The sequence below is a fragment of the Schistocerca gregaria genome, chromosome X (genome assembly GCF_023897955.1).
Source record: "Schistocerca gregaria isolate iqSchGreg1 chromosome X, iqSchGreg1.2, whole genome shotgun sequence".
In the NCBI taxonomy this organism is placed as follows: Eukaryota; Metazoa; Arthropoda; class Insecta; order Orthoptera; family Acrididae; genus Schistocerca; species Schistocerca gregaria.
Genome location: NC_064931.1, coordinates 292,888,013 through 293,032,191, shown reverse-complemented (window position 1 = coordinate 293,032,191; position 144,179 = coordinate 292,888,013). Strand labels below are relative to the sequence as shown.

Here is a 144,179-nt window from a genome sequence, read left to right as displayed (position 1 = left end):
AAACTCTGGGATTACAAGAACATATGTATTTTCACATGGTTTGCCAGAATATCTTACTGTTTATGCGATATTTCTGGATCTCAAACACATAGCAGTATGCTACCTATAGCTCGAGCAACATAGTACCAAAGATATAGGATGGAAATTATTTCTCTAGAAATATGAAACCTACTGAAGGTGGAGCGTGCTATAAACCACGGAGTAACTAGAAACTTATCCCGTCTGCAAAGACCTTTACGTGATACCTCGAAAAAAATAGAGGAAACTGATATTTCCGCTCGCGAATACTGATGTCGGTAATTTAACAGATTCCAAATCATGCTCATAATTTGCAAAGACAACTAAGATGTTTCTCACGTTAAGAGAACCAGCAATCGTGTCTTCCACCCGTCTTTCACCTGCTAGATGCACACACCACAATTGATGTTCTCTCAATCAAATAAAGATGGGAAATGTGTAGAAGCAGTCACCTGGAAAATTTACACTGGAGGCTTGTGTTGGGTTGTTTGTGTGAAGAGACCAAACTGCGAGGTCATCGGTCTCATCGGATCAGGGAAGGACGGGGAAGGAAGTCGGCCGTACCCTTTCAGAGGAACCATTCCGGCATTTGCCTGGAGCAATTTAGGGAAATCACGGAAAACCTAAATCAGGATGGCCGGACACGGGATTGAACCGTCCTCCTCCCGAATGCGAGTCCAGTATGCTAATACACGGGAGGGAATAATGGTCCAGCGCAAACACACGTTCATATTGTACCTTCTCAAATTTTCACGGAGAACACATGCGATCATGAACGCTGTCCAACACTTTCTGAGTATTAGTCCGCTATTCAGCCGTCTAGAGGGCGAAACAGTTAGGTCAGCTACATTCCTGTACCCCAATCGGCCTTCCCATTTGGCTGGTCTTGCCGGAAGGTGGAAGTGTAAATCGTTCCCGCCACAGTCACTATGTACTCTTCGCACACAGGACAGAATCGTCCTAGGAAACTGGCCACATATATATTTGATTGCTGTACTTACAATTAAATATTACGATTGCGGTCTCAATTGGACGACATTCAACAACGAGCTAAGTATCGGAAATACCCCCTACTGATGGCTGTGGGTTAGGAAATAGAAATATCTGTACCATTCCCATTACTTGGCATAATTTTCCAAGTAAAAAAAAAGTCTTTCATTCTCTTTGTGGCCATTGCAGTATTCCAACTCAAATTTTCACCTTCCTTACGACAGGACAAAGTCATTTTCTTAGGACATTTTGGAACACGCACACATACTTTATAAGCCTGAAGCTCAGTGAGAACCTATCATGCATCCCCTACTAGTAAGTATAATACTTCGCCAATATCTGAATGTTGGCGACATGAAACAATACTGAGCAAAAATCGGCTACTACTGTAGTGGAAGACCGCTACCTTTGGCTCAGAGGAACCCAGACTGCAACGCGACCATGTTGAATAATGCTTTTCGTGCAACCACAGGATGTCGTGTTACGAGTCAAATTGTGCACAATAGGCTGCATGATGCGCAACTTTACTCCCGACGTCGATCTTTGCAACCACGACACCATGCAGCGCGATACAAATGGGCCTAAAAGCATACCAAATAGACCGCTCAGGATTGGTATCACGTTCTCTTCACCGCTGAGTGTCGCATATGCCTTCAACCAGAGAATTGTCCGAGATATGTTTAGAGGCAACCCTGTCAGGTTGAACGCCTTAGACACATTGTCCAGCGAGTGCAGCAAGGTGGAGGGTCCATGATGATTTGGGGCGGCATTATGTGGGGCCGACGTACGCTGCTGGTGGTCATGGATGGCGCCATAACGGCTGTACGATACGTGAATGCCATCCGCCAACCGACAGTACAACCATGTCGGCAGCATATTAGCGAGGCATTCGTCTTTATGGATGTCAATTCGCACCCCCATCGTGCACATCTTGTGAATGACTTCCTTCAGGATAACGACATCACTCGACGAGAGTGGCCAGTATGTTCTCCAGACAAGAACCCTATCGAACATACCTGGGATAGATTGAAAAGGGCTGTTTATGGACGACGTGACTCACCAACCATTCTGAGGGATCTACGCCGAATCGCCATTGAGGAGTGGGACAATCTGGACCAACAGTGCCTTGATGAACTTCTGGATAGTATGTCAGAATAAGTACGTGTTTAAATCAATGCAATAGGACGTGCTACTGGGTATTAGAGATATCGGTGTGTACAGTAATCGGTACCACCACCTTTGGACGTCTTTCTGTATGGTGGTACAACATGCAATGTGTGGTTTTCATGAGCAATAAAAAGGGGCGGAAATGATTTTTATGTTGATCTGCATTCCAATTTTCTGTACAGGTTCCGGAACTCTTGGAACCGAGGTAATGCAAAACTTTTGTTGATGTGTGTACATACAAAGAGCCTCTCCTCTGAAAACACGATTTCTTCTGTCAGCTATTTTCTGTTGTGTCTGGTAATAATGTGATTCAACACAACGATGGTGAACTGTCGTTGCGTGAGGTGCTGCCATCTCTGAACTTCCTTCAAAAACACATTTCAGTGTTGCCAACATGATATGAGCTCGGGAAAAAATTTCAAATAATAATAATATGCATTATGTCTCCCACAGGGGACATCTGCACTGGGGAGGATAGACGGTGATCGCCAGAGTGTATATTAACAGACTGAAAGTATGGGTGCACGTCGCTGACAGTGTAAACTTTTAATAAAATCATAGAATTTAGGAAGTAATTCGTCTAAGGAATGTGGTAAGAAGTCGGCATTTGCAACTCTCTCATGCCGCTGCTGTATATTTCTCCAGTATTTGTAATGCATTCTGTCTCGATGCCACGTCAGAAGTTTTGCGATATATCCACCAGGTTATAGGGGATAGTTGATTCAGAATGAACACGTACAGTAGATGGTGCGCTGACTGACGTTTTAAGAAATGTACACTAGCTTTTCAGATCTCTAGTGTTACACTTTCCGATAGAAATCCTGTCAGTGATATGGAATAAAGTCTTTCCATTCAACCACATACATGCATACATGCATGGGATCCTGTGGACAAGACCTTTAATGATTACAGCGACAAGTGTATAATATTCGTGGGACTCTCATATCTTGAAATGAATCACCTTTTTCGAATCTACCTGTAACAGTAAAAATTCAACGTGGTTTTAGATATTCCTTATGCATCTTGTAACTGCTTCTCAGGCCCTGCCCTGAAATCCCTACAGCTTTGCGCATGTGATCGTTCCAATTTAAGTATGTAATGAGCAGAAGTCAGAGAGAGCTATATCTACCACATTCCGCACCCTGTGTAGAAACAGCCTAAGTTGAGTTAATATGACAGAACCATGATTTGACCATTCGGTAAAAATTGCATCATGTTTTTGTAGCTCTGCCATCCATGTACGACGTGTAAAGTCAGCGCCAAAGGTGGTAGTAAAGATAGTATGAACAGTTATGGTGGTGTTTTTTAACGGTAAATTTAGGAAGACTCAACATCATGCAGGTAGCACAGTCCAAAGTAAATACATGTCCCTCAGGGTCCATTTATGTGTATCATCCCAACATTCTCTCATCATTATTCTGTACCACCCAACAGATAAAGATGATGAACTATAAAAGCTCCGCTAATTTCACTGGATACAGAACTCAATAAGATTTTTACCGCATCCCTTTCTTCTTGTATATCGAAAACATATACCATTTGCATGCCAGCATTGAGCACATGAGGCCATCCTATTACCCGGGTATTGATCCACTGAAGCAGGCGGCCAGTGATCGAAGTTGCTTGCACAGACCAGTGTAAACTTTAATTGCCCGTACTGTAGGAGAATGACCATATCCCACAGACCATACTATCAGTCGCAAGAGAGGCTCTCTCTGACCCAGTGTCGTTGTTTGAAACATTGTTGTTTTTTCCTGCTGTGACTTGTCCAAGCAAAGTATGACATAGATTTGTATACCACCATACATTTTGTTTTTTTCGCCACGTCTTCGAGGTCTGTCAGGTTCTAAACTGATGTTAACACATTCTGACTCATTGCCTCTCACAGAAAACTAGACGTAAATCATGTTGTTGCTGCTGCTACCACTGTACACACAAACGCACAGCATGATTTTAAATTAAAGACAGTCACAACATATGGAAACTGGCCTCTACGTTTAAACACATCCGTCACAGTGACGGGAAAGCTGATGGCTCTGTGTTCTGTTTCGATTAATTCTTCACATTGCAGTCATGTACGTGATCACTGTTTCAGTGATAGCCATCCCCAGAAGGTGTTGTCCCTCCATCTCAAACAAGCGATCTCAGTCAATCATTATAAACTAATCAACAGTGTACCAGTGGACAGATTGGATGGAAAAGACTCAGTCAACATACTGTAATAACAAATATCAGTTCATAGTCCGAACAGATGTAACAATTTTACAGTAATTTCAACACCGACCAATGATGCAACAGCATGCTTCCCAATTTCAGTATCCTCTACTTTGCGAGTACCATTGTCAATGTACATAGATGACTGTGCAGTATGTCCATTCATTGTTAATTCTTGAACATATACATTATCAAAATATACCAGATAGCGATCTACGTATTTCTAGCACTTGTAGCATATTGCGTAATTTACGTTCTTTCTCTACGAGGATGGGTGTCACAGGGCATTCTCGCATTCTTAGGATAAAATTAGAGACTGAAAGATCCCCTCGCACCGTCTTTGACCAACAGACCCTGGAGCACTGTCAACAATTTAATCTGCAGCTGACCAGAAGTAGACAGCTACGTTCCGCGTCTCTTGATTGAATGGAGCCTGCCGAGCCCTTAACTGCTGTTCTCCAACCACCCAAGTGCACAAGATTTCTCCAGATGCACGCATCTCAAGGAGGTTAGCACCCCTTATCGGTGTATAGAAGAAGATGTGAAAGTATGTGATGTAATAGCAGACGGTTAAGAAGAACATGAAACAGGTGATTTTTATGCATGATGGAGCTCCAGACCGACGGAGTTCGAAGCATTTTCCATAAATCAACTACGCTGAAAATTCTAAAGTATTGTTCTAGTGTCTGTGGTCAGTATCAGGAAGGTATAGGTAAGAGAGAACGTAAACGCACCCACTCCTAAGGCTACACAGATCTGTACTTAAAACAGGCTATAATGTTAGCAGTTTCCGACCTATTAGCCATGTGGAATGCAACGCTTTTAATATTCCAATGTAAGAAATATATTTCCAGTGCATGACATACATCCCTTCTTGCTGATTTCTCTACAATACGCTATGGTGGCAAGCTGTAAATTGGAAAAAACTATTTCCTTAAAATATCGATTATGTGTGATACAAGCACAATATAGCTTTCCAGAGATGTAAAACGTCCACTGTTCACATCCGATCACGGTTCAGAAACTATATTATGCATCATTCCTACAGAAAATGATCGTTAGTAACGGAGAATTACTTTACAAAAAACTGACTAACACACAGCAGCGGTGTTTGACATGTGAAATTACACGTCATGCCACCTCTAACTCTGTAAACAGGAGATCTATCAAGCAGATGTATCCATGGGGATTGCAGTACCTCACAAACACCAGTCGCTAATATAGAAGCACCTTAGCTATGAAACTTAAGTCTCGATTTTATACCCAAAATGCGCCTGAGGAATGGAGTATGTCGCATAAATCTTCGTTTCTTTACAGGAATGTGTCGAAAGAGGATGGTCACGTTTCACCACATATGAGACAGAAGTCCTCTGATGACTGAGAGGTTTGCTGTTAACAAAATGATTCAAATGGCTCTGAGGACTGCGAACTGAGGTCATCAGTCCCCTAGAACTTAGAACTACTTAAACCTAACTAACCTAAGGACATCACACACATCCATGCCCGAGGCAGGATTCGAACCTGCGACCGTAGCGGTCGCGCGGTTCCAGACTGAAGCGCCTAGAACCACTCGGCGACAACGGCCGACTTGCTGTTAACGATCGCAAGTAGACAGTGCTCTAAGTCACAGACAGAGCACGCAGTTGTTTACGAGTCGAACGCAGGCTGTGTCACACAAATGATGCATCCTGTCAGAACAACGGAAAAGAATGGTCAAATGACCCCATAGCAACATCCCACTCTATCTCTAAAATGCATCGTCAGTCTATCATTAAATCGTGCTTCGTTACAACTCCATCTCAACCGTCACTGCATCCACTCTGTCTCATCCTTCGATGCAGCTGCAAGTACATTTAGAGGTAGATGGTTCTCTGTTTTTACAGGAAAGTATCAAAGTCAGAAGACAACTCGTGTGCATCTCTGTTACCTCAACCGACATACACACAGTAGAATGCTGACTCAACGAAAAAAATGGCTGTTCCCCTGGTTCAAGTGCTTCCATGTCAATGATTTTTCGTTTTCCTCTTGCTGTCGCACACTATTTACCATGTACAAGAGTTGTTGTGCGCCAACCAGAAGACACGCAAGTACTTCCTCAATTTCCCCGCATTTTGGTGTATTTACCCTCAGAGTATACGTATTTTCGGTCATTTACAGGTCAGACCGCATAGTACAGCACTGTACTCGAATCCATCCAGTCACCTCACCCACATATTCTACAGTTGCAGTGCGTTTGCTCTGTTTTCTGTGTGTCTGTGTCTGTGCATGTGTTGCGGATGGCCAGAGCCAATATTTCTCCACATAATTCCTCTACTTCGTTTTCGGTCACCCATTGAAGCCCTCCAACAGCCAGTGACTACATCATAGCGTGCCTGTATAAGACATTCACATTCAAATATAGAATATAACATAAATCGAGGGATACGATCAACCCCGCACCCATACATGGATTATTTGCTTTTATGTTTCTATGGACACACTGGCAAAGTCCCACACAGATCCCACACTCAAAGAAAACAAGCATATCAGCATCAGTCAAAAGTTCGATGCTGCAAATCGTTTTCTTGAACATTGTGTCCCAGGACATTCCAGGTGCCATATAATAAAAGGAGGGGCTCAAAGAATTCGTGGCCATGCATACACTCTGTAACTTTTAGAAAACGCTCGTAAGCAAGCGCATGTCGGTATAGCCTTGCATATTCACCCAAATTTGGAACATTGAATTCCCGCCAGACATTCATGGCATGCTCATAATCTGCATTAGTTATGGCATCGCATGTGAGAGTAATTGTAAGTGCAAATATGACGGATAGCCTGATGTCGTCGAGTTTGCCTTACCATCCAGATGCTCAAAAGGGAAAATTCATTTTCTAGTCACAAACTGAAACTTTTTCTCGTCGGGGTATGCATATCGGGTGATACGCACATCATCCCAAGGTATAGTGGCGCCTGAATTATCCATAGTGCGTCAAGGAAGGGAAGTTTAATTTTAGGCGTCATTCGTTTGGAGAATGAAATATACCTCTCAACAATCTCAGTTAGGATACTGACCTGATTTTTCTCCAAGTCGAAATTAACAAATTGCTGAACTAGAATGTGAGCGTCATACCCACTTAAATTATGGAAGAAAACGTGTATGTGTCGTGGTAGCTGATACTTGAAATTGCAAGCATTGTGAGCAGCACCGTGGTACTTCCTGTAAGATGACAGTGGTCCCTACGGGGAGTTCCAGTTTTTCTGTCTAATGGCGGCCCACAAATATGACAGTTAATAGCATCATTGCATAATTTTTTATCCTCCTCTGACTCAGTCATGGCCTGTCAACATCCTATGAAAGTTTTTCAAGCTCAATGGGCAACCAAACCACAGTACTATCCCCGACATAAGATTCATAGCAGTTAAGACTTGAATCACATGAATATGCAATTTGATACGCTGCCACATATTGTATGTGCTTTTGCCAGAAGGTGGTATTTGAGGCTAAGCGTTTCCCTTCACAGTGGGTGACAGGGGCAGTGGAAAATTCGAAGTATGCGTATACAGCAAATGGACATTTTTCCTGGTGGTGAGCATTCTTGAATTTAATGGACTTGTTTTGTTCTGTGGGCATTACAACGGTTCCTCTGATACACAGTCCTCCAGATGCCTTTTTAAATACTTTTATTCTGGTTACTTATTTAGACACCTGAAGCAAATGTGTGTTTTATGTTCATGGACTGGAGAGGAGGTGAGACATATCTTTGATCCATACATAATGCTGACTGTCGCCTTCAGAGAAGAGCAGCATATTTACATGAAGATCACGTTCACCTGTGTATTTTGAAAAATGAAGTGGTCAGTATGGCTTGCTTTTCTGCTTCTTCTTCAGGCTAAAAACGTGAACCGATATTCCGTATCGAGATGTGCACTTCAGATTTTTTGTGTAATTTCTTTCGCAAGCCACAATTGACCATGTAAAACAAGCGTTATCCTTTTCATTTTGAACGTTAACACAAGCATGCTTGTTCTTAGTACGCTCAGGGAGTTTGATATAACTGGACCCTCCATTTAACGGATCACAGACATGAATATTTATGTCGAAGTGTGGTATTTGGCTGAGTGCCTTAGTTGACCCTTTTGCTTCCGTCTCGGAAAACTGGGCCAATATAACACCCAAAGTGGATTCACAATACCACTCGGCGATTTATGTACCCCGAGATACAATGCCGTTATCACCCCAGCTGTGCACGCTTTTCTCCACAGCCGCACCCTGCTGTTTGGTGAGGGGGGGGGGGGGGGGGAAGGGTCTCAGCAGAGTAATTCGCTACACTTAATGTCATTATATCTCAGATCATCTAGGGCTTTGAGGAGCTCTGCCTCCAACACTGGGATATATGCTTCTGGAAACCTGACTGACTTGCGAATTGTTGTCATTGTGGAGCCACCGACCCATCTCACGGACGTCACCTACAACAAGATATATATTGTAAGAAACAAAAACAACTAATTTGTACTGAATTAGCCTACATATTGATTACACATAACTACAAAAAAAAATGAAGTTCATACCAGATGGACGTGATGACTCCTGGTCATCATTCTTCATCCTCCTCTTGATCTATAGCAACATCTACAACAATGAATAATATATGCCTCTTACAATTGTATACGATGAAAAAAAGGTCTAATGGCAATATACACTCCTGCAAATGGAAAAAAGAACACATTGACACCGGTGTGTCAGACCCACCATACTTGCTCCGGACACTGCGAGAGGGCTGTACAAGCAATGATCACACGCACGGCACAGCGGACACACCAGGAACCGCGGTGTTGGCCGTCGAATGGCGCTAGCTGCGCAGCATTTGTGCACCGCCGCCGTCAGTGTCAGCCAGTTTGCCGTGGCATACGGAGCTCCATCGCAGTCTTTAACACTGGTAGCATGCCGCGACAGCATGGACGTGAACTGTATGTGCAGTTGACGGACTTTGAGCGAGGGCGTATAGTGGGCATGCGGGAGGACGGGTGGACGTACCGCCGAATTGCTCAACACGTGGGGCGTGAGGTCTCCACAGTACATCGATGTTGTCGCCAGTGGTCGGCGGAAGATGCACGTGCCCGTCGACCTGGGACCGGACCGCAGCGACGCACGGATGCACGCCAAGACCGTAGGATCCTACGCAGTGCCGTAGGGGACCGCACCGCCACTTCCCAGCAAATTAGGGACACTGTTGTTCCTGGTGTATCGGCGAGGACCATTCGCAACCGTCTCCATGAAGCTGGGCTACGGTCCCGCACACCGTTAGGCCGTCTTCCGCTCACGCCCCAACATCGTGCAGCCCGCCTCCAGTGGTGTCGCGACAGGCGTGAATGGAGGGACGAATGGAGACGTGTCGTCTTCAGCGATGAGAGTCGCTTCTGCCTTGGTGGCAATGATGGTCGTATGCGTGTTTGGCGCCGTGCAGGTGAGCGCCACAATCAGGACTGCATACGACCGAGGCACACAGGGCCAACACCCGGCATCATGGTGTGGGGAGCGATCTCCTACACTGGCTGTACACCTCTGGTGATCGTCGAGGGGACACTGAATAGTGCAAGGTACATCCAAACCGTCATCGAACCCATCGTTCTACCATTCCTAGACCTGCAAGGGAACTTGCTGTTCCAACAGGACAATGCACGTCCGTATGTATCCCGTGCCACCCAACGTGCTCTAGAAGGTGTAAGTCAACTACCCTGGCCAGCAAGATCTCCGGATCTGTCCCCCATTGAGCATGTTTGGGACTGGATGAAGCGTCGTCTCAGACGGTCTGCACGTCCAGCACGAACGCTGGTCCAACTGAGGCGCCAGGTGGAAATGGCATGGCAAGCCGTTCCACAGGACTACATCCAGCATCTCTACGATCGTCTCCATGGGAGAATAGCAGCCTGCATTACTGTGAAAGGTGAATATACACTGTACTAGTGCCGACATTGTGCTTGCTCTGTTACCTGTGTCTATTTGCCTGTGGCTCTGTCAGTGTGATCATGTGATGTATCTGACCCCAGGAATGTGTCAATAAAGTTTCCCCTTCCTGGGACAATGAATTCACGGTGTTCTTATTTCAAATTCCAGGAGTGTATTACAAATGTAATTACGTTTTTGCTGCATCTTGGCCTCCAGCAGCAGTTCAATGCCCATAAGCTGTTGCTCTAATGCTGTAAATTTTGTAAGCACATGTTACGATCTGAATACGTCAAGATCTGTTTTCTGAACATGTAAGCTATCACACAGAATTTGGAGATGTACGTACATGATGATAGCACAAGATCTTAGGCTTGCTGACGACTTTCAGCTTCCACCTGCTGCTGCTGCTGCTCTAACAACAGCAGAAATGTTACAAACACTTGTTACGTTTTGAATACTTTAAGAGACGTTCTCTGGACATGTAAACTTTCACAAACAGAATTTTAAGATGTACTTACATGATGGTAGCACAACCTCTTCGGCTTGCTGGCGACTTTCAGTTTCCAGCTAGCGTTCTAACTCAGCCAACACTTCCAGAATGAATGCTGCAGTACCAAGAAAATGGAACTTTTACTACCACTTGTTATGAAAATGTATCACAATCTCGAAAAATTTGAATACTCTGCTACGAAATTTTATAAATGTCGCATTATGAACTCATATATATATATATTTTAGAAAGACTTACATGGAAATTACCCCAAGTTTTGCCATTTCCCACCACCAATACCGCTGGCATTACTGCTGGGTGACCGTTTCATATTGCAGGAATCACACAGACAAAACTAGGCACTGTCATAAATTGATGATGATTGTGGTGGGTGTTAGGCGTTATATGCCTTCAGACTTCCCCCTCTATTTTGCAGAGGACCAACAGCAAATCAGAATGACTTACAAGCAAGTTATAACTTGCCGTCTTTTTCTCTCCAAGTAGGCTTGGTGCAGGTGTCTGAGAAACAGCATATGGCTATGAAGGAGAAAAAATTCTAAGAAAAACATCATTTGTTTGCTGGCAAGTGGCTGGAAAACCAGATGTGGCTGCTACCTTCATAAGAACACTCTCTGTTCATTCTGAGGCAAATAGATAGCTTGATACTTCTGACATCAGCTGCATCCCTCGAAATATATGTTGTTGTTAGTAAGGGCACAGCTGTGGAATGAGGACGCTAACTTCGCGAGCAAAAACATTCTTTAAAACATATAGAGGTCCCTTCTGAAACCATTCTTTACTTGCCGGCAAGTGGATAGAAAATTGGACACATGTGCTATCTTTAGAAAAACACCATTTGTTCATTCTGAGACAGATAAATAGTTTGACTGCCCAGTGCCAGCTGCATCCCTCGAAATATATGTTGTTCTTTTCGTTAGGACACAGATGTGGGAGGAAAATGATAACCTTTGAAAATAAATCTGTTGTTTGTGGTAGATGCCCAACAAAGCGCTCCTTGAGAATGGCTTTGTACATTACATCATTACAATGATCTGCTGATTTCCAACTGCTGGTTGCCACACCCCTGTGGCATGCAAGCCAAGGGGCCCCGCACATGTAGGTGGTCACTATGGAGACCGCTGGACACTGAGCCAAGCAGCGCACATGGCGCAGGTTGTGTCATCTCAGGCCACCTGAGAGTTGCGAACGCATGTCATCCTTTCGTCTCAAGCAGGAGGCAGAACAGGAAGCAGCAAGTAGGTCCTGTCAGGACCTGTGAGGTGAGGCAGCTGTGGCAGCCATCATGAACGTGGTCCGGTGGGGAATGGGCGGAATGTCCCCCCCCCCCCCCAACCACCAAGGTCACGTGAGGTGGCATGATGCAGAAGTTGGGGCAGGGATGAATCCTGGTACACCACTATTGCACTCACACCCAGCATCACACTGTGGAGCATCTTAACAACTGCAATATACGAAGTGATTGGAAGTTAAACAAGAGTATCCCTGTCCTACGAAATGCAAATTACGTCCTTCTCAGACCATAATTCAATGACTTCCCATCCTCTGAATTTTTTCCTATTTCTACCACCTATTCCCATTTCATAAACAATTCCATAAACATTCATAAACAAATCCATTAATATTACATCCTCTGAATTCACAATTGAATTGTACAGTGAAAATTCGGAATTGCGGCCAAAATTCGAAATTCCCGCCAATAGGGTAGATGGGGGGGAGGGAGGGGGAGGGATGAGGAGGGGGAGGGATATGAGGACCCATGTGCAGGCTGAGGACAACACATCACGTCATCTGGTGATGCGGCTGGGTGTGGGGGGGGGGGGGTTATTAATTCATTAATTTTCATATCAATTTGATTTCAAAATTGCACTTGTGCCGCCATCTACCTACTGCTGTAGTAACTGTGAAAAAATATATTCTGTCTTTACGTTTCTTTTAACGATTGTGATGTAGTTAAAATTACTTATCATAACGAAACAGAGCTTATCTCACGTCGCCTGCAGTATAGGGACAAGGGCGCGGACGTTCTCGCGGACGTCACGAAAACTGGCAAAGACATTTTATAATTTCATTGTGTTTTGGATTCGCTCGCCTCTGATGTCCTAGGTATATTATCAATAACTATTGACATCATAATTAAGAACATTGTGTTATCATCTAATGATGTTTTGTTATTTGTAACACCCCTCTACTTTATGTGAATAATCTGTTAGCTCTTTCCTCCACACAGCAGTGATACTGTGTGCAATCAGTCGCCTTACTTGATCCTATAATACACAAGCGATTTAGCACTTAATTTCAACCATTAGTTCGAAAGTCACTGTTTCTGTAAGTACTGCCATGGAAAATAGACTACCATGTTTAGGAGCAGTGACATTGATCCATGCATGTTTACAAACACTTGTAAATCATAATGACAAACAGAATGAAAATTACTGAATTTGTTATGTAACGCTTTTACAGGGAAATGTAGGCTATCTTACAGAATACATTACAGTTTTCATTTTGTACATCTTTTCAATCTGTATTTCGCAAACCAATTTTGATGTCTGAAATCCCCCAACGCATTTTTGAACTCAACTATGTTCATTACTGATATGACCTCAGTGAAAATATTCAGACAAAATGGTTCAAATGGCTCTGAGCACTATGGGACTCAACTGCTGTGGTCATTAGTCCCCTAGAACGTAGAACTACTTAAACCTAACTAACCTAAGGACATCACACACATCCATGCCCGAGGCAGGATTCGAACCTGCGACCGTAGCGGTCGCGCGGTTCCGGACTGAAGCGCCTAGAACCACTCGGCGACAACGGCCGACTTCGGGGCCTAGAACCGCGAGACCACCGCGGCTGGCAAATATTCAGACGATATTTCTTTCATTACCCTAGCTTTTGACCCAAGAATGATTATTACGTCATTTGACTTCGATTTGACGGATATACACTGATGAGCCAAAACATTATGACCCCCTGCTTAATAGTTTGTCTGTCCGCCTTTGGAATGAAATACATGACTGATTCTGTGCATCGGGTATCTGACAGTTTGTTGTGAGGTATGTGGCACTAGATGTCTACTTTGATGTCTATTTTGATTTGTCTGTGAGCATTATAGTATGTTAAAAATATGTACACACTACTATAATTGTCTAATTCCCTTTCTACAGCAGTTTAATGTTAACACTGGATTTCTTATTTGGAGGACGCTACAGCTTTGGGGTTGCAATGTTGAAGTATATCACATGGCAGTGGAGCAGTAAGTAACATTACATATAACATTAAAATCTGTGCATGAAAATAAACTTCATTTTATCCATTTCTGTGATTTTATCGGTTTCTGATAGCGTTTATTCCATGACTGTATCACTTTTGTTAAAATAAAGAACAACCGCTTTCAGTGACAATCTTGATTTTATTTCAATGCACGATGCATTTTAAGCCCAGGGGGCTCATATTCATGTATTTTGACCATCTATATCGATTATTTTTATAGATTTAGGTTAATTTGGGTCCTGGTGAGATTGTAATGGTACATATAAAGTGGGTACACAGCAAATGCAAGTTTATAAAACCAATAGAAATCAAAAAATAACTTAAATGGTTTCAGTAGTGAATACATGGTTCTTGTAAGCACAGAATGGTTAAACCTGTTTTGTACACACATTTTTCATGTTACAGTAAATTTTGTAAAAATGTTGCATTTCCACAAATACACATATAGTGTATTTCAAAACAGATACAAAGCTATTATATTATTAGTTATACAGTATATCATTTACAAAACAATTACTTGTGTATACATCAAATTCGGATTTTATTATCACATGGTTACACTATTAAATATTTGTTTCTTTAGAAAAAATCAACTTTCAAAATTACTGAAATAACTGTAGCTACTAAACACTGTTCAACATGTTTTCAGAAGATTTTACTTAGTATAACATTATTTCTAATTGTTACAGCAGATCATTTTTTTTACCATGGTTTCCTGTGTGGTATACAGTTAGGCTGTTGGTCTATAGCCTGTTCCTGCTAAGGTACATGTGGTAGGCTATTGAGGATTTGTCGAAGTGGTTAAGTCTGGGAGGACTGCACCCTACATCCCTCCCTCCCCCTTATATCGAAAATCTATTTATGCTCTTCTAAAATTATAGCAACTGAACCCTGCAATGCCACACAAATCTTTAAATATGCATGTATTCATGAACTATCAAATGAAAAACATGCAATGTCAGAATTAAGTGTTTTGTTGTGATGCACTTTATTTTACTTCAAAACAATGTACAACAACCAGTTTTACCAAATTCTACACTGACTTGGGGTATTTCTGTGTGATGAGGTAACAAAACCTGGATTTGGGAGACGAGGTGCTTTGAATCCACCTTCTGGCAACCTCAAAAATAATTTTCTGTGGTTTCCCATTTTTAATTTAAGCAAACATCACAGTTGGTCTATTACCACAGGCCACAGTCAATTACTTCTAAATACTTCACTTTCCTGACAGATTCCAGTTTCCTTACAGATTCAACCCATCTGCTTAAATGAAAAAGAGCTGCATCGAGGGCATATGATAAATAAATAACAATTTAAATTCTCCTATTTTAGGACCGTGCATTCATCTCCGAGGACATTCGTTAATGCCTAACTTGATCTTTCTTATGTTGCAAAAAGTAATAGATCCATACTTAAATGATGAAATCACGGAAAGTGTTAAGGCTGAATAATTCCAGATCCTTTGCAATTTCGCCACCAAAAATTGTTCTAGCTTCTGTCAATCACAGATCTCTCTATTCCAAGAGTCCTGTCGATAATGTTCATGGTAACTCCGAAATCACTGTTGAATAAAACGGTTTATCGTTCTTTACAGAACTTTTCATATTAAATGAAAAACATGAGTTTTTTAAAGTTATAATCAGAAACCCCTTTGACAAAATCCTGGCTATATCCTTGCCTTCAGGACTACAGAACAATCCAAGGTACACACTAATAGAAGACAGGCAAACATAACTTAAGGTTTACACTATATTAACAATGAACTATCACAATACTACTTAGGCCAGTATTATACCATCACATTTCTTTGTCAAAGTAGATTTTTCAAATATTTATGTCTAACATATTTGATGGTGTAATAGGGAACTTTGTCAATTCTCACCTGTTGTCAAATAAATATGATCAAATCTAGCGCCTCGCCATAGATTTGACCATGAAAGTCGTTCGTCTTCTGTTCACTGCAATGTGAAATGTAAACGCTTGAAGCACTGGCGTCGCTACAGCTATCTGACGTCTCTGTAGTGTGTTGGTAAACATGGCTTCGAAGCTGATGTGTTCCATTGAATTTTTTAACAAACTTCCTTCAACTAGGGTGGGGAGGTGAGTGAGAGGTACAGTGCATACTTTTAATTGTGTGTTGATGGGCAGATTGAACTTGCTGCAGGCAACTTCATGTCCATATTCAAAGCTACAGCCCTCTATCACTACATCTGGAAACATCCAAGCAGCTTTTCAGGAAGCTGGAATAGAGGATATGGTCACATACTAAAATAAATTCTTTCTTAGCTTTCCATTCTTCTTTGTCTAGTTTTGAACTCTAGATGCCACAAATTGAAAAACGCTTCATCTGTTTCGTATTTTTTTATGGATTTTGTAATTGTTGGAACACAAATTCCATTAATTAAATTATTCAAAAATAAAAACAGTTTTTATTGCCTATACAGTGTGCTAAACATTTATTTACCTTCACATATTCTCCCTTCAGTACTTTGTAAATCACATCACAAGTTTCTGGAATTATTTTGGTTAATGTGCACTGTGATATTCGACTGCTATGTTGCAAACTAGAGTACCTATCTCTTGTATCAAGAAATACACTCTCATCCATTCATAAGTAATTTATATGTAAGACTTGACGTCCTCCACTTGCAGCTCTCTTTACCAATTTTACTGAATGCTTCTATGGTCTCGAGAAAATACCTATGACTTCATCCAAGTATGTTTCCTTTTCTTCCAACTACACACACAGTGCAATTGTGGTAGTGGCAACTGCAGTGCATGATAACAAGTTGTTGTCTGCCATCTTCAAAACTGAAGAAAAATGTGATGACAGCGCAATACCCCTTTCTACTGCCATGTCAAGAATCTTAGTTCAGAAATCTTACAAATATTTGAACATATTTCTTTGTCAAAGAAATGTGATCACGTAATACTAGCCTTAACACTGGTTCTGTTTATGCCAGTGAAATGTTATTAGTGAATTAGAAGGAGAGATGAAAATTGTCTTTTATTGGTAACTTAATATTTAGTTAATTAATTTGATATTTTAAAAAGCTGTAATGTAAGTATGTAATTACAGAGGACAGTTTAGAACACACTGCTTGTTATGCAGCTAAATGGAAATTTAAATCATTGCACAAAGATAATTAGTGGAAGGAGTTTCTAATGAGATTTTTTTCAATTTTCTTCTGAATTCGCAGAGATCAATTACTTGCTTTATGTTACATGGGAGCTCATCGAATACCTCTCCACCACAGTACATAACTTGGCTTTAAATCAGAAACAAAAATGTGAAGTTTACACAAAAATAATATTTGTGTCTTGTATTAGGATAGTGCAAATCACAGTTCAGCTTGAACTGATTTTTCGTAAGCAAACTAGGCACTGACTAAAACAAATCTGTAGTTGACTTTCTGGTGCATCAAGTTGCAGCAGCTTTGAACTCAGCCAACTGTAGTTCTTTCTTAGCACCCATATGCCCGCTGTATTGACTAATTTTTAAGCACCACAGAGCTTTCCCAGGCAAAGCCTATTGTGCTCTCTCCATGTACCTAAGTGCTTGGGAGAAGGGGTGGGCTGCAAAGAAAGGGAGGAAGGCCAACTATTGCCTTAATGGTCACCCTCTCTAATGTACTTCCCGCTGCTGCTAAAGACAACTACAATCTGGAAGTACATTTTGCTCCATTTGCAGTGTGTGTGCACAGCTATTGCTCGCTGAAGTATGTGGAATACTGTAGACAACCAACAAGCCTGCCCCCCACTATAGATGTAAGTCACAAAGTTATTTTAGTTGAGATTTAGAATAAAACATAATAACCACTTATCACTAAGCCAACAGTTCAGAAAATGTTCAACAATAGCCACAAAAATTTTCTGCTGTTTGCCCATTAATAATGTGACAGGTAGCAACACAAATTTTAAATCTGAAATAAAATTGCTTCTTTGGGACATCAACTCTCTATAGGAATATTTGACTAAAATCTTGTAGCATGAAATACTAAAATGATTTCTACTTTTATTAGGATGTAGATAATATATTTCTTAACTGTGTCATGAAGAATGAGAGAGACTAATATATTCATTATTATTTTAAGCCACCAAGCTGATTGGTACCCTGTAAAAGGCTTATATGTGCCCATGAAGACAAAAAAGACACATATACTGGAGTGTAAAACAAATGCAGTCTACATCATTTTGATAAAAATAGCCTAAAGATCCTTGAATCATGAATATATTTGTAATCAATTAAACGACACACAAAATATATCACACGGATAAAATCAGAGTAAAAGGGACTCACTGCTCTAACTACTATAGAAAGTATATTGACAAAAGTTGTGACGGCTGCTGCCTGCTTTGACCAGTGATGTCATCAAGGTGGGGGAGGGAGGAGGAGACACCTATTTCAAGTGCAAAGAATATGGTGTCCATGATATCACTAGTTACACCTGCTGACAAACATAAATAACATGTGAAATATTGAACTTCACCAACAGAATGAAACTAGAGGGCAACCACAGGAAGAAGGTTGTTTCAGGCTGAGAAAATCTATAACACCACCATGCCCAAACAAAAGTAAAGCTTATAAAATTCTCAGCATTTAACAAAACATTGGTATCGCAATGTTTCCTCGACCTATATACACTCCTGGAAATTGAAATAAGAGCACCGTGAATTCATTGTCCCAGGAAGGGGAAACTTTATTGACATATTCCTGGGGTCATATACATCACATGATCACACTGACAGAACCACAGGCACATAGACACAGGCAACAGAGCATGCACAATGTCGGCACTAGTACAGTGTATATCCACCTTTCGCAGCAATGCAGGCTGCTATTCTCCCATGGAGACGATCGTAGAGATGCTGGATGTAGTCCTGTGGAACGGCTTGACATGCCATTTCCACCTGGCGCCTCAGTTGGACCAGCGTTCGTGCTGGACGTGCAGACCGCGTGAGACGACGCTTCATCCAGTCCCAAACATGCTCAATGGGGGACAGATCCGGAGATCTTGCTGGCCAGGGTAGTTGACTTACACCTTCTAGAGCACGTTGGGTGGCACGGGATACATGCGGACGTGCATTGTCCTGTTGGAACAGCAAGTTCCCTTGCCGGTCTAGGAATGGTAGAACGATGGGTTCGATGACGGTTTGGATGTACCGTGCACTATTCAGTGTCCTCTCGACGATCACCAGAGGTGTATGGCCAGTGTAGGAGATCGCTCCCCACACCATGGTGCCGGGTGTTGGCCCTGTGTGCCTCGGTCGTATGCAGTCCTGATTGTGGCGCTCACCTGCACGCCGCCAAACACGCATACGACCATCATTGGCACCAAGGCAGAAGCGACTCTCATCGCTGAAGATAATACGTCTCCATTCGTCCCTCCATTCCGCCACTGGAGGCGGGCTGCACGATGTTGGGGCGTGAGCGGAAGACGGTCTAACGGTGTGCGGGACCGTAGCCAAGCTTCATGGAGACGGTTGCGAATGGTCCTCGCCGATACCCCAGGAACAACAGTGTCCCTAATTTGCTGGGAAGTGGCGGTGCAGTCCCCTACGGCACTGCGTAGGATCCTACGGTCTTGGCGTGCATCCGTGCGTCGCTGCGGTCCGGTCCCAGGTCGACGGGCACGTGCACCTTCCGCCGACCACTGGCGGCAACATCGATGTACTGTGGAGACCTCACGCCCCACGTGTTGAGCAATTCGGCGGTACGTCCACCCGGCCTCCCTCATGCCCACTATACGCCCTCGCTCAAAGTCCGTCAACTGCACATACGGTTCACGTCCACGCTGTCGCGGCATGCTACCAGTGTTAAAGACTGCGATGGAGCTCCGTATGCCACGGCAAACTGGCTGACACAGACGGCGGCGGTGCACAAATGCTGTGCAGCTAGCGCCATTCGACGGCCAACACCGCGGTTCCTGGTGTGTCCGCTGTGCCGTGCGTGTGATCATTGCTTGTACAGCCCTCTCGCAGTGTCCGGAGCAAGTATGGTGGGTCTGACACACCGGTGTCAATGTGTTCTTTTTTCCATTTCCAGGAGTGTAGTTCAAATGAAGACCACAATACTAATAACCCACACACTACTGTAAAACTTGGTATTGCAAATTTAGGTTGACCTGCATAGCAGCAAAAATGAAACCCACAATACCGAAAACCAACACACCCAAATTGTCAAATCCACTATCCAAACCTTCACTTTATCTGAAATGAAGCCCACAGTGTAACAAAGCAAAACACAGTAGCATAGTTATACGAAACTGTAACCTAACCAAAGATGGTAAACCAGTACACAGGACACCTAATAGTAACAATCCAACACAATTTCGAAACACTAACAAGAAAAACTTCGGAATTCGTGAAATATTGCCATACCATGCGTGCTTTTAGTTCTTAATCCAGGTGTTAAAATCCTAGTCATCTACGATAACAAAACGTGGTGGCACCACCAAGCGAAAAAGTTACCCCAAAAAGTCAGTACTGAATGGTTTCTGCTTGAAAATCTTTCTCTCTGTATTGACCCACAAACATATCTGCTAGCACACTTTTATTCAATCTGTTCTACAGTGTGATCTTTTTAAGCAATGCAGCTCAGGTCAAAAAACTATTTATTCTACAAAAGCATACTGTTAGAATATTTTATAAATCTGATAAATGAACAACTTGCAGAAGCCTCTTCAGGGACACATTTTTGCATTTAATGTACCAATCTGTTTATCCCTTAATGTTAATTATGGCTATTAATAATGTTTGTCTTTAGTAGGTGCAGATCTGGTGTATTAATTTTCTTAATACCAACTGTTACATTAAAATAAACCCTCGCCTTGTATTTCAGCTTCTTGTATTGCAATTGCAAATTTACAATAGTATCTCCATTTCTGTTCCTCGCCTCTTTTTGCATTTCTCGGGTTCCACCATTAATCATTTCAGTGGCTGAAAATAAAGTTGAAAAGCTCCATCAAAATTTTAAAATGATATATTTGAAAAAAACCTTCCAGTAATCATTATAGTAATACTAAGTTGCATGCAGCACAGAAGTGCAGCCTTTCACATCACAGTTAGATTCAAAGTAATCACTGATTTGCACGCAGCTTTGAAATTAATTTGCGGTTTATAATATTCTTCAGTACAACACTGCACCTGCAGTTTAAATACATGTCACAGTATTGGTCACAGCTGTTGGAATGATTGTACCTTTTAGCTTTTACATATTATATGGTATTGTCACGAATTAAAAATTCCTTATACTACACATGTAACCGTAAAAAGAGATCACACAACACAACACTACATCGAGGGTCAAAAACAAGGAATTGGATGCTTCCCATGATCCCAATACCCATCGTCTCCATTCATTAAAAATGACGAGTCCACAAAATGAAGCTTAAATGAATCATATACAATTATGTTCTAAAGAAGAACACTATATTCTAGGCACAATCATTTTAACTACTTTAAATGTAGATTTCCAACAATTTTGCAATCATTTCCCCTACCGATTTTTATCTCTTAGAATTTAGAATAGCTTGATGTCTTCTGCTGTGTTGCTACTACAGTTCGTTTCAACTTGTTGGAAAGGAAAGTTACTCCAACTGCACAACAGCACAAGGTCGACAATATAAAAGTCAGTTTGTAGTAAAAATATTTCTGCACTGAAAAGTCAGGTATATATATACAGTATTAAAAAATCATTTTCTGAGCATTCCTGTGAATTAAATAAAAATTTAGTTTCTATAGGGAATCATATAACTTTCTTGGCCTTTCCGAGATTGATGTCTGAAATACTCCTCTGAGATACAGACAAGAGGGAGATTGAGTCAATAATTAAATCACTGAAGACTAAGGACTCTCATGGTTATGATGGATTTCATAGCACAATATTAAAATACTGTGCTGCACATGTTAGTCCTGTAGTTAGCCATATTTGTAATTTTCCCTTTTGGAATGGTCAGTTTCCTGAACGATTAAAGAACTCAGTAGTAAAGCCACTTTATAAAAAGGGATAAAGGGATAATGTAGATAATTTTCGACCTATTTCTATGCAATCAGTGTCTGCTAAAGTTATTGAAAAGGCTATGTTTGTAAGGCTAATTGATCATTTTATATCACACGATTTGCTGTTAAATGTGCAGTTCGGCTTTAGAAGTCGTTTAACAACTGAAAATGCTATTTTTATTTTCTCTGTGAGGTACTATATGAGTTAAACAAAAGGTTTCAACCTCTAGCCTTATTTTTTAATTTAACGAAGGCGTTTGATTATGTTGATCACAAAATATTGCTCCAGAAGTTGGACTATTACGGAATATGGAGAGCAGCTTGCAACTGGTTCACCTCTTACTTTAGCAACAGACAGCTAAAGGTCATTATTCACAATGTTGAGAATGGCTGTGATGTGGGGTCTAAGTGGGGTACGGTCAAGGGGGGTGCCCCAGGGATGAGTGTTGTGGCCACTCCTCTTTCTTATTTATATAAATGATATGCCTTCCAGTATCACAGGTGACTCTAAAATATGTCTATTTGCTGATGACACCAGCTTGGTAGTGGCTCGGTTTCAAATACTGCAGTTCATGACCTAAGTTCATGGCTTGTAGAAAATAATCTAATGCTGAATTACTGTAAGATTCAGTTTTGGCAGTTTCTAAGACGCAATTCAACAAAACCCGACATTTTAATTTCACATAACGGGCATATGATTAGTGAAATTGAACAGTTCAAATTTCTAGATGTTCAGATAGATAGTAAACTGTTGTGGAAAGCCTATATTCAGGACCTAGCTCAAAGGCTTAATGGTGCCATTTTTACTATTCGAACGGTATCTGAAGTGAGTGATCGTTCTACTTTGCTTATTTTCATTCGCTAATGTCGTATGGTATTATATTTTGGGGTAACTCTTTCCATTCTAAAAGGATAGTTTTGGCTCAGAAAAAGGCAGTAAATACCTATTGTGATTTCTTGTTAACAATATTAGCTTATTCCGAAGAATTACCAGATTTCACTCAGTTAATACTCAGCAGAACTCATAAGTGCATTTTGATCGGACTTCCTTAACTCTTGTGAAAGGTGTGCAATATACTTCCGCATGCATTGTCATTAAGCTAACACTCGAGTTCACAAATCTTAGCAGTAATCCAAGCGCCTTCAAATCGAAACTTAATAGTTTTCTCATGAGTCACTCCTTCTATTCTGTCGAGAATTTCCTTGAAACATTAAGCTGATTCTAATTGTATTGCTGATTGCGTTTACTTAAACTTATGGATTGACTTTTTCGGGTTCATAAACATTTATTTTTATCTGTTTTTCTCCTTTATGTTGTTATTTCATGTACTGACACGTTCCATGACCTCGGAGATTTGCTCCTCAATTTGATCATACGGGACTTGACGTGTAAATAAATAAATAAACGAATCATCAGATCTTGCATCCCACCAAATATTTCGTCTTCAACGATTAAACGGAAAACATCTTCCGTTGAATGTGCGAACTGCTGTGGATAACGTTTTGTGTCGGGATAGTCTTGTTCTCAGAACCAGAGCTCTGCATTGACCGTACCGATTGATATTACTATTAAATGCCTTCTGCCTTAATCCTAACTGGATATTTCAATTATCTTTAAGATATGAGCCTAATATATTTTGGCAATTTTATGTAATAAATGTGTGTGTGTTTTCATAAACAGTAGAGAAATCAGTGACCTATATAAACTATTATTATACCTCGTCGAGAGAAATCTAAACTAAAACCAAAGATGTTCAAACGCTCAGCAAATCGTTAGAATATTATATCTTTATTAATGGTTATGTTTGTGTTTGTTTAAGGAGTACGCGTGGTGCTGATTTGAATGGTGCATGTGCGTGTGTGAGCGAGTTTATGACAATATTATCGTCTCATAATTTTGTAAGTGGTGTTGATTTCGTGGAATGATTCGGTAAATTTTTGTAGACGTGAACCAATACGTGTTGGCGTAAGTTTGGAAAACGTAACAAGTGCAAGGTATACGAATTGACGCTGATGTACGTCTGAGAAAATATGTTCCTTGTTTCATTTGCAGATTAACTATTGACGCGGATGTGAGTGTAGTGAAATAACAATGTCTTTCCGTGGAAGAGGCGGCGGTGGCGGTTATGGACGTGGTGGCGGCGGAGGTGGCTTCCGAGGAAGCAGAGGTATCGTATGCGCAGCTTATTTATAGAAATAGGCATGTGTTTCACGGAAATCTCCTAATTATTAGGAACGTTATGAGAGCAGCTTAGTTTCTTGCCTTCTCTGCCCTGATTAGTGAATACAATTATTCCTTTTTGAGTACGTTTTAGGTATATGTATTAAGTTGGAAATGAAATACAAAATAATGCAACATACTGGCACCAAAATAATTTACTTAATTTTGGAAATAAATAGTGTGAATTCTCTCCGTGGATAAGTATTACCAAGGATTCATCCCATGTCAATTCAATCAGGGGCTTCAGCTCTTAGTCTCAGATTTGGCTGAAGTAAGCACAGCAATGCTACTATTTGCAGAACGTTCATGTACAAAGTATTAGTCTGCCCCGGGAATTTGTTCCAGAATTATAGCTCGCGAAAGAAGGTTGTACGCCCGGAAAAATGGAATGCGCGTTTGCCTATCAATCTTTAGAGCCGGCTTCGGGGAAAAATAATTTTAGAAACTATTCCTCACGGTGATGTAACAATTGTTGCAGAACGCAATTTTGAAAAAAAGTATCATAAAAACTTGTGCTTCTTACCTCTCCCCCCCCTCCCCCCATGGTTTAATTATTATCAGCATATAGGAAGATTAACTCAACATAACCTGTCATTAATGCACCGTAACTGCCAAAAATCAAGCACTTGTCCTTTGATCAGAAGTTTTCCCAAGTTGTAGCTACTGTACTCTGCAACATATGCCTGTCAAATATGGCCAGGGAAACGATCTTCCTTGTAGCATGAAGTTCACTAATATGTGACCACTTGCTCCACAGCAGACTGCGACACATCCCAAGTTTCGTTTTGTCATCATAAATAGCAGCAACCTGAATGTATGTTGCCACTTTTGCTTTTTGAATCCAGACACAGATACACTGTGAAGGCACATGGTGGGCACGAACCTATAATTGTAACCACACAATCTGCTCACCTGCTCATTGTCAGAGTCCACCATAGAATAGTGATGATGGCTCACCGTGCCTGGTATACTTCTAATGCCATGTGGGGTAGCTAAGCGGTGAGCAGTCTGTGAGGCACCTTGTCACTGTTAACTGTTTACGAGCCGCCCCCCCCCCCCCCCTCCCCCCAATTGGAGGTTTGAGTCCTCCATCTGGCATGGGTGTGTGTTGTCGTTAGTGTAAGTTAGCTTAAGTAGTGTGTATTCCTAGGCAGTTTTCACCTCATTTATAGAAACGTAAATTGATTGTATGCCAGAGATATTCTGTACCCAGGTAAATAATTGAAGAGGTGTTCGATTGTAGCCTTCTGTAGGCTGCTGCAGACTAGCTTGTGATGCTGTTATGCACTTATGGTAGCTCCAATACCATCACATACATTTTTACCATGACTTGTTGCAAAAAAATCCACTCTCTGTGAATCTGAAAATCATGGTGACGCATGCATAAATTTTTGGGGTTAATGGAAACGTCAGATTCCGCGCGTCTGTTTTGACCAATGACATCACCAATATGGCAGAAACGACCATTCACAACTACTCCCATATCGCGACTATGATGTCATTACGTATGCATGATATCAAACACAAAAATAAATTGAAAAACCATTCCTCCAAAAATATAATTAAACTAACGGGACAAGTCGGGGAAACTGGGGATTTTTTGGTGGGGACAAAATAAAAATAAATACACTCCACTAAATCAAACTACAGAAACGATGAAATAAAACGACCACAACCTTCCCAAAATCAGCTAAAGACAATATCCACCGGAATTGAACACTTACGTTGACCTATATAGGTCAACAGAAACTACAGATACCAAATCATAAAACCCAAAACTACCACCACGTCCAGAATCATCACTACCTCAAAAAACACAACAAACCAACAAAATTGGAATCGAACACTTCCCATGACCTATATAGGTCAACAGCAACTAGCGATACCACGCTATAAAACTCAAACTTTTCACCACACTTAAAAAAAAAATCGCCTAGAATATCAAAATTGGAATCGAACTCTTCCCTTGACTTTTTATCCGTGCATCTCCACATATAGCCTTCCCTGGTCTGAGATGCCGGAACTTTAGTAAGCCTCATTTCTCCATGACACACTGAACACTTTGTGACTTCAGCCAAGAATCCAAATAGTTAAAGAAATTCTATTAGAGACAACACATCGTCCCCCATCATCGCTGACAACTTAGCACTGTTGACCTTTTCTGTCATATCCATACCTACGAAAGACAAAAAAAGCAATTTACCAAAATTCGCACACGATGAAAAGAAAAAAATACAATAACGTCTATATAACAAAACCAAAATCGTTAATTCACTGAAAAATATTCTGCTGAAAGCACAATCACTACCAATACCACAAACATGCAATGCTACTACATAAAAAAACCTTATATGCCACATAACCCGCTACCCAAAAGCACACCACCAGAGAGAACCACCAACCGCAACAATACTCCACCTATAAACACACCACACACACAAACTAAACCAAAAACATCACCTACCACACAAGACATAAACACACCGCCAGAGAACACCACCAATCACGTCTAAACTACACCTACAAACACGCCACTCTCACAAACTAAATCCCATACCGCCGTGACGTAACAACCACAGCAGCCTTACGTCATGGCTTAAAGCTGACGGGTGGAATCGGACGCTTCCGTTGACCCAATTTTTGAGATTTTTTCAATTCTTCTACTGGCTTACTGCTCCATGCAGAATGTATGTGATGCAGCTTGTTTTCAACCTATGCTATGACAATGCGGGTGTGAGCATGAACTGCAGTTGCACTGTGAATTAAGCATTCTCTAAAAACACAAAAGTTCATGACAAACACACCACCTGATTCATCTCTATAGTAAGTCCCAAATGGTTGAAGAGTTACTTGCAATTGCTCTAGTGATATCCTTGAGTAGCATCTTGCGTTATAAATCTGTAATTTTCAGAAAAATCCAGTTGTACTAAAATTTCATGTCGTTTCAAATTATTGTTTTGAAACTGGAGATAGGAAGATGGCACTGTTGCCATGAAGCTGTGTGTGGGCAGTTTGTCTGTTGCTGTCCCACTCCCATCCCTCCCCCTCCATGCAACACAGTTCATCAAAATCTTCCAGTGAACTGTGCTTTTTTTTCCAAGGGGTGTTCAAATCTATGTCTGTCCATTGTTTATAAGTAATAAGTACGTCGTCGTCCATAAGGAGCTCATGATTCAGTTCGTTGTTCATGTGTTCTGCAAGTTTTGCCTAGCAGCTCAATTGCATCTTTGTAATCCACTCCAGAATCCTTTATAGCAGAAAATATCAGCATTTTGATGGATCTCACATAAGCAGTCATTGTGTGTGCTCCTTGCACATATGGCCACAACCCATTTTGGACAAAGACTGAAAAGAGACGATAAACTCGCTTTCGCATTAGAATACTTTTCATGGAATTCTACATATTATTCAGAAATGTTACATAGCAAGAGTCTTTCTTGCATCTGCACACATGTTTACCATTTTTACTGTGACACATTCTTTCTTGCTAGACTTTACTCTGCTGCAGTCATCATTTTCATAAAACACTGACACCGACATCTTTATTTCTGAACTCCATTGTTTACCTTGAGCCTGTTGAAGTTCTGGAAGCACTCCTTGGGTTGCTTTAATTTCCCTGTCTTGCTTTAACATAAATGTCCAGTCACTGTCCCATCGATGACAAAGTTTTAAAGAAGATTTACAGCTTACTTAAGAAACTTCTGATACTCTAATTTGAAGGGAAGGTAAAAAAAATGTGATCATCTATAAATCTCTAATTTATTTCTGTTTATGGTTTTTGTTATATTAATTTCTGACTGTTGGAAAATGTAGTGCAACTCTCCCTCCTGTGACAATGGAATTACTTTTAGTTTCCATTGTTTTTAAATGTTATTTTGATATAGAATTAAATTTTTCGTTAATGATTTTCCTTAGTTTGATGTGACAGTTTCCAGTCACACTGATATCCATACAATGAGCAGTTCTTTAGTTTCATAATGTCACCGCTTGCATGTGACATTAGCGAGTCTAAAAACTGTTGCAACATGTTTATCATCCCAAACAATTTAATCTGCTATCTAACTCCAACATGAGTCTCACAAATTTAGCAACCCCATCTGGATGATGATCTCAAAACCTGTCATTGCACTGCCCAACATACATGGTAGGAAGTGTTTATAATTGGTCTTTGACTATTAAAATGTGGTGAATTCGTCAGACATAGCACTGTGTTAATTATGAACTATTTTTTTCTTCTCATGTTTTGTCTACACACACTCGCCTCTACTTTATGGCCATCTAATTGGTTGCATTGGACAAATGTTACTTTTAATTGTATCAAAAAGAGAATTCACTCATGAAAACTATAAGGTTACAGGGAAGTAGAATGACTGGCAAGTAGGCCTACATGCTGTCAGTGGGCAGAATTGTGAGAACTGCCTTGTTACAATTGTGAACGTAACTGTAATTAAACTTAAACGTGCCATAATTACAGATTTTGCAATAAAAATTTTATTGAGATTTCATTCGCAGCGATTGCTGAATACCACAAAATAAGTATAGTTGAATCAAATGTTTTAGTCTGCTACACATTGTGTATCAGTGCCCAAAACAAATGTACAAATTTGTGAGACTTTGACGAATGTTGCAGTATTGGGTAAACTCTTGAGAAATTCTGGATACGCTATCAAAATTGAGATTTTGAATTTCTGTGCAGTACGCAATAGTGTACTGTAATCTGTATTCCATGTGCATCTCATTCATTATTCTTACTAAGACTACATGCATTAGCTGCACTAATCAGTAAGATCTGAGGCAGCCTGTGGAAAAATCCTCATTGACCAATCCTACTAAAAGCAGTGGATATTTGGATTGTGTAGCTAGATATCTTCTCAGAACTGAGAGTGTAGTAAAATTATTGCAGATAATCCAAGCAGTGTCATTGAAAAGAATTTTTAATATTGAGCAGATTACATCCTGAACTGTGATTCTGGAAAGCGCCTTGGAAAGGGTAAGGTTGATCACACTGCATTAATTCTCTTGGTAATTAATTTCCATCTGATTTAAAATGAATATTTGGTTTCCTCATGTTGGTAAAACATTAATGTAACCTACTTAACCGTTCTGCTACCAAAATTATTCTAAACTTTCGGGTTACTAAGACGGCTGACCTAATTGCCCCTGGTAAATATTGTAAAAAATTGTCAGTCATGGTCATACAAAAAATTCATAATCACAATTATAACATACAGAATTTAGAATCCATGGCATGTAGCAATTTTGCTGTCAGATTTGAAAAATAAAATTTTAAATAACAAATAAATTTAGCCTCGTTAGATAGCTTCTCCTAACGCTGTAAACATTTTGCCACAACTATGACTCTTCTGTAGTTTTTGGCACACTGATTGTTTGCACTTTATGCACGAGTCTTGCAGCTTCTGTATGTAGTTCCGTTTGATTTCTTTTCTCATTATTGTTTTGCTAATACTGTGAAAATTTCCTGAAGGAAATGCTTACGTTTTGTTGAATCTCTGTCTGGTTGTATATTTTTGTGGCCACAGAATATATATTGAGAGCAGTGATGTCCATCAACTCCGTCATCATTCAGTGCGGTCAACAATTTGTTGTATGTATACAGTTTTATTGTTTTGCCATCGTCGCTGTTAGTAGTAGTTTATCCTGTAGTGAAGTAGAAGTGGAAAGCTCCTGTGAATTATTATGGGTGGAGGTTACACTCAACAACCGAGCTAGGTTAATAATTGGCTCCTTTTACTAACCTCCCGACTCAGCAGCATTAGTGGCAGAATAACTGAGAGAAAATTTGGAATACATTTCGCATAAATTTTCTCAGCTTGTTATAGTCTTACGTGGAGATATCAATTTACCAGATATAGACTGGGACACGCAGATGTTTAGGATGGGTGGTAGGGACAGAGCATCGAGTGACATTATACTGAGTGCACTATCCGAAAATTACCTCAAGCAATTAAACAGAGAACCGACTCGTGGAGATAACATCTTGGACCTACTGATAACAAACAGACCCGACTTTTCGACTCTGTAAGTGCAGTACAGGGAATCAGTGATCATGAGGCCGTTGCAGCATTCCTGAATATTGAAGTTAATAGGAATATAAAAAAAAAGGGAGGAAGGTTTATCTGTTTAGCAAGAGTAATAGAAGGCAGATTTCAGACTACCTAACAGATCAAAATGAAAATTTCTGTTTCGACACTGACAATGTTGAGTGTGTATGGAAAAACTTCAAGGCAATCGTAAAATGCGTTTTAGACAGGTATGTGCTGAGTAAAACTGTGAGGTACGGGAAAAACCCACCATGGTACAACAACAAAGTTAGGAAACTACTGCGAAAGCAAAGAGAGCTTCACTCCAAGTTTAAACACAGTCAAAACCTCTCAGACAAACAGAAGCTAAACAATGTCAAAGTTAGCGTAAGGAGGGCTATGCATGAATCGTTCAGTGAATTCGAAAGTAAAATTCTATGTACCGACTTGACAGAAAATCCTAGGAAGCTCTGGTCTTACGTTAAATCAGTAAGTGGCTCGAAACAGCATATCCAGACACTCTATGATGATGATGGCATTGAAACAGAGGATGACATGCGTAAAGCTGAAATACTAAACACCTTTTTCCAAAGCAGTTTCACAGAGGAAAACCACACTGCAGTTCCTTCTCTAAATCCTCGCACAAACGAAATAATGGCTGACATCGAAATAAGTGTCCAAGGAATAGAGTCAAGTCCACTGGACCTGACAGGATACCAATTCGATTCTACACAGATTACCCAAAAGAACTTGCCCCCCTTCTAACAGCCGTCTACCGCAAGTCTCTAGAGGAATGGAAGGTTCCAAATGATTGGAAAACAGCACAGGTAGTCCCAGTCTTCAAGAACGGTCGTCGAGCAGATGTGCAAAACTATAGACCTATTTCTCTGATGTCGATCTGTTGTAGAATTTTAGAACATGGTTTTTGCTCGAGTATCATGTCGTTTTTGGAAACCCAGAATCTACTCTGTAGGAATCAACATGGATTCTGGAAACAGCGATCATGAGACCCAGAAAATATTAGATACAGGCTCCCAGGTAGATGCTATTTTTCTTGACTTCCGGGAGGCGCTCGATACAGTTCCACACTGTCGCCTGATAAACAAAGTAAGAGCCTATGGAATATCAGACCAGCTGTGTGGCTGGATTGAAGAGTTTTTAGCAAACAGAACACAGCATGTTGTTATCAATGGAGAGACGTCTACAGGCGTTAAAGTAACCTCTGGCGTGCCACAGGGGAGTGTTATGGGACCATTGCTTTTCACAATATATATAAGTGACCTAGTAGATAGTGTCGGAAGTTCCATGCGGCTTTTTGCGGATGATGCTGTAGTATACAGAGAAGTTGCAGCATTAAATAATTGTAGCGAAATGCAGGAAGATCTGCAGCGGATAGGCACTTGGTGCAGGGAGTGGCAACTGACCCTTAACATAGACAAATGTAATGTATTGCGAATACATAGAAAGAAGGATCCTTTATTGTATGATTATATGATAGCGGAACAAACACAGGTAGCAGTTACTTCTGTAAAATATCTGGGAATATGCGTACGGGACGATTTGAAGTGGAATGATAATATAAAATTAATTGTTGGTAAGGCTGGTACTATGTTGAGATTCATTGGGAGAGTCCTTAGAAAATGTAGTCCATCAACAAAGGAGGTGGCTTACAAAACACTCGTTTGACCTTTACTTGAGTATTTCTAATCAGTGCGGGATCCGTACCAGATCGGGTTGACGGAGGAGATAGAGAAGATCCAAAGAGGAGCGGCACATTTCGTCACAGGGTTATTTGGTAACCGTGGTAGGGTTACGGAGATGTTTAACAAACTCAAGTGGCAGACTCTGCAAGAGAGGCGCTCTGCATCGCAGTGTAGCTTGCTCGCCAGGTTTCGAGAGGGTGCGTTTCTGGTTAAGGTATTGAATATATTGCTTCCCCCTACTTATACCTCCCGAGGAGATCACGAATGTAAAATTAGAGAGATTAGAGCGCGCACGGAGGCTTTCAGACAGTCGTGCTTCCCGCGAACCATACGCGACTGGAACAGGAAAGGGAGGTAATGACAGTGGCACGTAAAGTGCCCTCTGCCACACGCCGTTGGGAGGTTTGTGGAGTATAAATGTAGATGTAGATATCACTCGTGCCAACTGTCCATGTAGTCTTATTATAATGGGCAATTATGTTTTTCTGCTTCAACAGTGTCATTGTGGTGTTTGGTTGAAAGCAGAATAACACACTTCTTTCTCTTTGGAACATATGAGATGTCATCTTTTGTGAATTCAAGTAATGAAGATTTTTCCTTTTTTGTTGCATTTGGCAAAATCCTTGAGATATTTCTCTTTTACTGGGTCTTAGAGTATCAACTAATGTAAAGATCCACTCGCATAATTTTTCGCCCAGCAGTGTGGAAACAAACAAATTATCAGTTTTGACCCACTACTAGGCTGAAAATATGGTTCAACCATATCCGGCACTACATGTTGCCCGGACATACAACTCTCTGGTTGTCCTTCATGTCAGTATGTATTTGAAGATTGCAAGACTATCCATATGTAGCAAATGTACATACCAATATTTTTATTCTGCACTTCCCTGGTTCTGATTTCATGCATACATGTATACTCAAACTGAGCAGTTTCCACATAAAGTTACCAGTTTGACATTAGGGCTGTGATTTTTTATGCATATATTCACAAAGATGTAACTTGAAGTTTTTCATTTGCTTCAGCATTTATGATGTAAGTTCATGTGTTGTGGAAGAGACCAATATCTCAATAGAGCCTATAAAGGGCATTTTACTTGTAAGTACATTCTGTTGACGAATGTGATTGTTTCAAGTATGTGTTTCCAAAGTGTATTGAAGTTGAGGAAGATGAAACATTTGTAAATGTAAATATTTCAATTTTTCTCGCTATTAATTTTGATGCTGATTATTCAACATAATTGAAATAAAAATTCTAAGGTGATTTCTTGTTCCAATTAATTGCACTTCATGTAATGTTCCACTCATTATCTCAAAAATGACAAACAAAATTCATGAGGTTTTGTGGAATCGTTTCTTGTTGCCTGCGCTATGCATGTATAACTGAATATAGGTCTGATCAATTTCACCCCAAAACAAGTATGAGGCCCATTGTTTATGTATCCATGGATCAACTTACAATGATATGGGATTTGTCACCAGAATACAACGAAAATAAATAACTCAAAAATACACACACACACACACACACACACACACACACACACACACACACACACAGAGACAGAATATGTAAGTGTGCTGTTATGAAGTTTGGGCAGGTGGTTAGTCATGGCCTTTACAAATCAGTTGATCTCTCACGTTTCACCCCAAAACAAATATGAGATCACTCATGTTTTATTTTTCTGGTCCTCTGATAAGAAGTAAGAGCATAGCAACCCATTTTCTTATGCCTTTACTTTTCATCTATGCTCTCCATATGCTAATTTTTTATTGCCTGTGACTGAACATCATTATTGAACGGAAGAAAAAAATCTTCAAGGAAAAGGAAAAAAAATCACTTTCCCTATTCAATGCTACCAGTCTACAGCTATTATAGTCTCTTCATTTGGCTTGTAATGTTTTCCAGACAGAAGTTTTCTTTGATGTGTGAATAACTTCGAGTCAGGATGTCAAATATAGTGGATGTATGAATAGTTTCGGTTATTAAAATGTGTGTTTCTGAAAGGCTATTACTTTTTTAAGAGTGGTGAAGGATGTGCTCACAGTACAGGGTGTTTCAGAAACGACTTCACTACTTTGAAAATTCATATAAATTAATTTGTAGTACCTACAGAGGTGATTGTAGTGTCAATTTGCAGGGAAATACATCAAGTTTTGACTCATGTAGTTTGCTAGTGCCGCATTGCACCTTAAGGAGCACTAGCAGCAGTTGCATTAAAGATGGTTGCTTTCACTGGACCCAAGCATGCTACCTGTGTGTTTTGGTATGGAGAATCGAAGTCGGCGACAACAGTTCAGCCTAATTTTGACACAAAGTACGCTAAAGATCCTCCTGGTAGGCCTACAATTTGTTGTTGTTGTTGTTGTTGTTGTTGTTGTCTTCAGTCCTGAGACTGGTTTGATGCAGCTCTCCATGCTACTCTATCTTGTGCAAGCTGCTTCATCTCCCAGTACCTACTGCAACCTAAATCATTCTGAATCTGCTTAGTGGAGTTATCTCTTGGTCTTCCTCTACAACTTTTACCCTCCACGCTGCCCTCTAATACTAAATTGGTGATCCCTTGATGCCTCAGAACATGTCCTACCAACCGATCCCTTCTTCTGGTCAAGTTGTGCCACAAACTTCTCTTCTCTCCAATCCTATTCAATACTTCCTCATTAGTTATGTGATCTACCCATCTAATCTTCAGCATTCTTCTGTAGCACCACATTTCGAAAGCTTCTATTCTCTTCTTGTCCAAACTAGTTATCGTCCATGTTTCACTTCCATACATGGCTACACTCCATACAAATACTTTCAGAAATGGCTCCCTGACACTTAAATCTGTACTCGATGTTGACAAATTTCTCTTCTTCAGAAATGCTTTCCTTGCCATTGCCAGTCTACATTTTATATCCTCTCTACTTCGACCATCATCAGTTATTTTGCTCCCCAAATAGCAAAACTCCTTTACTACTTGAAGTGTCTCATTTCCTAATCTAATTCCCTCAGCATCACCCGACTTAATTCGACTACATTTCATTATCCTCGTTTTGCTTCTGTTGATGTTCATCTTATATCCTCCTTTCAAGACACTATCCATTCCGTTCAACTGCTCTTCCAAGTCCTTTGCTGTCTCTGACAGAATTACAATGTCATCGGCGAACCTCAACATTTTTATTTCTTCTCCATGGATTTTAATATCTACTCCGAATTTTTCTTTTGTTTCCTTCACTGCTTGCTCAATATACAGATTGAATAACATCGGGGAGAGACTGCAACCCTGTCTCACTCCCTTCCCAACCACTGCTTCCCTTTCATGTCCCTCGACTCTTATTACTGCCATCTGGTTTCTGTACAAATTGTAAATAGCCTTTCGCTCCCTGTATTTTACCCCTGCTACCTTCAGAATTTGAAAGCGAGTATTCCAATCAACATTGTCAAAAGCTTTCTCTAAGTCTACAAATGCTAGAGACGTAGGTTTGCCCTTCCTTAATCTAGCTTCTAAGATAAGTCGTAGGGACAGTATTGCCTCACGTGTTCCAACATTTCTGCGGAATCCAAACTTATCTTCCCCGAGGTCGACTTCTACTAGTTTTTCCATTCGTCTGTAAAGAATTCGCGTTAGTATTTTGCAGCTGTGGCTTATTAAACTGATAGTTGGGTAATTTTCACATCTGCCAACACCTGCTTTCTTTGGGATTGGACTTATTATATTCTTCTTGAAGTCTGAGGGTATTTCCCTGTCTCGTACATCTTGCTAACCAAATGGTAGAGTTTTGTCAGAACTGGCTCTCCCAAGGCCATCAGTAGTTCCAGTGGAATGTTGTCTACTCCGGGGGCCTTGTTTCGACTCAGGTCTTTCAGTGCTCTGTCAAACTCTTCATGCAGTATCGTATCTCCCATTTCATCTTCATCTACATCCTCTTCGATTTCCATAATATTGTCGTCAAGTACATCGCCCTTGTATAAACCCTCTATACACTCCTTCCACCTTTTTGCTTTCCCTTCTTTGCTTAGAACTGGGTTTCCATCTGAGCACTTGATGTTCATACAAGGGGTTCTCTTATCTCCAAAGGTCTCTTTAATTTTCCTGTAGGCAGTATCTATCTTACCCCTAGTGAGATAAGCCTCTACATCCTTACATTTGTCCTCTAGCCATCCCTGCTTAGCCATTTTGCACTTCCTGTCGATCTCATTTTTGAGACGTCTGTATTCCTTTTTGCCTGCTTCATTTACTGCATTTTTATATTTTCTCCTTTCATCAATTAAATTCAATATTTCTTCTGTTACCCAAGGATTTCTACTAGCCTTCATCTTTTTACCTACTTAATCCTCTGCTGCCTTCACTACTTCATCCCTCAAAGTTACCCATTCTTCTTCTACTGTATTTCTTTCCCCCATTCCTGTCAAATGCTCCCTTATGCTCTCTCTCAAACTCTGTACAACCTCTGGTTCTTTAGTTTATCCAGGTCCCATCTCCTTAAATTCCCACCTTTTTGCAGTTTCTTTAGTTTTAATCTACAGGTCATAACCAATAGATTGTGGTCAGTCCTCATTTGCCCCTGGAAATGTCTTACAATTTAAAACCTGATTCCTAAATCTGTGTTACCATTATATAATCTATCTGAAACCTGTCAATATCTCCAGGCTTCTTCCATGTTTACAGCCTTCTTTTATGGTTCTTGAACCAAGTGTTAGCTATGATTAAGTTGTGCTCTGTGCAAAATTCTACCAGGCGGCTTCCTCTTTCATTTCTTTGCCCCAGTCCATATTCACCTACTACGTTTCCTTCTCTCCCTTTTCCTTCTACCGAATTCCAGTCACCCATGACTATTAAATTTTCGTCACCCTTCATTATCTGAATAATTTCTTTTATTTGATCATACAATTCTTCAATTTCTTCTTCATCTGCAGAGCTGCCTACAATTTATGAGTGGCATAAATGTTTTGTAGAAACAGGGTGCTTGATAAGACATGGGAAATTGTCAGCTCGTCCAAGCACATTTGATGATGTCATTGAGCAAGTGAGACAGTTTTGTCTACAGTTCTACGAAATCAACCCGGTGTGCATCTCGCGAACTGCGTATCCCACATATGACTTTGGTATGTGTTGAGAAACCATTTGCATTGGAAAGGGTACAGATTGACAATGGCACAAGCAATAATGAACACTGGTAAAATTGCTCACAAGAACGTTTTTGTGGATATGTTAAATCAATTACATGAGGATGGAAATTTCTTGAACAAAATCATATTTTCTGACGAATCGACTTTTCAGTTAAGTGGCAAGGTTAACACACAACTGTAGGATTTGGAGCACTGAAAATCCACATTGAACATTGCAACATGTTCGTTATAGCCCTTGGTCGGAGTAGGTGGCATCAGGGTGGCCGGTGCCAAACCACCAGCTGTCTCTAAGCGTTCAAGGGCTCACTTTAATGCAAACATGTATGACCCCAAATCGTTCCCCTCCCTGGTCGCACCATGGGAGGAACGAAAGGCTATGAATGACAGAGATGTATTCACCCTGATACCTAGTCTGTACGAGAGCTGATGGGGAATCCGTTCTGTCCATGAAGCCTCAGTTCTTTGTAGAGCACCTAGAGGACAAGTTCAGAGAGGTGAAGGGCTTGTCAAAAATGTAGTCCAGATCAGTCTTGATAAAAACAGCATCCTCTGCCCAGTCACGGGCATTACTCGCTTGTAAGAAGCTGGGGGATGTTTCTGTTACTATCACACACCATAAAACCTTAAATATGGTCCAGGGATCTTCCACAGGGACCTTCTTTCACAGTCCGATGATGAACTGCACGCCAACTTAGAGCGACGAAGTGTCCCTTTAGTCCGGCGCGTCCACCAGGGTCCGAGGAATAATCAGGTTGCCGCCAGTGCCTTCATCTTGGCCTTCGAGTGTGACACATTACCCAAGAAGGTGAAGGTGATGGTCTACTGCTGTGACGCCAAGCCATATATTCCTCCCCGATGCTGTTCTTCAAGTGTTGGAAGTTCGGCCATGTGTCTTCCTGCTGTGCTTCCAGCCTCATATGTCGCGATTGTGATCGTCCATCCCATCCCGATACTCCATGTGCCCTGCCTCCCACCTGTGTCAACTGCTGAGACCACCATCCCCCTTGCTCGCCGGACTGTAAGATTGTACAGAAGTAACAGAAAATAATGGAATACAAGACCCTGGACCGAGTGACTTACACTAAGGCTAAACAGAAATTTGAACGGCTTCATCCCATGCGCATATTGTCATCTTATGCCACCACTGTCACTCCTGTTACAGCTCCATCCGTTGCACCACATAGATTCAGTTCTCAGATCCAAAGGACCACACCTGCCCCCTTGATGGTGGGGGCACTTCCCTCCCTGTTGCTCCCTCACCACCTACCTCGGGAGCAGCACCCCTCCTCACTTCTAAGCCAGAGCAGCATAAGTTTTCTTGGCTTCTCTCGCTAGGAAGGGTAGCTTTGGGTCACTCCCTTCCCAGGTTCCTACCCGTGGCAAACCAGACACCCCCCAGGGGCTGAAGAAGCGCCAGGTAGCTGGCCGTAGACTAAGGAAATTGCGATGGCACCCACTCCAGTGCTACCTACAAGCTCTGCATCTTAGGATGCGGTGGAGATTCTGGCATCCCTGAGGACTTAGACCTCCTCGGTCCCTCAGACATGATGTATGTCGCTCCCGTTGGTACTCAGTGGCAGCAGGTGACCCAGCGGCATAATCTGCCTCCTCTGTCCCTTCACACCTTTCTTGGCCATGGACAGTGTCAAACTTCCTGGCAGATTAAAACTATGTGCCCGACTGAGACTCGAACTCGGGTTATCAGCCCACACTTCGCTGCAGAGTGAGAATCTCATTATGGACAATGTCGTCCTCCAGTGGAACTGCAGTGTTTATATTCCACCGTCTTGCTGAGCTCCGACAACTTCTCAGCCTTCACCCTTTCCAATGCATTGCTCTTCAGGAAACTTGTTTTCCGGCGATGCGAACCCCCGCCCTCCGTGGCTATCGGGGTTGTTAGAAGAACCGGACAGCTAATGAGAGGGTATCTGGTGGCGTCTGCATCTGCGTCCTTCACTCTCTTTACAGTGAATCGATCCCTCTACAAACACCTTTAGAGGCTGTTGCTGTTCGGGTGTGGACGCCTCAGGCTGTTGCTGTTCGGGTGTGGACGCCTAAGGCTGTTGCTGTCTGCAGTCTCTATCTTCCACTGGACGGTGATGTCCCGCAGCATGTCCTGGCTGCGCTGATAGCCCAATTGCCGCCATGTTTCCTGTTTCTGGGTGACTTCAACTCTCATAACCCTCTGTGGGGTGGATCAGTGGCAACAGGCCAAGGCAGCATTGTTGAGCAAGTATTGGCACAGCTCTACCTTTCTCTTTTAAATACTGGTGCTTTCACACATTTCAGTGTGGCGCAAAGCATGTACTCGGCCATGGACCTTTAAATCTGCAGCCCTAGCCTATTACCACCTGTCCAATGGAGTGTACATGACGACTTTTGCGGTAGTGACCACTTTCCGATCTTTCTGTCACTGCCACAGCGTCACTCTTCTGGGCGCTTCTGCAGATGGGCTATGAATAAAGCTGACTGGGACTTGTTCACCTCCATTGCCACTATTGAGCCTATTTCCAATGACACTGATGCGGTGGTTCACTCGGTCACCACCGGCATTGTTACTGCTGCAGAATCTGCCATTCCCTGTTCTTTTGGGTCCCCTCGGAGGACTGTGCTTTGGTGGTTGCCCAAGCTCGCAGAGGCGATTAAAGATCACAGGTGGGTACTCCAGCGTCACAAGCGGCATCTTTCATTGCCCCACCTCATTGCCTTTAAACGGCTCTGTGTGCGAGCCCGCCACCTCATTCGCCAATGCAAATAGGAGTGCTGGGAAAGATACGTCTCCACCATTGGCTTCCGTACCTCTCCATCATAGGTTTGGACCAAGATTAGGCGACTCTATGGGTATCGGACCCCCGTCAGCATACCTGGGCTTTCACTGAATGGAGCAGTCTGTGCTGACTGACACAATTGCAAACCGCTTAGTGGAGCATTTTGCTCAGAGTTCTGCTTCTGCGAATTACCCACTGGCCTTCCGTTCCCTGAAAGAGCAGTTGGAATGTCGGAGCCTTTCATTTCGCACGCGCAACCCTGAATCGTACAATGCTCCATTCATTGAGTGGGAATTCCATAGTGCCCTTGCCACTTGACCTGATACGGCTTGCGGGCCAAATTGCATCCACTGTCAGGTGCTCAAACACCTCTCGGTGGACTGCCAGCAACGGCTCCTAGACCTTTTCAACCGCATCTGGGTTGAGGGTGAGTTCCCGTCGCAATGGCGGGAAAGTATCGTAATCCCCATGTTGAAACCTGGCAAGAACCCACTGGAGGTGGACAGCTACCGCCCCATTAGCCTCACCAACATTCATTGGATGTTGCTCGATCGCATGGTGAGCTGGAGGTTTAGTTGGCTACTGGAGTCTCGGGGCTTTCTGACTCCGTCTCGGGGTGGGTTCCGTAAGGCTGCTCTGCCGCTGATAATCTGATGTGCCTGGAGTCTGCCATCCGTATGGCCTTTGCCTGCCATCAGCATCTGGTCGCTGTCTTTTTTGACATGCGGAAGGCATACGGTACGACATAAGTCATCACATCCTCTCTAAGCTGCTGAATGGCAGCTGCAGGGCGCTATCTGCGAGGTGCAGTCTTGGGCTGTTGCATATGGCTTCCAATTTTCGGCTGCCAAGACCTGTGTTACCCATTTGTGCCAGAGATGCACTGTTCACCATGAGCCACAGCTTTATCTTGATGGCGAACCTCTTGCTGTGGTGGAGACACATCGGTTTTTGGGATTGGTTTTTGATACCTGGTTGACTTGGCTCCCTCATATTCGGCAGCTTAAACAGATGTGCTGGTGGCGGTATCTTAACGCTCTTCATTGCTTGAGTCGCACCAGCTAGGGTGCTGATCGGTCTACCTTTCTACGGCTGTACCAGCCGTTTATTCGGTCCTGTCTAGATTATAGGAGCCTGGCTTACAGTTCAGCATCCCCTTCCGCATTGCGGTTGCTGGACCCCATCCTTCACAGTGGGATCCAGCTTGCCACTGGAGCTTTCTGGACAACCCCTGTCAACAGCTTACTTGTGGAGGCAGGTGTCCCTCCGTTGCAGTTCTGGTGCCAATGATTACTGGCTGCTTATGCTACACAGGTTTGTAGCTTGCCCAGCCATCCCAATTATCGTCTCCTGTTCCCTCAGTTGGTCGTCCATCCTCTGGAACGGCGGCCCCGGTCAGGGTGTACGATCGCAGTTCACGTCAGAGTTATTCTCTCTGGGCTTGAGGTTTTCCCAATTCCACCACTTTTCTGGGACCCTCTGCATATACCCCAATGGTGTGTGCCCCGCCCATGCCTTCGGCTATATTTGGCACATGGCCCAAAGTTCGTCCTGAGGACCTTCGCCGCCGCTTTCTTTCAATCCTTGCCACGTTTCAAGGCTCTGACGTTGTATATACTGACAATTCGATGCTTGCTGGTTGTGTCGATTATGCTCTTACTCTAGTGGATCATTATGAACAACACTAATTGCCAGCTGGCTGCAGTGCTTTCCCTGCTGAGCTGGTTGCCATCTCTCGCGCCCTAGAGTATGTCTGCTTGTGCTCAGGTGAGTCCTTCATTATCTGTAGTGACTCCCTGAGCGGTTCACGAGCTATCAACCAGTGTTTCCCTTGCTCTCGTCTGGTGATGCCTATCCAGGAGTCCCTCCATGCTCTTGCCTGTTGCGGCCGTTCTGTGGTCTTTGTGTGGACCCCGGGTCATGTCGGCATCCCGGGAAATGAAGTTGTTGACACACTGACCAAACAAGCTGTCGGTGCACCAACCTTGGAGGTTGGCCTTCCAGAGAGGGACCTCAGGTCAGTTTTGAGGCATAAGGTACTTCTCACCTCGGGTGAAGAATGCCACACCCTTCCTTCACCCAACAAACTTCGGGCCATCAAGGAGGCTACTGGTGTGTGGCACTCCTCCTTGCGGGTCTCTCATAAGGACTCTGTTTTCCTCTGCTGGCTGTGCATTGGCCACACCTGGATGACACACAACTATTTATTGTGCCACGAGGACCCACATTTGTCACTGCAGGTCAGCTTTGACAGTGCTCCACATCTTGTTGGACTGCCCCGCTTTTAACTCCGCTTAGGCAGACATTTGCGCTGCCTGATATGCTTCCTGCTCTTTTATCAGATGACATTGCGATGGGAGATTTAAATTTGAGTTTTATTCGTGCAAGGGGTTTTTATCACTTGATCTAAGTGTTTGTCCTTTTTTTGTGTTGAGTCTGGCCTTTGGCCTACGGTTCTAGGCTGGGGTTTTTAGTGCGTTTCTTGGTGGTTGGCTTTTCCTTTTCTGTTTCTATGGTTGGCCAACCACTCGGTGTGATTTTAATTCCTTTTTTCTGGTCTCTGTCTCTTTCTTGTCCTGTGTTGTCTCTTGTCATCTCCATTGTTTGTTTTTATTCTTTGTGGGTGTTTCAAGTTCGTAGAAAAAGGGACCGATGTCCCTAGTAGTCTGGTCCCTTCAATCCCACAAACAAACCAACCAACCAACCAACCAACCAACTTATTAACTCAACTCGACCTTTGCCTCCAAAATACAGGTGCCCCCACCCGTCATTTCAGTGTGATACATGGCACATACTCGGCCATTGATCTCTTGGTTTGCAGTCCTGGCCTTCTGCCGTCTATCTACTGGAGAGCTCAGTGATTACTTGTGTGGTAGTGACCACCTTCCACTCTTCCTCTCCCTACCCCACAGTACATCATCTTGATGCTTGGCCAGGTGGACTTTTCCCAAGGCTGACTGGGCACTTCCACCTCCACTACCACCATTGAATCTCTATTTGCATGCCACTATCAATGAGGTGATCCACACCATCACTCGTACCATTATTGCCGCATCTGAATTAGCAATCCCTTGTTCCTCTGGTTGCCCCCCAGGCAGAAGTCAGCGCCTTGGTGGTCAACGGAAATTGCTGCGCCGATTAGAGACCATAGGCGGGCCCTCCAACATCATCATCACCACCCTTCCCTAGAGAACCTCTGTGCCCATGTCCACCTACTGATCAAACAACGAAAGCAGGAGTGTTAGGAATGCTTTGTCTCCACGACTGGAACACGAACCTCCCCTTCCCAGGTTTGGTCCAAGCTCTGGTGTCTTTACTGCTATCAGACCCATGCAGGTGTACCTGGAATTTCCACAAATGGAGTTGTATCTGCTGATCCCAATGTAATTGCAGTGTCTACCTGAGCATTATGCTTGCACCTCTGCGTCTGAGAATTACCGTCCCACCTTTCGTCTCCTTGAACGGTGGGTGGAATGACAACACCTCTCCTTTGCTCCACGCCACCCTGAGCCATATAATGCTCCCTTCAGTGGGTGGGAATTTCTCAGTGCCCTTGCCGATTGTCCTGACACATCTCCTGGCCCTGACCGCATCCATTTTCAAATGCTGAAACATCTGTCAGTGGATTCCCAGCAGCAGCACCACCTTGCCATCTTTAACCACATCTGGAGCAATGGCGAATTCCCATTGCAGTAGTGGAAAGTATCATTGTTCCAGTGCTAAAGTCTGGTAGGAACCCACTAGATGTTGATAGCTATTGTCCTATCAGCCTCACCAATGTTCTGTGCAAGCTCCTCGAACGTATTGGGAGCCGGTGGTTATGTTGGCTCCTTGAGACTGGGGGCCTTCTGGTTCCATCTCAGGGCGGTTTTCACCAAGGACGCTCCTCCATCAACAACTTGGAGCATGTGGAGTCTGCCATTCGATTCCCAGCGACAGTACCTTATTGCCGTCTTTTTTAACCTGACGGAGGCCTATATTACCACTTGGCGACACCACGTCCTAGCTACTCAGCATAAGTGTGGTCTCCGGATCCCGCTCCTGATTTTTATACAGAACTTTTTGTCACTCCACACTTTGAGAGTTAGCATTGGTGCTTCCCACAGTGCATCCATAAACAAGAGAATGCGGTCCTGCAGGGCTCTTTCCTGGAGTGTCCCACTCATTTTAATTGCTGTCATTGGTCTCGTGTTAGCAGTGGGTCGTCAGTATCTCCCCTCCTATATGCTGACGATTTTTGTATTTTCTTCTGCTCCTCTTCTGTTGTTGTGGCTGAACGTTGGCTGCAGGGAGCTATAAGGAAGCCACAGTCATGGGCCCTCACTCACAGCCTTCAGTTTTTGGCCACCAAGACTTGTCATACACTTCTGTCATCATCATCATCATATTGTCCACCCCTATCCCGAACTTTACCTCAGTGACCAACTACTAGATGTTGTTTGGACTTACCGCTTTTTGGGACTGGTATTCGACGCCCGCTTTACTTGGCTTCCCCATCTTTTTCAGCTTAAGGACAGGTGCTGGTGGCACCTTAGTATTATTTGATGCCTGAGCCACACCGACAGGGGTGCTGATCCTACACTGCTGCAGCTATACAAATCCCTTATACCTTCCCGTACTGACTATGGGAGCCTGGTGTATGGTTCAGCATCGCTCTCCGCACTGTGTGTGCTAGACCCTATGCACCACTGTGGAGTTCGGCTCGTGACAGGAGCCTTCTGAATGAACCCCATGAACAGCCTCCTTGTGGAAGCTGCTGTTCCTCCATTGCTACTCTGGCGGCAACTACTGCTTGAAAATTACACTGTCCATATTCATGGTTCGCCTCACCACCCACATTACCATCTCCTTGTCTCTAACACAGCAGTCCAGCTCCTGCAATGGTGGCTCAGAAGCGGGAATACCCTCGCTGACTGTGTCTGGTCACTTCTTAATGAACTCGACACTTCCCCCCCTACCACATTTCCTGTGGATCCACATACGAACACCTCCGTGGTCCATACCTCGGCCATAGCTTCGGCTGGACCTATTGCGAGGCCCCAAAGGCTCCGCTGGCAATTTCTCTCTCCTCAGCAAGTTCAAGGACTTAGAAATAGTCTACACAGATGGTTCAATGATTGACAGTATTGTTGGCTTTGCTTACTCTCAAGTTGACCATACTGATCAGCACCCTTTGTCGGATGGTTGCAGTGTTTTCAGTGCAGAGTTGGTAGCCATCTATTGCAACCTTGAGCATATCCGCTTCTGCTCCATTGAGTCCATCATCTGTAGTCATGTCGTCTGTCACGAGGACCCACATTGGTGTCACTGTGTCTCCTGTGTAACTGTTCTCCAATTCTTCGTGGACTGTCCAATTTTAGGTGCTCTATGGCGGACTTTAAACCTTCCCAGCACACTACGTATGGTGTTGGGTGACAACAGCTCAATGGCCGATTTAGTTTTATGTTTAATTCGTGAGGGATGTTTTTACCATACCATGTGAGAGTGATGTTTTTATCGTACCATCTGAGATTGGGTGTCTTGCCTTCTCTCCCAGGCATCCACCTTCCCTCCCTGTTACCTCATTGTCACTCTTGCTTTGAATTTTGTTTGCCTTGTTGTTCATGTTTTCCTCCGTGTGTGTTCTTCTCACCTTGTCTTTTAGCCTGGTGGTTTTAGTATGTTACAGAGTGGCTGGATCATCCTTTTTTATCCTTGTGATCAGCCAGTGCAAGCCATCTGCTACCCTGTTGGTTTTACTCCCTTTACTTCCCACAACTCCTTTGTTTTTAATTGTTTTACCTTGAGACTTGTTTTCTTGAGAAAAAAAGGGACTGAAGACCCTGTAGTTTGGTCCCTCTATACCCCAAACCAACCAACCAACCTTCTGTGCCTGCTTCTGTACCTGAGCTTAAAGCAAGAATTTACGCCACCACTGAGCAAGTTACACCTGGAATGCTACAGGAAGTTTGGGAAGAAATTGACTTATGTTGGGATGTGTGCAGGATAGCCAAGAGAAGCCACATACAACATCTTTAGTAAGGTAAAAAAACTTGATGTGTTTCCCTACGAAATAACACTAAAAACAGCTCTGTATCTTCTTTCAATAAATTTGTATGAATTTTTAAAGTTGTAAAGCCTTTTTTGGAACACCCTGTATATAGGCTAGATTGTTCCTCTATTTTGTATGATCTGGCAGGATACCAGTTCTTTTACTAAGCATTAATCTCATCTAGGATGTGGTCCACTGTACTCAGGATTTGGCAGTTTACTATTATGTAACTATATGGCTGGATGCCTATCATGTCACTGCAGCCATCAGTTACCCAACGGAGGGAAGTCGAATGTGTTGCCTGACTGTGGTACATGTAAACTTTGTTCTGTGTGTGATTGTATTTTAACTGTTTGGGTATCGTACATTCTGGGAGATAAATCCAGCATTTGCCGTAACGTGTGTGGGAAACCATCTAAAAACCACGTTCTGACTGACTAGTGCACCAGCTGTGGACAGTAATCTCAATCCTGATCTTGCTCATGTTCCTCTCGTGCAAGCTGCTGTGCAGCACATTATGCTATATGAGGAGGTTCTCTGGCTGCATACTACTGTTTCTCTAAAAAAAGTTCACGTGTTTATGGTCCTGGAATCATGTTATCCAGGCACGACGGGCATAGCAGCGTGTCTGTGATTCTGGAGTCATCAGTGAAGGTGTGTAATGTGTCCAGTGATAATGTAGAGAGATACAAAGAAACAGTGCAAAAAAATTTTTTTATATTATTGGTTATCTTATACAAATTGTGTATGAACAAAACGCATTTTACAGTAGGTGCCAACTGAATGAGGAAGTTCAGTTTTTAAGATATTCAGGAAGATGGACTTAGTTCTGTCCAGTCATTCTGATTAAGGTATTCTCTGGTTTTTCTAAATGATTCCTTCAACAAGGCCATGGTCAACCACTTGCCCGATGCTTGTTAACAACATATATTTTGTGCGTCTGTATATTTAGCTTTTTGGTTTCATTATATTGTGACAACTAATCCTATATCATTATCAGATTATCCCTGTACCAATAAACAAATAAATAAAGCTACAAGTCTCATGCAAGAGTAGATGTTGTGCACTGTCAGTGTAAGAGTCCCCAGCTCTAAAGACCTTATGGACGTCACTCACTTGTTCCTAGCTCTAGAGACTTTTATGGACATAAGGCACTTGCTACTTTGTCAAAAACTGACATTCTGAGGCCGTGGCTGTGTACAAAATCCTGGCGCCACCACTCCAAGAAAATTTCATCATTTGGGAAAACAAAAAGTGAAAGCTAATGTAAAATGTATCTTAAAGTGAACAACCTGTCAGTTCGAAACTGGTTATGGTGCTATTTCAATAAATAAATAACATTATGAAAATTGGCTGAGTGCTGTTATCTCCTCTGTAAGAGTCAACTGATATGTCACTTGAGCTAAAAATACTGTTTCTACTTGGACTGAGTTGCCCTAAAATTTAAATTTGTTATGTGAGACATTAACACGCAGACTAAGTACACAGTAGCAGTCTCTTCTGTTGTTTTTGATTTTATCAGCTTCCCAGAAGGTTCTTGTTCATGGTGGGACCAACAGGACATGGTATTGGGATTAGTTTGTGGATGAATCTATTGCATAGATCAGCTGTTCTCAAATGTTTTTGGTAATGGAACCCTATTGAAATACTCAGTATTTTATGGAACACTAAAATAAGAAAAACCTATGTTTACATTCATACTCTAATTATAATCATTAAATGAAAATCGTACAAAAATAGGTACATTGTGCACTACTGACTTCAACAATATACAAAACAACGCAAAGTAATAGAAATACACAAAATGACACTGTATTCATTCCACTGTAAATTGATAAAATTGTTTCCATTTAATAGGAGGCATGAAGCTGTTTTTATTTTTTATTTTTTTTTTATTTTTGACCAACTGTTCAATGTCAAGTTTGGTAGAAGAAGCATGTCAGATTCAGCATCCAGTATGTATTTTGTCTTTCTACCTGCATGTGCTGTAAATCTTGTTTCACGCAAATATGTTGCTGGGAAAGGGAGAACAACGGCCACAGCCTGTGTGGCAGGTTGAGGATATTCATCACAAACTCGGCACCAAAAATCAAGTGACATTGTTTTGAACAATGATTCCATGGATGTAGCAGATGTCATTTATAAAAAGGATTCGTAGTTTGTGTTTGACATATTTTCTGGCATCCGCAAATTCAGTACAAAAGAATTCTGAACTCGTGAATTAATTTTTAGTTTTGTATTCTGCTCTTCAGTGAAATACACCTCAAAAGATGTGCACATATTGTGGAAACATTGACCAGTTCTTCAGATATTACATTTGGTAATTTTTCGATCTTACCAACAAATGCATTCAGTGTTAAAAACCTTTCTAGTTATCTCTTGCCAACACAAACAATCCAAAAATAAAACTATTCTGTTTTCCTTGTAATTATAGAGTCAATTCATAATTTTTTTCCAAATACATCTGCAGAAAAAAGGTAGTCTGAACAACCAAGTCACATAGCTCAAATGATCTTTTTTTAAATTAAGACAAATGTGAGCCATAAAAGCTTTTAATTCAGCTCTGATAACCATGCAACCTCAGTGTGGAGCAATAGTGTTCGACACCTGCTCCCATAATTTTCACCCAATATTGAAAACAATCAGCACCAAATAGGGCATGATTTAATGTAACTGATTATTTTTACTGCTTCGTCAAGAGTCAGTTTTAGATTTGGTGGCACCTTCTTTATCACAAGTGCTTGTCTGTGCAGGATATAATGACTTTAACAACAGTTTGTCACTTTCCTTTTTATTAGTGATACCCCCATGAACTGTGGACCTTGCCATGGTGGAGAGGCTAGCGTATCTCAACAATACATATAGCTGTACTTTAGGTGCAACCGCAGCTCAGGGGCATCTGTTGAGAGATCAGACAAACATGTGGTGCCTGATGACGGGCAGTACCGTTTTCAGTAGCTGCAGGAGTAACAGGCTTGGCTAATTGAATGATGTGGCTCTGTAACATGAACCAACATGGCCTTGCTGTGCTGGTACTGCAACCAGCTGAGAGCAAGAGGACCACAGCTGTTATCTTTCCCGAGGGCATACAGCTCTGTTATATGGTTAATGATTGGGGTCTCACATTCAGATATCCAGGTGGAGACTACTTAGGAGGATGTTACTTTAAGGAAAAACAAAACTGGCAATCTGCAGGTTGGAGTTTGGAATGTCAGATCCTTAATTGGGTACATAGGTTAGAAATTTTAAAAAAGGGAAATGGAGAGATTAAAGTTAGATAATTTATAGTGGGGGTTAGTGAAGTTCGGTGGCAGGATGAACAGAACTTCTGGTCTAATGAGTACAGTGTCATACATATAAAATCAAATAGGCATAATGCAGGATTGGGTTTAATAATGAATAAGAAAATAGGAATGCAGGTAAGCTGTTCAAACAGCATAGTGAACACATTATTATAGCCAAGATAGGCACCTAAAGTCAACACCCACCACAGCAGTACAAGTTTATATGCCGACTAGCTCCACAGATGATGAAGAGATTGAATGAATGTATGATGAGATAAATGAAATTATTCAGTTAGTTGAGTGAGAGGAAAATTTGATTGTGATGGGGGCTGAAATTTGGTAGTAGGAAGAGAAGGAAAAAAAAGTGGAGGAAATGGTTTGGGGAAAGCAATGAAAGGGGACGGTACCTGGTAGAATTTTGCACATAGAGACAGTGTAAGGTTTCAGATTGCTTACATAACAGTAAGACAGGGATTTTGGAAGTAGATTTTAAACTGTAAGATGTTTCCAGAGACAGATGTAGACATTGATGTCAATGTATTGTCTATGAACTATAGATTAAAACTGAAGAAATTGCAAAAAGGTCGGAAATTAAGGAGATGGGATCTGAGGTGGTTGTTAGTTTCAGAAGGAGCATTAGGCAATGATTAACTGGAACACGGAAAAGAGATACAATAGAAGACAAATAGGTAGCTTTGAGAGATGAAATAGTGAAGCATCAGAAGAAGAAATAGATAAAAAGGTGTGGTAGAAATCCTTGGATGACTTAGCAGATGTTGAATTTAATTAAAGAAAATATAAAAGTGAAGCAGATGAAATGGAATGCAAATGCGTAAAAAATATGACTGACAGGAAATGCAAAATGGCTAAAGCAGAATCAAGTTACAGTACCACAGAGGAGGAGCTTTTAGTGCTCATGTTTGGTGTATCCTATTTCCGATGTTATTTGTATCAGAGAAAATTTACTGTCATCACTGATCATGTCGCGTTACAGTGGATGCTAAGCTAAAAGACCCTAGTAGCAGGTTAACTCATTGGGCTTTAAAACAGAGTGAATCACACCCACAGAATGAGCAAGCTTTGGCCATATACCTAGTCTGTTGGATGAACAAGATAACCACACCCGCAAAAGCACGTACCTTACGTGACGTGGCTGGCACCCTTGCGGACCCTTAGCTGTCTGTGTCGTTTCCTCACTTCAGTTTTGCGGCGTAATCCACCATGACCACTTTCAACTATCAACAGAACTATTCAGTTCAGGTGAACTAACACAGTTAGACTTTAATTTTGATGTCGAAGAAGAGTTCATGAGAACAGTGTTCCGTGGTCTCTGAAGACAGCTGATCAGGCACCATCAGACATGAACTGCGTCTAGCCCACAGCTAAACTGCCAGTAACTGGAAATCTCCATTCAAAACTTGAGCCAAATGTAATGATATAGACGCATATGTAACTAGGCAATAGGCAGTTATCACCTATAGGAAAATTAGACACATTTGGAAAAACTAAAAGCTGTATGAATATCAAGAGCTCAGATGGAAAACAAGTACTAAGCAAAGGAGGGAAAGGTGGAAGAAGTACATTGAGAGGCTATACAAAGGAAAACAACGTGAAGGCAGTATTATAGAAATTGAAGAGGACTTGCATGAAGATAAGATTGGAGGTATGATACTGTGAAAGAATTTGACAGATCTCTGAAAGACTTAAGTTGAAATAACCCCATCATCTTTAATGGATTATTTGATGTATTACTGCATGAAACCACGGAGGTTGGAATTGTTATATCACCACTGTGAATCATGGCTTGGAAATCTTTGAATTTCTTGACAAACCACCTTCGAACTTTCAATGCAAAATTTTGTTGTAACATTTGTAAGCCAACACATCATTCTGTCTTTTAATGTCAGCAGTGTAATCATACAGTTTGATAAATTAGAATAATATTGCCACAACACACTGAATTTTACAACTGCAATCAATAACAAACATGAATCAAATATACCATAGTCTGAGAGTGGCGGGTGGATTTTCCGCATTGACTAGGATTGCATGTTGCATTTTCAAATCCACATAGGTACTGTGCTGTGCTGTCATGCCGATTTACATAGCCCCGACGGTTAAGCATAGATAGTGAAACAACAGAATCGTTTGAGCCATTTCAGTTGTTCGTGGATAAGAGAGACAGGTGGATAGAATGTAATGGAATGTTTGCAGCATGTGTAAATGAGAAAGCACACAACGAGAGAGAGGGGGGGGGGGGGGGTTGGGAGAGTGTCAGCTTGACCGGTGCTTGTCTGTGTAATGACAAGCATAAAGTTTCCACATACCTCCTCGTACAAGCAAAATTTTTTTGACTGTAGTGTTATTGTAAATTTATCATGCTGCTTGTCACTTCATATTTGGCTATTAAATACTGTGAGAAAAAAAGAACTCAAACTGGCATTGATATGATACAAATTATTTTTCTTGGTGTGTGACAATACTTGATGTGATTTGTTCTGTAGGTTGATATTATTTTAGTGGAGGCATTGTGGAGCCTTAGGGCTCCTTGGAGCACACTTTAAGTACCACTGGCATAGACAAACTATCAGTGAGTGTTTATCTTCCTTTCCTCCACCAAACAATCTGACATAATGTTGTCGTCAGAGGAATGAGGTTCAATTCCCCATATAGTGATCTGGTTTTGTTTTTCATAGTTATCTCAAATTACTTCAGGCAAAATTTGGGATAATCCCTCAAAAAATGGGGACATATATGAAAGACAACAATTACTTGTCATTCTTTGTATTCTGTTAAATGAAATGAGATTTTAGCTCCAGTATTAATCATAATTGAGCATAGTTATTTTGAACATAAAATTGCCTCTTTGATTAGCAGAATTATTCTTCCAAAGTACCCAAATATATTGGATGAAATGTTCTAGTACTCCCTGACCATGGATTCAGGGAAAAAAAAAACATCTGTTGTGCGAAGCAATTCTCAGTATTCACATACAGTATTGTAAGAGTCATCACTTAAGGTAAACAGATAGATGCTTCATTTGGAAAAAACCATTTCCATTTAGTATTGAACAAATGCCTATAAGGTAAGTGCATTTATTTCATGTGTCCAGGTATATTCATGATTGAGCCGAGGATAGTTTATCAGTAGGTACAGGTACCAGTTGTTCTGCGGATAGCTCTTCATTTGTAACATGTTGTAAAAGAATACTAGTTACAACTTCAGACTCTTTGTGGATAATTCAGTGTTCTGTGCATTTGAAAGTATGAGGGGGACCCAAAAGTAACAAGAATTGCTGTACCAAAAAGTCGTGTATTTGATGGAACACTACCAACATGTAAGCAGCTTCAGAATAATGCCCAACAGACATAAAACACTTGGCCCATCAATTTTTACATTGATGGAAACAGTTTTTAAAGACATTTATAGTTATGCTGTTTACTGCCTCCACCTATTTTACTTTGTTTCTTCCTTCTCGCCTCCCCCCTGTCCCCCCTCCTCCCCATCAACCTCAACCCCCCACCAGAACTTCTTCTACACCTTGAAAATGCTATCATTTGAAGTTTATTGGGAATAAATAAAGTTGCAGGGGATCGGGTCTGGTGAGTATGGTGTGTGAGAAACCTTTGTTGTGTGGTTTTTGGCCAAAAACTGAAACTCAGTACTGTGTTCAGAGGTTTTGTCATGATGAAAAAACTAATCTCCAGTTTGCCACAATGTGGGTTCTCTTTTCTTCTCTTCTCGCATAATCATTGTAGCACTTTGAGCTAGTAATGTTAGTTAACTGTGGTACCCTGGTGAACAAATTCATGTTTGACGATTCCTGTGATGTCAAAAGTAGAAACCATCATTGTCTTCACGTGGGATGTCACCTGCCATGCTTTCTTAAGCTGACTGAGCAAGGTGGTGCAGTGGTTAGCACAACAGACTCGCATTCAGGAGGATGGCAGTTCATATCTGCATCTGGCCATCCAGATTTAGTTTTTCAGTAATTTTCTTAAATTACTCAAGGCAGTTGCCAGGATGGTCACTTTGAAATGGAGTGGTTGATTTCCATCCCCAACCTTGAAACTGTGGTATCAGACACTAACCGGTTGGCCACACTTTCAAATACGCCCACCGCCATTTACGGCACTGCATTTCCTACAGCCACCACAGTGGCATGAGGGTGCTGCACTGTACGATTATGCTGCTGCCATTGAGATTCAAGCATCCCCTCTCTGGATCTTTAACACTGGGTGTACTTAGGTTCAAACATTTGTTCACTCAGCTGATTTTGTGTGTTTGCCAGTTGAAAAACATTTACAGACTTTCATAGTGGCCAGGGCTCGTGATCTACTGAATAGTCATTGTACTGAAGACTGACCAATTTGTAAATATATTTTAAAAATATTTGTAAATAAGCTATTGTTAGCAACTGACGCTGCAACTTCAGCGACAAATGTATGTATTATTTCTACTATTTGATATTAGATGTAGAATAAATTAACATCTGGTTTCTCTTTTCATGAATGGCATCTGTCCCTCACTCCTGTGTCCACTGAAAAACTACACGGTGTGCAAGGAAGTTATTACAGGAACATTCTGAGCTTGTACTGAGTCTCTAGTGACCTCGAAGTTGACATGATTTTAAGCCCTAATATTTCTTCCTTCCTTTGGTTGGTCATGGTGATGAAGTTGTCTACTGACTGGATTGCTGCTTGTTCTTTGGGTTTTGTCCATAACACTACAATTTGTCTACTGTGATGACCTCTGCATCAAAATCTGGATCACTTTTTGACTATTTTTTCAGCTCCCTGCCCATAGACAAAAGATTGGCGCTCTTGTCATAGAGAAGCACACACATAATGAATTTTTCTTCAGTGCATTTCTTTTTCTGTCAAAGTGCGTTAACATGGACTCCAGGATATTCCCTTCATTTCCACCAATTCATAGATTGTTGTGCCATGATGAAACATGATTACAACATGGGTTTTATCAACATTTTCATCTATTCTAAAAGTAAAATTGTCTTCAGTTGACATTTGATCACTTTCAAAATGAGAAATCACTCCTAAACTATTGTCTGCCTTGAAAGCTTCTACCTCATGAGTTGTCCAAAACATTGTGATGGTTTCTGCCGCTGATTACCTGAACAGGAAACAGAGCCTGTTGTTGGCACATTGGTATTTAATGTCTGCCACTGAAAAATTGAAGAAATGTACGATGAAATAAAAGAAATTGTTCAGATAGTGAAGGGAGACAAACATTTAATAGTAATGGGTGACTGGAATTCGTCAGTAGGAAAAGGGAGAGAAGGAAACATAGTAGGTGAATATGGATTGGGGCTAAGAAATGAAAGAGGAAGCCGCCTAGTAGAATTTTGCACAGAGCACAACTTAATCATAGCTAACACTTGGTTTAAGAATCATGAAAGAAGGTTGTATACGTGGAAGAACCCTGGAGATACTAAAAGGTATCAAATAGATTATATAATGGTAAGACAGAGATTTAGGAACCAGGTTTTAAGTTGTAAGACATTTCCAGGGGCAGATGTGGACTCGGACCACAATCTATTGGTTATGACCTGTAGATTAAAACTGAAGAAACTGCAAAAATGTGGGAAATTAAGGAGATGGGACCTGGATAAACTGAAAGAACCAGAAGTTGTACAGAGTTTCAGGGAGAGCATAAGGGGACAATTGACAGGAATAGGGGAAAGAAATACCGTAGAAGAAGAATGGGTAGCTCTGAGGGATGAAGTAGTGAAGGCAGCAGAGGATAAAGTAGGTAAAAAGACGAGGGCTGCTAGAAATCCTTGGGTAACAGAAGAAATATTGAATTTAATTGATGAAAGGAGAAAATATAAAAATGCAGTAAATGAAGCAGGCAAAAAGGAACACAGACGTCTCAAAAATGAGATCGACAGGAAGTGCAAAATGGCTAAGCAGGGATGGCTAGAGGACAAATGTAAGGATGTAGAAGCTTATCTCTCTAGGGGTAAGATAGATACTGCCTACAGGAATATTAAAGAGACCTTTGGAGAGAAGAGAACCACGTGTATGAATATCAAGAGCTCAGATGGCAACCCAGTTCTAAGCAAAGAAGGAAAGGCAGAAAGGTGGAAGGAGTATATAGAAGGTTTATACAAGGGTGATGTACTTGAGGACAATATTATGGAAATAGAAGAGGATGTAGATGAAGACGAAATGGGAGATACGATGCTGCGTGAAGAGTTTGACAGAGCACTGGAAGACCTGAGTCGAAACAAGGCCCCCGGAGTAGACAAAATTCCACTGGAACTACTGATGGCCTTGGGAGAGCCAGTTCTGACAAAACTCTACAATTTGGTTAGCAAGATGTATGAGACAGGGAAATACCCTCAGACTTCAAGAAGAATATAATAAGTCCAATCCCAAAGAAAGCAGGTGTTGGCAGATGTGAAAATTACCCAACTATCAGTTTAATAAGCCACAGCTGCAAAATACTAACGCGAATTCTTTACAGACGAATGGAAAAACTAGTAGAAGTCGACCTCGGGGAAGATAAGTTTGGATTCCGCAGAAATGTTGGAACACGTGAGGCAATACTGTCCCTACGACTTATCTTAGAAGCTAGATTAAGGAAGGGCAAACCTACGTCTCTAGCATTTGTAGACTTAGAGAAAGCTTTTGACAATGTTGATTGGAATACTCTCTTTCAAATTCTAAAGGTGGCAGGGGTAAAATACAGGGAGCGAAAGGCTATTTACAATTTGTACAGAAACCAGATGGCAGTCATAAAAGTCGAGGGGCATGAAAGGGAAGCAGTGGTTGGGAAAGGAGTGAGACAGGGTTGTAGCCTCTCCCCGATGTTATTCAATCTGTATATTGAGCAAGCAGTAAAGGAAACAAAAGAAAAATTTGGAGAAGGTATTAAAATTCATGGAGACGAAGTAAAAACTTTGAGGTTCGCCGATGACATTGTAATTCTGTCAGAGACGGCAAAGGACTTGGAAGAGCAGTTGAACGTAATGGACAGTGTCTTGAAAGGAGGATATAAGATGAACATCAACAAAAGCAAAACGAGGATAATGGAATGTAGTCAAATTAAATTGGGTGATGCTGAGGGAATTAGATTAGGAAATGAGACACTTCAAGTAGTAAAGGAGTTTTGCTATTTAGGAAGTAAAATAACTGATGATGGTCGAAGTAGAGAGGATATAAAATGTATACTGGCAATGGCAAGGAAAGCGTTTCTGAAGAAGAGAAATTTGTTAACATCGAATATAGATTTATGTATCAGGAAGTCGTTTCTGAAAGTATTTGTTTGGAGTGTAGCCATGTATGGAAGTGAAACATGGACGATAACTAGTTTGGACAGGAAGAGAATAGAAGCTTTCGAAATGTGGTGCTGCAGAAGAATACTGAAGATAAGGTGGATAGATCACGTAACTAATGAGGAGGTATTGAATAGGATTGGGGAGAAGAGAAGTTTGTGGCACAACTTGACTAGAAGAAGGGATTGGTTGGTAGGACATGTTTTGAGGCATCAAGGGATCACAAATTTAGCGTTGGAGGGCAGCGTGGAGGGTAAAAATCGTAGAGGGAGACCGAGAGATGAGTGCACTAAGCAGATTCAGAAGGATGTAGGTTGCAGTAGGTACTGGGAGATGAAGCAGCTTGCACAGGATAGAGTAGCATGGAGAGCTGCATCAAACCAGTCTTAGGACTGAAGACAACAACAACAACACTGAAAAATTACTGACCACATGACACAGGTTTTATAAAAACAGTTATCCTGACCACAATAATGTTTCCACACCAATGCCACTAACTCAACTGATACAAAATTCGGTCTACTGAAGGCGTGTAACAGGAGAATTTAGAACTGGTGTTCTACCAACTGCTAGAGAAAATTTTGTTGTCCCCCTCATAATTTTTTACCATTGTAATAGTGTTGTTATAAGAATGGAAGAGCTGTTTAGAGCCAGATTAAAAGAAGGCATGAGAATCATTATAAAAACACTGAAATGCTGTGAACAATGAATAACCCAAAAAGAGTACAAACTAACAAGAAATCGTACAACTGGTTGATGAGTTTTTGTACGAAGAGTTATGGAAGACAATGATTGTATGTGTTGCAAAAGAAACAAACAGAAGAGTATTAAAATAGCTTACAGTAATTTTACTAAAGTAAATGGTATATTCAGAACTATGTTCCCAGTGCTTCTTATCACAAAGTTTACAGTCAATGTGCATTGCTGGTTTTCAGTTATGCCTGTGGGACATCAGATTTTAACTGCAAATCATTTGAAAACAGATGGCTGCTCGATAAGCAGTTACTAGGAGAAGAAAATAAGATCAGAGAATAAACTGGCATGGAAGACGTAACAATGAGTTTAATGAAAATGAAATAGATGTGGGCATATCATGTAGTAAGGCAAACAGATGGTAGATTGGCCAAGGAAGTTATTTGCTGGATTCAAAGAGATGATGAAATACTGATAATAAGAACTAATGTAAGGTGTGTAGATGCCATTACCAAACATGCAGGTCCATCACGGATGTGCATAGGTGATGCTTGTACTGTAATGTAAAGTCTGTAAGAGACTTTATTTCGTTAGTGGATGTGCAAGGGGAGATAATGATATTTTGATATCAGACTGAAATAGAAAAGGTACGCTTCACTTCAAATTCAAATCGTCTCTAGTTGGGAGACGCCAGTGCAACATAGTAAGAAATACATAAGATTTGTTTTCCTGCATTTGTATGAGAACAGTCATTTTTCTTGGTAGCAATACATAATTCAGTTTCCTCTGATAAATCATATCTATTTTTGTGTACACAATATGTTTCATATCCTACTTTATGTAAAGAGGTTAGTATTAATATTAATTACCAAACACTGTTCTCTCATAGAATAACTAATTCATCCAAAGTGAGTTAAATGGTGTTTAATATTTCACACTTTTCCATAAGTTTCTTGTGTACATTTTCTGCCATTTCAATTGCACAATAAGGAACAGTTCTATTTGAGATGAGTCCTTAGTTATTGACCTAAATTTGGTAGATATGAGGGCTCAGTGAATCAGTATGGTAATTCTTTATAAATCCACAACTGGTAACCTTTTATATGAGGGTCATTCAATAATTAGAGAGACAAATTGGTCTGGAGGAAAAAATTTATTTTCACAAAACAGTGTTTTTTCTACTTTGCAACATAATCCCCTTGAGCATTTATGCCCTTGTTCCAATGGGCTACAAGCTTTATATTCTGGCTGCAAAGAAAACTTTATCTTGATGTTTGAACCTATTTCCCACAAGCTTCCTCACATCCTTGTTGTCTTGGAACCTCTTCCCACATAGTGCTTTCTTCAGTGCACCAAACAAATGGAAATCACTAGGTGCTAGATGAGGACTGTAAGGGGATGGGCAGTACTTCCCAGCCCATTTTGCTGATGATTTCATGCGTTAGTTGAGCAATATGGCAATGTTCATTGGCTTGCTGGCGAATCGCACATCTCCTCTGAGATACATGACATTTCTCTCTCGTGGCTGGCTTCACCTTGTTTAAAAGCAAATCTGAGTAGCATTGGCTGTACATTGTATGCTTCTATTAAAGATAATCATAAAAAACTGGACCTTCAGTAGCCCAAAACACCGTCAACACAACTTTTTCTGTTGATGCTTGGTGTTTGAAGTTTTTTTTTTGAGAGGTGAGTTGGTGTGCTTCCTCTCGATGCTTTGTCTTTTTGAGTCTGGCTCATAATAGTGAACTCAAGTTTCATCTTAATCTTAATTTTGTTGATGAAGTGCTCACCTTCGCTTTCACAATGTTCCTGTAGCTCTGTGCATACTCTCAAGCTTGGTTCCTTGTGTAGTCGCATCAACTCCTTTGGGACCCATCTTGCACATGTTTTGCAGTACTTCAGCTTGTTACAAATAATGTTATCAACTGCACCAGTACTAACTTCAACCCTATCAACTATCATTTCCACAGTCATATGGTGGTTGGCATGAATAATGTCATCAGTTTGACTTTCAAGTGAGGGAGTTGCAACTGGTCAGCCAGAATGGTGTTCGTTAGTCATTGAGTCGCGACCATTTTTGAACTGCTCTATGCACATTTGCATGATTCATACAACCTTCACCATAAACTTTAAACATTCTACAGTATATATTCACTTGTTTCTCACCTACAGCAAGTAAAAAACTAGTGACAGAACATTGTTCACTAATGTGGACATTTCAAGCAGACTCACCATCTTGCAATGTATTTTTGAGGTTATAAACAAAACAATGTTGATACATCAGCTGATCAGGGCTCATTATAGTAATGCCAACTTTAAGCCATAAAAGTACCAAACTTGCCCCACTAACAGTTTTTTCCCCAGACCAATTTGTCTTTTTAATCATTGAATGACCCTCATAAATTTACAGTTGGAGGCAGGATTCATGTATTTTCCACTTCCCTAAAAATTTTCATTGTCTTGACAAAATGGGTTCTAGAGTTTGTTGCCTGTCAATGCATGCATTGTATCAGCAAAAAGTATACAGCTATTGAAAAATGAAAAATGCATCACAGACAGTGAAAACACCTGTTTTCCATTGCAGTGCCAGGTTAAACACAGTTGTATACACTTGTCTGCAAAGGCAGTGAATTGACATCTGTGTGACCTTGCCGTTGGTGGGGAGGCTTGCGTGCTTCAGTGATACAGATGGCAGTAGGTGCAGCCACAACAGAGGGGTATCTGTTGAGAGGCCAGACAAATGTGTGGTTCCTGAAGAGGGACAGCAGCCTTTTCAGTAGTTGCAGGGGCAACAGTCTGGATGATAGACTGATCTGGCCTTGTAACACTAACCAAAACGACCTTGCTGTGCTGGTACTGCGAACGATTGAAAGCAAGAGGAAACTACAGCTGTAATTTTTCCTGAGGGCATGCAGCTTTACTGTATGGTTAAATGATGATGGCGTCCTCTTTGGTAAAATGTTCCGAAAGTAAAATAGTCCCCCATTCAGATCTCCGGGCGGGGACTAATCAAGAGGATGTCGTTATCAGGAGAAAGAAAACTGGCATTCTACAGATCAGAGTGTGGAATGTCAGATCCCTTAATCAGGCAGATAGGTTAGAAAATTTAAAAAGGGAAATGGATAGGTTAAAGTTAGATATAGTGGGAATTAGTGAAGTTCTGTGGCAGGAGGAACAAGACTTTTTGTCAGGTGAATACAGGGTTATAAATACAAAATCAAACAGGGGTAATGCAGGAGTAGGTTTAATAATGAATAAAAATATAGGTGTGCAGTTAAGCTACTACAAACAGCATGATGAACGCATTATTGTGGCCAAGATAGACATGAAGCCCATGCCGACTACAGTAGTACAAGTTTATAAGACAACTACCTCTGCAGATGATGAAGAAATTGATGGAATGTATGATGAGATAAAAGAAATTATTCAGGTAGTGAAGGGAGATGAAAATTTAATAGTCGTGGGCGACTGGAATTCGAGAGTAGGAAAAGGGAGAGAAGGAAACATAGTAGATGAATATGGATTGGGTGTAAGAAATGAAAGAGGAAGCCGTCTGGTAGAATTTTGCACAGAGCATAACTTAATTATAGCTAACACTTGGTTCAAGAATCATAAAAGAAGGTTGTATACATGGAAGAATCCTGGAGATACTAGAAGGTATCAGATGGATTATATAATGGTAAGACAGAGATTTAGGAACCAGGTTTTAAATTGTAAGGCATTTCCAGGGGCAGATGTGGACTCTGGCGACAATCTATTGGTTATGAACTGTAGATTAAAACTGCAAAAAGGTGGGCATTTAAGGAGATGGGACCTGGATAAACTGACTAAACCAGAGGTTGTACAGAGTTTCAGGGAGAGCATAAGGGAACAATTGACAGGAATGGGGGAAAGAAATACAGTAGAAGAAGAATGGGTAGCTCTGAGGGATGAAGTAGTGAAGGCAGCAGAGGATCAAGTAGGTAAAAAGACGAGGGCTATTAGAAATCCTTGGGTATCAGAAGAAATATTGAATTTAATTGATGAAAGGAGAAAATATAAAAATGCAGTAAATGACATCTAGCTGCCTCTTTCACACACCCTCTTGGAACGGCACGGTGGTAGGGGAAGCTGGAGCACCGAGCATTTCGGCTATGCTCGTGGAGTGGGAGCGCCCACCAGAAGTGCAAATCTTGGCCATGCATGCTCTGGAAACAAGCGTGCTCAGTCTCTAATGACTGTCCTGTTGATGGAAAGCTTAACTCGAATCTTCCTTCCTTCTTTCCAACATGTTCCATTAAACAAGTTTGATGTGACTGTGGGTATTGTAACTTTTAACATTAATGTTTTGATCATTTCATGAGACACACTGATCAGCTAGAACATATACATTGGACTTACCAGTTACACTGAGGGAGGCAAGATGTTAACTCGGCATGAGTTAATCCCATGAATAAGAATTTGTTATATCTGACCTTCACAGTCACTAGTAGTATCATGCTGTAAAATGGTAATGTGTGACGTGTAGTAAGATAACATTATCGTGTGCCTATTGTGATTAAACACCATAAGCTTTGCAGTAATATGCTTCTGATATTAACACGTTAGTGCCCTGTGTTACATTAACTCTTTGAGTCCCAATAATACAAAAAAAATTGAAATTTTTCACAAAATTAACCTCTATTATCATAGTAAGCGACAAATATAAGAACTGGCAGAAAGTAAACGATCAAGTGTTCTAAGCAGTTGCTTTCACTTTGGCAACACTGAGACACCCAGTTTTCCACCACCCATCATTTCATGGGATACACTGATCAGCTAGAACATTATGACCACGTATTTAATAGCTGGTATGTCCACCTTTGCATGGATAACAGCAACAACATGTTGTGGCACGGAAGCAATGAGGCCTTGGTAGGTTGCTGGAGGGAGTTGGCACCACATCTACCCACGCAACTCATATAATTCTCGTACATTCCAGGGATGAGTCGATGAACTTGGTGCCACATTTAGCCACATCCCAGATGTGTTGAATTGGGTTCAGATCTGGTGAACTGGGGGGCCAGCACGTCAATAGGAACTCGCCAGTGTGCTCCTCGAATTGTTCCATCACACTCCTGGCCTTGTGACATGGCGTATTATCTTGGTGAAAAATACCACTGCCATCAGGAAACATGATCATCATGAAGGGGTGTATGATACCATCGTGGTGCCTTGCATGAGCTCCACTAGACCCATGGATGTCCATTTGAATTTCACCCAAAGCATATTGGAGCTGCCACTAGCTTGTCTCCATCCTGCAGTATAGGTGCCAAGGAGCTAATCTGGAAGATGACGGATTTGCGCCCTCTCATTGTCATGATGAAGAAGGTATCAAGATTCATCAGATCATGCAATGTCTAGTGCCAATAATCACATGCCCACTTCAGTCATAGTTACTGATGTTGTGGTGTTAACATTGGCAAATGCATGGGTCGTCGGCTATGGAGGCACAGCAGTTGGAGTGTTTGGTGCACTGTCTATTCAGACACACTTTTACTCCGTCCAGAGTTAATCTCTGATGTTAGTTTCACCACAGGTCACCACCCGCCCTGTTTCGCCAATCTGCTCAGCCTACAACGTCAGACACCTGTAATGAGGGGTGGCTGCCCAACCCCACAATGTCTAGGTGGGGTTTCACCATGTGTTGAAGACACTCACCACAGCACTTCTCAAACACCTGAAAAGTCATGCAGTTTCCGAATGCTGAGCCTCTGGGCCATCACGATCTACCCTTGGCCAAATTCAGATAGAGTACACACATTCCCCATTCTACATGTGGAAGGCACACTCACTGATGTTACATGCACTGTGTGTGTGTGTGTGTGTGTGTGTGTGTGTATGACTAGCAATTCTTCTTTGTCAGGTGATGCTGCTATCACCTGGACGGGCTTATATCAGTAGTAGGTCGGTGGTCATAATGTTCTGCCTGATCATTATATATCTGACAGCAATTTTACAATTTTCCTAGACACAGCCCTACACCTCGAATATTCCATGCATTCATAATGCATATAACAAATTGTAGTTGTAAATAACTATCAAAAATGGGCCTAAAATGTAATAAAGTTGTATCAAAAGTACATACCGTTTCACAGGTTTCATTTCAAAACCAATCATAAAAGCAGTAGTACAAACTGAAATTTATCATTAACATAACTATAGATATACTTACTTTCACTGTCAATGATGTCATCAACAAGATCACTAAAAGAAAATCACTATCACATAGCACAATCTCTGTGCCGACAGGTATCATGAATGCTGTAAGTGACTGCAACAAATTAATAAAATACTCTTAAGTGTTATTGGTTCACATGACAGGACCAAACGATTGAAAATACCTATGTTTGTAGTTGTGAGAAATACTCCATTACTGGGAACAATTGGCAGTTGAATTTTAACTTTTTTGTACAGACTGAATCTCATCACATCACATGTGTAGAGTGATCATAACCATAAAAATAATTTTTCCTTCAGGTTCGAAAACTGAAAATAGTTAATTGATATACCAACAGTCACATGTCATTTATTTAAATTTATCCTACATTATTTGTGTTACAGGGACAAATGCTAATTTTTTGGCATTATGAAAAAATAATGCTAAGCACCAAAGACAGCATTCTAAGAATTTTTATGCATTATTCTTTTTGTGTAATGTTGTGCAGACACAATATCAGAAGTAACACCAATCAAGTTTTATTCCACTTTCACACGAAGAGATCCACAGTAACACAGAATGAAGTAAACAATAGTAAAAAGTCTCACAAATATGGAACACGTCAATTTACAGTCCTGTAAGTAAGCATACAATAAGCAAGTATACACAAGTGAGGGCGAGGGCTCAGCGCTCCAGGCTTATGTTGGGTTGTTGTGCAGACAGCCAGCGCTTGCTGCACCATCTGTCCAGATTGTGAGGTGACATCTCTGGACTGGCCATGGAGGTTCTTGGATTTCGAACTGCTAGATTACGATCACTCATAGTATAAGGCTACAACACTCCTTCCTCCTTGGGGAAGAGTGTTCACTGTGAAGATATCCTTGTTTTCATCAGTAGATGATGACTGCTGGGCAAGTGTTGGGCTTCAAGCAGACGTCATGCTGTCTTAGGAGAATATGATCTGAATTGGTATGGATGTGGAGAGGTGCAGCACCCACTCCCCTGCGAGAGTCCATAAGGGAGAACTGGTGATTATGGTACTGTATCTATGTCCACATCCGGGTAGGCATTTGGTGATTGGGTCAGCGGAGGAGGCGGCAGCGACAGAGGCTGCAGAGATGGAGGCAGTCTGGCACTAACTGCTCTACCTGGCGGCAATGGCACCCAGAGTGAAGATGGTGCCTGATTCGGAGATGGCATGCACCATGCTGCGGAGGCTGGTGCAGATGGGGGAGGCGGCCATGGGACTGGAGGCTTTCCAGTGTGTGGTCAGTCACACGGAGACAGAGCTGGTCATAGTGTTATGACACAGAGGCGGCCTTGGCAGCGATCGACGGCTGCTGGTATCCACATAGGGTGATGACCAAAGATGCAGGTCCACACAGCAGAGCCCAAATGAAATCAATGTGAGGTGGGAGTGGGCGGGTGTCAGCTGGAGCAGATGAAGTACTGGTCAGGGCCTTTGACTGTGAAACAGCTCCACCAGGATTCAGTCACTGAATGGAGTAAACCTGTATAAAGTGGAAAACCTATTGAGGGCATCTTTGGGAGAAGATGAAGTCGCACACATTTTTTCATCTGGATTTTGAATGTACAGACCAACTGCTCTACTTTTCCATTGAACTGAGTATGAAAGGGCAGGGCCGTAACGTGCCAGATGCCACTCTCTGTGCAAAAATCTTCATAATCTTGAGGCACAAGTTATGGACCTTTGTCCATGACAAACATACGAGCCGTGTTCAAAAGATTCCAGAACTTCGTCCCCAAAAATTTATATGCTTACATTTTACTCATTGTGCATGGTCTCCTTCGAAATATTTCGCTCCACAATTGGTACACCAGTCCCAACACTGTTTCCACTTCCAGAAGCAGTCTCGGTACGCCTGTTGTTTGATTGCACAAAGCAGTGTCTGCGTATTTTCATTTATATTGTCTATTGTTGCAAATTTTCATCCTTTCAATGGGATTTTCAACATTGGACATAAAAAAAGGTCCACATGGGCCAGGTCTCTCATTTGCACGACCCAAAAGCTCTTCACAGATTACGATGTGGAGGTCTCTCTGGTCTTGACTCATGAGCTGTGGGATGAACTTGGCGGCAACACAATTAATTCCAAGAGGCTATGTCAGGATTTAATGACATGATCCAACTGAAATGTTAGTCTTCTGTAATCCCTCAGTTAATCTGTCTTCAATTTGCACATACCATTTCATTGATATTCCTGACATTTATCGGTAGACGAAGGGTGTCCTGAAGGATGGTCATCTTAAACTTCCGTCCAGCCATTTTAAACCTTGTGAACTATTCATAACATAGTTTCATGCCAAATTTAATGCAGACACATTGCTCCTCTAACTCGGCCGCCCTCAAATTCGCAAGCTGTATGACACAATGTTCTACTCAATACAGCACTGAACAATAACTAATGGACATACAACAATGAAACTTCTGGCAGTTATGTGTTACACACAGGCATGTGCAGAGATGTCAAGTGCATCTCGCTCCAACACACCACTGGCGCAAAACTACGAATGTTCTGGAATTCTTTTGAACAGATCTCATGTATGGCTATCATCCTAAGTTAAAAGTCTTTTAGAGGGCTTTGACTGTGGCTGCCGTAGACGTGGAGGGGAACAAACCACATGACATTTCGAGAAAATATTAACTACTACAAGACAAAAGGAGCTGAGGAACAGATCCACAAAATCACCACTAATGTGCTGCCAGGGCCACTAGGGATGGGCCATGGGAAAAGAGGGGCCCATGGTGCCACTTAATAGGTGGCTCTGTGCAGATAAGCTATCGCAAGGTGTGTGTGATCTCATTGTCGATATAACAAACAAGGTAAAGGTAATAGATGTAAAAAAAATTAACAAAAATAATTTATACACTAATAGATTAATAAACAACTGATTCAAAAATTTGCTGCACTGAAGGGCTTTTTCACACACAGTCCACAGTTCAGTCAAACAGCAATGTCTCTAACTAGAAAACAGCAGGTCTGTGTGTGGATTTGTACACAGTTTAGTTGATGGGAAGTGTTGGCTGTTGGGGATTGTGCACTGCATGTTGATACACAAACAAGATCAAATCAAACAATATGTTTTGCAATTGTAATTTCTCTGGGAGAAGAGATTAAAATGAAAGGAAACTTGTTGTGGAAATGAATTAGCTAAATAAATTAGTTTAGCTGCCATTGTGCATCTTTGAGAACTCACAGTTGAATATATTCCACACTGAAAATTTCAGAAATTTGGTTCGGTTTTTTATTAGAAAAAGTGTTTACTAGAATCCAGTGTACTGACACACATCTGTGGAAAGCCATAAATGCAATAATAAAACTTGACTTAATTAAAGATAACTGACATACTTCTTTTGATCAGGAAAATCCGTGGTACAGGTTGCACATCATAGAAATGATACCATTTTTTATAAGGAGGAAGAATTTTCACTATTGTCTTGTTAGGGGGCTAAGTGTATCACACTACAAATCCAAAAGTCCAGTGTTCAGGTCTCAATCAGTTCCAAATTTTTTAATGTCACCACCTTTTTTCATCACAAGTAAGAATTTGTTAATATGAAAACTGGCAAGTCACACTGTGGTTCAGAGCCCACATTAAACTGTTGGTGCCCTTATAGCAACTGGCTGCGTAAGTCACTTCTGAGGTTAGAGGAAAGTTAAGGGCATGTCACCACCAGTAGGACCATGCCTAGTAATGCACTAGTGTTCAAACTAATTTGTGGACTGAGGATAGTTTGCTTATTGTCACACTCAGTGAGAGTTGCTTTCCATTAGAACATTCCAAACGGTACTAGCAGTAAAAGGCAGCCTGGGTGGCTGACTAGTGGGATAAAGATACCATGTTGAACAAAGTGGGAATTACATCAAAATGTTAGTAGTAGTACTAATCAACCTACAGTCGCCCATTAACAACAGTGTTGTAAGGTGCTTAAAAATGTCATGAGAAAGGCAAAAAGTATGTGGTATGCAAGTAGAATAGCTAATTCACAGGATAAAATCAAAACCATATGGTCAGTTGTAAATTGTCTGGTCAACAGCACAAGGTTGACAATAGAAAGTCAGTTCGTAGTAAAAATATTTCTGTTACTGATAAATCAGATATATGTACAGTATTTAACAATCATTTTCTGAGCATTGCTGGTGAATTAAATAAAAATTTAGTTTCTACAGGAAATCGTATAACTTTCTTGGCAAATGCCTTTCTTAGATTGGTGTCTGAAATACACCTCTGTGATACAGACAAGTGGGAGACTGAGTCAATAATTAATCACTGAAGACTAAGAACTCTCATGGTCATGATGGACTGCCTGGCAGAATATTACAGTAGTATGCTGCACATGTTAGCCCTGTATTTAGCCATATTTGTAATTTCTCCTTCAGGAATGGTCAGTTTCTTGAAGTACTCAGTAACAAAGCCACTTTATAAAAAGGGAGAAAGGGATACAGTAGACAATTTTAGACCTATTTCTATGCCATCAGTGTTTGCATAAGTTACTGAAAAGGCTGTGTATGTAAGGATAATTGATCATTTTATATCACACGATTTGCTATCAAATGTACAGTTCGGCTTTGAAAGTTGTTTAACAACTGAAAATGATATTTTTATTTTCTCTGTGACATACTAGATGGATTAAACAAAAGGTTTCAAATGCTGGGCATATTTTGTGATTTAACCGAGGCCTTCGATTGTGTTGATCACAAAATATTTCTCCAGAAGTTGGACTATTACGGAATATGGAGAGAAGCTCACAACTGGTTCACCTCTTAATTTAGCAACAGACAGCTAAAGGTCATTATTCACAATGTTGTGAATGGCTGTGATGTTGGGTCTGAGTGGGGTACAGTCAATGGGGGGTGCCCCAGGGATGAGTGTTGGTGCCACTCCTGTTGCTTATTTATATAAATGATATTCCCTCCAGTATTACAGGTAACTCTAAAATATTTCTATTTGCTGACAACACTAGCTTGGTAGTAAATAATGATGTGTGCAATATTGGCTCTGTTTCAAATAGTGCAGTTCATGACATAAGTACGTGGCTTGTAGAAAATAAACTAACACTGAATCACAGTAAGACTCAGTTTTTACAGCTTCTAACAGGCACGTCAACAAAACCTGAATTTTAATTTCACAGAATGAGCATATGATTATTGAAACTGAACAGTTCAAATTTCTTGGCGTTCAAATAGATAGTAAACTGCCATGGAAAACGCACATTCAGGACCTTGTTCAGACTTAATGCTACTGTTTTTACTATTCGAACGGTATCTGAAGTAAATGATTGTTCAGCAAGAAAAATAGTCCACTTTGCTTATTTTCATTCACTTACTTTGTGAACCATGAACCATGGACCTTGACATTGGTGGAGAGGCTTGCATGCCTCAGTGATACAGATGGCAGTAGGTGCAGCCACAACAGAGGGGTATCTGTTGAGAGGCCAGACAAATGTGTGGTTCCTGAAGAGGGACAGCAGCCTTTTCAGTAGTTGCAGGGGCAACAGTCTGGATGATAGACTGATCTGGCCTTGTAACACTAACCAAAACAGCCTTGCTGTGCTGGTACTGCGAACAGCTGAAAGCAAGGGGAAACTACAGCTGTAATTTTTCGTGAGGGCATGCAGCTTTACTGTATGGTTAAATGATGATGGCGTCCTCTTTGGTAAAATATTCCGAAAGTAAAATAGTCCCCCATTCAGATCTCCGGGCGGAGACTACTCAGGACGACGACATTATCAGGAGAAACAAAACTGGAGTTCTACGGATCGGAGCGTGGAATGTCAGATCCCTTAATTGGGCAGGTAGGTTAGAAAATTTAAAAAGGGAAATGGATAGGTTAAAGATAGATATAGTGGGAATTAGTGAAGTTCTGTGGCAGGAGGAACAAGACTTTTGGTCAGGTGAATACAGGGTTATAAATACAAAATCAAACAGGGGTAATGCAGGAGTAGGTTTAATAATGAATAAAAATATAGGTGTGCAGTTAAGCTACTACAAACAGCATGATGAACGCATTATTGTGGCCAAGATAGACACGAAGACCATGCCGACTACAGTAGTACAAGTTTATAAGACAACTACCTCTGCAGATGATGAAGAAATTGATGGAATGTATGATGAGATAAAGGAAATTATTCAGGTAGTGAAGGGAGACAAAAATTTAATAGTCGTGGGCGACTGGAATTCGAGAGTAGGAAAAGGGAGAGAAGGAAACATAGTAGATGAATATGGATTGGGTGTAAGAAATGAAAGAGGAAGCTGTCTGGTAGAATTTTGCACAGAGCATAATTTAATCATAGCTAACACTTGGTTCAAGAATCATAAAAGAAGGTTGTATACATGGAAGAATCCTGGAGATACTAGAAGGTATCAGATGGATTATATAATGGTAAGACAGAGATTTAGGAACCAGGTTTTAAATTGTAAGGCATTTCCAGGGGCAGATGTGGACTCTGGCGACAATCTATTGGTTATGAACTGTAGATTAAAATTGCAAAAAGGTGGGCATTTAAGGAGATGGGACCTGGATAAACTGACTAAACCAGAGGTTGTACAGAGTTTCAGGGAGAGCATAAGGGAACAATTGACAGCAGTGAGGGAAAGAAGTACAGTAGAAGAAGAATGGGTAGCTCTGAGGGATGAAGTAGTGAAGGCAGCATAGGATGAAGTAGGTAAAAAGATGAGGGCTAGTAGAAATCCTTGGGTAACAGAAGAAATATTGAATTTAATTGATAAAAGGAGAAAGTATAAAAATGCAGTAAATGAAGCAAGCAAAAGGAATACAAACGTCTCAAAAATGAGATTCACAGGAAATGCAAAATGGGTAAGCAGCAATAGCTAGAGGACAAATATAAGGATGTAGAGGCTTATCTCACTATGTGTAAGGTAGATACTGCCTATAGGAAAATTAAAGTGGCCTTTGAAGAAAAGAGAACCACTTGTATGAATATCAAGAGCTCAAATGGAAACCCAGTTCTAAGCAAAGAAGGGAAAGCAGAAAGGTGGAAGGAGCACATAGAGGGTCTATATAAGGGCGATGTACTTGAGGACAATATTGTGGAAATGGAAGAGTATGTAGATGAAGAGGAAATGGGAGATATGATACTGTGTGAAGAGTTTGACAGAGCACTGAAAGACCTGAGTCGAAAGAAGGCCCAGGGAGTAAGTAGGCAACATTCCATTAGAACTACTGACGGCCTTGGGAGAACCAGTCCTGACAAAACTCTACCATATGGTGAGCAAGATGTACGAGACAGGGAAATACCCTCAGACTTCAAGAAGAATATAATAATTCCAATCCTAAAGAAAGCAGGTGTTGACAGATGTGAAAATTACCGAACTATCTGTTTAATAAGTCACAGCTACAAAATACAAACACGAATTCTTTGCAGGCGAATGGAAAAACTGGCAGAAGCCGACCTCGGGGAAGATCAGTTTGGATTCCGTAGAAATATTGGAACACGTGAGGCAACACTTACCTTACAACTTACCTTAGAAGAAAGATTAAGGAAAAGTACACCTATGTTTCTGGAATTTGTAGACTTAGAGAAAGCTTCTGACAATGTTGAGTGGAATACTCTTTCAAATTCTGAAGGTGGCAGGTGTAAAATACAGTGCGTGAAAGGCTGTTTACAATTTGTACAGAAACCAGATGGCAGTTATAAGAGTCGAGGGGCATGAAAGGGAAGCAGTGGTTGGGAAGGGAGTGAGACAGGGTTGTACCCTCTCCCCGATGTTATTCAATCTGTATATTGAGCAAGCAGTAAAGGACAACTTGACAAGAAGAAGGAACCGGTTGGTAGGACATGTTCTGAGGCCTCAAGGGATCACAAATTTAGTGGGGGGCAGCATGGAGAGTAAAAATCGTCGAAGGAGAACAAGAGATGAAGGCACTAAGCAGATTTAGAAGGATGTAGGATGCAGTAAGTACTGGGAGATGAAGAAGCTTGCACAGGATAGGGTAGCATGGAAAGCTGCATCAAACCAGTCTCAGGACTGAAGACAACGACAACAACAGCAGCATGTTGTTTTATACACTACATTATTACACTATTATGAACAGGCCATGTTGTTCCTATGCATTGAAAACATATTACTAGATTTTAAATGATTTTCTTCTTTTCTGCATTTTTAATCCCTTAGAAGCACACACAGATATAATAATTACTGAACATGTTTGTATCCAAACATTTGACAACAACAGGAGGCAATCATCTTAATCCACTTATTTGAACTTCTCAAGCTTTCTGTTCTACCTGAGTAATTTGGAGTCTCAAAATGAAAAGATGTCAAAGCTCCAGCTCCAGAAAATCTACTTTGTAACCAGCACTACCACTCACCCAAGTGGTGGATGCATATGCCTATATCCATCCTACTCAAACGGCAGACCCTTCTTGGGGGGTACGATGTACACAGTCACTAGCCTAACCACAAAAACTTGTGTGTACGATGGTCGTGCGTGGGCCTTTATGAGATGGTATTTTACAGAACAAAGGAATTGTGGACCTGCATAGAAATAAAAGTATACTAATTGTAGGTCATCACCTATGAGTCTCCTTTAATTTCCTTGTTTGATTATTGCAATGCCACTCAGTCTCCTGCAACATTTACATGTATTTTAATCTTAGTTGACTAGCTGCAACATTTATGTGTATTTTAATCTTAGTTGACTAGCTGTGTAATGTAGTATTTTTGTGCTTAAGGGATATTGCAAGACATATGTTGATTGCAGAAAAGCAATTAGTGGAAGTTTGTAATGGAAAAAAACGTTGAGTACAATACATCTACAAATTCCAGGTGGAGGTTTTCGAGGTGGTGCCAGTGGTGGAAATTTTGGTGGTAGACAGGGCTTCCATGATCAAGGCCCCCCTGAGCAGGTAAGGCAGTTCAGTTCAAGAAAAAGATTCAGAAATTTTAATTGGTACTTCAGCTAAAATGTTGAGTAAATACTGTAAAACCAAAAAAGACAACATACAAGCAAAATACCTTTAGTCACCCTCAAAGTAATCTCCATTTGTCACAGTACCATTTTCTACTATTTCTAAAGCTGCCAGGGAGCTATGAGGAAAGGCTTTCTTTGTCATTTTGAATAAAGTCATTCCACTTATAGGCTGTTAACATATTATTTATTGTGACAAATCTCAACATGTGGTCATTGTCATGCATTCTGAAAGCAGTCTGTCACCAAATAAAATACATGTAGTTATGAAATTGACAAACATTGAAAAATGAAAATTTCAAAGTTACTCAATAACATAAAACTGCCACATGTTGGAACATAGTTCCTGGTTGTGTAAAAGCAAATGCATGTGATGTGAGCAAAGATGCTAATACACAGAGTTCATGTGCTTATCAAACGTGTGCACAGAAAGGAGGAAAGTGACAAATATTTGTTAAATAAAAGCAGTATCAAGATCTTATACTGAGAATAAGAATTAAATTAGGTAATAAGATGAAGTGACTATCAAGTCACAATAATACAATACTCATAAAATTCAAGTATGTAAGAGGGTCTTAAATCTCAGATATGGACGAAAGCAGCGGTCCACACATGCAAAATGAGCAAAGTGATAAAATGCAAGTAATATACAAATGTGGGAAAGAAGCAGGTGCTACTTAGTAGTAAGTGTAGCATGGTCTAGAATATTTGCCAGGATTAACACTGCTAAAGTAAACCATATTGAAAAATTCCAGATTATAAGATGTTCCTGAAGTAGTATATATATCATTCAAATACAAAATGTATTCTGCCTGGTCACTAAATGCCGTATAAATTTCAATCTGTTCTAAGTAATCAAGCTCTTCCTTTTCCAATTCTATGGAGAATTTCTAAAGAGTTTTCAGTGTTATATAACTTGTGTTTAGTCATCTGAATATGATTCACAGATGTCGATCTAAAATTACTAGTTTTACTGTGCTCTCTAGAACAAATGTTACAAATTCTACCATTTTTTTCCTGCATAAAAGTTATTGCATTCTCCAGAGTTAATTTTATAAACCCCAGACAGCATGTAAGGTTTATTGTACTATGACATTGTACTATGACATATAATCAGACTTAATGTGTAGTCAATTATGCCACCATATGCATTTTCTTTTACACTGTGAGGAACTGTGTTTCTACATATTACAACTTTATTTTGTTGAGTGGGCTGCAACATCCCGCATTAGTGGTTTTGAAATTTTCATTTTTCAACGTTTGTATGTAGGTTGCAGTAGGTACTGGGAGATGAAGAAGCTTGCACAGGGTAGAGTAGCATGGAGAGCTGCATCAAACCAGTCTCAGGACTGAAGACCGCAACAACAACAACAACGTTTGTCAATTTTTTAACCATGTGTATTTTATTTGGAGACTGCTTTCAGAATGTTTGATGATGACCATGTGTCGAAATTGCAATCACAATAAATAATATTTTAACGGCTTAAAGCAGAATGACTTCATTAAAAACTTTCATGTAGACTGTAGACCAAGTCATCAAAATTCTGGCTTTTTTGTAATCAGTTGAAACATTGACATTCCATGTCCTCAGTTATCTGTTGAAATGTAGTGCAGTTTTCTGTACACAAGGCCTGATAAATGTCTGCTTTTCTCCGGAGCAAACTGATACCATCAGGGTATGAGTCCTGATGTTTTGCAGAAAAGACCAACCCTGATCACTTGTCAGTGCCTTCTCCACTTGGTTCTATTTATGTATTGTCTTGTACTCATTAGTCAGTTGGTGCAGCATGAATTGAAAGTAAATGAAAGTGGACAAATTCATGAACACTGTCCTGGCCAATCCTGAACTTCTCTGATGGCAGTCTGATGTACAGTTTCTCATTATGTGCTGTTATCTTTCATACTAACTTGTTGTTGTTGCACACCAATCTATTAGAAGTTCCATTTCCATTTTGAATATGTTGGAACCAGTTATTAAATACAGCTTTCAATCCATGCATCTGCACTGTTACCAAATTTGCTGGCACGACAGTGTTTCAAAGTCTGAAAGAGAGTTTGCCATTTACAAGTCCACATCCATAGCTGAATTGTCAGTGTGTCTGACTGCTGTTTGGAGGATCTGGGATCAAATTTCAGTATTGCCAGCAGAGTTTCCTTGGTTTGAGAATTTGAACAGTCCACGCAGCCTCATTATGTCAAATGAGGAGCTAATTGATGGCTTCAAGGTTTCTATAGTCAACAACAACTGGGTCAATCCACATGAAGTGAAGTGGTCCAGTGATGGCTGTGTGACCATTTTTAAATATTTTAATTTTTTGTATGTGATTGCCCTATATTGGAGAAGTTCAAAACTGTTTTTTTTTAATAATTTATCTTGCATCTTTACTGGATGGTGGTCATTTTTATTTGTAGGCACGCGACGATTTTTCATTCTGGAGACATTAGCGAAAATTTGAATATCTCTGCACTGGGTTAAGTTACAACATTGCAATTGACATGATTGTTTTTTTAAAAAAAGTGTCCTCTACAACATTGTCTATTACACAAAATACCCTAAATTTAAAAATAACCAGTCAAAATGACCTCCAAAGTTTGGTATCTAAATTTTCAAAAATCCCCTTTTTAGGCTCAACAATAACAATCGAGTGATTTATGAGTGTCTATTTTTTTCCTGTAGTTAGATATCATACACACAAATTTTTGAAATCTGAAATTTTTTATTTTTTGTTAAGTTTGGGGTTTGTTATCTCAGGTGGGACTGAATATAAAAATATTATTTTTGCACAGTTTGTACACCTATATGATAGCTGACTGTGAACAAAGCTATGAATTTTTTAAGATGAGAAATCACAACTGATCTTATGACTGTATTTAAATGGTATAATGTTTCATTGTAATAAAATTTGTGACATATGTTTAGTTAACACATTCACCCAATATTCATTTAGTTTATTTATTTTTAATTATGCAATATTAAAGAATAGGAGCTTTCGCTTTTGTTCTGTGCTAATAAAAATGCCCATTTACGTTTAGGTTTATTGTCAATAAAGAAGTACATTATGGCTGGGTGTGGCATTGTAGAAGTACATTATTGTTGGGTGTGGCATTGTTGTAGTCGGTCTTTTCTGAAACCTCTGTTAGAGTGGATGTACCTACTTCATCAAGAGTGTAGAATGTGTTACGTTCTTTGTTCTGCGTGTAATTTGTAATTAATTTTGAGAGATTAACTGGAATGCTTTAACATGGATGAACAATGCTCTGTTGGACAAATAGCAAGTGAAGTGTGTCACAAAACAGTTTACAGTTCAGTTTCAAAAAATTTGAAAAATGTCAATGACTTTGAAGATATTAGACAAACTTTGTTTATATTTTGAGTAAGTTCTTCTGTCACATCAGTGTGAGAGTATCATGAGAAGACATATGTTCTAAAGTACAACCACATTTTTGGAAGAAAGTGCTGTGATCCACTTCAAGTTCATAAAAAGCCTATTACTAAAGGTTTGAGGAAAGTAAAAATTGAACATTTGTCCTTGTTGTGCGACAGTGAAACAGCTTCCCAAGTGAAACGTAATGTGATTCCTGGAAATTCCCTGTGCCCAAATTGTTACTAAAAAATATTTGTTGTGAATCCAGAACCAGAATCGTGTAACCTCCTTAATGACATTTATATTCCTAATGAGGAAGCTGTTAGCATATTGGATTTTGCTTCTTCTAAGTTAAATATATCTCCTGCTTCGAAAATAATAAAATTAAATAGCTGAAAAAGAAAAGCAGCTATTGAAAATAAGGTACAACAAATTTCAGACAAAATTAGGAAATACTTGGAATCGTGTTTTAATAATACAGATACCAACATTATTTATAAAGAAGAAGAAAACCTACCACCAGCATCATCTGACACTGAATATTTGAGCTTAATAGAGGGAATAAAAATGAAATGTTCAGTGACATCTAAAGAGGATAAAGTTAAAATTTTAAGTTTGCTCCCTGACTCATGGTCAAGGGAAAAAAAATAGTTATTCAATTAAACGTTTATCATCGTTTGGTTAAACTGATCTGAAAATTAGTGAAAGAGCAAGGCTTTCTTCCACTTTTAGGAAAGAAGAAAGGAGTAGGTGTAGGTGAAGAAACAATTAAAAAGATCCAGCAGTTCTTTGAAGATGATGAAAACAGTAGAATGTGCCCAGGTTGCAAAGATAGCAAGAGAGTTGTTATAAATGGAGTTAAAGTAAGAAAGCAGAAACGACTAGTGCTGTCAAATTTAAATGAACTTTATGTAGTTTTCAAAAATTCTCATCATGAATGCAAAATTTGAAGGTCAAAATATTCTGACCTGTATTGTTCTGTATTGTGTATTTTGGCTGGTTCTCAGCGACTCACTCTGTGTGTTTTTGTTTATATCATCAAAATGTCAGACTGATGATTGCGGGTGCAAAGCTCAGTGATCTTAACCACAAAGAGGTACTAGATGTAATGGTCTGTGACACTAACAGTTATGACTACATGATGAGTTTGTGTAATAAATGCCCTGGTAAGGCAACCATTATTGAATTGTTCCTCAAATATGATGAGGAAATGCCAGACAGTATTACATTCCAACAGTGCATCACAGCTGCCAGGGCAGAAATGATAATAGTGGTTAAGTATCAGGAAGAGTACCTGGAATCTTTGATTGATAACTTACAAAAACTCAAGTCACCACTATGTTTCTAAAATCCAAAGTAAGTTTTTGAAGGACAAAAAAAGCAGTACTTCACGAAACTGACAGCATAATGCTAGCTGATTTTGCAGAAAATTTTACATTTTTGATTCAGGATGCAATACAAGGGTACCACTGGGTCAATGACCAGGCAACAGTGCATCCATTTATTTTCTACTTTAAAAAATGTGAAAGATGAAGTTTGCAGTTCTTCAATATGCATTCTAGGTGACTACTTGGAGCACAACACTTCGGCTGTACATGCGTTTCAAAAGTATGTAATAAATTACATAAAAGAAAATTTTCCCAAGGTTGAGAAGCTGATATACTTTTCAGATGGAAGTTGGTGTCAGTATGAGAACAAAAAGAATTTTTCAAATCTGTGCAACCATAAAGTAGACTTTGGGTTGGAGACTGAATGGCACTTTTTTGCACCTTGCCATGGTAAAAATGCATGTGATGCAGTAGGTGGTACAACAAAATGTGAAGTAAGTATAGGCAGCCTACAAAGACCAACCACAGACCAAATTCTCACAGCACAGGACATGTATGTCTTTTGCAAGGATAATATTAAAGGCATTACCTATTTTATGATTAAGAAAGAAGTGGTTCTGCATATGAAAATAACACTTCAAACCAGATTTGAAAACTGTATAGCAATAAAAGGAACAAGGCATTTCCACAAATTGCTTGGCATTGCAGAAAACTTAGTTCGATGCTATGTAACATCAGGAACTGAAATTTATGGGTATCATTGTGTCAGTAAAATTATGTCTCTGTCTTGAAAGTTGTATGACATAGTGGCATGTGTGTATGTTGGACAGTGGTGGCTTGCAGAGGTTGAAAGAATAATTTTGGAAACCAATGATGTTTTTTAGAATTTTTACCATCCTGCTGGCCCAAGAACATCATTCAAGAAATCTACTAGTGACAAAGTTTGGATACCAATGAAAAATGTTTTAAGGAAACTTTCAGTGCTTGAACTTACCACAGCAACTGGGAGGTCTTATTCTGTATCACAGGAGCTGCCTGAAAAAATAGTGGTCTTAACATTCACCACCAGGTTTAGAAACAATCGCATCGCGAAGGATGTTAATTGAAAATATTTATTTTAACTATGTCAAAATAATATAAATGTTAATTTCAGTTATGTTTCCACTTTTTGTATATAATTCAGTGCCTTACTTCAATAATAATTGATTATGTCCTGCCAATATCACACATGAATAGGCAACAACCATAAGATCAGTTGTAGAGTAATGTGAATTATTTCCTCATTTTCAAAAAATTATAGGTTTGTTCACAGTCAGATATCAGTGTTGAAATTTTTACAGTATGTTGCTATCTTATAGGTGTACAAACTGTGTAAAAATCCTATTTTTATATTCAGTCCTACCTGAGACAACTATCAAAAAACGAAAATTTTCAAATTTCAAAAATTCATAAAAAAATTGAGGAAACATTTGTAAGTGTTCTTGCTCTGTATGAGGCTAGCAGTGTATGATATCTAACTATAGGAAAAAAATACTCTCATAAATCACTCCTTGTTTGTTATTGTTGAGCCAAAAAGTGGATTTTTGAACATTTTTGATACCAAACATTGGAGGTCATTTTGACTGGTTATTTTTGAATTTAGGGTATTTTGTATAATAGACAATGTTGTAGAGGACACTTTTTAAAAACAAGCATGTCCATTTCAATGTTGTAACTTAACCCAGTGCAGAGATATTCATATCTTTGCTAACATCTCTAAACTGAAACATCGCCGCGCAATTACAAACAAAAATGGCCGCCATTCAGTAAAGGTGAAAGGTAATTTTTTTTTAAAAAACTGTTTTGAGGTTCTCAGTTATAGGGTAATCACATATAAAAAAATTAAAATATTCAAAAATGGTCAAGCAACCAACTTAATTTGTGTTGGACTACTTCATTTGGATTGACCCAACTGGGAGAGTGGAGTGCTGACCCCATGCACCTCTGTACTGCAACCACACTCCATATGGCAGAGGTAGACATCACACAATCCTCTGTTCATGATTGCAAAGTTACTTTTTACCTCACTTGTCATTTATAAAGCACTTATTTCTAATATTATTGATGTCTACACATGACTGGCCACATCAGGTAAATCCGCTTCAATTTAATGGCTTTGGCACTCCTTGAGGTTTCTGTACATGTTTCTCCGCATGCTCCTACAAGTTTTTACCATTTATAAGTTAGCTAATGTTCAGCTCACTGAAGCTTTTAGTTACATGTTGTACATTAATGTGTGTCATAGCTCATTATATTTAAAAAATCAGTAACCCTGTAAAGGGAAATAGGCTAAAGTAGTCAGCTGGGGTTCAAAAGAGGTGAGATTCAAATTCACAAACTAGTTGCGACCAGTTTTGGGGTGGTGCAGTTGAAAAGGACATGACAAATGTCATTCTTCACCATTGTCTTATTAAAGCTTGCACTCTAATGACTTCAACTTCCATTTTGTTAAATGTGTTAATAAATAAAAACTCTAGTTAGCTCTGTCAAAGCTCTGTGTTCAGTAGATTTACTTAACATTTTGGTATTCATCTTGGGTATGCCTTTTTTTCCCTCCCACTCCCCCTCCTCCTGCTAAGTACAATGACTAGTGTCACTTGAATGGACATTAATGTCAGACAGTTATCATCTACTAATCGATTCCATTTTGAATGTAGTATGGTATAATACAGTATACTATGTAAGGGGTGATCAGAAAGTTTAGAGTCGACGACCGTACAGCCCAGAATCAGTATGTCAGTCAGGCATGAGCAATGAGTTAATCATCCCACCAATGCACCAGGTTGAAGATACCTGATTGTACTATAATAATTTGTTCATCCAAGGGTCACTTTGCAATGATGAGGGCACATCATCCAAATAACAGGAAAAACATGTCAACATGGGTGTGTAAATCTACAGTCTGAAGAAAAACCTACACAATTCCTTTCCTACTAATGGTACATAAATGTATATAACAAAATTTTGTCCGAGTAGGAAACTGACTTCAGAGATTGGTAGTGTGACAGACTAGAATCAAATGTGTGACAAATATCTTCTTTTATTACAATGTAACAGTGCTGCTCAGTTAGCACAGTGTTTACAGTTTTCCATTAGAATACTAGAAATGGAGAGAGAGTTAGTCTGTGTCTAGGTGTTATATTGTTTTTATTTGATTATTTTGTTCTATCCAATATTGACTCTTACACACCCTAACAACTTAAGAACTTTTTAACAGTGAATATAAAAACCATTATGCAGTCATGTCAGAAATATTCATGATGAGCAATAGTCAGTTAAACAAAATTTGAGCCATAGGACAGAAATAACTACAAAACTTATATCCGTGCAAATAGTAATGATACCTAATATATTTGGTATGAGAGGCTAGGTGTAAAACATCTGCAACTTATTGCTGTTGGTTGGTTTTTTCCCCCTCTTCAGTCATCAAGTACTTGCACATTGGTAGCCCCCTTACCAGACAGGGATCACACAGTTTGTATCTTAGCTGGAAATTCCCTATGCTAGCTGAGAGGTGTGTGTCCATCATGCCTGGGGCACAGGGACTCTAGCCAATGGCTTACTGGCCTGGTAACTGTTGCTGTGGCAACTTTAGGGGGAGCCCTTGTTTGGATTGGATGGTACTGTGGCAGAAAATTTGCCCATAAAGCAATTTAAACTTTCGTGTGCTGGTGTTTCCGGTAGCTAAGACATACACAGTGTGACCAAAAGTATCCGAACACCCCAAAAAAAAAATAAGATTTTCATAGTAGGTACATTGTGCTGCCAGGTACTCCATATCGACCACCTCAGTAGTGATTGGACATCGTGAGAGAGCAGAATGGGGCGCTCCGCGGAACTCACGGAGTTCGAACATGGTCAGGTGATTGGGTGTCACTTGGGTCTTATGTCTTTACGCGAGATTTCCACACTCCTAAACATCCCTAGGTCCACCGTTTCCGATGTGACAGTGAAGTGGAAACTTGAAGGGACAAGTACAGCACAAAAGCATACAGGCTGACCTCGTCTGTTGACTGACAGTTGAAGAGGGTCATACTGTGTAATAGGCAGACATCTATCCAGACCATCACACAGGAATTCCAAACTGCATCAGGATCTTCTGCAAATACTTTGACAGTTAGGCGGGAGGTGAGAAAACTTGGATTCCATGGTCGAGCAGCTGCTCATAAGCCATACATCACGCCGGTAAATGCCAAACGAAGCCTCACTTGGTGTAAGGAGTGTAAACACCTTCTTGCTTCCCACTGTTCAGCAATTTGGGGATGGTGATTGCATCTTTCAACACGATCGAGCACCTGTTCATAATGCATGGCCGGAGGTGGAGTGGTTACATGACAATAATAATCCTGTAATGGACTGGCCTGCACAGAGTCCTAACCTGAATCCTATAGAACACCTTTGGGATGTTTTTGAATGCTGACTTCATGCCAGGGATCTCCTCAGTGCTGCACTCCATGAAGAATGGGCTGCCATTCCCCAAAAAACCTTCTGGCAACTGATTGAACATATGCCTGTTAGAGTGGAAGCTGTCATAAAGGCTGTGGGGTGGGCCAACACCATATTGAATTACAGCATTACTGATGGAGGGCACCATGAACTTGTAAGTCATTTTCAGCCAGGTGTTTGTATACTTTCGATCACATAGTGTATTACATTGTGGAGAGGTATGATCCCAAAATGTTCCCTTCATTGGTTACGTGGAGGAACATAGGGCTCAGAGACAATGTGAAAGAGAACACCCAGCAAATACTTGATTGGTTCTAGGTGTGGACGGGGATTCCTACTTCACTAGAGAGTCCTTGTTCTTCGTAGAACATCTTGAGGACAGGTTTGAGGAACTGGCAGCGATTTCAGAAATGAAAAGAGTCTCGGCACTGCCTAAAACAGCCTCCCTCACTCAGTCATGGGTGCTTCTCACATGCGACAAGCTGGGTCATATTCCCATTGATATAACCCCCCATAAGTCCAAATATGGTACAGGGTAGCATTTTCCACTTAGATCTACTTTTACAGACTGATGACAAGTTGCATGCAAATTTGGAACAATGTGATGTGCACTTTGTCCATTGTGTCCCATGGGGACCAAAAGACATCATATTGGGTACTGACATCTTCATGTTGGCCTTTGAAGGCGACTCATTGCATGAGAAGGTAAGGTTGGTGATGTCGAGTTGTGTTGTCAAGCTGTATATTCCTCCTCCCATGTGGTGCTACAAATGCATTGCAACATCAGTCCAATCTGTGCCTGATTGTTGCCATGATTACACACACTGCCTGTCGTAAGAAGTGACTAAAATGAGTCTCTCACATTTTGGCCTTTGTGATGGTCACCTGTAGGTTTTGACCTCCATTTTTAAGAAATTTCCTGAAGAGTGAGGCAATTGTGGAAGGGCATCTTACATGGTGCATCATGTCTATCGTGCATTGAGATCTTTAGCCCACTTTCTGGTCATTGCATTTCAGTCCCTCCCATTCTCCATCTTTTGGGCGAGAACACCTTCCTGGGTGCGTTTTCCACCATGCACTATGCAGTGTTGCTTTCTGCGTTGGTGACCATGGACTTCTTTGCACCTGATATCCAGCACGATAGCCAGTCCGTTGTGGTGGGGCCGCCATCTACACCTACGTGATTACTCTGCAATTCACATTAAAGAGCTTGACAGAGGGTTCATCGAACCACAATCATACTATCTCTCTACCATTCCACTCCCCAACAGCGCGCGGGAAAAACGAACACCTAAACCTTTCTGTTCGAGCTCTGATTTCTCTTATTTTATCCTGATCATCATTTCTACGTATGTAGGTTGGGCTCCTCAAAATATTTTCGCATTCGGAAGAGAAAGTTGGTGACTGAAATTTCGTAAATAGATCTCGCCGTGACGAAAATGTCTTTGCTTTAATGACTTCCATCCCAACTTGTGTATCGTATTTGCCACACTCTTTCCCCTATTACAAAATGAGCTGCCCTTTTCTTGCACCCTTTCGATGCCCTCTGTCAATCTCACCTGGTAAGGATCCCACACCGCGCAGCAATATTTGAACAGAGGATGAACAAGTGTAGTGTAAGCTGTCTCTTTAGTGGACTTGTTGCGTTTTCAGTGTCCTGCCAATGAAACACAACCTTTGGCTCACCTTCCCCACAATATTATCTATGTGGTCTTTCCAACTGAAGTTGTTTGTAATTTTAACACTCAGGTACTTAGTTGAATAGACAGCCTTGAGAATTTATTTTGGAACTCATGTGGATCACCTCACACTTTTCGTTATTGAGCGCCAACTGCCACCTGCCACCTGCCACACCATACAGTAATCTATTCTAAATCGCTTTGCAACTGATACTGGTCTTCAGATGACCTTACTAGACGCTAAATTACATCATCATCTGCAAACAACCTAAGAGAACTGGTCAGATTGTCACCCAGATCATTTATATAGATCAGGAACAGCAGAGGTCCCAGGACACTTTCCTGGGGAACACGTGATATCACTTCAGTTTTACTCGATGATTTGCCGTCTATTACTACAAACTGCGACCTTCCTGACAGGAAATCATGAATCCACTCGCACAACTGAGACGATACCCCATAGGCCCGCAGCTTGATTAGAAGTTGCTTGTGAGGAACGGTGTCAAAAGCTTTCCGGAAATCTAGAAATACGGAGTCAACTTGAGATCCCCTGGTGATAGCGGCCATTTCTTTGTGCGAATAAAGAGCTAGCTGCGTTGCACAAGAACGATGTTTTCTGAAACCATGCTGATAACGTATCAATAGATCGTTCACTTCGATGTGATTCATAATGTTTGAATACAGCATATGCTCCAAAACCCTACTGCAAACCGGCGTCAATGATATAGGTCTGTAGTTCGATGGATTACTCCTACTACTCTTCTTAAACACTGGTGCGACCTGCGCAATTTTCCAATCTGTAGGTACAGATCTATCTGTGAGCGAGCGGTTGTATATGATTGCTAAGTAGGGAGCTATTGTATCGGAGTAATCTGAAAGGAACCTAATCGGTATACAATCTGGACCTGAAGACTTGCCCGTATCAAGCGATTTGAGTTGCTTCGCAACCCCTAAGGTATCTACTTGTAAGAAACTCATGCTAGCAGCTGTTTGTGTTTCAAATTCTGGAATATTCCATTCATCTTCCTTGGTGAAGGAATTTCAGAAAACTGTGTTCAATAACTCCGCTTTAGCGACACAGTTGTCGGTAACAGTACCATTGGCAGCGAAGGTATTGACTGCGTCTCGCCGCCTGTGTACTTTACATATGACCAGAATTTCTTTGGATTTTCTACCAAATTTCGAGACAATGTTTCGTTGTGAAACCTATTAAAGGCATCTCACATTGAAGTCCATGCCAAATTTCGCACGTCTGTAAATTTTAGCGAATCTTCAGGATTTCATGTTCTTCTGAACTTCGCATGCTTTTTCCGTTGCCTCTGCAACAGTGTTCGGACCTGTTTTGTGTACCATGTGGGATCAGTTCCATCTCTTACCAATTTATGAGGTATGACTCTCAATTGCTGTTGCTACTACATCTTTGAATTTGAGCCACATCTCGTTTACATTTGCATAGTCAGTTCGGAAGGAATGGAGATTGTCTCTTAAGAAGGCTTCTAGTGACACTTCATCTCCTTTTTTAAATAAAATTATTTTGCATTTGTTTCTGGTGGATTTGGAAGAAACGGTATTGAGCCTAGCTAAAACGACCTTGTGATCACTAATCCCTATATCAGTAATGATGCTCCCTATTAGCTCTGGATTGTTTGTGGCTAAGAGGTCAAGTGTGTTTTCGCAACCATTTACAGTCCGCATGGGTTTGTGGACTAACTGCTCGGAAGATGTTTTCTGCCTACCACCGGCTATCAACAAGTATTTTTGCCAACATATCGAGGGAAGGTTGAAGTCCCCATCAACTATAACCATATGAGTGAGGTATTTATTTGTTAAGAGACTCAAATTTTCTCTGAACTGTTCAGCAACTATATCATCAGAGTCTGGGGGTCGGTAGAAGGAGTCAATTATTAACTTAGTTCAGCTGTTAAGTATAACCTCCACCCATACCAATTCGCACGGAGTATCTACTTCGACTTCACTACAAGATAAACCACTACTGACAGATACAAACACTCCACCACCAATTCTGCCTAATCTATCTTTCCTCAACACTTCGTAAAAATGTCTGCAGAATTTATTTCAGCCAGCTTTCTGTGCCTATAACGATTTCAGCTACTGTGCTTTCTATTAACGCTTGAAGCTATGGGACTTTCCCAGCACAACTACAATAATTTACAACTACAATTGCGACTGTTCCTTGATCCAAGCACATCCTGTATTTGCCATGCACCCTTTGAGATTGCAGCCCATCCCGTACCTTCTTGAGGCCTTCTAACCTAAAAATCCGCCCAGTCCATGCCACACAGCCTCCGCTACCCGTGTAGCCGCCAGCTGAGTGTAGTGAACTCCTGACCTATTCAGCGGAACCCGAAACCCCACCACCCTATAGCGCAAGTCAAGGAATCTGCAGCCAACATGGTCGCAAAACCGTCTGAGCCTCTGATTCAGACCCTCCACCTGGCTCTGCACCAAAGGTTTGCAGTCGGTTCTGTCAACGATGCTGCAGGTGGTGAGCTCTGCCTTCATCTCGTAAACAAGAGCGGCAGCCTTCTCCAAATAAGATAGCCACTGGAATCCAGAGAGAATTTCCTCAGATCCAAAGCAACACACGTCATTAATGCCGACATGTGCCACGACCTGCAGCTGGCTGCACCCTGTGCTCTTCATGGCATCCGGAAGGACCCTTTCCACGTCAGGAAACACTCCACCCGAAATGCACACGGAGTGCACGCTGGATTTCTTCCCCTCCTTAGCCACCATATCTCTAAGGGCCCCCATTACGCGCCTAACACTGGAGCTCCCAACTTCCAGCTTCACATGTCGAGATTGAGGGTGCCCATCGCATCCCAATACTCCATGTGTCCCACCTCCCATCTGTGTAAACTGCGGAGGGCACCATTCGCCTTGCTTGCGAGACTGTAGGATTCTCCAGAAAGAAAGGAAAATCATGGAGTACAAGACCCTGGACCGACTGACCTACACTGAGGCTAAGAGAAAGTTTGAACACCTTGCCTCGAGCAGCCACTGGTGAAGTATCAGTGCAGCAGTAGTGCGGCAGCAGTGCAGTAGGGAGTCGCATATTTAGCTTTCATATTTGTTTTGTAGTTTGATTCTTAATTTCTTTCAGAGTGTTTGTGCACTTGCATATTTAATTACATAAAATCCTTGCGTATTCTCGTATTTGAGAGGAGTTATATTGCTAATTGATAGCTGTAAAGTATAAATTCTTGGAGTCATTAGTCAGTTGTTTGTTTTGGACAGCCAGTGCTTTCTGTTTATTTCGTAGAGTCTGTTAGCAGCAGACAGAGGCCAGTGCAGTTTCATCTGTGCTTGCAGAGTGACATGTGTGAGCAGCAGTAGCAGAAATTAGTCATATATTCAGTTTTTTGTATTAGTTCCGCTGCTTTAATTCAAATTACTTTGTGTGTTTGTGTGCTTGTGTGGTGAAATTTTTCGGATCTATGCGTATTTTCGAATTAGAAAAGGGTAGTATCAAATTTTAATAACGGTAGAGTGTAACATCGTGTAGGTGGTTGTCATTTGTACTAAGACAGATAGGATCACATTGTAATATCTGTATAGTGGCGTAGTCGTGGTCATTTGTTTGCTTAGTTCATAAATAATTGTTCATATATCGCAGCTCAATCTGGTGTTGGTGACGCTACTGTGCAGTCGCATATTGCTGTTTCATTTGTCGCAACCCTATACGTCCAGATATTAGCAGTAGGTTGGATAGGGTGGGTGTGTGCTGTGTGTGGGCGCAGGAGGAACTTGCCGCAGTTCGCGAGCAGCTGAGCGTGCTGTTGGCCACGGTCAGCTGCCTTCAGGCTCCTCCTCGAGGTGCAGCGACAGCAGAGGGGTCTGGCGCGTTGTTTGAGACACCCCAAGTGTCACTTACTGCATCCGCAAACTCAGCCGCCAAGGCACCTTCTAGTGTACCTGGCGTGTTGGGGCCGCCCTCACCTCAGGGTGAGTGGCGGACTGCAACGCGTTCGCGTCGCTTGAGGCGGAGGGTAAATGTGGAGGCTGGCCTCGCCTGTTCATCCTGTCAGTGGGCAGGTGGCCGCTCCTTCAGCAGGGCCCGAGCAGGCACACGGGGGAAAAGGCTTGCTGGTTATTGGTAGCTCCAACGTTAGGCGGGTGATGGAGCCCCTTAGGGAAATAGCGTACAGGGCTGTAAAGAATTCCAACATGCACTCGGTTTGTCTGCTGGGGGGCCTCATCCAAGATGTGGAGGTGGCCTTGCCTGCGGCTATCAAGCTTACGGGATGCAGTTGTCTACAAGTAATTGCTCACGTCGGCACCAATGATGTTGCATGGGTTCTTAGGTGTTCCTCACTTCGCACGGGCGCTTGGCGGATTTGGTGAAGACCGCTGGCCTCGCACGCGGGGTGCAAGCAGACCTCTCTATTTGCAGCATCGTTCCCAGAATGGATCGAGGTCCTATGGTTTGGAACCAAGTGGAGGGTCTCAACCAGAGGCTTCGTCGACTCTGTGACGGTCTTGGCTGCAAATTTCTAGACTTGAGCTATTGGGTGGGGAATTGTAGGATGCCCCTAGATAGGTCAGGGGTGCACTACACAAAGGAAGCGGCTACTCGGGTAGCAGAGTACTTGTGGCATGCACATGGGGGTTTTTTAGGTTAGGCAGTAGTGCGAGGTGTCCTGATGAACACTCACCATTCAACGTGCAGGCAGGGAAATCGGGACACACTCAGTGTAAAGGCACTTCAGCTATCAAGATATTAGCAGTAAATTTTCAGTATGTTCGGAATAAAGTTCCTGAATTTATTGCCCTCCAGGAAGCGTGTGGCGCACAAATTAGTCTCGGGGCTGAGGCCTGGCTGAACCCTGAGATAGGAAGTTCTGAAATATTTAGTGAGGGTTGGAACGCATATCGGAAAGACAGATTAGACACTGTACGAGGTGGTGTCTTCATTGCAGTTGACAAAAATATTGAGTCTACTGAGGTCGAAGTAGAGAGTGATTGTGAAGTTATCTGGACACATTTAACAGAGCTAAGAAAAACAAAGTTAATTGTTGGGTGTTATTACCGGCCACCAGGTTCCACCGTGACAGTTCTAGAATCATTCAATGGGAGTCTACACTCTGTATAGCAGAAGTACCCGGATCATGCTATATTAGTCAGAGGCGACTTCAACCTATCTAGTATAGACTGGGGTGTCTATGGATTCATTACAGGTGGTACAGACAAGCCGTCGTGTGAATTACGAGGGCTAGGCACAAAGTACATTATGTTTTGGATTTAAAAATAAATAAAGTATTGGAAATGTTTTTATTGTCGGCAGATGAAAGCCACACTTAAATAAAACTTTTCTACATAGTTGCCATTTAAATTAAGGCACTTATCATAGCGATGGATGAGCTTGGAAATGCCTTCATCGCAAAATTCGGCCGCCTGCGTCTTCAACCACATGGTTACCTGTTCTTTTGGGACAGAAAAGGTGTGGTTTTGTGGATTTCCTGAAAAGGGGCAGTACAATAAACTCTCAAAGGTATTGCCAAACTCTGCACAACCTCAGAATAGCAATACAAAACAAGCGAAGGGGAAAGTTGGGCTCAAAGATCTTGCTGATTCATGACAACGCCCGGGCCCACTCGGCAAATGCCACTCGTGAAGTTCTCGAATCTTTTAAGTGGGAGTTGTTTCCTCATCCGCTGTACAGTCCCGACCTGGCACCAAGCGACTTCCACTTATTCCCAGCAATGAAGAAGTGGTTGGCTATGCAGCATTTTGATGACGACGCGCAGCTTCAAGAAGAGGTAACCATGTGGTTGAAGGCGCAGGCGGCCAGATTTTACGATAAAGTAATTTCCAATCTCGTCCATCGCTACGATAAGTGTCTTAATTTAAATGGCAACTATGTAGAAAAGTAGTATTTAAGTGTGACTTTCACCTGTATATAATAAAAAAATTTCCAATACTTTATTTATTTTTAATTCCAAAATGTAATGTACTTTGTTGATAGCCCTCGTACTTTTGAACACATTATCCGAAAACTGTCTTGAGCAGCTAAGTCGACAGCCAACGCGTAATGGAAATATTTTGGATCTGGTAGCCACGAACAGACCAGACCTCATCGACAGTGTCAGTGTTGAGACAAGGATTAGTGATCATGATGTTGTCATTACGACTATGGTTATGAAAGTTAAAAAGTCGGTCAAGAAGGCTAGGAGAGTACTCTTACTAGAAAGAGCAGATAATCAGTTGTTAGCATCCCACTTAGTAAATGTCTTAATTTACTTCCGGTAAAATGGATGAGGAAGAATTATGGGCAAATTTTAAACACATTGTACATCACCCATTGGAGAAGTATGTGCCGAAAAGGTGGGTTACGGACGGAAAAGATCCACCCTGGTTTAACAGCACAATTCGGAGAATTCTCAGGAAGCAAAGGCAGTTGCACTCATGGTACAAGAAAGATCGGGAGAATGAGGACAGGCAAAAGTTTGTAGAGATTCGTGCTGCTGTAAAAAGAGTGAAGTGCAAAGCATACAACCACTGTCACTGTCATAACTTAACAAAAGATCTTGCTGAAAACCCTAGGAAATTCTGTTCTTACGTAAAATCGGTAAGCGGGTCGAAGGCTTCCATCCAGTCACTCACTGGTCAGTCTGGCCTGGCAATGAAAGACAGCAAAACGAAAGTTGAAATTTTAAATTTAGCATTTGAGAAACCTTTCACGCAGGAGGATCATACAAACATACCTCCGTTTGAGTCTCGTACAGATTCCCGTATGGAGGACATAGTGATAGACATCCGTGGGGTTGTGAAGCAGCTGAAAGGGTAGAAAATAAATAAATCACCAGTTCCTGATGGGATTCCAATTCGGTTTTACAGAGATTACTCTACTGCATTGGCTCCTTACTTAGTTTGCATTTATCATGAATCTCTTGCCCAACGTAAAGTCCAGAGCAACTGGAGAAAAGCGCAGGTGATGCCTGTATATAAGAAGGGTAGAAGGACGGATCCTCAAAATTACAGACCAATATCCTTAACATTGGTTTGTTGCAGGATTCTCAAACATATTCTCAGTTCGAATATAATGAATTTCCTTGAGACAGAGAAGTTGCTGTCCATGCATCAGCACAGCTTTAGGAAGCATCGCTCCTGCGAAACGCAACTTTCCCTTTTTTCACACGATGTCTTGCGAACCATGGATGAAGGGTATCAGGCGGATGACATATTCCTTGACTTCTGGAAAGTGTTCGACTCGGTGCCTCACTGCAGACTCCTAACTAAGGTATGAGCATATGGGATTGGTTCCCAAATATGTGAGTGGCTCGAAGACTTCTTAAGTAATAGAACACAGTACATTGTCCTCGATGATGAGTGTTCATCAGAGGTGAGGGTATCATTTGGAGTGCCCCAGGGAAGTGTGTTAGGTCCGCTGTTGTTTTCTATCTACATTAATGATCTTTTGCATAGGGTGGATAGCAATGTGCGGCTGTTTGCTGATAATGCTGTGGTGTACGAGAAGGTGTCATCGTTGAGTGACTGTAGGAGGATACAAGATGACTTGGACAGGATTTGTGATTGGTGTAAAGAATGGCAGCTAACTCTAAATATAGATAAATGTAAATTAATGCAGATGAATAGGAAAAAGAATCTGTAGTGTTTGAATACTCCATTAGTAGTGTAGCGCTTGACAGAGTCACGTTGATTAAATATTTGGACGTAACATTGCAGAGCGATATGAGTGGGACAAGCATGTCATGGCAGTTGTGGGGAAGGCGGATAGTCGTCTTCAGTTCATTGGCAGAATTTTGGGAAGATGTGGTTCATCTGTAAAGGAGACCGCTTATAAAACACTAATATGACCTATTCTTGAGTACTGCTCCAGCATTTGGGATCCCTATCAGGTCAGATTGAGGGAGGACATAGAAGCAATTCAGAGGCGGGCTGCTAGATTTGTTACTGGTAGGTTTGATCAACACGAGTGCTACGGAAATGCTTCAGGAACTCGGGTGGGAGTCTTTGGAGGAAAGGAGGCGTTCTTTTTGTGAATTGCTACTGAGGAAATTTAGAGAACCAGCATTTGAGGCTGACTGCAGTACAATTTTACTGCCGCCAACTTATATTTTGTGGAAAGACCACAAAGATAAGAGAGATTAGGGCTCGTACAGAGGCATATAGGCAGTAATTTTTCCCCTCGTTGTGTTTGGGAGTGAAACAGGGAGAGAAGATGCTAGTTGTGGTACGAGGTACCCTCCGCCATGCACCGTATGGTGGATTGCCGAGTATGTATGTAGATTTAGATGTAGAACACTTGCATCCTGTAGGTATGACATTGTTTTATGCCGCTGCTAAGACATTTCTGGCACCATCAGCTCCGCCAACCTCAGTAACGTCTCATAGCCAGAAGACTAAACCTACACCTACACCTACACCTGCCACCTTGATTGTGGGGGGAGGAGGTCATTTCCCTCCCTGTTGCTCCACCACCACCTACTTTGGGAGCAACACCCCACCAACCATCGGGGATGTCCTCTTCTAAGCCAGAGAAACGTAAGCCCTCTTCGGCTTCTGTCACTAGGAAGAAGTCCCTTGGGTCACTTCCTTCCAAGGTTTCTGCTAGTGGGAAAGATGGCACCCACCAGTGGCTGAAGGGCTCAAAAGCAGCTGGTCGTAGGGCTTCACACTTATCCTCCACCCCAGAGACTGAGTCAGTGAAGTCCTCACAGCCAGGGAAACCCAAGGAGCAGCGAGAGAAATGCAAAAAGAAGACCCCCAAGACCAAGGAAATTAAGGTGGCACCCACACCACCGCTACCTACAAGCTGTGCGGCTGAGGATGGGGTGGAGATTCTGGCATCCACTGAGGACCTAGATCTCGCCAGACCATCAGACACAATGGATATATACTGCTCAGGTAATAAGTCTGTGGTAGCGGGTGACTCTGAGACGTAAACTGCCTCATTAAATGTTCCATGCCTTCCCAGTATCACAGTGTCATCCTCCAATGGAATTGCGTTGGTTTCTTCCACCTCCTGGCTGAGCTACAGCAACTGTTAAGCTTTACACCTGCTATCTGCATTGCCCTCCAGGAAACCTGGTTCCCGGCAGTACAGCCCCCTGCCCTCCACAGCTACAAGGGATATTACAGGAACCGTAGCGACTGTAATAGTGTGTCAGGTGGAGTTTGCGTTTATGTCCTAAACTTGGTCTTTAGTGAACGTGTGCTCCTTAAAACCCCTCTTCAGGCTGTGGCTGTCAGAATAAGGACGCTGCAAGAAATAACTTTGTGCAATGTATTTCTTCCTCCAGATGGTGCAGTACCCTGAATGATTTAGCTGCACTGATTGATCAACTCCCTAAACCTTTCCTACTTCTGGGAGATTTTAATGCCCATAACCACTTGTCGGGTGGTACCATGCTTACTGGCTGAGGCAGATATGTCGAAACTTGACTGACGTAATTCGACCTCTACCTCTTAAATACTGGGGCCGCCACACATTTCAGTGTGGTTCATGGTAGTTACTCGGCCATTGATTTATCAATTTGCAGCCCAGGACTTCTCCCATCTATCCACTGGAGAGCACATGATGACCTGTGTGGTAGTGACCACTTCTCCATCTTCCTGTCAATGCCCCAGCATCAGGCCCATGGACTCCTGCCCAGATGGGCTTTAAACAAGGAAGACTTGGAAACTTTCACCTCTGCCGTCACCATTGAATCTCCCCCACATGGTAACATCGATATGATGGTTGAGGAGGTGACAACAACCATCGTTTTTGCGGCAGAAAACGTAGTCTGTGCTCTTTAGGGTACCCCCGGTATAAGGCAGTGCCTTGGTGGTCGACGGAAGTCACTGAAGCAGTTAAGGTGCGAGCTGTATAGTGCTCGCACCCTTCCCTGTAGCACCCCATAGCCTTTAAACGGCTATGTGCCTGCGCTTGCTAACTTTTCAGATGATGGGAGCAGGAGTGTTGGTTGAGATATGTCTCGACCATTGGGTGCCATACATTATATTCCCAAGTCTGGGCAAAGATCAAACATGTTTTCGGGTACCAGACCCCAACAGGTGCTCCTGGTGTTACCATAAATGGCATGTTATCTACTGACGCAAACGTGATTTCCGAGCACTTTGCTCGAGCCTCTGCATCTGAGAATTACCCCCAGCATTTCGCACTCTCAAATGGCAGCTGTAAGGGAAAGTCATCTCATTCACTACACGCCACAGTGAATCCTATAACGCCCCATTTACAGAGTGGGAGCTCCTCAGTGTCCTTGCACATGGCCCCAAAACAGCTCCTGGGCCTGATCGGATCCACAGCCAGGTAGATTAACCGTCTTTCATCTGACTACAAGCAACATATCCTCGTCATCTTCTACCGTATCTAGTGCGATGGCGTCTTTCCATCGCAATGGCGGAGAGTACCATCATTTCGGTGCTCAAACACGGTAAAAGTCCACTTGATGTGGATAGCTGTAGGCCCATCAGCTTAACCAACGTTCTTTGTAAGCTGCTGGAACGTGTGGTGTGTCAGGGGTTGGGTTGGGTTCTAGAGTCACGTGGCCTACTGGCTCCATGTCAGGTCAGTTTGCGCCAGGGTCACTCTACAGCTGATAATCTCATGTCCCTCGAGACTGACTTCTGAACAGCCTTTTCTTGATGCCAACACCTGGTTGCCATCTTTTTTGACTTTCATAAAGCATACGACACGACCTGGCTGCATCATATCCTTGCCACAATGGTATGAGTGGGGTCTCTGGGGCCTGCTCCCAATTTTTATCCAAAACTTCCTGTCGCTCTGTACTTTCCGTGTCCAAGTTGGTGCCTCCTATAGTACTGTCCATATCCAGATGAATGGAGTCCCGCAGGGCTCTGTATTGTGTGTGTGTGTGTGTGTGTGTGTGTGTGTGTGTGTGTGTGTGTGTGTGTGTGTGTATTTTTAGTGGCCATCAATGGTCTAGCAGCAGCTGTCGGGCCCTGTGACTCTTTTTCTCTGTGCGCAGATGACCTCTGCATTTCGTACTGCTGCTCCAGTACTGGTGTTGCGAAGTGTCACCTACAGGGAGCCATCCACAAGCTGCAGTCATGGGCTCTAGCCCATGGCTTCCAGTTTTCTGCCATGAAGATGTGTCATGCATTGCTGTTGACATCGTACCATTCATCCAGAACCAGCACTTTACCTTAATGCCAATCCACTCACTGTAGTGGAGACATATTGATTCTAAGGTCTGGTTTTCGACACTGATTTGACTTGGCTTCCTCATCTTCGTCAGCTTAAATGGAAGTGTTGGCAGCACCTCAATGTCCTCCACTGCCTGAGCAACACCAACTGGGGTGCAGATCGTTCCACGTTGCTGCAGCTCTACAGAGCTCTTGTTCTATCCCATATTGACTGTGGGAGTGGTTTATCGTTCGGCAGCACCCTAAGCATTGCATTTGCTCGACCCATTGCACCATTGTGGCTTGTGACTGGTGACAAGCGCTATTAGAACGAGTCCAGTGATAAGTGTTCCTGTGGAGGCTGGAGTCCCTCCATTGGAGATCAGACATGGACAACTGCTCACCAGTTATGTTGTACACATTCATAGCATCCAAATTACAGTCTACTTTTCCCACCTGCAGCAGTCCATCTCCCACATTGACGGCCCAGGTCGGGGCTAACGATTGTGATTCACATGCGGTCTCTTCTCTCCGAACTGGAGTCCTTCCCTTTACCACCTCCACTCGTGGTCCATTCACATATGCCTCTATGGTGTAGGTCTCGGCCGCAGCTTCGTCTGAACCTTTTGCTTGGCCCTAAGGACTCCGTTAACCCTGCCGCTCTCCGCTGTCACTTCCACTCGATTCTTGATGTGTTCTGGGGCTCTGATGCGGTTTACACCAACGGCTCGATGGCTGATTGTCACGTAAGCTTTGCGTATGTTCATAGAGGACATATTGAATAGCACTCCTTACCAGATGGCTGCAGTGTTTTCAATTCAGAGTTGGCAGCCATATCTCGTGCTCTTGAGCACATCCCCTCATGCCCTGGCGTGTCATTTCTCCTGTGTACTGACTCATTGAGCAGCCTACAAGCTATCGACCAGTGCTATCCTCGCCATGCTCTGGTAGCGTCCATCCAGGAGTCCATCTATGCCATGGAACAGTCCCATTGTTCAGTGGTATTTGTGTGGACCCCAGGGCATGTCTGAATCCCTGACAACGAACTTGCTGACAGGCTGGCCAAACAGGCAACGCGGAAACCGTTTCTGGTGATGGGCATCTCCGAAGCTGACCTGCGTTCTGTCTTATGCCACAGTGTTTTCCGGCTTTTGGAGACGGTATGGCATAACAGTATGCACTACAAACAGCATGTCATTAAGGAAACTACGAATGTGTAGAAGTCTACCATGTGGTCCTCTCGCAGGGAATCAGTTGTCCTCTGCCGGCTCCGCATTGGCTATATATGGCTAACATATGGTTACCTACTCCATCACGAGGACCCACCTCTGTGTCGCTGTGGCTCCCAAATGACAGTCGTCCACCTCTTGCTGGACTGCCCACTTTTAGCCGCTCTGCAGCGGACTTTTAGATTTCCCAGCACCCTGCCTTCTGCGTTGGGCGACAGTGCTTCAACAGCAGCTTTAGTTCTATATTTTATCCATGAGAGTGGGTTTTATACTTCTATGTAGGTTTTAGCGCATGTCCTTTGTCCCTCTGTGTGCTTTTAGGGTGGAGGTTTTATTGCGTTGCAGAGTGGCTGGCGTTGCCTTTTTATTCTCGTGGTCAGCCAGCCAGTGTACTCGGGGTGTTTTTTTTTTTTTTTTTTTTTTTTTTTTTTTTTTTTTTTTTTTTTTTTTTACGGTCTTCTGTTTCTAGCGTGTCTGTTGTTTTCTTGTCCTCTTTTGTTCCTTTTAATGTTAGTTGCCTTTCCTTTGTTTTTGTGGTTTTTCCTTTCTTTCCATTTTGTGTGATACGTCTTGTCCGTTTTATTCTCATACTTGTGGCATTGTTAAGAACAGGGGACTGATGACCTCATAGGTTGTTTCCTTCCACCCTCTTTTAAGCCAACCAACATACAACGCCCATTGTGCCCCTCCTCCCATCTGTGACAGCTGTGGGGAGCACCATTTCCCCTTTTCACCAAACTGAACAGTTTTCAAACATGAAAAGAAAATCCAGGAATACAAGGCCCTTGACCTGAATCCCTAATGCCAGTACGTCAATCCCCCCAACCCGCAGCTGGAGTAGTAGTACTCTACTCCGGCACCCTTTACCAGGAAGGGATCCCTTGGGATGTATCCTTTCTAGAACTCTGTTGACCTGCAACCAGATACCAGCCTGTGGCTGAAGGAGCCCCATGCTGTAGCTCTGTCCAAGAATCTGGGGCAGACAAGCCCTTGCAGATGTCTAAATCATCTAAGGACAAGAAGTAGTCTTCCAAAAAGAGGTAGATTCTGATGGTCCCCCATGCCACCAGACCCCCCTCCCCTATCCCCTCCGCCCTATATTTTGCCTCTGTATCCGAGGCAGCATTCCTGGTGGTCCCTGTACCGCTGAATTCCCCCCCCCCCCTCCCCTCCCTTGACACCATGATTCAGAACAAATGTGTCCTGATGATGTATCTTCACATCCATTGGCAGTAGGTGGCACTGAGGCATGACATGCCTCCTCCTTGGTCCCTTCATGCCCCCACAGAATACTGATTGCTGATCTTCCAGTGGAACTGTAGTCTCTCTCTCTCCCCCCCCCCCCCCCCCCCCATACTGCTTGGCTAAACTACAGCATCTTTTGTGTTCTTCCCATGTTTTTTGCATTGCCCTCCAGGAGACTTCTTTCCCAGCAGTGCAGACCCATATCCTCCACAACTAACAGGGCCTTTGCCTCTTGAACTCTGGTATTGCTACACCCTTCACTGTGGTATATGGGTCTTACTCAGCCATTGGTTTCCCTATCTGCAGCCCAGATCTTCTGTCATCCATCCATTGGAGAGTCTATGATGACCTGTGTGACACTGATCAATTTCCTTTCATTTTGACCCTCCCTTGGCATCACTCACCTGGATGTCCACCCAGGGGACTCCCTCCAAAGCTGATTGGAATGCTTTCACCACAGTTGTTGCCCTTCTCATCCTGCCATAAGAAGGTATCAGTACTGTTGTCCAGAGCATAAGTGCAGCCATTCTCTTGGCAGCTTACTCAACGACCCCCTGTTCCTTGGGATTCCTGTGTCCCGTGCCAAAATCGCCATGGTCACCAGAGATTGCAGGCAGGTTCTCCAATGCCATACATGGAGCACATCATTGTCTTCAAATAAGTCCATGCCCAGATCCACTACCCCATAAAAGAATAGAAATGAGAATGCTGGGAGCAGTTTGTTGTTACCTTTGGTCACATACCCCTCCTTCAAAGGTTTGGATGAAGATTTGATTCCCCTGTGAACACATTGATCGAGACACTGCTGCCGATCATTTTGCTTGTCATTGTGAGTAATCCTCTGCATCTGAGTATTAGGAGCATTCTGCAGTCATATGTGGCACATTTCCACTCCTTTTATAGGTACTTTTTTAATTATTCTGCTTTAAAAATAGAATATAACAATCAACTAATGCACCACTGAGAATTGTTTAGAAAGAATTGTTATTTACAGGAATTAAATTTTGGAGTTTATGTGGGAATTTATTGTAATACCGTTTTTTGTTAAAACTGCATAATATTTGCTACATATTCAACATATAAAGAATGGACAAACTGTAAAAATTAAATAACTGTCCACTGTCATGTGGGACACTTTTGTCACGTTTGGGACATCATGTGAATCCTCATTCTTTTCTTGGTTTACCAAAGAAAAAATGCATAATAACTTATTTGTTAAAGTTACATTATTCTAACATTAAAAGACCAAAATTGTTTACTAATTTTCTATAAATTTACACAGTCTCCTGTTGTTAGCTGTTACTGGTCCAGGAATTTTCAGAATTTCATCATGGATGTAAGTTATTGCATCCCTTTCTTTTGGCCATCTGAAGAAATCGGGTATATTTGACACATTCATGACGTTAACTCTTATAGTGTCACGATAAACGTCTGTAGTAAATACCAAGGTAATTAACTATCACCACTGCTTGATAGCTAGGTTCTACAAATCCACTGTGCTAGTTTCAGCTCCGAAAGTAACATAATCTGGAGAGAAAGTATTTGTCTGTCCTTTTCATGTCAATAGGTGAAATTATGAAATTCCAGGGATTGGTGGAACATCCTCAAAGGATTTTATTTTTCAATTTTTTTTGTTGATGACTTGTTCATCAACATAGAAGATCCTTGTATTAGTTTCAATTTTTGCAGCTAGATCACTAAAGTCCTTCACACTCTGAATAACTGGGACATTTCTCTTTGGTTCATAATTTTCATACAAACAAGTTTTTTTGTTGACATTCTCCCTTACTCCTTTAGCAACACCCTTTCCGTGGGATGTTGCGAAATACTTCCATAAAAAATTTCTGGGAGAGAAAGTTTAGAACTTTGGCCATGTATCTGCTTTTAAATCCAGAGATAATACCATCACTTCGTATTACTTCTTCAGAATCTTTTTTTCTGTTTGGTTGTTCTGTATTAGAAATATTACAATATAAAAAATCAGTGAAAGTAAAAACTATATTTTTGATTGTTGTCCTTATTCTTAGTGATAGAACAAATAAGGAATATTTCACATTTTCCTTTACAGAATTAGGCTGCTGTGAATAACCGAACACTTTCTCTGGATGAAAGTGCAGTCATAATTTGATTCTGATATTCACATGAGAAAGACATGGCAAAATCAATCTGCAAAATGTGGATACCACTGGTTTTTAGTTTATCAATCTCAAATGCTGCAAACTGTATTTGTTTGATACTTATGTGGCCTTTAAAGCTTGGCAGGTCTTGTAGTGTGGCTTCAAATTGGTCTACAACCTGCCCTTCCCGGGTAGAAAGTTTTAATCCTTGATCTGTGTTTTCCCAGCCTTTCCAAAAAACTTGATGATCGCTGTTTTCTGGCACAAGCAAAAGTTTGCCATTACAGCAGGCTTGACACCTGTTTTGCCAGCAAGCAGAATTGATTTTCATATCACACAGTATTTTTTTCCCAGAAAGAGTTTGAATATCTGTATTGAAAGAAAAATTGTTGGAAATGAAAGTTCTCATGTACTCTGCACTTGCACTTGTCGGATGGAGTACTTTTCAGAAGTGGAACAGTCTTTGGTTGCAAGATGCAAAATTTGCAGAAACCAATAACAAGATCTGGATTTTCGTCTTTTAAAAACTGAGAAGACTTCTTTCAAGAAAATTGTTATGTAGTGTTTGTGTAACTTTTTCTTGATTCCATTCTCCGAGATAGTGATAGTCCTTAATTACCGGGCATGTATATACAATATTGGCCTGAAGTAGAAATCTCTCACTTTATAATCAACTTTGGATTTTGCATGAGAATGATGCACTTCTGTGGTTGGTGGTGACAAATCAGCAAGTTCTGTTAAGCATTCAAAACTTCCTTTTTCTTCCTTGATGATTTGGGCAGTGCTCATGTTGTTCTCTGGCCTTTCCCAATGACTGCTGACATCAGTACGGACGCACAAAGCCTTGTGAGAACGTGCCTTGCTTCTCTATCTTCCTTAATTGCGAGATCCACGTGTTTTCCTGTTTTTGAAAATATGGGTTTTTCATGTTTTAGTCTTTCACTCATCTTTTGCATCTGACCTGCACTTGTACTAGCTGTCTTTGTTATTGTATATCCCTATAAAGAGAGTAAATAATGTAGCCTTAAATAATAATATAGATGATGTTCCAGATGTCATTTTCAAGAAAGTGTCGGCTTCTTTAAAGACAAAGCCTTCACAACAAAAATAGACTAAAATAATAACAGCAAAAAAATTAAATAACAAATGCGTAAACACACACAAAGATCTGTACAAAAAAGGGTAACATAAAAAATCCAGTCATCACATATGGAACACACTTTAATACCTAATGTAACCTATGATAGAAATGTGGTAAAACCATTAAAATTTCCGGTCGCGGTGGTCTCGCGGTTCTAGGCGCGCAGTCCGGAACCGTGCGACTGCTACGGTCGCAGGTTCGAATCCTGCCTCGGGCATGGATGTGTGTGATGTCCTTAGGTTAGTTAGGTTTCAGTAGTTCTAAGTTCTAGGGGACTGATGACCATAGCTGTTGAGTCCTATAGTGCTCAGAGCCATTTGAACCATAATTATAAAAATCACTGAATTAAATACTTGTAAATGTGTTGTCAAGTGCTTTATTTCCACAAAGTATGTGGTACGAATTCGTAAAGATCCTTACTGTCTGCTGACGAAGCCTACGAAATTGGTCACGTTTTGCTTGTTTCAGAAAATTCTACTGTTAGTCATCTTGATTCAGTACTACCAACTCAAAACTGCAAATTTCAGCAAAATTACGTTCAATATGTTGAATTTAAAGTTTAAAGACACAGTATTTGCACTTTTTTAAAGGAAAATGGCCTGTTTGCTATGGAATGCTTCATTATCAGCCTGCATTTCACATCCTCAAACAGCAGATACAATGACTTCCTTTAACACTTACTATACATCACCTGGAACATTATAATCCTCCATTCAGTGAGTGGGAATTCCTCTGTACCATAGTCCTTTGCCGTGACACGACTCCAGGCCCAAGCTGCATCAACTGCCAAATGCTCAAACTCTTATCAGTGGATTGCCAACATCACATTCTTGCTGTTTTCAACTGTTTCTGGAGTAAGGGTGAGTTCGCATCACAGTGACAATAAAGCTTAATCATCGTAGTACTGAAACAGTGTAAGCATCCCTTTGAGATGGGCAGCTATTGCTCAATTAGCCTCACTAATGCTCTCTGCAAGTTGTTTGTAGATGTGTTGAACCAACGACTGTGTTGGTAAGTTGAGTTTGGGGATATTTTGGCTCCATCCTAGGATGGTTTTCACCAAGGTCAATCTGCTGACAATTTAGTCTGCCTGGAGTCTGCTATTTGCTAATGTTTTCTTTGACTTGCATAAGGCTTAGCACCGCATGGCATCATAACATTCTTGCTACCCTCCATGAGTGGGGTCTCTAGGGTCAACTCCTGCCTTTTATCCAGAACTTGTTGTCTTACCATACTTTCCAGGTTTAAGTTGGTGCTTCCCACAGTACACACCAAGTATGAGAGATCGGGGTTCCACAGGGCTCTTTATTGAGTGTGCCCCTTTTTCTAGTGGCTATCAATTGTCTAGCTACAACTGTGGGATCTACAGTGTGGGCGTTGCGGAATACCGACTGCAGAGTGCTATACGAAAGGTGCAGTCCTGTGTTCTTGCCCATGGCTTCCAGTTTTCTGCTGCCAAGACATGTGTCATGCATTTCCGTCACCAGCATACGGTCCAGCATCAACCAAAACTCTACCTTGAGGACAAAATGCTCAATGTGGTGGAGTCTTATCACTTTTTGGGATTGGCCTATGATGTCCGATTGATGTGGCTCCCCTGTCTTCACCAACTTAACATGCTGGTCACACCTAAACTCTTTGCTGTCTCAGTAACACCAGATGAGGTGCAGACTGCTCTACACTTTTGTGGGTCTACAAAGCTCTGATTCTGTCGCATCTTGATATGGGAGCCTGGTGTATGGCTCAGAACCACCTTTAGCGTTGCAGATGCTGGGCCTGATACATCATTGTGTTAGCTGACTTGAGACAACTGTCTTTCGGACCAGCCCTGTGAACAGCGTATTTGCAGAGCATATTCACTGCTCCCCTAAGCATCTGAACTACGGTGTCCTTTTTCCTGGTAGGAATATCTACTTCCTACAACAGAGGATAAGGTTTGGCATCATGCTCACAATTTGCATTCAGAGTCTCTGCTCTGAATGCCACCTTTCCTCGCTGTCACCTGTTGTCAGGAAGAAATTGCGTGTACCCCATCCTCGGAACTGCATCGACCACTCCCTTGGACCAAAAGACTCAATACTCTGTATGGTTTTTCGCCGCATGTTTCTGAATGTCCTTGATGCATTTCCAGGCTTAGACATGGTATGCACTGACGGATCTTCAGTCGACGGTCAAACCAGTTTTGCCTACACACGCGCAGGATGCAGTGAACTACACTTCCTGCTGAATGCATTGTATTCACTGCAGAATTGGTGGCTACTGTTTGAGCCCTATGTCACCATTGTTCCAATACTGGTGAGTTGATCTTAATCGGCAGTCTTCATGGTATTGACCAGTGCTGCTCTCGACACCTGTTGATTGTGACTATCCTGGATCTCCTTTGTGGCCATCCTTCACACTGGATGGTGGACGGTCGATCGTCTTTGTATAAATGCATGATCCCTTTCGGATCCCCAGGAATGAACATACTGACTAGTTGGCCATATTGGCTACCAGGAGATGGGGGTACTGGAACCGGACCTCCAGTTGACTACCCTGGCAATTGTTGCAGGCTTGGAATACGAATTGTTGTGGCGTGCTTTCTCCAAACAAACTGTTAGCCGTAAAGGAGACCATAACCATGTGTCAGTCTTTGATTCATGCATCTTGCAGAGAATCTTCCGCCCTCTGTCCTCATCACATTGTCCACACTTGGCTGACACATGGCCACATCCTCTGTTATGAAGGTTCATCCCACTGCCAGTGTTGTGCTCATCTCACAGTAGTTTACATTCTGCTTGACTGGTGTAATTTGGCCATCTTATGGCAAAGCCTTAAACTTGATGACACGCTACCTCTGGTGCTAGCAGGCATTGCCAAAGTGGCTGATTTGGTTTTCTGTGAAAGTGGGTTTTACTTCTCGCTTCGACATAGGGCACATTTGCCTCATCGGCTGCTCTGACCTGAGGGGCCCGTGGCTGCCCTTATTCAGTGATCCAGCTTGGCTCCTGCCCTTCCCATCTTGTTCATTTTTATTATTTGTTTTCATCTGTCACTGATTGACAGACTCCTTGTCATTGTTCTCTTTTCCAGAGATTTCATCTTGTCTGTATAACTAGTTTCCTTGCGGTAATTGAAGGTTTGGAAGCACATATCAAATGTGGAGGTTGTGTCTCAGGTCGCATATTGTGTCCCAGGGCCCTCCAGCTGCTTTCTGGATGGGACAACTCTTGCACCTTCTCCTTTTCCCCTCTCTCACTTCTACTTGCTTCTGTCTCTTGGTTGTCTTGATTCTCAGATACAGTAGAGTCAGTTGGGATTTTCTTATGTGCATGTCTTCTCTGGTGACTATTTCCGGCTTGACATACAAAGGATTAAGGGACTGATGACCTCATAGTTCGATCCCCTAACCCCATCAATCCATTCATCTATTTCCAGTCTCTTGGCTTCACTGCATTGGTCACTACATGACAATCTTTGTGTGACAATGACCTATTTCTGGTGATCCTATCGCTTCCTTGCCATCACCAGGCTTCGAAGAGCCAACTGGCAATTGTATGCCTCTGCTGTTACCTTTGCCCGTGCCACCAGAATTGCTACTCCCCTTTCTACAGGCCGCCTCCACCACATGCTGGTGCTGTGATGGACCAAAGACATTACAGTAGTTCTTCAGGATTGCCGAAGAGCTCTGCTACATTTCAAGCAACATCCATTGCAGACCAACCTAATCACTTTGAAGCAGCTTCATACTAGGCCTCACTATCCGATTGAATGCAGGAAGCTGTATATCTCTTCCCTTTGAACACATGCCTCTTCATGCCAGGTGTGGGTCGACCTAAGTAGTTTTCTGGGCTGTCAATGATCATATTGTTCCTCAAACTGGTCTTCGTACCGATGTGTCGGTTCTTGCTGAACAGCGGCTGCCTTTCTACTGCAGAAACGACAGGCTAAAGACATCATCCTACATTTCACTTCAGCCGAGCCGAATCATACACTCCTGGAAATTGAAATAAGAACACCGTGAATTCATTGTCCCAGGAAGGGGAAACTTTATTGACACATTCCTGGGGTCAGATACATCACATGATCACACTGACAGAACCACAGGCACATAGACACAGGCAACAGAGCATGCACAATGTCGGCACTAGTACAGTGTGTATCCAACTTTCGCAGCAATGCAGGCTGCTATTCTCCCATGGAGACGATCGCAGAGATGCTGGATGTAGTCCTATGGAATGGCTTGCCATGCCATTTCCACCTGGCGCCTCAGTTGGACCAGCGTTCGTGCTGGACGTGCAGACCGCGTGAGACGACGCTTCATCCAGTCCCAAACATGCTCAATGGGGGACAAATCCGGAGATCTTGCTGGCCAGGGTAGTTGACTTACACCTTCTAGAGCACGTTGGGTGGCACGGGATACATGCGGACATGCATTGTCCTGTTGGAACAGCAAGTTCCCTTGCCGGTCTAGGAATGGTAAAACGATGGGTTCGATGACGGTTTGGATGTACCGTGCACTATTCAGTGTCCCCTCGACGATCAACAGAGGTGTACGGCCAGTGTAGGAGATCGCTCCCCACACCATGATGCCGGGTGTTGGCCCTGTGTGCCTCGGTCGTATGCAGTCCTGATTGTGGTGCTCACCTGCACGGCGCCAAACACGCATACGACCATCATTGGCACCAAGGTAGAAGCGACTCGCATCGCTGAAGACGACACGTCTCCAATCGTCCCTCCATTCACGCCTGTCGCAACACCACTGGAGGCGGGCTGCACGATGTTGGGGCATGAGCGGAAGACGGCCTAACGGTGTGCGGGGCCGTAGCCCAGCTTCATGGAGACGGTTGCGAATGGTCCTCGCCAATACCCCAGGAGCATCAGTGTCCCTAATTTGCTGGGAAGTGGTGGTGCGGTCCCCTACGGAACTGCGTAGGATCCTACGGTCTTGGCGTGCATCCGTGCGTCGCTGCGGTCCGGTCCCAGGTCGACGGGCACGTGCAACTTCCGCCCACCACTGGCGACAACATCGATGTACTGTGGAGACCTCACGCCCCACGTGTTGAGCAATTCGGCGGTACGTCCACTCAGCCTCCCGCATGCCCACTATACGCCCTCGCTCAAAGTCCGTCAGCTGCACATACGGTTCACGTCCACGCTGTCGCTGCATGCTACCAGTGTTAAAGACTGCGATGGAGCTGCGTATGCCACGGCAAACTGGCTGACACAGACGGCGGCGGTGCACAAATGCTGCGCAGCTAGTGCCATTCGACGGCCAACACCGCGGTTCCTGGTGTGTCCGCTGTGCCGTGCGTGTGATCATTGCTTGTACAGCCCTCTCGCAGTGTCCGGAGCAAGTATGGTGGGTCTGACACACCGGTGTCAATGTGTTCTTTTTTCCATTTCCAGGAGTGTATAATAGATCTTTCACTGACTGAGAAGTGCTTCGGGCTCTTGCCTCATTTCACAATACAGCCTCAGGCCCAGAATCAATTCAAAATCAGCTTATGCAACACCTTAATGCTACTCAAAGGCTACGTCTACTCAGGATCTACAATCATATTTGGCTCAAAGGTGTCTTCCCTTCACAATGGTGAGATAGTATAGTCTACATCTACATTTATACTCCGCAGGCCACCCAACGGTGTGTGGCGGAGGGCACTTTACGTGCCACTGTCATTACCTCCCTTTCTTGTTCCAGTCGCGTATGGTTTGTGGGAAGGACGACTGCCGGAAAGCCTCCGTGCGAGCTTGAATCTCTCTAATTTTACATTTGTGATCTCCTCGGGAGGTATAAGTAGGGGGAAGCAATATATTCAGTACCTCATCAAGAAACGCACCCTCTCGAAACCTGGACAGCAAGCTATACCACGATGTAGAGCACCTCTCTTGCAGAGTCTGCCACTAGAGTTTGCTAAACATCTCCGTAACGCTATCACGCTTACCATATAACCCTGTGACGAAACGCACCACTCTTCTATGGTTCTTCTCTATCTCCTCTGTCAACCCGACCTGGTACGGATCCCACACTGATTAGTAATACTCAAGTATAGTTTGAACAAGTGTTTTGTAAGCCACCTCCTTTGTGGATGGACTACATTTTCTAAGGACTCTCCCAATGAATCTCAACCTGGCACCTGCCTTACCAACAATTAATTTTATATTATCATTCCACTTCAAATCGTTCCGTATGCATACTCCCAGATATTTTACAGAAGTAACTGCTACCTGTGTTTGTTCCGCTATCATATAATCATACAATAAAGGATACTTCTTTCTATGTATTCGCAACACATTACATTTGTCTATGTTAAGGGTCAGTTGCCACTCCCTGCACCAAGTGCCTATCTACTGCAGATCTTCCTGCATTTCGCTGCAGTTTTCTAATGCTGCAGCTTCTCTGTATACTACAGCATCATCTGCAAAAAGCCGCATAGAACTTCTGACACTATCTACTAGGTCATTTATATATATTGTGAAAACCAATGGTGCCATAACACTCCCCTCTGGCACACCAGAGGTTACTTTAACGTCTGTAGACGTCTCTCCATTGATAACAACATGCTGTGTTCTGTTTGCTAAAAACTCTTCAATCCAGCCACACAGCTGGTCTGATATTCCATAGGCTCTTACTTTATCAGGAAGCAGTGCGGAACTGTATCGAACACCTTCCAGAAGTCAAGGAAATGGCATCTACCTGGGAGCCTGTATCTAATATTTTCTGGGTCTCATGAACAAATTAAACAAGTTGGGTCTCACACGATTGCTGTTTCCGGAATTCGTGTTGATTCCTTTCAGAGTAGATTCTGGGTTTCCAGAAATGACATGATACGCAAGCAAAAAACATGCTCTAAAATTCTACAACAGATCAGTGTCAGAGATACAGGCTTATAGCTTTGCGCATCTGCTCGATGACCCTTCTTGAAAACTGGAATTACCTGTGCTCTTTTCCAATCATTTGGAACCTTCCGTTCCTCTAGAGACTTGCGGTACACGGCTGTTAGAAGGGGGGCAAGTTCTTTCGCGAAAGGGGGCAAGTTCTTTCGCGTACTCTATAGAATCGAATTGGTATCCCATCAGGTCCAGTGGACTTTCCTCTGTTGAGTGATTTCAGTTGCTTTTCTATTCCTTGGACACTTATTTCGATGTCAGCCATTTTTTCATTCGTGCAAGGATTTACAGAAGCAACTGCAGTGCGGTCTTCCTCTGTGAAACAACTTTGGAAAAAGGTTTTAGTATTTCAGCTTTATGCGTGTCATTCTCTGTTTCAATGCCATTATCATCCCAGAGTGTCTGGATATGCTGTTTCGATCCACTTACTGATTTAATGTGAGACCAGAACTTCCTACGAGTTTCTGTCAAATCGGTACATAGAATTTTACTTTTGAATTCACTGAACGCTTCACGCATAGCCCTCCTTACACTAACATTGACATAGTTTAGCTTCTGTTTGTCTCAGAGGTTTTGGCTGCGTTTAAATTTGCAGTGAAGCTCTCTTTGCTTTCGTAGTAGTTTCCTAACTTGGTTGTTGAACCACGATGGGTGTTTTCCGTCCCTCACAATCAATTTTACTCAGCTCGTACCTGTTTAAAACACATTTTACGATTGCCTTGAACTTTCTCCATAAACACTCAATATTGTCAGTTGCGGAACAGAAATTTTCGTTTTGATCTGTTAGATAGTCTGAAATCTGCCTTCTATTATTCTTGCTAAACAGATAAACCTTCCTCCCTTTTTTTTATATTCCAATTTACTTCCATATTCAGGAATGCTGCAACAGCCTTATGATCACTGATTCCCTGTTTTGCACTTACAGAGTCGAAAAGTTCGGGTATGTTTGTTATCTGTAGGTCCAAGATGTTATCTCCACAGTCCTTAAGCCAAGCAAAAACCCAACATCTCTTTGACAGTTACTCACCAATTAGCCTCACCAGCATTCTCTGCAAACTGCTTGAAAGTATGTTTACCTACAGATTATGCTCAGTTCTCGAGTTTGAGGGCATTTCGTTCCCATGTCAGTATGGTTTCTGGGAGGGACATCTACAACCAACCATTTGGTATAATTGGAATCAGCAATGTGACAGGCATTTTCCTAAATGCCAACATCTTATTGTAGTCTTTTTTGACCTACGTAAGGCATACAGTACCACTTGGCGCAATCTCATTTTACTTATCCTCCATTACTGGGGCTTTCAAGGCTCCCTACCGAGTTTTGTTCATCAGTTTTTATCTCATCAATTGTTCTGTGTGCGAGTTTGTACTGCACTGAGATCTTGATGAGTTCAAGAGTGTTGTGCCCTGAGTGTCCCATTCTTCATCGCCATCAATTGTTTAGTGATCTTCATTAGACTACTAGTTTTCCCTGTGCTGTATGTCAATGACTTTTGCATTTGCTACAGCTCCCATTCAGTAGGCTTGGTTGAACCCCATCTCCGAGGCACCATTTAATGGGCTTCTGTGTGAATGGTTTCCGGTGGTTTCCAGTTCTTTCATGGAAAGTATGTGGTCCGTGCATTTCTGTCATTGCACCACACTCCATCCTGACCTAGAACTCAGCTTGAGTAACCATCACTTGGAAGCTGTTACGCACTCATTTTTTGGGCCTTTTTGATAAAAAGCTGATTTGGCTGCCCCATATTCGTCAACTAAAGGCTAGTAGAATGTGGAAGCTTCCTTGCCCACATCTCTTGGGGTGGAGTCTTGGCAACTCGTATCCATGGAAAGATGCTAAATGAAAGATAAAAAGTAGCCAGAAAGTAACTAATTAGTAGCTCAAAATAGTCAAATTAAAAACTCAACATTATGTACAGTGAAACCTATATATAATGTTTTTCAAGGGATCACAAATTCTGAACACTGTATAGAGGAAAACACTATAAAGAGGAAGGCTTCCAAATAGTAATTATAGGGCATTACTGAAGTTTGGGATACCACTAACCAGCTTTGACAAATGGTGCCACAGGTGACATTTTAAATTTTTACAACACTGTAATATGATATTCATTGCAAATGTTCAATGTATCAAATGATTAGTTTTAGTAATTAAAACATGGGGCCCGGTAGGTAGGTGGGTGGGTGGGTGAAAGTAAATGGCTCCAAAAAGATAGCAAGCAGAATGTGCGTCACATGTCACGTGACCAGGTTCTACCGCTGACATATGAAATACGCTGAGCGATATGAAATACGCTGAGCGTGGGTTTTCCAAGCCGGTGCAAACTGTGAATCCACAGAACGGAAAACGATGTGTCTACATCCAGTCATTTAAACGTTATAAAGAGGTAAATAATTGACCAGGGTTCCAAAAATATGAGCGTTACATGGAGGAAATTATAATATAGAGGAAACACAGTAAAGAGGAAAATTTAACATTGTTTATATGGGCTTTTAGTCGGGGGGGGGGGGGGGGGGGGGAAACAGATGTAACATAGAGGAAAACATTATATGGAGGAACGTTATAGAGAGGTTTCACTGTACACACTCACTCACCTATAAGTTTTCAAAATATGTTTTTTCCTTCATCCTCCTCCATATTAATTTCCACTGAGGAAGTAGAAGTAGCTGCTATTCAGTAATTAGTGTGCATGCGGGTCATTTGAAGTGCATTTCTGGGAGCTTATACAATTAGCAGCAATCTAGATATAATTTTTCCATGGCTATGACTGAAGTACTGTATAACTACTGTTACAAGTTTAACCATTGTGATGTCAGTTGATTAACCTGTTGTTATACTAAATGTTTGATCACTAATATCTTTAACTAGCTCATGGAGGAAGTAAGTGGTAGCACTTCTTTTCCTTAATTGTTTTAGCACACTTGGAACAATGTAAGTGAATACCAGAATGTTTACTTTCTGTGAAAGCACTTTTGTAGAGTTCAGATAAATGGTACACGATAGTAGGGCACAGTGTTTAGCTTTCGTTTCATGTATACCTAATGAAGTGAATGCAGAAATGAAAACTATTACTGTCTGACTTTTACTAAAAAAGGAATGCACAATTTTTTTATGTTTATTTCTTTTAGTGTGAGCTTTACAGTCACCAACTTTGGAATTAATTTCACATTTACAATATTTGCAAGATGCTCATGATTTGTTATTAGCAACTGATTGAAGCCAGCCCATAAAACTGCATGAACTTTCAGCAATTGAAAGCATCAAGGCAACTATATATCCAGTGATCTGATCATGACAAACAAGAACAGTCTTACTGAATTACCAAGAAAAGAATTCTAGTTTAGATACACTACACTGTTAGAGCAAGACACGGTGATCAGTTCCGTGTGTAGAGCAAGGGACTTTCCCTAGAGTTTTCATCTTGACACATGACATTATAGCAGCTTGGACACTGAGGCTCGAAGGTGACTAATCTGTGGGTATGATGAAATAACAACTGATTATGTGGTGTCCTATAAATGTTTTCTTTCTTTCTAACAACTCTATAAACTGTAATTAAGTATTTGAGTCTATCATTGCAGTGTACCTATTATTCATTATACTGTAAAGAAACTATAAAAGCTAAACTCTAAATTTTCATAGTAAAAAATGTAGGTAAAAGCTAAAACCAAAATTTTGTAACATTCAATCTTTTAAAAATGTCAGATTTAGCTACAGAGCCCATCCATCATTGTCAACATTGTTTGGCCTTAGGCACCCTCCGGACTAGGCTTGTGGACGGTTTTGTTGCCGAAGTGTGTATCTTCCCTCTTCAAATTCCAATGGTACCAATTCTTGGTCTCCAATATAATCAACCTGATCATCCAGTGTATCCCATTCTTTTTGGATACTAGGGCTATCAACTTCCTAATTTCCATCCTTGGGTGTGATTACCAGCTGGAATGCCCCCCACAGCCCTCTGCCATGATCTCTGGTTCTCCTCCCTGTGGAAGGTGCTCCCCATGTTTTCTCATGCACCTCCCCTTCGGTGGAGCCCAAGCCACAAATTTGGACCAATCTGTTCCAAGGTCCTAAAGTCGCAGTTGCCCCTCAGCGCCTTTTGGCATCTGTTATGTTCAGTTCTTCAGTAGTTCTGGATGCTACCCTCTTCTACCCTGACAGCTCTAAAACTGTGGATAAAACTGGATATGCTTTTATATCTCCTGGTGATCTGGCACACCATTTGTTGGCAGGAATATGTAGGATTTTTGCAGCAGAGCTGATAACCATTAACAGGACCTTCCATGTTATTAAATGGGCTTCCCTTGACCACAGTTTAATGTGTAGTGACTAAATGAGAAGCTTCAGACCATGTACCCATGATACTCTTTTGTCACCCTGTGGTGTGTGCTATTCATGACCTTTCCACTGAACTTAGTTATACTGGCTGCACAGTTGTCTTTCTCAGAGTCCCAAGTAATGTAGGTAACCCAGGGAATGAACTGACTCACTCTTTGACTAGAGGAGCAATTACTTGACCCCCATTCACCTTGCCGGCCCCAGGTGCAGGTTTGTGAGTGCAAATAAGGCCTCTCCCCACTCTGAGATGGAATGAAATCTGGTTGGCTACTGCCCCCTCTAATGAACTCTGCATTATCAGGGAGACTACTGCCGTGTGCCACTCTTCATTCCATTCCTCCCAGAAGGAATCCACCATTCTCTGTAGCCACTGAATTGGTCATACCAGGCTAACCCATAGTTTTGTTTTCATAATGAGCCACCCTCACATTGTTCATGTGGAACCTTACGGACAGTATTTCATATAATGGAGGAATGGCCCCTTCTCCTGGCCCTCCGTGCTAAGCATGGCCTTTCGAATTCTCTGCCTCCGCTACTGGTAGATAATTCACAGACAGTTGAAATGGGTCTCAGTTTTCTTGGTGATTGGGGTGTCTCCTGTGGGATGCTGTGTCTAGGGGATCTTTGACCCTACCTCTTTGACCAACTCATTCTTTCACCCCTCTCTCACTGTGTTTTAATTTCTTTTCGATGTGGTTTGTCTCCTTTTCTGCCACGCCCTATTTTCTATTTTAGAGGCAGCACTCTGGTTAATAGTGGGTGCTCTTTAATGCCTTGACTACATCAGGACAGGAGGGGGGCGGCTATGGGTTGAACGACTCTCCCGCATATAGAACCCCAGGGTGCCCATCTGCTGCCGCACCTACTGGTATTTGTCTCCTCTTGTTTTTGTTATTGATGGTCCAGCTGATGTTGATTATATTTTTAGCCATCTCGCTTTTACTGTTCTGGTTCTACCAACTAGAAGATATTGTTTCTCTGTAACTATCTTTGCCCTTTATCGGGCTGTCAGATGTTGGATGCGGTCTGAGGCTTTTCTCATCGTATGATGAGCCCTGGGAGACCCGTCATCTGCTCAGACCTACTTATCAGCCCAATACATACACTTCTTCATGAATTCTTTCTCAACTCTGGCATCAGCATTGGCTTCAATGCCTCGATCTTACTACTCCTCTGTACCTTCTTCAGTACATGTACTTTGCAGGCATCTCTAATTTTGGATGAACTACTCCTGGATCAAAGGACATTCGAATTTGCTGTTTAGCCCCTTAACCCTCAACCAACCAACCAGCAAATCATCAACTACATTCCTTCACCTTTGTTTTAATTTTGCTGATATTCTTCTTATCTTTCTAAGATGCTATCAAATCCGTTCAACTGATTATCCAACTTCTTTGTCATCTCTGGCACAGTTGCAAATTCATTGGCAAACCTCAGAATTTTTATTTCTTCTCCTTCTTTCTGAACTTCTTGTTGGTTTGCCTCACTGCTCACTCAGCATACAGATTGAATAACAGCAGGGAGAGGCTATAACCCTGTCTCAATCCTCCCTCAACTACTGCTTCCCTTTCATGTCTGTTGACACTTCAGACTGCAGTCTATTTCTGTACAAGTTGTAGATAACATTTTGCTCTCCCATTTTCTCACTGCTACATTCAGAACTTGGAAGATTGTATTCCAGTAAACACTTCCAAGGCCTTTATTTACATCTACAAATAGTATAAACATGTGTTTGCTTTCTTCACCCTGTCTTCTAATTTATGTCATAGGTTCAGTATTGCCTACATTTATTCAGAAACCAAAGGATCTTTCCCAATATTCATGTTGTTATATCATCTTGGATTTCTTTGGTTAAATTCAGTATCTCATGTTATCCAAGGATATCTACTGGGCCTTGTCTTATTGCCTATTTGATCCTCTGCTGCCTTCTCTGTTTCATCTCTTGAACTTGTCCATTTGTTTTCTGTTGTATCTGTTGCCCATGTTTCAGTCAAATGTTGCCTGTTTGCCTAATGCTCCCTTTGAAACTCAACAACCTATGGCTCTGACAATTTATCCAGGTTCTTAATTTGTTACCTTTCTACAATTTCTTCAGTTTTAATGTACAATTGATAACTAATGAATTATGATCTGAATCTACATCTGCCCCATGATTGTTTAGCAGTATTGCAACCTGCTAAAATATGATAGAGATGAGTGGTGAACGTGATTTACTTAAGTTGTTGAGGTGTAGGGCATCTTCGGAACTGATTTTTGTTCCCTGTGTGAAACAGGGTCACACATGAATGTTGATCATAGTGTGTTGTACCCTAAAAATTGAAATGATACTTTTTTAAACTAATAATCAGTGAATTATACAGTATGTATGTACATAAATACATACATACATAGTGCATGACTTGCGGAATTTTAAAAACTTACAAAGAAATATTCAACAGATGAGGATCACTCAAGAAGATCCACCACAAAAGTTTTGGCCAGTTATTTAGTAATTAACTTTTGAGAACATTTTCTGTATGATTCCTCAAATAGCAATTTTTTATATGTTGAGTTTTAAACCTTTTATTGCAGAAATAGTTTATGATGAGAAAGCAATGATTTGTCAAATAAAAGCTAGTAAGAGCCATCTGACAATGGATTTTTTAAAAATCTGTAATTGGTGATGGCTAAATGTAAATAAACTGTTTATGCCCTGGTTGGTTCCTATGTTTAAGCTATAATACCTATAATTCTACTACACCCACATTTCTCAAGATGTCTGTTTTCGGCCAGATAATGACTGTCTGCCCATATTCTCACCCATATATTGATGTTAAAGTAGACCTGATATTCATGGTCATGGGAGATATGATGTGGTGGGTGTTGGGCATATAGAAGATACCCTCACATGTGGATACGGCTTCACCAGAGCATCTAAAAATGTTTACGGAGTTGTCATTGGCTTCCTGTTGTTCTTTGAGATATTTACGAAACTGCAACTGCAGTGGTCTTGAGGACATTGGTTTAGAATTAACAAACAATAATGGGGCTACAGCTAGCCCAGGGATAAAGTCTGTTCAGTTTTAGTTGCAGGGAACCTCTGTCAGAAGTGAATTTGAGACAATGAACACTTTTTTTTCTGCAGTATATTGGCCAGATTACGTAGGTGCATATTCAGAAGCAGTAACTCCAGTCCTTTTATCAGATCTATCACAGTCCAAAAGCCTGTTGACCTGTTCAATATTTGTGTATATCATACAACTGATTAGACTGTTTCGTGAGAAACACAAGGTGAAAGTACAGCACAAGAAGTACTTTGCTCGGAACTAATCCCCATCTGTTAAACAGCATGTGCAAATACTACTTTTGCCCAAGTGAGCTGTTCTCCCTAACATGCATCAATGCCCTTCTATACTGAATTTAGTGATAATCCTACATACAGAGTTACATAAATAAATTTTGAGTTTTTAAATTGAAATTCGTGTAACAACCCACTCCTTGATAAAAAATTTCAGAACACTTTCAGAAAAAGATTCCAGTTACACTGTTTCCATAGCAGAAAAGACTTTTTTCAGATTTCCAGAAGTTTAACTTCAACAACAGTAATGAGGGTATGACAGAAATTGGGTTTGAATGTAGTAAATGAAGCATCATGAAACAGTAACTTAAATAGTGTGATTTACAGGATTAAAGGAAAGTACCTAGGATAATTCAATAGCCGAGGATAAGAAAATCTGGGATGACAGTGAGCAGTGCGTGTTGTAGCTACCCTCATATAACTGAATACTTTACCTACATGAACAATTGTAAGCCTGTAATGAATTCCCATAATCTGATAAAATGTATTTGTTTAAAGTGCCAGACAAACTCCATCTAACAATATCTTTATGTGGCTGAAGGACAGAGTTAAAGATATTATTGTGTTGATATAAATATTGGTTATTTTACATTATGCCTTTCATACATTGGATTCCACAGACTAACATTGCACATTAGGTAGTAAACATTCATACGTACAAGGAAGTGAGGGAAAGTAATGCATCAGAATTTTTGGTGTGCAAAGTCTTAAAGCTATTTAAATAAAACAAATATTGTTAACATTCTTCATCGTTGTTTTTCATGTCTACACATTTATTTCTCAAAATAGTCACCCCGACTAAAAACACATTTCTCTCGACAAGAGATCAGTTTGCCAGTATCATCACAGTAGAATGTTTGCTTTTGTTTTTGGAGCGACAGCTTCACCTCTGCTTGCACGCTTCACCATTATCAAAGTGAAATTCTCGAAGGTGTTCTTTAAGTTTTGGATACATTTGAAAATCCAATGGGACCAAGTTGGGACTGTATAGAGGATGATTGATGTTAGTGAACTCAAGGCACTGGGTTTTTGCCAATTTTGCAGCACTCGTGTGGGGTCTGGCATTGTCATGCTAAAGGAGAGGCTGCTCCATGTATGGACAAACTCTTAAAATAAGAACCCCAATTACAGTACACTGTTTCTCACGTACAGGCATAATTGTGTTATGCACTACAATGTTACACGCTTCAATTCGGAGCCCTCTAGCACAAGCAGCCTGCAAAATATGTAGACATGAAGAGTAAAGAGTGTAGAATGGTAGTAACATTAGTTTTATTTAAAAAGCCGTAAGGGTTTTCACATAAAAAATTCAGAGGTGCTATTTTTCGGCACGCCCTAATACTTAATTGTAAGAACATTGATTAAGCCAAGGGGCATGCCTGGAACAGTTTTTCGAGTTTAGACCTACTATTGTTGGGTTTCTAAGCAAAAAAGGAAAGCAAGAACAAAAATTAGAAAATCCAGAGTGGATTGCAGACCTCTCACTTTTCAGTGGGCTGGCTGCACTATTTTGTGTGCAGTAGGAAGTGATCAATTTACAATGTAGTTCACATTTTAAAGACTAATTCTCTTACGTTAGAACTATCCAAGAGTTCTACATTGTTTTCCTTGAGAAGAGTTTCCACGTCTCCATAATGAGGTTGACAAACATGATATGATGTTTCAATCAACATGTGTGCGCGAGAGGCTTTTTTGGATTGTGGAATTAATTCAGCCATGAATACATGACAATGCAAGTGACAAAAACCTGCGAAATTGTCTATGTCTTGGTGTATGCCAACAGTTTGTACCAGATATAAATATTATTATGTCTTCAGTGCTCCAAAAATAATTAAATTATACAGAAAACTGTTTTGTTTATGATTTGTGTTGTTATGAAGTACGAAACTGAGCTGCCTACAAGACATTTAGTGTTCCTTGCATTATTGCATTGCCATCTAAAAGTGTTGCATTCAGTTTACTCCTCTGCCCCCCTCAGAGAGCATGGCTGTGATAGTGGGAGAAGTGTGCAGTCAGGTGACAGAACTCCACAAGTTAGTGAGAGCATTGCACATGTGACTGTCCCTCATGTAACCTAGCATCCAATACAATTTTCAGTCATTTGAATGCTTTGCTGTTGATGCTCTCATTGTGTGGCACCTGTTCTTGTGGCAATTCCTGGAACATTAATATTTTCACTTGTACTGTCAAACATTTTTGGCAGAATCAATATTTTTCATGAGATTGTTGCTGTGTTCTTACAATATTTGCAAAAAATTCATGTTACTCATTTGCAAGATAGCAAGCAAATGAGCTCCATAGCAGTAGCTAGCATTGTTTCCACTAGCCATTGGGCCGACACTACCTGCTCCGAAAACTTATTGCTCAGGTGCAGCTGCCAAGGACTGCTCGAAGGTCAAAATAAAACTAGTTGAATATGAAGTTCTGTATGCTTTAACTGCAACCCCTTCTCGGAAATTTATTTGCAATCCCAAATCTTCCTTCACCCTTTCTGGTCACACCTCTAATGAAAATGTTAATAAATAAAATACATAGTGCAGTATTTTGATTTATTTGCAGTGCAGGCAATGTAAAAACTTAAAATGGGGGAAAAGTTTCTGTGTAAGGACTCAGTCCCATGACCCATGAATTACTGTCGTGTACTCTCTCCGCTGCACCAACCACTGCCTGAAAACTACACCAACATAAACAGCTTGTGCCTCGCACGACATGTGCCAAAAATGACACATTTTCTAAATGCCTGGCCATCTGGAGCTGACACTTGTCACTTTTGTTTCTGACAAAGCCTTGCATATGCCATAAATATGGATGAAATGAGTGGTGATTAGTAACAGTGGTCTCCTTGAAAGTAATACTTAGTTATGTAGTATGCATATGATGTAAAGGGTAGATTTTGACTGCCTTTTTAAATAAATGTGTTTTAGTTGTCTTTCTCATGTCATTGGGAAAACATTATGCAGTTTTAATCTCTGGTAGAAAAGCATGTTTTCCACAAATGATAGCTGTATGGACTCATTTGGTGCAGTGATACTATCCATATTCTTAAATATTGCCTTACAGTCGGCCATGACTTTTACTTATTGATTTTATGACCCTCTTTCGTAGGTTGAAAACAGTGTCCACATTTTGTGCATTCAGTCTCCAGAAAAGGATCCCATAGCTAAGAATTGTGTGTTCAGAGGAATAATACAAGGTGATTATAATTAAAGTTAAACTTTCAAACTGCTGTAGAAATAACACCACTGATGGGGTCGAATTGCAACGGAATATTATCGGAGAAGGGGGAAAAGTATGGCGGCAAAAAAATAAATAGTTACAAAATGTAGCAATAGATTGTGCTGTAAGCATCATAACTTAATAGTGGTGGACTACAAATGACAAATGAATCGTAGAACAATGCCTACAGTGTACATTTGACATTAAACGAGCTGTACTACTCAGTGTACATGGGTGTACAGATGTGATACTGTTAGTTATGTAAGCCCATCCACCACAGTAAGGTAATATCACATCAGATGGGGAAAATTGGTTTTTAATTATCCTGAGGCCAAAACCCGCATAAAAAGCTTCATTCAGAATCGAATCGGATTAATAATTTCATTGTGACTGGTGCAAAACATGTTCAGTATGCTGTCCAGCATTTTCTGCAACAAGCTGAAATCGAGAAACAGCATGTTACACAACTGATTGAAGTGTTTCTGGGGTCACTTTCAGAACATGTTGCTCAATGCATGCCTTCACTGCAGCTAAGTTTGCTGTTGGAACACTGTACACATCATCTTTCAGACAGCCCCACAGCCTGTCGCATGGATTAAGATCAGGTGATTGGGACAGCCAGGCTGTAGGGAAAAGGCAGCTGATAATTCCAGCATTTCCGAAATGGCACTTCAGCAGCTGCTTAACTGGATTTACAGTGTGCAGAGGTGTGCCATCTTGCATAAAATGATCACATCCATGCTGTTGGAGAGCTGGAATGACCTGGTTGCGCAAAAGATACTCATAACGCTTACCAGTAACAGTACAGGTAACAGGACCGGAAGCACCTGTCTCTTCGAAAACATATGGCCCTACGATAAATGATGCTGTAAACCTGCACCACACAGTGATGTATTCAGGGTGAAGTGGTACTGGTTGATTTGCGTGTGGGTTTTCAGTTGCCTGTATTCAACAATTCTGTGTATTGACATATCCTGTGAGATGGAAGTGGACTTTGTCTGTCCACAAAATCTTCCACAGCCACACTTCCATGCAAGCAAGAAATTCAAAAGCAAAGGTCTGTCTTCCTGACTGATCAACAGGAAGCAAGTTGTGCACATGGGTGATTTTGAATAGATACCAAAGGAGGAGGTTTCGTAGAATTTTATGCACTGTGCTCATGGGTATGCCCAATGTTCGGGCAATTCTCCAAGCACTACACTTTTGCACACCACCATTTGTCCCCTCCTTCATTGATGTGGCCACTGCTCCCACTGACGTCGAGTCAATTTGTTTCCTCCCTCTACCAGGTTGCACTCCAAAAGAACTGTTTTTTGAATTTCCGAATAATTTTCTCCAGACCCATGGCAGTCGTTGGACCAACGCCTTTTTTCAAACCATTCAGTGTCCGGAACATCTGCAGAGTGATGTATGCACAGTCATCATTCTTGTAATACAGCTTTACAAGCAGAGCGTGATCGTGCATTGAGAGAGTCATGACGAATATCGCAGACGCGCAAAGGAGGAAAAGCCATGTACCCAGCATGTTTATACCAACTTCAGTGGGTTGTGCACATGACAGGCTTTTTAATTTATATATTCTGACACATACAGCATCATCTATTGATCAAGTTTCACACTGCTTTTTCTTCTTCTGCAATATGTTTCCTCCCTTCTCCGATAATATTCCATTGCAATTTGACGGAATTCTGTCCAGTGGTATTCTTTCTGCAGCGGTTTGAAAGTTTAACTTTAATTATAATCACTCTATATGTCACCACAAGACACTGGTTGTTGCACAATGAATGCTGAGGACTAACATGCTGATAATACTGTTTTTGTCGGTAACTTCATGTGTACATTCCATATCAGTTAACAACCTTTTTGTGTGTGTTGCACAGTCCATATAGATTTGTCATTTATGTTTAATATGATAGCTGTTATCCCTCATCAACCTGAAATTCATACCATTTGTTTTCTTTAAATTCAGTGTTAATTACAAGCCGCTCAGTTATAAACATTCTTCAGGGTTTCATTTGCCACCTCAACTAGGAGAGCAGTCACTAGTAGTGTTTTTCTCCATATCTTAGATTGTTTGGAAAGCCTTAGATATATATTAAGAACATAATTGGCTCCAATATACTCCCCTGATGAGTACCTGTATTAATGTTTCTGGTGTGATAATTGTTTCACTGCCGATCGACGACAAAGGCTGGAATTTGCATGGCAGTACTGTAACTGGATGTCCACTGAGCTGTGACAGGTGGCATGTTCAAATGATCTTATTTTATCTTCTAGTTAGCAGATGGTTGCTGGTGTATATGACATAAAACATCTGAAAGAAAGCACCCCACAAAAATTATTGGAAGGATCCAGGCCAGAGGAGGAAGTGCTGAGGTCTGGGAAAGGTTTTTTTGTGGCATTCCCTGGGTGATCTCATCAGTCTCAAATGAACAATATATCAACACAAGTATGCATCTATCCTTTGGGACCACGTCTGCCCCTTTCTGCTGTTTGTTTTTGCTTGGCACAATGACATTTACCAGCAAGACAACACAGTGTTTTGCACAGCTCTCTCTCTCTCTCTCTCTCTCTCTCTCTCTCTCTCTCTCTCTCTCTCTCTCTCTCTGTCTGTGTGTGTGTGTGTGTGTGTGTGTGTGTGATTTCAAAGAGCGCCAGGATACGTGTGTACTGTACTGCCTAGCCACCAAAATCTCTGGATTTAAACCCAATCAAGAATCTGTGGGTCATCTTGATTGGGATGTTTGCGTCATGGATCCTCAGTTGAGAAACTTTGTGCAGCTGACCACGTCAGCATGGCTCCACATCCTTGTCAGTACCTTTCAGAATCTCTCTTCCTGCAAGTCTTGCAGCTGCCCGTACTGGAAAAGGTAGTTATTCAGGCTTTTGACAGGTGGTCACATTAATGTGAGTGGGCAGGGTAGCTAATAGCAGAACCAGATGCGGACCTTGGAAATGTAAACCAAGTTGTACCTGCCTTCTCACTGTCACTTATATCTTCTACAATATCCTTGTAATAGAAACTATGTTGTTATATTAAAAACAAAGATTCCAAGAATAATGATGGAAAGTACAAGAATCCAGCTGTATCCTATAGTCCTCTTGCTTTGTCAGTATGATGTAAATCAAGCATTGATAAGTTTTGTGTTAATCTAATATTCACACTATCCTTAAATGAGAATGTCTTCACCCTTGCTATTTTTAAATGTTTTTGACAATATCACAAATCTTTTTCAGGTTATTCCACTTGGGGACTTTGCCCACTCTTGCCAAGATGACATAGTTTGCAAATCAGAGATTGAAGATGTACCATATTTTAATGCACCAATATATTTGGAGAACAAGGAGCAAATTGGTAAAATAGATGAAATATTTGGCAGTATTCGTGATTATTATGTATCCATAAAAGTTACAGAAGGGATTAATGCTCACTCTTTCAAGAAAGGTCATAAGGTAAGGAGAGCAAATTTGTTTTCACTATTCTCTCTCTCTCTCTCTCTCTCTCTCTCTCTCTCTCTCTCTCACACACACACACACACACACTATTCCTTATAATGATGATAATCCAAGATGTTACTTACTAATCAAAAAATAATTAAGTTTGTATTCTTAATAGTTCAGATTCTATTGTGATTTTATAAAGTTTTATATTTAATGTAAAACTGCATGGCAATTTTTTCATGACAATTTGAAAAATATGTGGCATTAAAAGGATTAAGAGTGGCTTTGAGTTATGGTGGGAGAAATAAGCATGGTAGCACTAATGTCATGAACTGATTAGGGAACTGCAAAGTAGTTATTATGCAACCCTTCACGGAAGCTTTTTTAGTGTTGAGGCACACGTAGCACCATTGTTAACTGAGCAGAAACCACTCCCTAATTGGCAAAAATACGTTAACATTATGTCTTACTGCCTCTAATAGGCAGTATGTTCCTCAGTCAAAAACATTTAAAAAATGTAACAATTACCATTTAACAGCAGATGTTTTTTGGAGTGAATATTGTAAACAACTTGCAAATTTTTGCCAATAGTTGAGGGTGCTCCTGTGCAAAATAATTCTGTCACCTACACAGTAGTTTGCTGAACAAGGAGCCACTGGTGTCAGCTCTCATGTTCCCCAAAAATCCCTGATGATGTTTGACCATTAACTGAAACAAAACTTGATAGTGGCATGTTCAGTTTTCGTACGGGGATGTAGCCCACGAACAATAAACATTTATGCCTCCCTAGAAGTGAATTCAAACTGAAGAAAATTTCACCCTGACAACTTCTTGTTCGCAGTATCCATTTTGATTAAGAAAGAATGCTGCTACTAAAACCTGTAAAAGTAATGACATGAAATTATGTGGCCTACTAGTGTACATTTTGTGTGTGTGTGTGTGTGTGTGTGTGTGTGTGTGTGTGTGTGTGTGTGTGTGTGTGTGTGTGTGAGAGAGAGAGAGAGAGAGAGAGAGAGAGAGAGAGAGAGAGAGAGAGATAGAAGTTGAGTACCTTTGTATGCTACCTTGTTTGTTGATTATCATTTGATAATGAGGCAGTAAGTTCTAATTGCATGCATTTTTTACTGTCTTAGGATATTTTTTTTGTAAATGATTAGAATGATTCTAATTTGGCTTTTTATCTTCCATTTGTTTTTACCATAAAACTAGGGTTGTTTCCTATCCTAATGCCGTTCTTGAAAATAGAACAAACTTTTCTACATACAAGATACGCAGGAAATGAGATGAAATATCAGTTTTTGCGTACACCTGTTTTCTGTCGAGGGTTTTACAAAATTGAAAAAAAAGGAGAAACCTGTTTAAGTGCATTCCATGATCTGGCTTCCGTTAAAAAAGGGTTCATCACCAGCAAACTCACTTGCCAATTTTCTAGGCACTGAATGAAATAGCCATGATTCCTGTTTTTCCCAAACTGCCTATGTGGCATTTAGATTATGAGTACATGGCGATAGACGTTTAGTGTGCTGTCAAGACATGACTGAAGGAGCTTAAAGTAAAGGTCTTTTATAAAGGTAATCAATCCTGAATGTTCTGATTGGGTGATGATGTAATAATAATAATAATAGTTATAAACATTCAGCACACAAATTTACTTCATTTAGGACACCCAATTAATGACAAAGGAAATGAGAAGACATTTTTCATGAAATGTTTCAATGAGTTGATTCGTGAGAGCAGATTTTTCTTTCAACAAACATAATTTTGTGTTTATTTGTTATGCTGTGCTCAGAATATAGTGATTCATCTAAAGCACAATTGTTTAGTGATTCATCTAAACCACATTTTTTTTTAGTGTGCAATCACTGTTCTACACATTTGGAAACTGTATAGGTTAATCGATTCTGTGGCTTTTGCACTGGCATGGAGTGTCAAAAATTCCAATGACCCTGAAGGTAAGATTGTTCTTAAATGAGTGCAACATCTATTTTTATCTTTGTGCGTGGTTGGAAAATAGTTCTTACGCCTTGTCTGCTACCTGTTTAGCTAGCTGTGGCCCTGTGAGAAACAGGGAGTGTAATAGAAGAAACATCTCAAAATCCAAATGGTCCTTATCAGAAACTGTTGTAGCTTTATGTATCAGCATATTTAAAACCTCCATTTTGTGACATGGTTGGGGAAGGCTTTACACACTGAGAAATAAGTCAGTGTATGTTGCCTTGAGGTATACAGAATGGGCAGCTGCGCATATGATGTATGGTTTACTAAAACATCCAAAAATGGCAACTTTCCTTCTGTTTCCAACTCGAAAGTGAATTGAGTGTTAATGTGCATGCTGCTAATATGAATGAAATACTGCTGAAGAACTTTAATGTGTTACCAGATCATAAATATGTCATCGATATAATGATAAAATGAAGATGAAAGAAAGTGTCAGAATCAGCCTTTTAAAGGGCAAAACTTTTTTTTTTTAAAAAAAGGGAGTGCATTTAAATGTAATTTGTTAGATTATTTATCATATGCGCACAAAAACATTTAAGATTTGAAAAATATTGTAGTACTATTACTATCAGTTTTTATGTTCAGTAAAATATCAACCACAGTCCATTCTGTGGAAGTGCTGCATTTGTGGTTCATGATTTAAGAACTTTGTGATAAGGATTTTTATTAAAATAGCAGTAAATAGAAGAAACCAAATCTTTTGCTATTGCATACAAATACATAAAATGCATACAAAATATTCATACATAAAATCATAAATCGTATTTGTTATGTTGTGTAGTTCTGCTGGTGGAAGGGCTCAAAGCATTGTCTGCACAAAACTACATTGCAAGTTATGCATGCTAACTTACTACATATAGGTTCGCTTCATGTGCTGCAAATGCACACCACTTTGATGTACCGGCTGCAGACGTACTCTGTCACATTACTGAACTGCATCCCTTGGAATCCTGTAGTTCATTTATGAAATTTTAATCTACTAATTACTATTTTTGGGCTGGATGTTGGCCCCTGTTTGATTTTGAGCAGAAATTTTTAGTTAGTTCACTGGCTAGAATATTTCTAAATTTTATATATGACAAAGGTGTAGTATTCCCAGCAAGAAAGTTAATGTCTTTACAAAGTGTACATACATTTGCTGTTGCTGTCACAGTGAAGTAATTGGAAATTTTCATCCATCCGCTCCTAGACATGCAAGAGAAAATGGTGAATGGTGCTGGTCAAATTTATCCACCCCTCCCATGTAGCTGCTGTATTCTGCAATTGATGTAGGACAAGAAACACATTCCTTTTTTCCCCTTTCTTGTTTTGTCTGCTTACAAACATTGTTTCCTCTAGATTATGCATATTACTACAAAGTATAACATGTTTCTTTCCTGTCTCTCCACTTGGAAAGAGAAATGTCACTTGCCATAGCAAATCTAACTCCCCAAGTTTCAAATTTTTATCTGCTCTTGCTATTCCTTTTGGAAAAAAAATTTTTGTCGGTAAAATGGTTCCACATCCCATTCATAGCAGTTTGACAAAAGTGGTAAATTAGCAAAAAACTATCAAAACACACAGTATCCTCCATTGTGAAGAGACAGAGAGAAGGTGAAAGAAAAAAACAAATTTCCTAGTGGTACACTATCAGCTTTAGTTTTTCTTTAATAAATTTGAGTGTTAACATATAACATCTATAAACACTCCATATTATAAAAATTATGAAACCCCATTTTATAGGTTTAAGCGGCATGTATGGCTTCAAAGAACTTCATCCCTTGGAAGCCACCATACTTTTGTCAGTTGATAAATATCTGCTGGGATTGAAGAATTACCATAAAAACTTTATTCAAATGCAATAGCAGAAGTCTTACATTGTATAATATGACATAGTTAGATTCATTTCTTTTTGGTGTGTTGTTGTTGCCATTTAAATGAATGTGCCTCAGGATTTTCAAAAACCTTCTCAGAGTCATCATGTAAGCAATTCTAGAAATGTGGAAGTTGGTGTCTGATGACCAGTAAAGACTACTACTAGCAGCTAGGCTATGAAAATCCATTACTGCTAGCATCTCTAATAAAGCTTTCAGCACTGCTTTTAGGTTTAATGAAGTTCCATGCTATGATGCACACTCGTTATTCTAAAACCATCATATCAAGAAATTTCTCTGCGAAAAATTGCAAGAAAGTATCTAGAGGAATGCAAATTTACAGGAACTCCTGGACTAAATGCTAGGAAAAATGTTTTGTGTGTTATATTGACATGGATTCATTCCCTGCTTAGAAAACTTCAGACAATACAGCAAAACTACAGCCATATATTAGAAATTTCAGAATCTGATTCTGAACTAGAAATATGTACCAATACTTTATTGTTTGACTGAACTTCGTCAAAACTCAGTTGCGGTTGCTGGTCACTGGTGTGCCTCTGGAAGATCCCAGTAGAGCATCCTCCACATATGAATTTCCTCGTTGCTCAGACTTGGAACTGATGTCATGGAACACATCTTCAAAGAGAAGCTGTTCTGTCTCAAAAGGGCTAAGACCTGTTTTTCCCCACAACATTATTACCTAAATAGTAAACAAATATTATTTATACACTGAGGTGACAAAAGTCGTGGGATACCTCCTGATATCATGTCGGACCTTCTATTGCTGGCGTAGTGCAGTAACTCAGCATAGCGTGCAGAAATACTGAGCCAGACTGTCTCTTTAGCCATCCACAGTTGTGAAAGTGTGGCCAGCGCAGAATTTTGTGCACAAATTTACCTCTAGATTATGTCCCATAACTGTTTTATGGGATTCGTGTTGGGTTACAGAGGTGGTCAAGTCATTCGCTTGAATTGTCCAGAAAGTTCTAACAAATCGTGAACAGTTGTGGCCTGGTAACAATTCCATCATAGTTTGGGAACGTGAAGTTCATGAATGGTTGCAAATGGTTTCCAAGTAGCCGAACATAACCATTTACAGTCAGTGATAGTTTTAGTTGGACCAGATAACCCAATCCGTACTGTGTAAACATACTCACACCATTATGGAACAATCACCAGCTTACACAGTGTCTTGTTGACAGCCTGGGTCCTTCGCTTCATGGGGTCTGTACCGCACTCAAATCTTACCGTCAGGTTTTACCAACTGAAATAGGAACTCATCTGACTAGACGATCCCATATTGTCAGGGGCCCAGAAGAAGCACTGCAGGTTATGCCTTGCTGTTATGCAAGACACTTTGCAGAACTGTCCTAAAACATATATTCATCATATCTCCCACATTGATTTCTGCAGTTATTTCACACAGTGTTGCTTGTCTGTTTGCAGTGACAACCCTATGCAAACACTACTGCTCTTGGTCATTGAGAGAAGGCCATTAGCCACTGTGTTGTCCATGTTGACAGATAATAGCTAAAATTTGGTATTCTCTGCATGCTTTTGACACTGTGGATCTCGGAATATTGAAATCCCTAACAATTTCCAAAATGGAATGCCCCCATGCTTCTAGCTTCAACAATCATTCCATGTTCAAAGTCTGCTAATTGCTGTGTGGCCATAATCACATCAGAAACCTTTTCCGATGACTCACCTGAGTACAAATGACAGCTCCGTCAATGCACTGCCCTTCTATATCCTGTGTACACGATACTACCTCCATCTGTGTATGTGCATATTGCTGTCCTATGACTTTGGTCACCTCAGTGCATCACAAAGTTGCAATTGTTATACAAGCATGTAAAAATATGATACAGAAGCAAGAATGGTGATTAAAATTATTTACTGAATCCAATAAAAAGTTTTTAAACTATTTGCTAGAAGTGTCAAGTAAATACCTCATTTCACAGTGATTAACAGTAAATACAGTTAAACTGGAGGCAGATTATTGTTAATTATCTATACTTCACTATAATATAAGAAAGGGATTTAATTTTATAAATATAAAGACCTACAAGCAAAATTGGGACACAATCGGTGAACTGAAAACTGAGACTGCTTTGAAGCTACTTTATCAGCCACAAAGTACAAGTGATTATATCTGTTGGCAAAACATTGTAAGCTCATTAAGGTTGCTTTGTTGGCCACAGGCTGTTCCCGTGCAGGAATTTATAAAAGGTTTTCCAGATGATGCCAGAATGACATGTTAACTGATAGTAGACTGATTGTTGCGCATTGTGTGAGGTCATCACAGCAGCAGTTACGTTAATCAGTTGCTGATTATGAAGACAGTTGAGATTATCGTCAAAAGCTAGCGTTCTTACTTTGACACTGCAAGATAAACAAAACCTATTTTATTCAAATAGGTTGTCATGAAACACTTTCGTTTCCATTTTTCTTCTTGGTCCAGATCAGGATGCCTGAATCATTTAAATAAGTCTGTAGACTCTTTGCATGGACAGTTTTTCATACTTTTCAATTAATTTTAGTTTGTAATAATTATATCAGCACAAGTGTACATGAAATACTGTTGTGTTCCAGTGTTGTGTAAAATTCTATTAATTTAAAGGAATTTCATTCCTGTAATAGCATTCCCACAGGGAATAGGAGTTTACCAGGAGGAATTCCTTCAGCCAGGTTTTAAAATGTAATTTTCTCATTAACTAAATTCAATTCTTGTAAGTACTTACTGAAAATGTACATAACAGGCTGCTGCACACTTTCTACAGCTGATTTTAAGGGACCAATGACTGAACTGCAGCCGAGCCGTGCATTTTGTGGCCTTGAATTTAAACTTGTGTGCTAACCTAACCACAACCTCATGATGTGCAATGTATCCGAAAAACGGTGATCAACATTTTGCGGCAGAGCTAAAATCACGATCACTATGTTTATGACGTTAAGGGTTAACATGTAAGAACTAACTCAAGATAGAAATATTTCAGTTACAGCACTAAAAGCAAACTGTAATTTCTCACTGTTACTGGCTACACAGGCTGCTGTGTTACCAACTGATGAGCAGTCCTGGTTGTCTCTTGGTTGCAGATTATAGGTGACACAACCAGATTCCACACAAAAAATGAATGAAAGGAAGAAAGTCAGAACAAATAGAAAGGTCAATACGGTGATGAAAATAATATGGCAGAGTATTGCTAATAAAAAATTACAATGAATTGAATAAAAATAATTGTGTGTTCTGATTAGGTTTACAGAAATAAAAAAATTTCTTTGCATTTAATGAGATTCAAATGTATGACCTTCCACATGTCAGCTTTATCGCTAACCACTGCACTACGCCATTATACCCTGGGAGGTTGATGCATTTATGATTATGGTGCCAGTCACAATGATTAATTCCATCCTTCAAAAATTTGGCTTCATACTATGTGCTGTGAAGCCTGTAAAATGTAGTTGCTCTCTGTGATTATAATTACTGTATATGTGACCGTGGATCATGTCTTATGCAGAAGAATTGAGTAGTTGTTAGTTACTGTTGTGTATGAAACATCAGCATCTGTGTGTGTGTGTGTGTGTGTGTGTGTGTGTGTGTGTGTGTGTGTGTGTGTGTGTGTGGAGGGGATAATCTTGGGTGATGAAATACGAAATAATTGGAAGTGAACTGACTAATTGTGGCAATGTGGCAACAGCGAATGGTTCGGGCGCGATGTCGAGTGCTCTGATAGGAGGAAACCAGCTACAATGCGTGGAATTTCAGCTATCAGACTATAATAAGCATTTCCTTTATTCGTGTATACACTGGATAGATGCTATTGCCTCTCATAAACAGATTCATGTTATGCTGCTGTTTCTCAAACAGATTCATGTTGTCAACTGCAGTTATCATAAGCTAGTGTATGTACTGAGATGTCAATGTAAGAATCCAGAGCTTACTAAATAGAGATCCAGGTGAATTTTATGAGTTAATTCTGTGCATGATTCAGTTGTCTCCCAGCTACCCTCAGTGTCACAAATCTGTGTTTACCTTAACTAAGTGTACCCCCATTGCAGGAGAGTGGAATATCATTACAGATTTTATTGCAATTATGCCACTAAACAGTAGCCATAAGCCACAAGTCATTTCTCTGGAGAACATTGGTTTGCTGTATAATTTGGTTCCTAACCTGAATATGTAACATTTTCACTTGGATTAGTCATTAACTAAACAGCGTCTGGTTATCTACTACAGTTTAAATCAAGACAGGAATGGTCATGTGACAATTTTGAAACCAAAATAAACTTTGCACATGATTAGGATTACACAATTATACATGATCTGTGACTGTGATAGTTCAGTATTGTATGGATCCTCGACAGTGTGAAATAGAGCTTCAACCTTTCTTGGCATGGGACTGGAAGGAAATTTTTCAGAAACATATCCCAATCAGTTTGATGAGACTGGGGGTCAATGAGGAACAAGTTCCTGACAAACAATATTCAAAATGTAATTAATGACTGAAGTAAAAGTTACAACTTGTTGTGTAGTTGAGGCACTGGCTGGTTGATTGGCATGCAATCAGGGACCAAAACATTGCTAAGCTTTTGCACAATGTTCTCAGAGTTGACTACACATATAAGGGCAATAAAAAGTTTTCATTTGAGAGTATTGCTGCAGCATATAAGAACATAGTGCAACTCCAATGCGGTTATATAAGCTCAAACATGTAGGCAAGGGATTAGTGTAGTGTTCATGTCTTTCCAACTTGCAAGCAGTAAATATGGAATTGTGAACTGTGGGAACGTTACTACCAAAGCGTTAAAGCAGGACGAACGTGCTGTTAAGTCTTTTCTGGGCTGCCAAAGGACAAAAACTGATAGACATCCATTTTTTGTACTGATAACTCTGTATGCATCTGACTTCTTCACACAGCTGGACACATTGTTTTACCATACGTGTATCTTCAACCTTGTTTTTTGATGTGATGATCGCCTTAATGCTTTAGATGATTTTGGCTTATTGGCATACTGATTCTGGACTCAGATTTGAATGGAAACTATTTATTGCCCCTTATATAACCTGTCACCACCTCCCCAACCCACTTCTAACATGTGACACGTGTGTACAGTTTTAATAACAACAACAATAAAATATATACAATGCTTTAATATAATAGTAATAAATTGTTTAAATTTCATAAAAATCCAAAATATTTCAGTGTATTGTTATTAATTTGCTTGCTGCAATAAACAGTAAATTGCAAAATCTGACAACATCATATAAAGTGTCAGAAAGTTCAGACAATCCATGCAAATGACTGAAGAGCAAATGGTTGCAAGGAGTACCTATTTCTTGGAACAATGCAGCTTGCGGTAAAACGACTATGTAATAGTTTCTGATTTCCATCTGTTTTTGTTGCAATCTCCAGTCTGAAGACTGGTTTTATTCAACTATCCATGCTATCCTATTTTGCATAAGCATCTGTTTTCATCTCTGCATAACTTTCACAACCTACATCCATTTAACCTGCTTACTGCAGTGTAATGTTGGGTCTCCAGCTACAATTTTTACCTCATAGAGTTCCCTCCATTAACAAATCGACAATTTGTTGGTCACTCAGGATTTCCTAAGTACCTTGCATTTGGTGGTAGCACATTTCACTTTCATAAATGCTTTTCTTCATACTGCCAGTCAACATTTTATATCCTCTCTACTTTGTGACCATTTTCAGTCTTTTGCTGCCAAAATAGCAAAACTCATTTACTGCTTTCAGTGTGTAAATTTTTTGCTCTATTTCCCTCATCATTGGCTGATAGAACTTGACTACACAGCATTACCCTTGTTTTACTTTTATCCATGTTCACTTTACACTGAGATTTCAAAAGTCATGGGATAGGGGTATGCACCTACACAGATGGTGGTAGTAATGTGTTCACAGGATATAAAAGGGCAGTGCATTGGGGAGCTGTCACGTGTAAACAGGTGATCCATGTGAAAAGGTTTCCAATGTGATTATGGCTGCACAATGGGAATTAAAACACCGAATGCAGAATGGTTGTTGGAGCTAGATGCATGGATCATTCCATTTTGGAAATCTCCACATATCCATTAGTAGATTGTAGTGAAATTTGACACTAATGGGCTGTGACAGCAGACCCCTGATGCGAATGCCTTTGGTAACAGCACAAAATAGCCTGCAGTGCCTCTTCTAGGTTCATGACCATATCGGTTGGACCTTAGATGACCAGAAAACCATGATCTGGTTGGATGCGTCCTGATTTCAATTGGTAAGAGCTGATGGTAGGGTTAGTGTATGACACAGATACCATGAAGCCATAGACCCATTTTGTCAACAAGGCACTGTACAAGCTGGTGGTGATTCCAAAATGGTTTGGGCTGTGTTAATGTGGAATGCACTGAGTCTTCAGGTCCAACTGAATCAATCATTGAGTGGAAATGATTGTGTTCAGCTACTTGTAGACCACTTACAGAAAACAATGATGGAATTTTTTATGGGTGACAGTGTGCCATGTCACTGGGCCACAATTGTTCATGATTAGTTTCAAGAACATTCTGGATTATTCAAGTGAATGATTTGATCACCCAGGTTACTCCTCATGAATCTCATTGAACATTTATAGGACTTAGTCGAGAGGTCACTTCATGCAAAAAAATCCTGCACAGGCAATAACTTTGCTATTATGGAAGGCTATAGAGGCAGCATGGCTGAATATTTCTCCTGGTAGCTTCAAACAAGTTGTTGAGTCCATGCCGAGTTGCTGCACTACACCAGGCAGGAGGTGGTCCGACACACTATTAATAGGCATTCTGTGACTTTCGTCATGTCAGTGTATAACATCTTTTCAAGAAACTTCATTATACTTTGTTGATCTTCCAAGTAATTTGCTGTCTGTGACAGAGCTACAATTTCATTTATAAACCAAAAAGTTTTAATTTTTTCTTCTTAAATGTTAATTTCCTTTCAGAGTTTCTCCTTGATTTTCTGTACTTCTTGCTCATTGTGTAGATTAAATAACATTGGAGATAGGCTACAACCCTTTCCAACTCCAGTTTCCCTTGTGTCCCCTTAGATGCTAAAAAGTCCTTCATTTGCTGCATTTCTGTATTTTCTTCTTCTGTCACCGAAATTCGATATCACATGTGTTGTGCAAGGATTTCAACTGGACCTTGTAAGTTTTTCTTATTTGGTCCTCTGCGGCATTCACCACATCTCTCAAAGCTACGAAGTTCTTGTACTGATAACTCTGTATGCATCTGACCAGAAGTCTATTCTTCCTGTCATCACACTTACTGGATCTCACAATATCTAACGTGTGTTTCTCTTTTGAAGTTCTCTAACCTACCTACCCAATTAAGGAAATAACATTCCATGTTCCATTCAGTAGAATGAGAGCTTTGTTTCTCCTGATGACATCCAGTTGATTAGACCTGCTTAGAGGTGTGAATGGGGGGACTATTTTACCTTCAAAATATATTACTCAAGAGGATGTTATCATTAAGGTATACAGTAGAGCTGTAGGTCCTTAATACATTCAGCAGCTCTAGTTTCCCTTTGCTTTCAGCCAATTGCAGCACCAAAAAGCACAGCAATGTCGGCCAATGTTAAAAGGCCAGTTCAGCCAATCATCCAGTCTGTTGCCTCTGAAGGTACTGAAAATGCTACTGCTCCTCTTCAGGAACCACGTATTAGTCTCGCCTCTTGACGGATATCTCTTTGATGCTCTTGTACCTATCATAAGATAGAAATTGCTGAAGCAGTCAGGTCATTCTGCAAGCTTCAAGAGTTTCACAGATTTCTATTTATTAAATAATAAAAATACTGCGTAATATGGAGAATATCTTTCCATTCAAAACTACTTTCCACACTAAGTTAATAATTCCAGTAAATTGCTTTGCAAAATTGTTTATCCTTAATGTAAATATTTTGTCATCTTGTCTCTTGTATCTTTCATTCGGTTTTGTCAAAGTATTGCAGTGGATGCAACTTCCGTTGAAAATGATGGGCATTATTTTTCACTTCTCCAGTGAAAAGTATTGGACATTGCATAAAATTTTGTTTTCTGTGTTTGTCTACAGTTCTACATTGACCCGGCAAAGCTGCTTCCTTTGCGAAGATTCCTGCCACAACCTCCAGGTGCTCCTAATCCTAGGGGTGGTAGAGGTGGCAGCAGAGGAGGCCGAGGTGGAAGAGGAAGTGGACGCGGTGGTTTTGGAAGTCGTGGTGGTTTTGGAGGACGTGGTGGAGGTCGTGGGGGTGGAGGTGGTGGACGTGGAGGGGGTGGTTGGGGTGGAGGTGGTGGACGTGGAGGGGGTGGTTGGGGTGGAGGTGGTGGACGTGGAGGGGGTGGTTGGGGTGGTGGTGGTGGACGTGGCGGTGGCGGTCGTGGGGGAGGTGGTTGGGGTCGCTAAGATTCTGTGTTTTTGACAAAGGAAAACACCCTTTTACAAATGTGATTAACTGGAGACCATAAAGAATTCTCATATAGAATGGACTTATAAATCATCTTTCCATTGACCATCAAAATGTAGACTTTACTGACCTATATCTTCAAAAAAAGAAAAGGTAATCAGTTGTGGAACTGAAGATATTCTACAATGAAACGCTGCTTATTGTGAAAACTGATAATTAAATATTTTAATTACATGTTAAACAAGTGTGTACTTTTTTCTGTGGCCAGTTTGTGTTACCTTTCATGCAAGGTACCTTTGTGATAAGAGCAAATACTTATTGCTAGAAAACTTTTATATTCTTTATTTATATCATCTGTGTCTGTATCCCAAAGGTTAGTAAGAGAAATAGGTCTCTATAAGATAAGAGGATTTCACTGTTGCAAAAATCTAACTTACACACTGGATTCCACACATCATCAGAGAAGTATTTCTGCCACGAAAATTCAGTAGATAAATACTGAGAACAAAAACATAGGTGTCTGTCAGACAAAAGGAAACAGATTTTGATAAATTAACATAAACAGTCATGTTGTTACTTAGCAGTGGCTAAGTGTAACTCAGTCCCTGAAGTGAAAAGCTAGAAGTGGTGAAAACTAATAAGCAGCTGTTGTATTATTGTAAATTGTTTGGATGAAATTTCAGCTTACTGTGTAGGATACAGCGTAACAATAGACATGCCCTGGATTGTGATGCTAGTGAAGTGTTGAGAACATCGAACTAACACCCTTCTCACTCTGTTTTCTAGTATATGTATGAGAATGGCCAGTGATTTTCTTTTGTTAACTGATCCAGTTGTGAAATGAATTTACTCATTCTAATCACTTTCACCTCATAACTTGCATTGAAACTTACTGTATATTAGTATGTGTTCTGCTGTAAGTTTTATGACAGATTATGGAGATGTTGAGGCCAAGACAGGCACAGCAAAAAGACTGCTAAACAAGTAGCTTTTGGCCAAAAGGCCTTCTTCTAAAGTAGGCAAAACAGACACAAATTCATACAAGCACAACTCTCATACATGTGACTACAATCTCTGGCCACCGAGGCTGGACTTGGCAGTGAATGACAATGGTCGTGTGTGTGAGACTTATTCATATTGTAATTTTCCCCTTGTACTGTAACATTTTTGAGACACCAGTATACCTGTTAACTATATGGTGTTGTCAGTGCATATGTTGTTGTTATAACAAATCTACTGTATCTAAAGTCACTATGTCTAGGGGTATGACATCAATTTGAGAGAAACACAACATGAAAACTTTAAAAAACTGCATAAACAAATTGACACTTAATGTAACTTTGTTGTACAACATGAAAAAACATAGTAGAAATGAAAATCTGTTGATATAGTTGTACTATGCTGAGAACATTTCACCTTGCCCTTGCGTACACTAATAATTTTATGGGTAAGACTTTATGTGACGTCTCTCTCTCTCTCTCTCTCTCTCTCTCTCTCTCTCTCTCTCTCTCTCTCTCTCTCTCTCTCTCTCTCGGTATTGCTCACCTTTCATCATACTCTCTTATTGACCTTCTGGATGATATTAAAGAACCCTTTACTCGTAAATCACACTTAAAACAAGAACAGCCTAAAAAGAATTGTATCAGTTTTCCTAATAGTGCTCAGTGATGTGTTTCAAATTCTTATCCGTAGTAATATAAGCTTCATTCTGAAACTGAAAATTTGTCTCTAACAAGATCCTGTATTGCTGCCTTGGCTAGCTTATGAGGAAAGGGCAACACTTCACATAAACCTCTGAGCACCATAGGTTGGTGAGTGTAGACAAAACCACAAGAGGAAAAAGCCCAAATACCTGGTACAGTTGGATGTCTGCCACGCACTTCGCCATGGTTTGTAGAGTATAGATGTAGATGAACATTAAAGCAAGGAATAATTTATTTTATGATGGAAAGTTTTGTTAATTGTTGGGGGTGGTTGTCAGTGGCATACTTTCAACAAAGTCACCAAAGAACAATCTTGGTCCATTTACAATCCATCCATCTGGCTATATGTTTTGCCCACCTCTATTTAACTATAACTTACACTCCAGTCCGTTCCCTGATCCATTCGCTCATTCTCCTGTGTACTAATTCCCTGCAATGCTTGTCTGTTGCTCGCCGATCAACCCAGTTATTGGATAGTTTCTACATGAAAACAAAAAAGTCTGGCAATGCCAGTTGTCCATTCATACATTTAGCCAATGGTGGGCATAAAAGAACTGTCTTCCTTGTGAACATTCAGTACCCAGTTGTTCAACATTTGATCCCCCCCCCCCCCCCCCCTCTGTGTGTGTGTGTGTGTGTGTGTGTGTGTGTGTGTGTGTGTGTGTGTGTGTGTGTGTGTGTGTGTGTGTGTGGGTGGGGTGGGGGGGTGGGGGTTCATGTGACTGATGCTGGTACAGTTCTTACCAATGCAATGTAAAACTTCCAACTCTTTCTTATGCTGTACCTCTTTCCATTTTTGCCTCTCATACTCACAGCAGGTGGGTCCCTCTCAATCTGGGGTTTGAGTGACCTGCTGCCCCCCCCCCTCCCCTCCCCCTTTTTTTCCCCCACTAAGCTATCCCTCTTTACCCCCTAAGGAAGGAACTATTACTTTTACATACGTCTTTCAGCAGCACTGGAATTTTGCCTTCTGAAGGTAAGCACAGATCAGGAATTCTGTTTCTTAAAATTGTTTGGAAAGGTACAATTTCATAAGTAATGGGCCATCCCCTTGGATCTGAAACCATTCCCCGAATATTCTTGGTCAACTGTTCTGATAATTCTTTCACTTGGGACAGAGTAACAACATAATAAATACAGTCTAGACTGTCTAGAGTGTTGCAGATGTAGACTCACCACACTATCTATAGTGCATGTGGGTGAGCAGCTGAGCTATACTTGTTCCCTATAAAGCAAACCATCATTGACAGTGTTACCTTTTTGGTGCTGACAGCTGTGTCACTTGAATATCTGGATCAAACATTGACATCCACATTTACTGGTCCAATTACCCTGACTAACTAGTAATGAAGCTACAAGCCCCCTCCAATGTTCATAATAGAGATCTTCTGAATCCATGCAGAGTATTGTGGAATGGTGAGGGGAATATGAAGTCATTTCAAGTAGTATTTCTATAGATCATATCAGTTCTCAATTTTTTTTTTTTTTTTTTTCAAGAATGGAAAGAACTTTAGAAGCTCAATATTCTGTTTCCAAGACAAATTCAGTTTACTGCAAACTGGACTGCTCAACAGCCAACTGCAAAGCTATAGTCCAAGCAGTGCAGTGACATGTTTGTATCATGTGACTGTGGCATAATAAACAAACAATTGCATGCAACTTGAACACTGAGATTGAGTACTGCACATTAGCTGCACTTTACATGTGATGGTTGAGAAATTCTCAGTATACTTAACCCTTTCCAATTCAGCTTTCCTACTCACTGCATTCTCACCAACTCTTATTTTTTTTATTTTTTTTATTTATTTATTTTTTTTTATTTATTACATGAGGGGAAATGTGTCAGCCATAGTCCAACAGTGGGTCTGAGGGGGTTAAGGCTTCATGCCATAGATTTGATCCCTACTGACAGAAGTGAATATTCATTGCAGCAGAAATTCATGAGACGCACCGTTTAGCCATTGTTGTTTCTCCCCAGTTGTTGTATTACTGTTACCGAAACACAGTGGAAGACTGGTGCACTTTCTTTTCTATACTGGCAACAATCAAACTTTAAATCTTCTCCTTTTTGATAAAGAAACCAATTATTTTTGATCCGTGTAGCTTGTTGGCTGAGTGGTTAAGTACCAGACTACAGGTCTGAAGGTTGGGGGTTGACGCCTGGTCAGTCCTAGGATAGCTTCCTTCGCCTCTGGAAATGTTTGTTTACATAAAAAATACTGAGTTGCATTGCAATTCAGAGTCCATGTTAAAACTATAGGTTCCCCTATAAGTGGCTGTATAAGTCAGTTCAAAGGTCGGAAGGAGGTAGGGGTATACCACTTCTAAGTAAAGCACTATAGTGTTCAAACCAGATTTAGGGTTGATGACAGAGTTACCTTAATTTTAGTCCAAAAGATTTTTTTTTAAAAACAGGGGGGAGGCATTGATGTTTTCAGGAGACACCCTGGAATCCTACCATAGTGACTCAGAAATCATGTTTAACAGTTCCAGCAGTGAAAGTTCGCTTTGTACAATAGTAGTTTGTTGGTACAACTTCAACATGAAAACGGCTTCAGTTCACTGACACAAATTTCACTAGGCCTTGATATGATACATAAACAGAATTTGGTATCTACACACAGATCTTGCAGTTTGTGTGGAACCAGTTCACCAATTGTTATTACTCATACTGCTCGAGCTGGAGTGCTCTAAAATACTCGTACCTTTCCAAGCATTGTGCTCAGCTCTTAGTTGTGTCACAGATGACTTATCTACTCTACTTTACAAAGAAGGCAACTGTTAGGTTTACAATCTTGAACAAGATGTGGACGTAGAGTAACTTGTAATTATTAATTATTAGTCAACCACTAATACAGCATGCTATGAGCTGTTTGTATTATATCACCCACAGATGTCACACAGCCATAATCTTTGTCACAAGTAACTCACATGAGCCAGCTTTGCTCATTGTTTGTACACCAAATTGAATGAATGCTTTCTGTATATGCTTAACACCAGTGCCAAATTAGCTACGTAGCAAAAGTTAGGAAATGCTGCAGTCCCTTGGGTGCAAAAAAATCTATAATGTTAGGTATGAATGGTATTCTATGTGCCATGCAGTGGAAAGATGGTGTTGTCCAAACCTACCATGAGTAGTAACAATTTTAGCTCAGTTCTAAAAGTAAGCCCTGGGTACACCATACATAGTCTGTCGTAAGTTGACAACATCACAAAACTTACGAGGAAATTCCCTAATGTTGTATGAACTTGTCAACCCAGTCAATTAGAATAGGATTCTGTTGATCACAAGTAAGGCAGTAATTAATGGAAACCATTTATTTTTGGAAGTGTACTATTACACCTGTTAATTCCCTTTGTAGTGTATTTACTATTCACACTGTACTTTTGGTATGAGCTGTCTAGAGTGGAAGTTGCTTTCTTGTTGGGCGACTATTGTATAACATGTTGTAGATTCACAGTTCTTGCGTGTCTTTTGTGTTGTTCCTTTGCCTATCACTGTGGGTAAATAGGGTGCAATACTGCTGTTCAACAACAGCAAAAGATATTAAGAGAGTGCTGCAAAATTTGCTGACAGGAAAATGAGCAGTACTGAAGAATAAGGTAAGCTTATTTGTTTCGTTTTTATATACACAAAAATTTGTTGTATATACAATGTACACTCCTGGAAATTGAAATAAGAACACCGTGAATTCATTGTCCCAGGAAGGGGAAACTTTATTGACACATTCCTGGGGTCAGATACATAACATGATCACACTGACAGAACCACAGGCACATAGACACAGGCAACAGAGCATGCACAATGACGGCACTAGTACAGTGTATATCCACCTTTCGCAGCAATGCAGGCTGCTATTCTCCCATGGAGACGATCGCAGAGATGCTGGATGTAGTCCTGTGGAACGGCTTGCCATGACATTTCCACCTGACGCCTCAGTTGGACCAGCGTTTGTGCTGGACGTGCAGACCGCGTGAGACGACGCTTCATCCAGTCCCAAACATGCTCAATGGGGGACAAATCCGGAGATCTTGCTGGCCAGGGTAGTTGACTTACACCTTATAGAGCACGTTGGGTGGCACGGGATACATGCGGACGTGCATTGTCCTGTTGGAACAGCAAGTTCCCTTGCCGGTCTAGGAATGGTAGAACGATGGGTTCGATGACGGTTTGGATGTACCATGCACTATTCAGTGTCCCCTCGACGATCAACAGAGGTGTACGGCCAGTGTAGGAGATCGCTCCCCACACCATGATGCCGTGTGTTGGCCCTGTGTGCCTCGGTCGTATGCAGTCCTGATTGTGGTGCTCACCTGCACGGCGCCAAACACGCATACGTCCATCATAGCCACCAAGGCCGAAGCGACTCTCATCGCTGAAGACGACACGTCTCCATTCGTCCCTCCATCCATGCCTGTCGCGACACCACTGGAGGCGGGCTGCACGATGTTGGGGCGTGAGCGGAAGACGGCCTAACGGTGTTTGGGACCATAGCCCAGCTTCATGGAGACGGTTGCGAATGGTCCTCGCCGATACCCCAGGAACAACAGTGTCCCTAATTTGCTGGGAAGTGGCGGTGCAGTCCCCTACGGCACTGCGTAGGATCCTACGGTCTTGGCGTGCATCTGTGCGTCGCTGCGGTCCGGTCCCAGGTCGACGGGCACGTGCACCTTCCGCCGATCACAGGCGACAACATCGATGTACCGTGGAGACCTCACGCCCCACGTGTTGAGCAATTCGGCGGTACGTCCACCCGGCCTCCCGCATGCCCACTATATGCCCTCGCTCAAAGTCCGTCAACTGCACATACGGTTCACGTCCACGCTGTCGCTGCATGCTACCAGTGTTAAAGACTGCGATGGAGCTCCGTATGCCACGGCAAACTGGCTGACACTGACGGCGGCGGTGCTCAAATGCTGCGCAGCTAGCGCCATTCGACGGCCAACACCGCGGTTCCTGGTGTGTGCGCTGTGCCGTGCGTGTGATCATTGGTTGTACAGCCCTCTCGCAGTGTCTGGAGCAAGTATGGTGGGTCTGACACACCGGTGTCAATGTGTTCTTTTTTTCCATTTCCAGGAGTGTATATAGCAATGTAGGTATAATTATCAGTGTTTGATCTGATGATAAAAGGTTAACATTATAATTCATTTACTGTCACACACAAAAGACTTTTTTGCTACTCAGACACCAGGGGTGGGATTGAGTTTTTGAAACCACTCGGAGAGAGGTGTAGGGCTGGGTGCCAGGTTTCACACTATGCTGTCATCTGCCCTAGTTGACCCCTTTTTGTGAAAATGTGGTGAAAATAATTTCTCATGAGACACTAAACCATTAGATATAACAAGAGTTTAACTACTAGCTCTGTAGCATAATGGCTAAGGCTGTAGGTGCATAAGCTAAATGTAATATGTTCAATATTTACAGAAAAGTTTTTTTAAATTGTTATCAAAATGATTGTGGTCTTTATTTTTCTTCATCCGATCTTTGAATGCCTCATTCCAGTAATTGTAGGAAGTTTGTTTTTAAAAAAAAAAGAAAAAAAAAGAAAATGTGGTTGCAATAAGGTAACATTTTTCGTATGGTGCAAAAAGAATTGTGTTTTAAATGTATGTTTGACAGTAACCACCCAAGAAAATGTACATATTGTTCCAGGACTATTGCATTGCAGATATACAGTCTATAAAACTTTCAGTGAGTCTAGCCACCATAGTTCAGCTTGGTAGACGTTGGAAGAATTCGATAAATGGTGTGTCACTTTTCACTGCTGTTGGTCATTGTGCAGTTGAATTGTAAACATTTCTTCAATTATGTTTAATATTTGTTACTGCACATGTATGAACTTCAGCATCTTTATAATGAGCTTTCACCAAACTTTGCACTTTATATTTGTAGCATAGCAGATGATCGTCGCAGAACATATGATATCAGACCTGGTGCAACTACTTCCTCCCTGCTGCAGCCATCACCCCATGGAAGCATATGTACTCCTTCTCCTTTCCCTGCATATCCCTCTATGCAAGGCTTACTAAAGATTTGTACACACTGTAAACAGAAATTTTCATCAGTAGACGTAATTTTTAATTTTTTTAAATATTATGGTAAGGTACTAAAAACACTGTTATTGTAATGACTTAAGTCAAAGATTTCAAACAAAAAAGAATCAAAGGAAGAAAAATTATCCATATGATGATTAAAATGATGATGAGGGCAGTGACACAAAAGGAAATAAAAAATTATTATATTTAAAACCAAATTATACAGATAAAAATAAACACCACAATCATTTCCATTACAATTGTTAAAACAAATTAGCACACTAGTTGAATTCCAGTAGGAACCTAAGACCAACTGTTTCTGATCCTAGTGCATTGGACACTTTTTGATGTGAAACATCTTGGGAATGTGTAAAATCTGAAGGTTTGACATTTTGCGACACTTGTGTTAGGTGTGAGGTGACTCATGTAACTGCCAAACTGAAAAATCATGGTTCTGTGCGACCTGCACAAGATAAATATATGCTGTCATAGACTGTTGTACAGATCTTTTTGCTATCTGCAATTTAGTATATAATTTAGTCACAAAGGGAACACAGTGAACAAGTCGTCAATGTAAACAAATGAATTCTGAGAAAATTTTGCTGACTGTGTACAGTTTTACACTATGCTGGCTAAACCATAACAGTCACATCAAAATGATGTAATACTGCAATGTAGATCCTAAAATACACAGATAAAAAGCCGTGCTGAGCCATGTTTGTCTTATACAGTTCACGCACAATCACCAGCTTAGTATCTTGTATTTGATGCGCACAGCGACTTAAGATAACTAAATTTATTTATTTGTTTTCCCGTCACACATAAATGAAAATAAACAAACAAATTAAGTTTTGAAAGATTTGCTTTTTGATTTTTAAAAAATTATTGAGACTTGACTTGAAGTGCTTTGTTCTCCTGTCGAGAACTTTGTTGATATTTGTACCTGTTAGTGACTGGGTATATCTGCTTTCTTTGCAAGGAAATTGTTCAACAAATTTAATTTTCTGGTATTTTTGACACAGTACATTGTCAGTTCACAATAAAAGAGTGCAGATGTCTGTGCATCTGTCACTGTATCCATGTTTGACTGGGTCTGGCCATTGTTCTCTCCTGCTGGCAGTGCATTCAAATTGTTCAGTAATGTTACTGCTTGTGTTAAGTGAAAGTGTGGAAGTACCCATGCAATTAATGATATTTCTTTAGGTCTGCTGTACCACACACAATTGTTTTTCGTACGTTTTTCACAAATGAGGTCCCACCAGGGTGAACTGCTGAAGGCTGTGAAACCTGGGACTAAGCCTTACTCCATGTTGCAGGTAGTTTCAGAAAGTTGATTTCATTGCTTTATTCCTCCCTCGTGAGAATTTATCGGCTCTTACACCTGATGGAGCCAACCAGCACTGGCTTTAGTACAAAATGGTTGTAAATTATAATTCTCATGTTGTAGAATTCCATTTTATTCTGTAATTTATTTTCCCTTCTATGGTTCTGTGCAGATCAAGGTAGCCACCATGAGCAGCAGGCCTACAGATAAAAGCCAGCCCTATGCACCTAGAAGTGCAAAGAATAAAGCAAAATATTAAATGAAAAAAAACTATTACATCAAAAAACGTGAGCCCTTGTGTTATGAATGATGATACTGATTCTAAAGCAATTGAAGCAGAAAATATAGAAGTTATGCCTCATTGTATAGATGATGGCAGTAGACCCATTATAACATACAGCATTTATAAGGATCTCCAACTCTTCCCAATGTTGCCAAATTTTCTAGAGATGATTCTGGAACTCATACAGACAGCAAGTCTTCCCATCCCAGCCATGTTACGTCCAATCAAAGAGAAGTTAAAAAGCATGGCAAGCTGTCTAGCCCCTGAGACATCTTCAGGCCAAAGAGAGATGGAAAGTATCATGTGTCTGAGGATATTACATATTCTATAAGTGAAAAGCAAAACAATAATAACTGATGAATGGCCATGCAGCTTTGATTGTGGAAATGAAAGCAAAGGAACATACTTCATATTTGTTAAAAACAATATTCAAGGAATTTATCCACGTAATTGCATCAAGCATGTGGGATCATATTACTTGTGGAATTATGAGATGCAGATACGATTGTGTATCAGTGTATTTCACTCCAGATATATCACACATAGACTTGCTGACTGGTGTACTCTGTCCTGTCATCGGAACTAGTCGAAAGATTTGTAAAAGTTCTTGGGTGTCAAAGGCCATACTGCTGAGCAACTCACCCAAAGCTTACTTGATTTTTAAAATGAAAATGACATTGATATCAAAGATTGTTATGGGCAAAGCTACGACAATACCACTAACATGAGTGGGAAATAGTGGCGTAGAAGCACGAATGAAGAAGGTAAATAAATACACAGAACACATTCCATGCTTTGCACATCCATTAAATTTTGTTGGCATGTGCACTGCAAAATGCTGTACAGAAACATTCTTTTTCTTCGATTTTGTTGAAAGCCTCTGCACATCTTATCCACCTCTATCAGTCAGTGGGGGAGGCTTCTTTTGCCCAGTTACGAAGAATGTAGGTAACAGACTGGAAGACAGCATAACTGAAATACGAAGTATGGCCATTTCAGTGGCTGTGCTGCACTTGAAGTTGGAGAAAATCAAACACCTGGTCCACATTTTCAAATTCAGGGGTTTATGGTCAAAATTGATAGTGTGCCATGGGCATTAGCTAAACACATGGAAGTGTATAATCATGTGGCTTGTGTATTTGGAATTCTTCAGGATTTTACATATTTTACCAGCAGAAGAGATCTTAAAAAGCATTCCAATTATCATCAGTGCTTACCCAGATTATTTGGAAGAAAGTCTAGGTGACAGACCGGTG

General features: G+C 41.1%; 1 protein-coding gene across 1 annotated transcript; it reads left to right on the top strand.

Annotated features, from left to right (window-relative positions):
- Positions 1–23,889: 23,889 nt before the first annotated feature.
- Positions 23,890–133,811, top strand: LOC126299275 (H/ACA ribonucleoprotein complex subunit 1). Its single transcript, XM_049991058.1, has 5 exons — positions 23,890–24,063; positions 24,151–24,265; positions 72,240–72,319; positions 121,103–121,318; positions 133,244–133,811. The coding sequence occupies exons 2-5, from the start codon at positions 24,190–24,192 to the stop codon at positions 133,574–133,576; spliced, it is 705 nt and encodes a 234-aa protein (XP_049847015.1). The 5' UTR covers positions 23,890–24,063; positions 24,151–24,189; the 3' UTR covers positions 133,577–133,811.
- The last annotated feature ends 10,368 nt before the right edge of the window (positions 133,812–144,179 follow it).

Coding starts and splice junctions, on each gene's coding strand:
- LOC126299275 (XM_049991058.1), top strand. CDS start 24,190: ATGTCTTTCCGTGGAAGAGGCGGCGGTGGCGGTTATGGACGTGGTGGC. Junction 72,320..121,102: donor ATCAAGGCCCCCCTGAGCAG/GTAAGGCAGTTC, acceptor AATCTTTTTCAG/GTTATTCCACTTGGGGACTT. Junction 121,319..133,243: donor CTTTCAAGAAAGGTCATAAG/GTAAGGAGAGCA, acceptor GTTTGTCTACAG/TTCTACATTGACCCGGCAAA.